General features: G+C 37.9%; 2 protein-coding genes across 4 annotated transcripts; both read left to right on the forward strand.

The window, feature by feature from the left end:
- Positions 1-13,780: 13,780 nt before the first annotated feature.
- SPART (spartin) lies at positions 13,781-55,004 on the forward strand. 3 transcript variants are annotated; one of them, XM_029210516.1, is made up of 9 exons: positions 13,781-13,936; positions 24,461-25,272; positions 28,935-29,132; positions 31,357-31,512; positions 33,983-34,106; positions 38,517-38,711; positions 39,743-39,901; positions 39,979-40,069; positions 53,356-55,004. In XM_029210516.1, the coding sequence occupies exons 2-9, from the start codon at positions 24,463-24,465 to the stop codon at positions 53,627-53,629; spliced, it is 2,007 nt and encodes a 668-aa protein (XP_029066349.1). In that variant the 5' UTR covers positions 13,781-13,936; positions 24,461-24,462; the 3' UTR covers positions 53,630-55,004. The 3 variants fall into 3 exon arrangements, with proteins under 3 accessions (XP_029066349.1, XP_029066348.1, XP_029066350.1); XM_029210515.1 differs by lacking the exon at positions 13,781-13,936 and adding an exon at positions 14,138-14,299; XM_029210517.1 differs by lacking the exon at positions 13,781-13,936 and adding an exon at positions 14,800-14,874.
- CCDC169 (coiled-coil domain containing 169) lies at positions 54,364-100,991 on the forward strand. Its single transcript, XM_029209960.1, has 10 exons — positions 54,364-54,447; positions 58,140-58,216; positions 59,720-59,799; positions 75,830-75,940; positions 76,023-76,063; positions 90,860-90,958; positions 91,177-91,230; positions 97,231-97,259; positions 97,586-97,633; positions 100,823-100,991. Exons 1-10 carry the CDS (start codon positions 54,364-54,366, stop codon positions 100,920-100,922), a joined length of 723 nt encoding a protein of 240 aa, XP_029065793.1. The 3' UTR covers positions 100,923-100,991.
- The last annotated feature ends 12,322 nt before the right edge of the window (positions 100,992-113,313 follow it).

The following is a 113,313-nucleotide window of genomic DNA, read 5'->3' on the forward strand; positions in this document are numbered from 1 at the left end:
TTTAAATTCCCCAGGAACAAAATCACATTTTCAAAAAAAGTCTTCCTCTTCCACATTATGGTCTGCTTTCCTGCTGCTGATTTCAGGTTAGCAGCTGAGAGGCAGCAGGCTCTGGAGCTTTGTCAGGCACCAGGCAACCCCTGTGGGCGAGGAAGGGCTCACCCTATGGCCCCTGCAGCTTCCACCTGGCCATGGCCATGAGCTTCCTCTTCACTTTGGTGGGGAAGCTGCCCAAAGGGGGCTGGAGCACAGAAAGAGCCCGGAGGGGAGAGAGGAGTCAGGGATTCTACATCCTGGGATGTGTCCTGTCTGACAGCAGTGCCTCCTTCAGACTGTGGTGTTGGAATCCATTTTTTTCCCCCAATAACTGAGTCACTGCTGGACAGGTTGTTTAACAGAGAAGTAGCAAATATATTGCACTCAGGAGCTATGACTCCTGAGATCTGGGTTAGCCAAGCCCCTTCATGGCAGGTCACCTCACTGAGCCTCTGTTTCCTCTTCCATAAGATGTGGGTAGTATTTGCCACGCGTCTGCTGTGAGGGCTGGAGTGATAATAACAGCCACCTAAAATGAAGGGTCGTAGGGACCGCACAAGGTGATATCTGCCCAAGCATGCTGACACCCGTGGAGCATCACACAGCATAAAATATAGTTATTATTGATATTCATGATATCAAGAATTGATCTTAAAATCAAAGAACAAATATATTGATTGTAAATATATCTATTGTAATCAGTATAGCTTGATTATAAGAATATTGTAATATAATTTAAAAAGTAAATAGTAGCAATAAATACTTAGTAAAGTTTAGAAAGCTTTCAGTTTTGGTTTTCCATCAGAATGAAAGAGGACTTTTGAAGGATGCAAGGATTTAAAAAATAACTATGGTAGTTAATGTTCCCTGAGATTTATGAACTATACTCTTTATGATCTATTAGGTGGAACCATATGAAAGTGCTTGTATCAGCACATCGTGTGGTTCTACCTCATATTTGCACTATAGTAAATTTTTAAAACGAAGGACAATTTCCTCTAGTGGTGCTTTTGTTTGAAAACATCAAGGGTTCTGATTCAGGACATTGTTTTTGTTAGAAAGTTAAGAAGTATCACCCTTAGAAAGACAAATTCTTTTGACCATTTGAGGTTCTGCTTACTTTAATGCATTTTGTTCCCAAATGTTTGAGGTAATGCAGATGGCATGCATTATTCAGAAGATTGGAGTAGAAACATATACTTTGATTTGCTTTCAGCTGCAACCAATTACATTATATTAATGTTGAAATTGATACAGGTAACATTACTAAGTGAATGTGCAATGTTATTACACGGTGAATTTTAGCTCCATGTTAGTATGTCTGTGCCTAAAGCAAGTATTAGAGAAATACAGCAACTCCCATGACATTTCTGGGCAGAGTAATCTAACTACAGATTTCCAAGTTATTACTGAAGTTTTATAGCCTGCATCACATCTCAAAAGTTTCTTTGTCTATGGAGGTATTAAATAAAGGACTACAGGGGTAATAGGAAAGGGTCTCTTTGGGTTTCAGTAGTGACTATTCCAACACAACAAAATAAATATAGATGTAAATTTCAGAACTTAAGGGCAGGGGAGGAGGTCGGGGGGTGGGGTGGGGGATTCTTACCAGTTCACGTAAAAAACTCTTTTATTTGACAAGTTGATTCACTTGCCTATATGGCACAACTCACTTCTTCAAAGATTTTCACAGATCTATAAAATGGAGAGAGTAATACCCATAGGGTGATGCTGAGAGTGAAATGATGCAGTATGTATACAAAGTGCCTAGCACAATGCTCGGTACCTGGGAGACACTAAACAGTTGTTCGTTCTCTTGTGTGCAGTCCTTCTCCAGTGTCTCCCATCTCAGTAAATAGCACTTAGAGGCACAATCAGTTGCTTAACCCCCAAATCTGAAAAATATGCTTAATCCCTTCTTCTCCACCTCTCCTCCCCACTCCCCAACTCCAGGGAACTTATTAAGGTAGCTACAAGACTAATCATTCTGGGGCTGCTGGTTTAGTTTTACATGTTCCTTTAATAGCAATAAAGGAATCTTCTCCATAGATCAAAAATGTTAATTCCAGTTTAATATATATATATATATATAAAATATATAATATATGTAATATTATAATATATATGTAATATTATAATATGTATTATATATTGTAACATTTTAAAATTTGTTTTTTCTAATATTTATTTACTTATTTATTTTTGGCTGCATTGGGTCTCAGTTGCGGCACGAGGGATCTTTGTTGTGGCGTGCGGGATCTTTCATTGCGGTGTGTGGGCTTCTCTCTCTAGCTGTGGCTCAGGCTCTCTAGTTGTCTCAGCTACATGCTCAGTAGTTGTGACACACGGGCTTAGTTGCCCTGCAGCACGTGGGATCTTAGTTCCCCGACCAGGGATCGAACCCAAGTCCCCTGCATTAGAAGGCAGATTCTTAACCACTGGACCACCAGGGAAGTCCCATTATAATATTTTATATATATATATAATATTCAAATCACCCAAGTAACTGCAAAGTAGCTACTCTGCATCTACATATTCAGCATCTACTATGTTCAAAATATTTTTAAAATTTAACAGCGTCTTAAATAGTGCTTACAGTATGTCAGGCACATTTAATTTAATGGAACAATTTTTTCCTAAGCACTTTACACATACTAACCCATGAAGCAGTTATTATCATTACCTCGTTTTACCAGTGAGGAAATGGTGATACAGATGGGTAAAGTAAATTTGCCTAAGATCACAGAGCTGACATGACAGACTCAGAACTTGAACTCAGGCAGCTGGTTTTAGGGTCTCTGCTCTTAACCACTCCAAACTGCTGCCTCTTTGTAGGGTACAGAGTGTTGCGTACATTATCTTATTTAATGGCTAGCACAGTCCTCCAAAGTAGTTATTGTTATCCCAATTATATAAAGGTGAGAACTGAAGCTTTGAGGGTAAATTGCCCAAGTTTATGTAGGTAGTAGGTAATAGTGGTAAGGATTCTAACATGAGCCCATTTGAGAGTTCATGATTCAAGTATATGTTTATTTTTGGAGCTAAATCGAAGAAACCACCAAATTTCTAGTCTTGGGAAAATTTTCTTTAGTAGGATGTTTCAGATTCTTCCAAAGGATGTCACCTCTTGGGAACTAGATAACCAACAGGACGCTGTGTTATAGTAGGAAATGCTGACGTTTTAAAGTCAGAGATTCCAGTTTAAATTATAGGTCTAGGGCTTCCCTGGTGGCGCAGTGGTTGAGAGTCCACCTGCCGATGCAGGGGACGCGGGTTCGTGCCCCGGTCCGGGAAGATCCCACATGCTGCAGAGCGGCTGGACCCGTGAGCCATGGCCGCTGAGCCTGTGCTCTGCAACGGGAGAGGCCACAACAGTGAGAGGCCCGCGTACCGCAAAAAAAAAAAAAGAAAAAAAGAAAAAAATTATATCTTTACCACTTACTAGCCATGAGATTTTGATCATGTTACTGAATGTAAATAAACCTTATTCCGTATGGTTTTTGGAGGAATTCAAAGATATTATATGGAAACTACTCATACTGGACATACAGTAATAGTTATTCAACAAAATGTTAATTTCAACAAAATAATTCTGAAAATCTTTGGGAATCTTGGCTTTGTCAGATACTTGCTGTGTGGTTTAGAATACATTACATAAACCTTCTGAGCTTTCATTTCTTCATCTGACAATTGCCTCCTCGCTGATTCATTGTTGGGGAGGTGGGGTTGAAATAAAATGGCCAGCAGAGGACCTTCCACAGAGTTGGGCTTCACAAAAATGCTATTTATTACTATCACCCCAAATTTATTTTTTCAAAAAATTTAATACAAACCGTTTCTATCTAAAAGAATTAAACAAATTCCAAAAGTCCTTACTTAACTTACTCTGATGGAGTAATTTAGAGACTCTGAGAGTAGGCTTAATATATACACAGTTTTCTGTGGGCTGTTTTAAACTTGATTTTGTTAGCATTTTAATTTCTGTCACTTCAGAACTGCATAAGAAGCACCCCACTGTTACAATCAAGCCTTGCGACTAAATAAAGTTCAGTGATGCTTAGTTATGCTGTGTTCTGACACCACGGGACTTGTCTATATGTAAATTAAAATAAATAAATTTTTTGGATGGCAGAACTGGCTCTTTTAAAAGAAATAAGCATTCTCAAGATCTACTTCTGTCCTGAATGTGATTTTTTTAATAGCCAATAACTTTTTTTGTTGGTAATAACAATACTTAAGTGTTCCAGACAAACTGGGACTCTAGAAAAAAATAAATTCAAATTTATTAGATTTCTCATCTTCATATATTAGTTATGGCACCAAGTATTTGCAGCTCTATTAGGAAAATAATATTGCTTAAAGTTTGTATTACTTTAGGAAAAGAGACTTTATTTTTAAAGCAACATCATCAGTTAGCAATCCAAACATGCAGAAAAGACTAAGAAACACAGACTGTTCAGGAAATAAATATGACCGAACAACAAAGAAAGAATTTCTGGAGAGGATTGTTTGAAATTTTTAACTGTAAAATGTAACCCTTGGTGTATTTTTGCAAACTTTCATAAAATAGCAGACTTTTCTTTTTTTTTCCATGAATAGCATCTCTGCTTCTGAACTCTCTATGAACTGATGCATTCAGATCTGTGTCAAGTATTGTGTCATCTGCTGTAACATCAGTTTTGGGGACCATCAGGCTGGGATGCGTCAGCCCCAAGTACTGAGAGTGCTGAGAATGGAATTTCTGGACCTAGATCTTTCTATCCAAATTGCCTGAATATGCCAGAAAAGAATTAGCTGTTCTGGAAGGGGAATCCCCCCAAGACAATCGAGGCTGTCCAACAATGAATTCCTGGTGTTCGGTGGTTTTTACCAGCAATTCATCACATATTTTTCTTCTTAGCTTCCCCATAGGTGATATACTCAAGAAGGAGAAGGGAGCCACGTCTAACTAGCCAACCAGCACTAAAGATATCCTCTTCCCTTGATGCTTGTAATCCCTAATTACACAGAACTTGGAAAACCTTTACAAGTATACATGGGATACGTAAATATAATCACCATTTTAATAATGCAGAAAATGAAACTGCTTTGCTGTTTTATCAAGGGGTTCTTTCACATTCCACTTACAGGTTTCTCCTACAAAAAGTCAAGCAGTGTTGAAACAGAAGTTCAGACTTCAGGTGTATTCTTGCTAGTCTTTGACTGAAGGGCATTGCCATTTTCTCTGAGTCTCCATCTCCACCTCTTGTAGAAAATCTGATGCTCTCATCCAAATGTCCAGACATTCCCAAGGGGGTTACAGTCTTAAGGACACCCTGTTTCCGAGCCTTTGCTTTCCCTAATTTAGTTCAGTTCAGCGTCATTCACATATTTGTCTTCTTCTGGACCATGTAAGCAAGACATACTGAGGCTCTTTCCAAAATTTCTAGCCAAAATTAAACAAAAACAAAACACAATGGATTTTTGGGCAAACTGCACTAAAGGATTCAGGAAATTTAGGCTTCGTACATCACAATAGCAAAAACAGCTTCAAATGCAAAAGGAGGCAACTTTTTTCTTCTGAGTTTTTTGTCAATCTACCAGGTTGCCTGTCTTCTCCTCTCTTCTCAGTGTGCACTGCTTCTCATTCCTCACTCCACTTGTTGCCAATCTTTGCTCATTTCTAATACAGTAACAGTATTACAAAATGCTGTGAGTATTCTTTCATTTATTCGTCTCATTTGCCTGTGTCCTCTGGGACTCACCTTGACTATAAGTGGCTTATGTTTCCTGAAGCCAGGCAGAATAAGAACTTTGGTGTCTGGTGTTAAACTCCACCTAATATGCATACAAGTATATAGGAAATAAGGTAGTTTACTGAGCAACTCATTAGCCTCTTTATAATATAAAAAGTATCAATTTGACCAGAACTAAGCCAAATCAGGTTAGTAAGAAATGTTAAAGGAATTGTTTTCCCTAGTTTAATTAATAGATTTTTTAAAGGATATTTATGTATTTGCTAAAGAACAGACTGTATACTTTATATGGAAATATGGAATTTACAAAGACTACATATGTATCTCTAACTCTATGGGTAAGAAATTACTTTTATCTACTTATTATTCAATTTTAAAAATGATGCATTTGTCCATCACCCACTATTTGGTCTGCAAGAGGAAAATTATACTGTACTAAGAACATCACAGTTATTGATCTTTCATCAAATGCATGCTTTTCATAGATGAACAGTTTAACAAAGGAAAATATAATATCATAGACCTAGCCTCATGTAGAACTTTTAGAATATTATCACATTAGTCCTCAACATAATGCACTTACCAGGAGTTTTATTTTATACTGAGTCATCCTATTGATTTCAACATGAGCTTGGACCAATTAGGTTATATCACCAGTGATAAGCTAGATCAGTTCATGAGAGGGATGCACTAATAACTAACTCACTTCATGTCTAAAGTAATTTGGACACTTTTCCTTTTAATGATATTCATAATTATGTGATACACTCTTTGGGTTTTCTAACCCCCTTGACAATATCATATAATAGATGAAGAGAAAAATACAATATATTTTCAGCATGTGGATAAAACAAGCTGGACAACCTGGATGAAATTGAATCTATTATAATTTATAAAACTTTCAGCACATTCATCTAACTAAAATGCTGGCTTCTACTTAAGTCTTTTACATTATCACCCAGGAATTGTAATTATAGTGGCTATGACATGCCTAAATACTTAAATAGGCATATATCATTCCTAAAATTCACTAACAAGTATCGATAGATTTTCCTTCTGAGGACACTTGTGTTATCAAAATAATTCTATGTAATATTATTGTTTTTATTAGTGGCACTGTGACAGGTGACAGAGTTAAAATAGTATTCACATTTCCTTTTTTTTTTTTTTTTTAGAATTTATACCTAAGTGATTTTCCTAAAATTCTATTTAACTTTCCCCCTTTCCAACACTACCTTCCCTGATCCCTATTCTCCCTCTTTTCCTTCCCTGCCTCTCTTTCCCTCCAGGTCTTCCTTCCTTCCTTCCTTCCTTCCCTCTGAAACAAATTCTTGATTGAAAGAAAATAACTTCACTCTTAATGAAGATAAAATTACATTTAAAAAAATTATTCAGGGCTTCCCTGGTGGCGCAGTTGTTGAGAGTCCGCCTGCTGATACAGGGGACACGGGTTCGTGCCCCGGTCCGGGAGGATCCCACATGCCACGGAGCAGCTAGGCCCGTGAGCCATGGCCACTGAGCCTGTGCGTCCGGAGCCTGTGCTCCACAGCGGGAGAGGCGATGACAGTGAGAGGCCCGCGTAACGCAAAAAGAAAAAAAAAAATATATATATATATATTTATTTATTTATTTATTTATTTATTGAGCACCAACTATAAATAAGTTATTTCAGTTACTTTAGATAACTACCCTCTGAGGTAGGTCCTATTATCAAACCTCCATATTACAGATGAGAAAACAGGCTCAGAGTGATTAAGTAATAGCAACTGTGACATGAAGGTTGCTTCCAGCCCAGGCACTCGGATTCCAGAATTAGTGGTCCTAGGCACTCAGCTACAAGTATATGATATGTATCAACATCTTTAAAGTGGGGCAGGCACACCACTCGAGGCACACAAAGACTTTACAAGGATAAAGGAGTCTCCAGATAATCAATTTCCAGATTTTAATTTCTTATGTGTTATTTCCTAACATCTCTTTTCCTACTTTCATATCAAACTTTCATATTAGAACTCAACAAAACAAAACAAACTCCTCCCACTTTGCATAAAGAAACGCACAGCTCTCACCTCCCCAAATCTTATTCCGACGCATTGCCCAGGGTGTAAAAATCGCAAGAATGCCAAATAAAAGGACAAGTCAAAATACTATTTGAGGAGAAATCGCCTTTAAACCATCCTAAACCAACCTTAGGGCTTCCCATCTTTCCCTGTCTTAGACATCCATATTTCAGGTAAAGGCCTTAGAAAAGGAGGAGTATTTGGCGGGGGCGGGGGGGATGTTATTAAATCAGATATAGTGTAGAGTGTGTGAAAAAAATGGTAGTTTCATTTAAAGACCTCACCTGCCTCTTCCAATTCTTCACTATTGTTAGAGAATGAATGACTTTTTTTTTTTTAACATTTATTTATTTATTTTGGTTGTGCTGGGTCTTAGTTGTGACAGGTGGACTCCTTAGTTACGGCATGCAAACTCTTAGTTGCGGCATGAGAACGCTCGGCTGCAGCGTGCATGTGGGATCTAGTTCCCTGACCAGGAATCCAACCCAGGCCCCCTGCATCGGGAACACGGAGTCTTAACCACTGCACCACCAGGGAAATCCCCTAAGAATGCATGACTTTTGAGAAGAATCTGGTGAGAACAAAAGACAGGGGAAATCAATTGGAAGTTATGTATTAGCAGCTGGTCTACAACCAATTGTTGCTAACTTTGGATGCCCAGGTGAAAATGACCAAATCAAATCATGCAAACATGCTAATTGGGCCAAGGTATACAGTGGTGCAAAGACAGTGGAAAGTCCCGTCTATGAAATGGTACGTGCAGATGGTTTAAGGTAAGTAAACCTGGAATTTATGGCTGTCCATAGAATGGCCCACTGGGCAATATCAGTGTCAGCCATATAATTATCTAAGTATAAACTGGAGATAGTTCATAACGGAAATAGTTCCCTTTATGTGATACCTGGCATACCTTACTTGGTGATCTCAAAGGGTAGATCTGGGCCCCGGGGTGTGTTCCTAGGTGATGTGGGAAAACCCGGGGGACTGGGTTGGTGGTTTCGGAAATCTCCATTATTTGCTTGTGTCTCATAGTCACTTGCATTCTTTTAAATTATTATAATAGTAAAGTTTAATACTAGATAAAAGCTCTGATTCTCATCAGTCTGTTTTGACTCTCTGACCCTTTTTATTTTTATCTCAGCAAGATATAATAAAATAAAAACAATTATTTTCTGCTAATCTCAAGTACCTCTTCAGCCTTAGGAGCAGGGGAAGATCCAGTTATGTGATGCTTGCTGTTTTTATAATTTGGGTGGGCTTCTGTAAGAAAAAACAAAATTAGGAACAAAAGTGAGTATTTATTAAGAATATGAAAAATAAATCACCAAAATTACAAATTTTACACCAAAATTACAAATTTGAAAAAAGCTGACAAATTGTCCACACATCACAAAATCCGGAAAAATAATATAAATCTTTTATTAAGTATTTAACATATCTCATGATTCTTTTTTTCTTTTCTTGGCTCTATACTCATTACTTCTTCATATGAAAATGATTTTGTAATACGTTCCATAAAAAAAATAGAGAATTCGTTTTTTTCCTCGGGCATGGTTTATTAGGATAAGTTTTAAAAATATAGTAAAGGAAAGTTTATTTCATCTTCACAATTCAATATTGATACTGTCATAATTTTTTACAATTCTCAAGTTTATAAGAGCTACTAATATAGGTTTCTGACTAGTCATTGATGAGACCGAAATTATTTGCTTATACTTTTACAAGTCTGATGACTGGAATAATTTTAAATAGATTAGCTTCTGGCCCCATGTATTTCAAACGTTGTTTCTCCTCCACCTGTCTTTTGATGCAGTATGCTGTAGGATACATTCACAGAGCAATATGACCCTGAGCTGGCATCTTTATGTTAGGGCAACAGGTAAGCCAGCAGAGCAGGAATTTTCCTGGAAGTCAGTACTACAACAGGATGGCTAGCGATAACTTAATCATACACAGAATTGACTATAAACATATCTCATAATTATATGTACAACCAACTCAACTTCTCCTTACCCACATCCCAGAAGTGCTACAGCCATGTCAACACCAAGGACAGGAAGGGAATTCAAGTGTAAAGAGTCAGCAGTCTTAACTGATTGTTGATAAAATCTTTTTTCTTTCTGTGAGTTTTACTGAAACATATAAGTGAGCACATTTCAAGGTCTGCCTTGGAAGGAGCCTACGCAAGTAAAGGAGCCTGACAATTAACGAAGTAACACACATTATGGTGATCACTTAAAATACAGGGACAATGTTTTCCAGGGGGTGCCAAATTAATCAAGTTATAGAGGATAAAACACAGAGATGAAAGCTTCAACATGATTTTAGATTTTTGTGCATTTTCAGTAGGACGATTAAAACAGCTTATTGAGAATTCCAATTCTGGCATAACAGCATGACGCGCTCGGCAGACCACTCCTCAAAAGATCTAAAACTCCGTAAGAACAGTGAGAGTCTGTGGTATTATCAAGAGCCATTCCCTCCCTCTCCCTCCCAGCTCAGCGAGAAAGAAACTCCTCTCCAGACTGGTACAGCACAGAGCACAGGGCTCCCTTGTGCCACAGCTAGCAATGGGAGGGCTGTTTGCCTGGGAGGGGCAGGGCACCAGCATATCTCCTCCTGCCTCCTGTGACCTATTGCTGAAGCTAAGTTCTGGGTGTGTGGCAGAGAGGTGGAGGCTCCCTTCTTGTGCCCAGCCACCACTAGCGGGATGCAGTCACTACCTTGAGTGTGGCACCACTAAGGATGCTAGGGCCTCAGTGGTACCAGATGGTCAATCTTAGTAAAGTCTTTTTGGCGTTCTTCCCAGAAACTGAGGAAGTGAATAACTATACCCACTTGGTGACAGATATTTTTGCAATCAAGTGATTTCCAATTCTTTAATTAAAAAAAAAATGGAAGAAGGATCTATTGGATTAAAAAACAAATTTGAATGATATAAAGAATTGAGTGACAATGCAGTTATAAAATTCCTTCTGTTAATTCTGTTTTTTTTTAATGTGGACAGAGTTCCTCAGGCTTTACATTTTTAAATATTAAAAGTAGAATAGAATTGATGCTGAATTCTGTCCCATTCTAGAAATAAACGATAATCATCTGCAAATAGACGAATTGATGGAGAAAAAGAGTTGCTTTCACCTCATCAAGATATGTTTCCAATAAATATACACTCTTTCTTCAATAAATATTTATCCAAACGTAGAATCCATATAATATAAATAATTATCATAGTCAATGCAGGAGATATTTTTTAAACTGTTTAAAATATAATTTATAAATCATAAAATTCACTCATTTTAAGTGTGCAATTCAATGAATTTTATTATACTTACAGAGCTGTACAACCATCATCACAATCTAATTTTAGAACATCTTCATCACCCTACAAAGAAAACCTTGTGCCCATTTACAGTCGATTCCATTACTAACTCCAGACCTAGGCAACCAATAATCTACTTTGTCTCTTTTTAAAAAAAATCATTGAAACAGAAATATATGTCTTTGTCTGGCTTCTTTCACCGAGCATAGTGTTTTTGAGGTTCATCCATGTTGTGGTATATATCACTATTTCATTCATTTTGGGGATAGAGCAATATTCCATTGTATGGACATACCCCATTTTCAAAGATCCTTTCATTGGTTGATTGATATTTGGATTATTTTCACTTTTTGGCTGTTTTAAATGATGTTGCTATGAACATCTCTATCAAGTACACTTGTGCACTTTGTGTATACGAGTGTTTGTATTATTGTTTGTATTATATGTACTCTATTTCCAGAACAAGACAGAATTCAGCATCCATTCTATTTCAATTTTAATATTTATAGATATGAAAACTGAGAAACTCTATCCACCTAAACAAACTAAATAAATAGGAGTGAAAAGAGTTTTATAACAGCATCATCACTTGATGTTTTGAACCAAGTAAAATGAAAACATATGTCTACACAACTCCACCTATGAGAGGAGTTGCTAGGTCATATAGCAAGTCTATGTATAACTTTTCAAGAAACAAATTTTTTATCAAAAAGTGACTGCATCATTTTACATTGCTACCAGTAATGCATGAGGGTTTGAATTTCTCCACATCTTTGTACAACACCAGTTAGTATCTATCTTGTTTATTACAAACATTCTAGTGGGTAAGTAATGACATCTCACTGTGTTTTTGATTTGCATTTCCCTAAAGACTAATGACACTGAGAATCTTTTCATGTGCTTTCTGGATATTTGTATGTCTTCAGAGAATTGCCTATTCAAATCTTTTGCCCACTTAAAATTATATTACTTATCTTGTTAATTATTAGGTTATAAGAGTTCTTTGTATGTTTGAAATACATGTAAAATATGATGATTTGAAAATATATTCTCATAGTCTATAGGTTGTATTTTCAATTTCTTGATGGTGTCTTTTGAAGAGCAAATGGTTTTAATTCTGATGATGTACAATTTACCATTTTTTTTTCTTTTATTGATTATATTTTGGGGGGTCATATCTAACCAGAATAAATAAATATTGGGATAAAATTTCATCAAGTGATATGAGTTTAAGAAGAAAAGGAATGATGTAAAATTTCCTCCTATTAAAGAAAAGCTTGTTAATATAGTTTTAAAAACTGATGATGGATATAAAATTATCTGGTATTTAGGTTCCACTGGCTACAATTCTAAGTTATGTAACTGTTTCATTTTAGAATGTCAATTTACAATAAAACAATTTGCATCCCTTGCAACTCTCTAAGTGAGATGAAAAATTTTGATGCTCCGTCTAAAAATGAGGGAGAAGGTACAGAGTCACAGTTTTTCAGAATTCTTTTTAAGGTGTATAAGAGCAAAATCATCTAAAACCACTGTGTTAATATATACAACCCTAAGAGGTTTTTCTCTTTGGGATGGCTGGCTGTTATCTTTCTGAGACTCCAGAGAACTACCAAGTGGAACTACCAGATTTTAAATTTTAAATTTTAAATTTAAAAGCCTCCCCCCCCAGTAGTCATCCAATATTCCCCGTCATTAATTAATTTTGATTGAGGGGAGTAACAATTCATCTGGAATTAAGTCTCTGCCATCCTTAAAAAAGTCACTTAGTCTTAAGAGCTCAGGGCACATCATATATATGTATGTATACATATGTATATAGTTTTTTAAGGCAGGTCTATTCAAGAGTATAAAATCTGACATCTTTTGACTGAAGAAAAACATACAACCTAAAAGTTTCAAGATTAAGTTTTATTCAGGGCTCTTACTAAGGACAGTTGCCTGGGACACAGCCTCTCAGATAACTCTGAGGAACTGCTCTGAAGAGATAAGGGAGGAACCAGGATATGTAGGAGTTCTGTGGGGCTTTCTGGTTTTGGTTTTGGTTTTTTTTTTTTTGCTTTAAAAATGTGGTAGAACATCAAAAGATTACCGCTAATCACAAAGAACAGACGTCTAAAGTTCATGATCTTAGTGCTTTTCTCTATATGGGAAGATGCAAGAGTCTGGGCTCATTATTCCATAGATATGCATCTTTACTATCTAGGGCCAGTATCCAAAGCATAGACCGCTTTCGATTTTTCTCCATCCTAAACTCCCCTCAGGGCTTATGGGCGGGGGCAGGGGCTGTTGCTTTGGCTTGATCCTTGTAGGACCGGAAAAGCAGGTAGCATTCCCTGTCCACACAGCTATGCTATCTTACTAATTTTAAAGAACTTCTGAAGAAAAGTAGAGTATGTTTACTCTGATTTTCCCCTGTTAGCTTTCCATAATCATAAATGGTATCGGCACACTTGCTATTTAACCTTAGGAATCAGGAATTTAACATTTTTTGCCGTGCTGCTACAGACTTCTGGCGCACACGGCTCCCCCTAGCCGTCAGAGCTCTCACGTCCCACCGCTCTCGCCCACTCCCCCCAGCCGCCTGGGGTCCGCGGAGAGCAAGAGACTGCGCAAGCGCGGGGCCGTCGACGTGGCCGGGAGACCATGGTTGGGGGTCCACGCTGAGCCGCTGGCTCAAGTGGTTGTCTCCGGGCCTTCCGCCCTCCATCCTTTTCTCGCCCTAGAGTTTTACGGGACTCAGGGGTTCGAAGTGGAGTGACGTCTCCCCAGAGACCATTGAGAAGGTCAGAGTGGACAGAATTTAGGCTGGGCAGGCGGGGACGAGTCCCCCGGGCAAAAGCCCGAGTGGGCCTCCCGTGAAAGCCGAGTTGCGCGGGCTGCGCGCTCGCGCTCGGGTCACGCGGGAGCCGGGCTGGCGGGCCGGGCAGCGCGGCAGCGTGACGTGGCGCGCGGCTCCGGAGGCTTTGTCAGTTCCGGCGTGCGGGCGCGAGCGTGCGGGGCGCAGGGAACCGCGGAACGGCGGGCTGGTCCCGGCTGAGCGCTCGGCGGCGGCTGCGCCGCGTCTGAGGGAGCGGGCGCTGGGCTGCGGCCTCCTGGCGGGGAGCTCTTCGGCCGCTGCCGAAGCGCCCGAGGTCTGGAAGGCACAGGTGGGGCTGCGGCCGGCGGGAGGGAGTCGCCCTTGCGCGGGCCCCCAAGGCGGGCGGGTTTGTGCCAGCGTCCCGAGCCCGCGGGCTGGCCGGGCGAGAAGGGCCGAGAAGGCCGCGGCCCCCAATCCAAGTCTGGGAGATGAAACTTTCCTGGAAGGGAGCAATTTTGGGAGAGAATAGTCTGAGAAGTTGTTCTTAGTTAACCCCCATCGCATAGGTTTACGGAACCTTCGCGCTCCCTACTTTCTCTCCTCTATTTACTGTTTTGTCGCAGAGCGCCGCCTTTCTCGCTTCGGTCGCAGTCCTCCCGACGCATCTCTATTGATCAGTTTTTGCTGCCCCACCCCCGGTGTTTATGTTGGCTCTGAGAATCGATTATTCACCCTCACCCAGCACTTACAGCTTCGTGAAAGTTCGATAGTCTTTCTTTCCACAAAGGTCAACATTAGGAACGGATAGCTCGCGATTTTACTCCTTCGAATACGATTGTTCGTGTTTATTAGGGATTGAGCACTGCAGCAGGTTCCTCCGACTTCATTTATGTGTCTGGAAGAAGTTTCTCTTGGAATGCGCAGGTTCGTGACACGGCATTATTGCGTTCCCGTAGGGCTGGCACAGTTCTGCACTCTCTAATTGTAATGAATTGCTTTACTCTGACTCTTGAGAATGGTCGAGATTTGCCTTAGTGTATTGTAATTTAACGGATTTGCCTTCAAGATTGTTGTTGCCTGTGAAATTACGTTGCCTTAAATATATAGGGATTCAGCAGTTTTCTTTGAAATTTCCAAAAGCAAGTCAAAAAAAGGTAATATAAGAAAGCCCCCCCCATTATAAATGGAACTATTTTTTATTCGCTCTCGTTCACATTAAAGGACCTCATTTGGTGACTTTATATGAAACGTGTTTGAAATAGGAAGCTTTTATGTGTGTCGTCTCTTAACCTGTGGGGCTTTCTGAAACGTCATTGTGTGTAGTTCCTCTAGCAAGCCAGAGTAGGGTGGGATGCTACAGGAGGCAGTTACAGACAGGTCTTTGGAAGACATTCCCGCTCCTTTTTTTTTGTTTTGTTTTGTAAAGGGCCAGATGGGCGGGCATTAGAGCAACTTCTGATGCTCCTTCTAGGGAGATGAGTAGCTGTATTATTAAAGACTACTAGTGATGTTGACGGTTAGCATGATTATTACTACTTTCAAGTGTTTATGGGATTGAACTAAGTCCAAGGGTTTGGTTCAGAATTTAACCTTTGCTCCTCAGTATTTTTTTTAAAGCGCGCGCGCACACACGGTTATATTTGAAGCAAATATATTTTACTTCTTTCATTAGAACGTTTAAAAAATAACTTAAATGTGCCATTGGTATCTGGAGACAGCTTTTGGTTGTGATTGAAGATGGTTATAGAGGTGTAGGTACTGTTTTATTTAATACTTCAGATTGACATTTCAAAGACTTTTTCTGTCCCCAGCTTTAAAAATTCAAGCGTCAAATCATGTAATAATAGCTTTTATCTTTTCAAGACACTTGATGAACACTTAACTATGGTTGAGGATATGATAGACATTGTTTTTTTCTAAAGTCACCATCGTATAGTCCTATTCCTGTGAAATGCATTTTCTCAGAGGCTACTGATAATAAAGCAAATCCCAGAACAACGACAAAATAAAAATATAATATTTTAGTACAAACTTTTTTCTTTCTGTGTTGAGATTCCCAACTGCATTTCACGGGAAAGATACACAGGCTCTTCTCCCTGCTAAATTTTTTTCTCTTCAGAGTAGAGATGCCCAGCAAGGAAGGCTGTTCAGCAGCAGCTGACCCATGGAATCACACCCCCCCACCCCCATGCACACACGTGTGTGCACACACATGCCTGCCTTCCCTTTGAATAGCTCTCCCATTTCGTTCAGTGACACATTATTTAGGAAATCTTTCAGCACACTATGTGAAATAAGCTTTGAAATAAAAATATATGCAAGGTCATATTGCTTCTACCTAGGGTTCCTTTATTGTGCCTTCTTTCTGCCTTTAAATGTTATCTTTTTTTTTAAGGCTTAAGTCTACCGTGAAACACTCCAAGTACCTTTCACACCTCCCTCACTCTGCTAACTTGTAAGCATAGCAGGAGGTTTAGCTTTGGAATCAGACATTTCATTTCATTTTCTTGACAAATATCTGTTGAGCCTGTCTCTTCGAATCTGTCTCTTCCATTTACTAGTTCATTTACTAGTTCTTGAGCAAGCTGCTCAATATTTGTAAAAGATTTTCTAAATCAGATCAAACCTCCAAGGATGTGAGGAGTAAATGGAGCGTAGAACAGTGCCAAGCACATCCAGAGAGCTTAATAAGAGGTAGTGAATTACGGTGCTTCTAAGCGCCACAGACCATGTGTATTTTGTGTTTGCAATATAATAGTGAGTGGCTTTAGAACAGTGTTTTTAATTTGCTTGCGAACCCCCAAAATAATTTTTGTAAAACTATCCCCCTTGCACATGATAGGTTGTTTTATAATGTTTTACATCATACTTTCAGGTAGTTGGAAAGGATGCAGTTTCCCACATGGTATAGATACTGACATTTTAATATAAAATTGGTACATCACTCAACTGTATCTCAAGGAGTATCATATTGAACTTTTATAGCCATCACCATCAGTTTTAAAAATACATGTTTTTTTTTGTTTGTTTTTTTTTTTTCCGGTACGCGGGCCTCTCACTGCTGTGGCTTCTCCCGTTGTGGAGCACAGGCTCCAGGCGCGCAGGCTCAGCGGCCATGGCTCATGGGCCCAGCCGCTCCGCGGCATGTGGGATCTTCCCAGACAGGGGCACGAACCCGTGTCCCCTGTATCAGCAGGCGGACTCTCAACCACTGCGCCACCAGGGAAGCCCAATACGTGGTATTTTACACAGTTCCTTTTTCTTGAAATTGTACTTTGATTTTTACCCACCCCCACTGGATATTATCTTAATGTAATTTATTTATACCTGACAGCTTTTTATTCTGTCATACATGTCTTTAATAAAAATATTTGTGTAAGTTGAAACTAAGTTTTAAAAATTTCCTTTAACTGTAACTCTAGGAGTTATTTTTCTTCTGGATTGAATTATTACAAGTAGTAATAGTTGGTCAGAACAGTGTAATACCTGATGGATTTTGACAAAGAATAAATATGAAAAATGGAGGTTTAGTGGAAATTTATATCTTAACGAGATTGATAGTTGGAGTGGTGCCTCAGTTGAAATTGACACCTCTGACTTTTTTGGGCTGTTTCATAGTACCATGCCTTTCCATTCTGGGGAATACACCATAGTAAAAATAGGAATGAGTGAGAGGTATTTTTGGTAAAGTTTTGTAAAGTGGGAAGATTGAAAGGAGCTTGGAAGAGGAAAAATAACAGTATGATAGCTGAACTGCAGGCATATTCCCAGGGAGGTCAGTTTTAGTGAGGAGTACTAAATGGAAGTACAGGGATCTGGAAGCCTTTTTCTTAGGATTATATATGTTGTTGCAACATGTTCCTTGACAAATCTTCACGTGCCCTAGGGGTACACATTCCCTAATTTAAAGACCATTTGAGCAGTGGTTATCAACGGGGGGATGATTTTGCTGCCAGGGTACATTTGGCAATGTCTGGACACATTTTTGATCTGTCACATGGCGGGTGGAGGGTGTGCTGCTTCTGGCAGCTAGTAGATAGAGATCAGAGTGTGATTAAACATCCTACAGTGATCAGGACAGCCTCCCATAACAAAGAATTTTCCAGCCCAAAATGTCAATCAAACCGAGGTTGAGAAGCCCTGGTTTAGAGGATTAGTTTTGGAATCAGACTATTTATAACCTAGGGCAGTGGGTTAGTAAACTTTTTTTGTAAAGTGCCAGACAGTAAAATATTTTAGGCTTGTGGGACACATATGATCTCTGTTGCATATCCTTGTTTTTATAACCCTTTAAAAATGTGAATATAATTATTAGCTCCAAGGTCTTTCAGGAACATGTGATCTAAGGCAGTTACTGCCTTCAAACCTCAATTTTTTTCCCTCTGCAAAGTACTAGTGATAGTAACAATACCTCAGGAGTTGTTTGTAAGGATTAAATGAGATAAACATCTAGCATAGTCTCCAGCACACATTAAACGCTCTGTAAATTGTGCATTGGTGGTAGTGGTATCCTGTAGCAAGTAGCAAAAAAGTGGGTGCCAGGTCACAGCGTTGTTCAAGACCCTATTCAAGTCAATTTGACAAACTTAAAAATGCTGGTTAAATTCCCAGATCAGCTCACAAAAGCCTGTTTAACCTCTGCTGTCTTGCTTTCTGAACTCTGAGCCTCCTTGTACCCTAAGGGACGTGGAGTGCAGAATTCCTGTCCCCTGGTTTCTAAGGGAAGATCTACTGACATTCTATTCTAAAGACGGAATTCCAGGGAAAGGAAATTTGATTTTGATAGGGGATTCAAGGTAGGGCAAATGAGGTCTGATTATGGTCAATTGTATATGATGTTTTCTAAATTGGAGACTGAATATATATATTCTCTCGACTACTATGAAGTCACTGCATGATAAAGCTAACCAATGGTTTGTTTCTTTTTCAGGTTAGAAAGTATGGTTAGGCCAGTTTTGGTGATGCCTTTATAATGTAAATTATTGCAAAAACAGCCTTATTCTGTTATTATAATTTTTAATGAGATTACAGGAAGACAGTCTCTAAAACTGCAGTATCCACAGTAGGCACATGTGGGTATTGAGCGCTTGAGATGAAGGTACTTGGAATTGAGATCTGCTTCAAGCATAAAATACACACTAAGTTTCAAAGACTTAATGCCAAAAAATAAGGTAAACTATCTCATTAATAATTTGCATATTGGGCATATGTTGGAATAATATTTTGGCTGTATTTGGATAAATAAATAGCATCACTGAGATTTCTTTTTACTTTTTAAATGTGGCTATTAGAATATTTTAAACTACATATGCAGTTAACATTATAATTCTGTTAGACAATCTGCTCTAAAGCTTCAGTTTACTTTTTAAAAATTAGTAATTTTTTATCCTGTACATATTATTAAGAATTAGATATTTTTACAAGACTTGCAGTGAAAATCAGAGGTCCCACCCTCCCAGCCTCATCCCTTACTCCCAAAGGCAGCATGTTTCAATTTTCTTACCAATTCTTTTGGTCTTTCTGTCTAAATCTGTCAACAGGATGCTTATATTGCTACTTTATTTTATTTTTCAGTTTTAGGCATTGTCCATTAATCTCCTAGTAGGAAAGATGAAATTTCAGGTCTTCCATCCTGTACCACAGGCAGAGAAACTTTCTATCCATCCATCTTCCCATCTTCTCAATATGGTTGTATTATAATTTTGCTTGTATCAAGATTCATTATTTACATTATTATGACATTAATCAAAACTGAAACATGCTGTACATGATTACTTTTCTTTCTAGCTCAGCATCTTGTTTTCCCTGGAGTTAATAATTGTCTTGATTTTTATTTCCTTAGTTTACCATGTACTTATCACTGATTAAACCCTGAGTCCTCCCACAGTTATTTATTGGGTTGGCCAAAAGGTTAGTTTGGTTTTTTCAGTAAGATGGCTCTAGTAGCACTTAGTTGTCTTTAACTTCATTCAAAACAATTTTGTTAGATTGTATGTGACAGCTGTCATATCAGCGTGCATTTTAAAAAAGACTTATCAAAATTGGTGAATTTTAATATTGAAGATGGGAGAAAAAAAGCAACATTTTTGGCATATTATGGTTATTATTTTAAGAAAGGTAAAAACGCAATGGAAACACACAAAAAGATTTGTGCAGTGGATGGAGAAGGTGCTGTGACTGATGGAACGCGTCAAAAGTGGTTTGCGAAGTTTCATGCTGGAGATTTCTCGCTGGACAACGCTCCACAGTCGGGTAGACCAGTTGAAGTTCATAACGATGAAATCGAGACATTAATGGAGAACAATCAACGTTATACCACGCAGGAGATAGCTGACATACTCAAAATATCCAAATCAAGCATTGAAAATCATTTGCACCAGCTTGGTTACGTTCATCGTTTTGATGTTTGGGTTCCACATAAGTTAAGCGAAAAAAACCTTGATTGTATTTCCGCATGAGATTCTCTACTTAAACGTAATGAAAACATTCCTTTTTAAAAACAAATTGTGACAGGTGATGAAAAGCGGATACTGTACAATAATGTGGAAAGGAAGAGATCGTGGGGCAGACAAAACGAACCACCACCACCCACACCAAAGGTTGGTCTTCATCCAAAGAAGGTGATGTTGTGTATATGGTGGGATTGGAAGGGAGCCCTCTATTATGAGCTCCTTCTGGAAAACCAAATGATTAATTCCAACAAGTACCGCTCCTAATTAGACCAACTGAAAGCAGCACTCGAAGAAAAGTGTCCAGAATTAGTCAACAGAAAACACATAATCTTCTATCAGGGTAACACAAGACCGCATGTTTCTTTGATGACCGGGCAAAAACTGTCACAGCTTGGCTGGGAAGTTCTGATTCATCTACCATATTCACCAGACGTTGCACCTTCAGATTTCCATTCATTTCTGTCTTTATCTCTTAATGGAAAAAACTTCAGTTCCCTGAAAGACTAAAAGACACCTGGAGCAGTTCTTTGCTCAAAAGGATAAAAAGTTTTGGGAAGATGTAATTACGAAGTTGCATGAAAAATGGCAGAAGGTAGTGGAACAAAAGGGTGAATATGTTGTTCAATAAAGTTCTTGGTGAAAATGAAAAATGTGTGTTTTATTTTTACTTAAAAACCAGAGGCATTTTTTTGGCCAACCTAATAGATCTCTTCTCAAAACTTAAGAACACATTAGGTATTCTATCAATTTTAGTTGCTTGAAGACATCTCTGGAGTTCTGTCTTCTACTCCAGTAAGAACTGGTTGCGTAATTGTCATCTGTGAACTGCTGTCATCAGCCTTGTGATTCCTTTCATCAAACAGAGAATCCAAGAAAAAGAAGGCGTAATATCTGAGCAGTCACTTGGCTGGGTTTGGAAGTTATTTTCACTCAGTCATGAATTAATTATACTATTTTCTTCTAACTTCTGTTGGGTTTAAGAAGTTCCTTAGCAATCTTATTTCTCTATTTATTTTTATGGATAAGCCCTTTTAAGATGGTCCCTTTGAGCCTAATGTTCTGAAATTTCATGGTTGTGGGGTTTTTTTCACCCTTTGTTCATGGGTCTTTTTAATCTGGGATTTTGTGCTTTCCAGTTCTGGGAAATTCTTTGAATTGTTTCTTCAGCTCTTCTATCCCTGATATATTTTTTTATCTATTCTCTATTTCTGGAAATTTTGTTATTCAGATATCAGACCTTCTAGACTGAGTTCTCTCTAATTTTCTTGTCTGTTTTTTCCTATTTTTCATCTCTGTCTTTTTGCTCTGCTTTGCAGAAATTTTCTATAATTTTTTAACCTTATATTCTCATCCCTCTACTGAGTTTTTCTTTCCAGCTATTTTGTATACAATTTTTAAAAGCTCCTTTAGTTCTTTGTCCTTTTTTGTATGTGTATATCCTGTTTTTATTTCATGGATGCAGTATTTTCTTTTTCTTTATGTTGATACAAAGGTTTTTGGAAGTGTTCTTCTCCCTGCGTATTATCCATTTCAACCAAATTGCATTGTTCTTATTTTTCTTTTCTTTCATATTAGATGTTTTCCTCACCAGTTTTCTGATTCTTAGCTCTCTGCTTATGTATAAGATTGGGGCACTAAAATGTTAATTGGAGACTCTGGGGTAGAACCTATCAACCATGGATTCTCTGAAGAGTTAGTTGCTTGGACAGTTCCTGGGGGAACTCTCAGTGTCACTTCTTTAGGTTTTTCCTCTTGGTGGTGGTCAGATTTCTCAGAGAAGACACTACAATCTTTTTTCTGGAGTGGTACCTATCTGCCTGAACTCTAAGACCCAAGTTGGGGAGAAAAGGTTGAAGGTCTCAGTATTCAGTATCTAATTTTTCATCGTCCTGCTTTTGATATTTACCCTTAATCATGTCTGATAGTTCCTGTCCTGAGACATTTTATTTTATGCTCTTTTGAATTAAAATATCCAGTCTTCTTTCAGGGCTGAAGAGAAATAGTGTTTTGGGGTGCTTGGTATAGGAGAGATCTAAAGGTCTACTTCGTAAATTAGCTTTGAATCAGTCCTTTTTTCAGCTCTACCTCTACTCCCTCTTCCAGAGGAAGATTGAATCCCATCAGTTCCTGTGCCTTTCGGAGGTTCTGTGATGAGATATAAATGGGGCTGCTTCTTTGGTTTCCCGATTGACAGTGTAGGCTTCAGCTTTCTCAAATCTGTTTTGTGAGTTACTACTCGTCTTCCTCCTTTTTCAGGAACAAAGCCCTGTTGACTCTTCATCCTCCCTCTTTGTGAGTTACGGCTTTGTTATTTGTTTTATAAAAGGATATAATAAGGTGCAATATAGTGCACTAATCTTAGATTTACAGATTTTTTAATGTATGTATACACCCATGTAATCACTCAGATCAAGATAGAGAGCATTTTCATATGCTGTAAGGTCCCCTCGTGTCCCTTCCAAGTCTATACCAACACCTGTAATCATTATTTTTGTTTCTATCATAATAGACTAGTTTTGCTTGTTCCTCAACTTTACCTGTAAAATCATATAGTATAGTATAGTAGTCTCAATATGAAGTCTTTTGTATGTGGCTTCTTTTGTGCAGTTGGTGAGATTCATCAGTGTTACAGGCATCAATTTAAAAAAAAATTCCTACGTATTACCGCATAATATAAATATGCCACTATTTATCCCTTCTCCTGTGGGTGGGCATTTGGGTTGTTTCGATTTTTTGGCTTTTGTGAATAAAGCTGCTGTGAATATGATTGTACATGTTTTTGTTGTGTATAGTCATTCATTTCTCTTGGTTATATACCTCTAAACGGAATTGCTGGGTCATAGAGTGGGTGAATGTAGCTTTGGTAGAAATGCCAAATTTCCATAGTGGCTGTAGCATTTTTCACTTCTACCAGCAAAGTATATGAGAGTTCCAGTTGCCATCTTCTCTAACGCTCGTCAGTCTTCAGTTTCAGCTTCCTGATAAGTATATATAGCTGACCCTTGAACAACAGGGGATAAGGGGCGCCAGTCCCCACACGATCAGAAGTCCCTCTGCTGCTGTCTCTGCCTCAAACACAAAGGAATCGATACATGACTCATCCAAGGGCAGGAAGCTGAAACAGTTTGGATAGAAGCAGGATGCAGACCCCAGTTCTTTTGATTCCATGTAATGTGATCTCTAATCAAACACACTTTCCCCCATACTTAGTTAATTTAAAGAGCTGTAAAATGAAAATACAGTACTGTATTTACTGAAAAAATCCTTGTATAAGTGGATCCCCTACTGTTCAAGGGTCAGCTGTAGTCATATTATGGATTTTAGTTTCATTTCCCTGAGGGAATCATGTGTTGAACACCTTTTCACATGTCATTTAAATATCCTTTTTTGTGAAGTACCTGTTCATGCCTTTTTCTCATTGAAAAGAATGGTTATGCTTTTTTCATAACCTTGTAAGTCATTTTAATGGAGTTTTGGGAGGGAACAGGGCTAACTGCATGTGAGTAACCTGCCGCCTTTAAGTGGAAGTTGGGTACTTTAAAGCTTCACTCAGATCATTTTTTTTTCTCATTTCTGTCCTCTCCAATGTACGATTCAACCTCATTTTTAATTAGCTACTATAATCTGGAATTATAATGAATTTTAGAGTAAGACTTTTTTGTTCCAACCTTAAAGGTACAGGGAACTTTTATTTCTTGTAAGAAACTAGAACAAGAAAATTATTCAACAGATGTGTTCTGGCTTATTCTCTTATGTTTTTTAATTAAAAAGATATTTATCAGAAACTAACACACCATTGTAAAACAATTATACTCCAATAAAGATGTTAAAAAAAAAGATATTTAGGACCAAGAGTATTATTTATTTATCCATTCAACAAATACATATTGAGTGCCTTCTCTATTGTCAGATCTAATAATAGGCTTAGGGAATACATCAGTGAACAGGACAGACAAGCAAGGCTCCAATCCTCTGAAATATATTTGGGTAGGAGAAACTGATAATAAGTAAACAAAGAGCTAAATAAGGTAATTAAAGATGTATTTCCTGTTTTGCAGAAATGGAACAAGAGCCACAAGACGGAGAACCTGCTGAAATTAAGATCATCAAGGAAGCATACAAGAAGGCCTTTTTATTTGTTAATAAAGGACTGAATACAGATGAATTAGGTCAGAAAGAAGAAGCAAAGAACTACTATAAGCAAGGAATAGGGCACTTGCTCAGAGGAATCAGCATTTCATCAGCAGATCCCGAACACATAGGTCCTGGGTGGGAATCTGCTAGACAGATGCAACAGAAAATGAAAGAAACACTACAGAATGTACGTACCAGGTTGGAAATTCTAGAGAAGGGTCTTGCCACTTCTCTACGGAATGATCTTCAGGAGGTGCCCAAGTTATATCCAGAATTTCCGCCTAAAGATATGTCCGAAAAGTCACTGGAGCCTCAGTCCTTTAATTCACTTCCTCAGCACAATGAAGTAAATGGAAACACTTCAACTACAAGTACAGAGTCAGTTTCTACACCTAGTACTTTTTCCTTACCATCTCAAAGTCATCCATCAGAAGCACCTCCTGCTTATACTCCTCAGGCTGCTGAGGGTCACTACACTGTATCCTACGGAACAGAATCTGGGGAGTTCTCATCAGTTGGGGAAAACTTTTATAGGAATCATTCTCAGCCACCTCCTCTTGAGACCTTAGGGCTAGATGCAGATGAGTTGATTTTGATACCAAATGGAGTACAGATTTTTTTTGTAAATCCTGCAGGGGAGGTTAGTGCACCTTCATATCCTGGGTACCTTCGAATCGTGAGGTTCTTGGATAATTCTCTTGATACAGTTCTAAACCGTCCTCCTGGGTTTCTTCAGGTAAGCCAAAGAAAAATGTAAACATAATTTGAAATATGTGTAGAATATATTATTTTTATTTGTAAATATTTATAATGTGTCCAAGACAGTAAGTGCAAAAAGATTATTATAAATTCTAGTTCCTTTTAAAATATATTTCATGAAATTTATTAGCCTTGAGCATCTATGTTTGTGTTTGATAGCCTTTCTTTTTCCTTTTCTTTAGATGTAAACTCTTGTTTTAGTACTGAATTTGTGAATACAGGACCTGAGGGAAATCAGAATATTTATCCTTAACTTGTAATTTTTTATCTGAAGAAGAAACATAATAACTTTGATTTCAAAAGGGATTTATGTAACTCATGTGTGAATGTGTAACTGTAAATTTCTATACATGTCAAGCCCCAGCTGAGGGGCTGAACTGGGCTAGATCCAGTGTCTGGAATAGTGGTTCTCAACTAGTAGGAATACCCGCCACCCCCGGTCTCCCCATCATGGGGAGGACATTTTTGGTCGTCACACCTGGGACTGGGGAGTGTGCTATTGCTACTGGCATATATGGTGGATAGAGGCCAGGTATACTGCTAAACATCTAAACAGGATCACTCTCATCAATAAAAAAATTAACTGAAAATTTCAGTCATGCCAAGGTTGAGAAACCCTGGTCTACAAGTCGAGACTGTGACGATCATCTAAGATGCAGTTCTAACTTTCCAAGCACTTAAATTTACCAGGATGTCCTTGGTCCAAGAACAAAGACTGGTGCTAAATAAAAGTTGTTGTTAGGAAACTTGTGGAATTTGTAAGGTATTCTGAAGGTGATGGTCCAATATCAATCTGTTTTTAAAAGAGTGGACATTGGTACAGGGAGATGGGGTTCTAGAAGTAAGGATTCAGTATACATTGGGTATAACAAAAGGGTTTGCATGTAAGGGAGATGACTATTTGAGCAAGGCAGGTGCTTTTATCCAGAGTCCAGATGATGTGGTTTAGTTACAGTACTAGTTATCCAGATTTATTTTCTCTCTTGGTATATTCTATTTTCAGTTCTTATGCAGCTTGTACATGGAGTCAACTTGAAGGTTGTTTAAAGATAGTTGGAGACTTACTAGGGATGTATGAAGGAGATATTTTGGGGCATTGTTGACAGGAAAACTTCATTAATGGACAGGAAGAATAGTGTGAATCCCATAAGTTATTTTAAAAAAGAAGCCTTGAGGTTAAAAAGAGTAGGCTTTTTGACTGGCATTGGGAGGGGGCTGATAAAAGATATAATACTTTCTGCTGATCTGGTAATAGAGTAAAAGTGGAATTTAAAAAACCTTTGGGGCCTGGGCTACTGGAGGTGCAGGGAATGAACATCAGAAACATTCTACTACATGCAGAATGAGCTCATGAGCTCAACCATTAAAATGACTTGTTCTCTAGTAAAAATTTGTTTTGTCTTAGTTCTTTTAATTTTGTTTTTAACCTTTCCAACATCTCCTATTTTGAGTCCTAAATAAAATGTAAAATTGTACCCAAAGTTTGAGTCTTTTTAAGGGGCTCTCATTTAAATGTATTCGGATATTTGTAGCAGTGTCCTTAAAGAGAGTAACCAGGTGTTTACTGAATTTTTTTGTTCTAAAAATCAGACATTGAAACAGCTAAGTATTAGAAGTTAGATGTAATTTTTTTGTTGTTGTTTTTTGTTTTTGTTTTTGTTTTTGTTTGCGGTACGCGGGCCTTTCACTGTTGTGGCCTCTCCCGTTGCGGAGCACTGGACGCGCAGGCTCAGCGGCCGTGGCTCGCGGACCCAGCCGGTCCGCAGCATGTGGGATCTTCCCAGACCGGGGCACGAACCCATGTCCCCTGCATCGGCAGGTGGACTCTCAACCACTGCGCCACCAGGGAAGCCCTAGATGTAATTTTTTACACTGCAAAAAAATCACTATTGCTTTATTTAGGAAATTAGAAATTAATTTGGTTTTAAATAGGCAGACTAGAATTCTGTGAATTCTAACAACTATTTTTCTCTTGACTTTAGTTTTAATATACTTTTTAAACCTGTTAAATTTATGGTCAGTTCATAGGGAACTTGGACATGAGATTGCCCTCTGAAAGTGAAACTGGGAGAAGTCAGCCTGTGGTGGATGAGCTCACCAATCTGTAATAATCTACCCTGAGAAAGGTCTATAAAGTTTTATTTGAGAAGATTTGAGGATACTCCATTTCAGTCAAGATGACCAGAATTGTAGTTAATCTTAGAGAAATCATGGCATAGTAAAAGAAACCTTTCCCAATCTTTAGTCATTTAAGTATAACCATTATGATTTTTTTTGTTAAATCCAACACTTGTTATTCATATTTTAATTTAAATGTCTCATTTGTTAATTTTTTCCTAAACAATAACAACTGTGAAATTGAGGGAAAGATACCGTATTTTTCCCTAATACATTTTAAAATATGTTGCTACTCAACTTTAGTTTGTATATTACTTGAAGTAATTTCGTATACCACAGATGGTTATATATCATACTTTGGAAAATACAGTAATCAGTTTTATTGTAACTTGTCTGAAGTTTGACTTTTATAAAAGTTGGAGAGTGGCTTTTGAGATGACTAAAAAAAGAGAATCCATTAAAAAAAAGAATTTGAAAATGTTTGTTAAGCACTTTCTAGGAAAGAGACTTGAGTGCTTGATCCCTGCACATTCGTATTCTGTTGGTCAGAGATGATGATAATATACCAGGATTCTCCATCGTTTATATGAAATATTTAATCCCATTGACTCATGTTTATTGCACAGTATTTTGATCATCTATTCTCCCAAGTTTCTTAATATTAGGAAGAGCGTGTCCTGGGTGAGGGGTGAAGTTATATTCTGGTCACTCAAAGAATAATGGAAATGAATAATTTGGGTATTCTGATTTAAACTTAGTTTCTTCTGAATTTAGATCTCTAGGAGGTGAGCTTAATTAAGTCTTATTGTGATAATCTGACGTCACCAGATGACGTTGCAGGGCAGCTTTGTGCCATTTTGATTTAACTTCACAATAGATAGTGAACCCATAAATGTAACTTAATCTTCTTGCTCTGTCAGATCAGGTTGGGTTTAGTTAAAAGAAAATTCAACATTTTGAATGCTGGGTTTCTAATTAAAATAATTGTTTAGTTTCTCCTGTGGCAGATAGCATGTGCTTAATTACCTAGCCCCACTTTTTGGTTGTTGACTCTGAGCAACTCTGTGTGCCTCAGTTTTCTTGTAGTTAAAATGACAACACTAACCAAGAGGATTAAATCAGTAAATACATTTGGAGTACTTGGAAACAGTTTGATTTTATTTTTTTCCACAAAGGGATGTCTAATTTGAATAATAAAGAAAACCTTAATTTACTTTGACCATTTATTTAAAGCTAGGCTCATTATTGGTTAACAGTGGGCTGTTTAAGGGCACCAGTTTTAAGACTATATAATTAGTGGAGCAATAACATTTTTAGCACAGTTCCTGTGAGTGTTTTGCAGGGAGATCAGACTAGCAAATGGCTGATTTTTGTTGGGGGTTTGTCGATGCTAATGGTTCTAGAAAGCCTTGTAAAATGCATTTCAAACTTTAAAATGTGTGTTTGCTAGTATAACAATATTTAAAACCTCGGTGAAAACCTAGTTCTATTAATTGATTTGTTTTAAATTAACCTTTTCAGGTTTGTGACTGGTTGTATCCTCTAGTTCCTGATAGATCTCCAGTTCTTAAATGTACTATAGGAGCCTACATGTTTCCTGATACAATGTTACAAGCATCAGGATGCTTTGTGGGGGTCGTCTTGTCTTCTGAATTACCAGAAGATGATAGAGAACTCTTTGAGGATCTATTAAGACAAATGTCTGACCTTCGGCTCCAGGTAACTTGTGCGATCACCTTCAGGATGTAAACCTACTGTAACATAAGCATTTCTGCTTTTAAAGAAACTGTAATAAGCTCTAATGTGATCAGAGTTAGGAAACTGAGAGTATATCATTTGCTTGCGTATTCACAAATACAAGTTGGGAATTGGCTGTAAATGGTGATTAAGATTGTGGTCTCTGGAGTCAGATTGCCTCTGTTTGAATTTGAACTCTTCCGCTTAATAGCTGTTTAACTCAAGCTGTTGATCTTCTCTATAGTTTAGTTTCTTTATCATAAAGTCAGGATAATGGTAACATCCACTTCATTGGGCTGTGATGAAGATTAAAAGTTAATACATTAAGGCACTTACATCAGTGCTAGCAAGTAGTAATGTTCTGTGAATATTTGCTTTTGTTATGACCACTGTCTTACTTCTCAGTTGGGAAAGTGGGCCAATGGGACTAAATGGTGAAGTGACGGTAATTTCAGCATTATCATCTGGGTAATATTGGACATTTTAGGGGTATGACTTGAGGAACAGGTTTTGTTTGAGGGAATTGTCTTTGTTCTCATGATGAACGAAGGCAAAATAAAATGTGATTTAAAATACGGTTGGTCATCCTGTGAACTTGCCTTATTTAGCCCATTTCCTCTGCCCACATGCTGATCTGTTATAGGGAGTTGAAATAGAGTATAATGGAGATATTTTCTTTAAGTGTTCTTGCCCATCCTAATGTAGGACAAGAGGGGGAAAATATGTTTGATTGTGAATACTGACAGTTATCTGAGGTTGAAGGAGATTCACAGCATGGTAGTGTAATCTTTTATTTTCTCTTTCAGTCAGCAGATACTTAGAATTCATTATTTAACCTGGTTCTATGTTAAATGACGGGGTGGGAAGAAAGAACAGAGGAGGCTATAAAGATACATATATAACAGCTCTTATTCTTGAGCACCTTACAGTCTGTTGAATAATCACAGTACAGTATGAGAGGTGATGGAAATAAAAGTGAAAGGAGGTCTGGGAGGATTTCACAAAATAGTTTCCTTTGAGTTCAGTCATGAAAGATTGGTTCCTTTTTTCTGAGGAAATAGAATACACTTTTAATCCATACCTGTATTAAAAATTTAAGATCAGAGGTGGTGGGAGCAGATCACCAGCTAAGTGAAAGGTCGGAGAGTCATCTCAGCATTACGTTGTAAGAACTATATATGAGAATGACCTGGTGATCAACATGTTCTTAAATACTAGATATTTAAGCTGCGTTAACAAAACCCACGGCCCCCATACAGAAGTCTGTGTAGCCTCGATGTGCTTAGGAGAGGAGTTTACAAAAGCAGCAACATGGTCAAATGGATATGGGTTTAAGTCTAATAAGCTTTGCTGTTTACTAGCTGAATGAAGTGACATTCCTTAAGTATTCCAGACCTTTTATGGAGCTGTTTCTCCCTTTACCCCTACATTCATTTGGCCTGTATTACTGGACTCTAGGAGAGAAATTAAACTGACCTTTAGGTTATATATTTATTTCCTCTGTTCAGTTTTATTTTTTTGGTTGAATGTTATTTTTAGTTTTCTGTACTGTCCTAGAACTCCAACAGTAAACAAAAGCTAGTTACTAGCTATACTTTTGATTTGCCTTTACTCTTAAGCATTCATTCAGCAAAGTGTACGCAAGCAGATTATCTTTAGTGTTGAGTGCAAAAATGGAAAAACAAAATCAGCCTTCCAACAATGCAGAGTAGTTAAACTGGACATGAGGTTTGTTAATTGCCTTTATTTATTTATTTTTGAAATTTTGAATTTAATTTATTTTTTTATACATTAGGTTCTTATTAGTTATCCATTTTATACATATTAGTATATATATGTCAATCCAATCTCCCAATTGTTAATTGCCTTTAAACTCATTTAGTCTTGTATGTGTTTTCTAAAACTTATAATTTATTGTTTAACTAAATTCAAATGTAGCTGCATCTGATTTAACGATCACTTGTACCAACTACTGCTATAAGTTTATCTCTTGTACTTTGTTTTTTTTGAAATTTGCTTTAGGCCATATCCTGTGAGCCAAAGAACTCAAACGTTTGAGGTTTGGTGATGAGATAAAAGTATAGAGAAAAACTAGTAAAAGTAGTTGTAAAACACTGTCATTTGAATAGGTATATTATTGGAGCATGGTGTACTGTAGCTTAGAGGAAATTTGAATTTGAGCTAAGCTTAGGCCTTTACTCCCTAGGCCAACTGGGACCGGGCAGAAGGAGAAAATGAATTCCAAATCCCTGGAAGATCAAGATGCCCCTCTAACCAGTTGAAGGAAGCCAGTGGCACTGATGTGAGACAGTTGGACCCAGGCAGTAAGGATGTGCGTCATAAGGGAAAACGGGGGAAAAAGGTTAGTAGAGTAAGTGAAAGATCAACAAGGTATGAGTGTGTGTTCTATTCTAATGGTACCTTTCACCAGTTTAAATTATTTATAAGATCCCCATTTACTGAAGCAGAGCAACTTGCAGATTCACAGTTATCACTGGTAAAATAATTATAATCAGCTTTAATATTTCCCTTTCCAAGTATTTGTTATTTAAACTGTTTTAAAAGGTAATCTATGTTTGGGGGGATAGTTTTTTGCAACTATTTGAAAGATTTTTATAATTACGTTAATGATGTGTATGCTTTTTGTTTTGTGTTATTCTCCACCTTCCTATATACACCAAGATCTTTGGGCTAGGTATGCTTTTCCTTACACTACCATTTTTATTCAGTTCCTTATTTCTTCATTAATAGTCAACAGAACAGAGAAAATGGGCTTTTAAAAAAATACACTTAGTAGTTTCTTCTTTCATTTCTTAGATTTTGTGATATGTTCCAAATGGTAAATTTGGATTAGAGTTTAGGAAATATTTATTGAGTGCTAGAAAGATGAGCATAGTGGGAAAAAATTTTAATTTCTCATCTCAAAATATTTCCCATCTAGTGGGGAGGACATATTAGCAAAGAGATAATTTCTACCCAATGTGATCATTAGATGAAAGTACATAAGTTGTCTAGAACGCTAGGTTATACCTTCCGCATAGATGAGTGGTGTGGGAAGCAGTTAAGGAGGCTGCTCCTGGAAGGCACTATGGCTAAGATGAGTCCCGAAGGTGAAATAAGCAAACCTATGGTGAAAGAAAGTAACACTGTGTGAGTATTGAATTGTAAACAGTTTCGTACTGTTCTTTGTTGTATTCCATATTATAAGTGCTCAGTAATTGTCTTTGGAATTAATGAATATCACATGAATATTCTACTTTTACTTGCCAACTGTCACTGTGGGTTATGTTGAGCATCTTAGACCAGCTTTATGAGGACATTGGGAGTCCAAACTGGAAGTTAGAACTTCATTTTAAAAAATATAATTCCTTGGTTAAAAAAAAATCCAATTATATTAAAATATATATACTTTTGGAAACCTTTACTCCCACCTTTGTCCCTGTCTACACCATTCCTCCTGCCACTGTCGGTAATTACTTTTATTAGGATCTTGTGTTTCTTTCCTGGATTTTTTGAGGCAGATAAAAGCAAACAAAATCTGTAATTATTTCTCTCCCTTTCTTATACATAAGGGAACATCATATAGAGTGTCCTATATATATTTTTTTTTTTTTTTGATAATAAAGTCTGGGGTAAATAGAGAACTTCCTCAGTCTTTTTTACCTTATATTTCATTGTATGAATATATCATAGTTTCTTTAATCAGTCTCTTATTGAGGGGTGTTTGGTGTGATTGTTTGGTATTACAAGCAGTGCTTCAATGAATGACTTTGTAGAGCCATTGATTCATACATCTGCAGGTAATTCATCAAATAAATTCTTAGAGATGGGGTTACTGTGTCAACAGGTAAATGCATTTGTAATTCTGATAGATTTTGCTACATTGCCCTCCCTAAGGAGGATACTGTTCAGCACTGCACCAGTAGCTGTTGGAGCATACCTGTCTCCCCACAGCCTGCTCAACAGAGTGGTGGTCTATTTTTTGGCAATCCGATGATGAGAGAAATATATTGGAATATATTAATTTGCATCAGTTTTATTATGAGTGAGTTGAGCAAATGCATAAGGGTAACTTGAATTTTGTTTTCTGTGTGATGTCTAGTTATGTCCTTTGTCCATTTTTATTACTGGGTTGTTAGTCCTTTTCTTCACAATTTCTAGGAGCTCTTTATATATTAGGGACATTGGCACATTGTCAAAGATAGAAGTTGCAAATTATAATGAGGTCTGAGTTAGCCTACTCCTAAGTTTTTAGAATGAAAACAAATTTAGCTTTGAGATTTTGAATGTTGGCCCTAGCTGTTAAATTAGCAAAGTACAAGTATTTCTGTTTCCCATTTCCATTCAAATGGAATGGTAGATTCTGTGTTTATATACTTTTATTTACTTTTGCTTGATTTCTGTCAAAACCAGTTTATTTGGATACATCCTTCCTTACTGACTGAGTCATTTAACAGAAATCTTTTAACCTCACTGAGTACTGTATGCATACATACCAATATCTAGGGGGTGATAGCTCTATGAAAACTCAGAGTGGTCAAAGAAAGAAAAAAATTAATCAATTTAAATATAATTTGATAAATGCTGTATTGGAGGTATGTTGGTATTTAAATCTTACTTACCAATGGTACCTAACATAAGACCAGAACAGTTTTCACCTTCACGGTGGTTATGGTATTGCACTTTATGTAATAAAATGTACTTATAACTAGGTTGCCTGGAAATATTTTCATTAATTAGTATTTGTTGGCTTAATATTTTATTACAAAATGCTTATGATTTTTCCTCCTCTTAGTATTTATTTCACATTTTGAAATATTTTTACTGTTTAGACCAAAGGTACTTCAAGTGAAGAAGTTAATCTGAGTCACATTGTACCTTATGAGCCAGTTTCAGAAGAAAAAGCAAAGGAATTACCTGAATGGAGTGAGAAAGTGGCTCAAAACATTTTGTCAGGTATTATAGTAATGTTAACTTTTTTGCCTGCATAATGTGAAACCTTTTAATCCCATTAGAGAATACTTGGAAAGATACTATTTTATGTTTTGGTTTTAAATGATCAGTTTATAAATATTTAAAAATAGAAGGAACTAGTCTCTTTGAATGTCACATATTGTCATATTGGTGTAAGTTCTTCTTGGTCTATTATTCTTTGTTTTACTCTTGGGAAAATTGGTAGTGGAAAGCTTCAAGAATCTCCAAACTTTCAGAATAGCTCTGAACATAAAATTAGTTATTTTCCTTTCCCCTTTGAAATTCCCCCTTAATCTTTTTTTCTCCCCTCTCCTTCCTCCTTCTCCACCAAAAAAATGACATTCATCTGTCTTTGGAAGTAAAGTAGCACTCGCCTAACTTCATGGCAATACAGGCATGAGGAGACCTGAGAATTACAGCCAAGCTGTTTGGGAAGTAGACCCTACTATTTAATTATGGTTAGAAAGGGCTTCAGATCATTTATTTTAAAAACAAAATAATCATTACTGACACATGTGTTTATACTTTAATTGGTTAACAATTTAACTGCAGTAGCTCTCAGATTGAGACCTTATATTTTGTTTTTTAAAAAACATTGCCAGTCATTATTATTCAGTAAGTCAAATTCATGACCCAGTAAGGGGATCTTGACTAGTTATTTAATAGACTATCAATATAGGTTTCCATCCCTGGTTTATAGGTTTAAACTCATTAAAATAATGGAGGTGTCTAAAGCAGAGGAAATCTTTAACATGAAAAACCAACAAACTAAAATAAGTGAAAAATGATTAAGTAGCTAGGAGCAAACAAAATATTTTGCCCAATGTCAAAGAGCTGCTTGATACAAGTAGAAAAGATAAAGCCAAATTTTCAAATATATGTGTAACAGTTAAAATTTATCCTTGAAAGAGATTTTTAAAGAAGTTGTAAAGGGACTTCCCTGGTGGTCCAGTGGTTAAGACTTTGCCTTCCAATGCAGGGGGTGCAAGTTCAATCCCTGGTTGAAGAGCAAAGATCCCACATGGCTCCTGGCCAAAAAAAAGCAAAATGTAAAACAGAAGCAATATTGTAACAAATTCAATAAAGACTTTAAAAATGGTGCACATCAAAAAAACAAAAGTTGTAAAGAGAAACCTTCACTCTTACTACCTTGCACCCTAACTTTACAGGCTGCTAAGTTGTTAATTAGGTCAGTGTTAGAAAATTAGCCCTTATCCACACATGTGTAGGTAACTAAATTCAAAGGTAATTAAGTTTTTGAGTTTATACTGCTATAAGACTGTATAGTATCCATGTGTAACAAATCATCCCAAACTTAATGATGTGAAACAACAATTTGTTTACGCTTAGGAATTCTGTGGGCCAGGTATTCCAAAAGGTCATATCAGGGATGGCTTGTATCTGCTTCATGATGTCAGGGCCTCAGCTAGGAAGAGTCAAAGGCCGACTAGTGACTCAGTAGCTGGGGGCTGGAATCATTTGAAGCCTCCTTCAGTCACACTGGAGTTGGCATCTGGGTTAGGAGAGCTCAAGATCTAGGACTGCCTACACATGACCTCTCCATGCCTCTTGACTTCCTCACAGCAGGGCAGCCTTAAGCTCATCTGGCATCTGCGTAGTAGCTCAGGGTTCAAGCGTGAATGGTCCACCAAATAGGCAGAAGCTGCATTACCATTTCTGACATACTCTTGGAAATTTCCAGCATCATTAGTTTTAAGCAAGTAACAAGCCTGCCCAGATTCAAGGAAATGTGACATAGACCCCACTTCTCAATGGGAAGAATGTCAAGGTCATGTTGAAAGAACATGTGGAACAGGAGATACTGTTTTTGACCATCTTTGGAAAATACCATGGGCCACAAAATCTTAGGACTCCTAGGTACCATACAGATTCCACACACTGGTTCTATTCGAAGAAGTAGATCATCCTGAGAGCCAGCTAATGCTGAGGAGAGATCTCTTCATAGATTTCAAAAGAACTGTTAGCAGTGCATCATTTGAAAATGAGCCAAAACTACCTTCTAGTAACACTTAGAGACCTTCTTTACTACTTGGGACTTTAGTGTCTTCAGGCTTGTAACTCTCTTCCTTTTCATCCTGTATCCTCAGGGCTAGAGTTTTAGCAATAGCCCTAATAATGACATTAAAACTATTTAACTGCCAATCAGAATACCTGTCTCCTTATATACTTTTTAATAGGTAGCATGAAAAACAACTAGCTCACTGAATACTTAAGGTACGAGTTACAGAGAAAGGTGTAAGAAATATCCAAAATTTACTCCAGAAAAAATTATCTGATCTGTCAAGAAACTATTTCTACCTCACTCATGTAGGTTCTGTACAAAGATGAGTAACCAGGGATCTAAATTGAGCTCACTCACCTTATCCCAGTGATGAGTAAAGATCAGTAAAAGCTATAGTCTTATACGTTATGAATGTAAGAGGTGAAAAAACAATGCTTAAAATTTACACATGTAGAAAATTTGTGTGAGAAGCTTAGACTTACATTACACTTTAAGAAGGCAGCTGCCAAACATTTTAGATGGAGTAGAGTCTAATAAGCTAATTTGGGAGGAGGGAGAAGATTGGTGGCAGTAGACTGAATAGAGCCCCCATTGGGTTAGGTTTGAATTAGGTCATTTTATGTCATATGCCAACCTCTCACTTATTCAGCATTCATTCATTGCCTGCTATCTCTCAGCATTAACTGGGTGTGTAGGACGCAGACATGGATAGAATAAATCTATATCTGGCATTACACATGCCGTTTAAAAGATCTTAATAGCTACCAATGAAATACTGTATTTCCATATCTTCTATTGCAGCCTTTACAGTTTTAATTATCTCTTCCATGGTGATATCTTGTTTATAATTAACATCTAGTTTTTCTCTTTATTAGTCCTGTGACTTTTCATTTATCTCACTTCCACTTATTTTTCTGAAAGTCTTCGATGGACTCCGTCCCCCTTGTTTGATATAGTTTCTTTGTAGGATTATAGTCTACTTGAGCTCTCCTTTGTGCATTGTCATTTATTTTATGATTTATTAGTTTTCCTTAACTTCAAGTTCAGCTGTTTTTCACCTAACACTTTTCAATCTATCAGTTAACTCTAAAAACGCATAATTTTTTTCTTGACTAGACATCTTCAGTCCCTTTATTGTTATGTGAACTCCTGGCTGGAACCTGTTTGCCTGGGTTTGAGCCCTGATCCTCCGCCAAGGGTAGGACAGTGGGGATAGGGTTGGAGCCGGAGGTGGACATGTTGTCTGAAACAGGAAGAGAAACACATCAATTTTTCCAATCAGTTACTACTTGGTACTTTTCATTCACATTTTTAAATGGGTATGATTTTCACATCATTGGATGCCTGCTTACTAATGGGCTGAAGTAATTATGTAAAAACCATGGCACAGATCTTGGAAAACATACTTAAGTATTTTTAAAAGCTCATTGTTTCAGGGTATAGCCAAAAAGGAGATATTTAAAATTGTAACTCTCCCCAGGGGAGGGTAACACTTTCCTCCCCCCTTTTAGGGAAAACTGTTCCCCTTGTGTTTGTTTTCTTGGTTCTCCCATCTCCTTCCCACTTCTCCTCTTCCCACATGCTGTCTAGCTCAAGGCCTTTTCTTTTCACTAGAGAAGTCTCTGTCACCCTGCTTTCTCTCTGACAGTCTCTGCTTCTTTCATTCTTGCTGCAAGAAGCATGAGCAAAGCAAAAGGCTAGGGCCTAGTCTCATGAGAAATAGCTAGAAATAGCTCAATCTTCTTTTCTTTTAGAGTTTTTCTTCTCCTGAATTTTTTGGGAGTTCTCATGTCTTTGTCGTTCGCTTTAAAGTGCAAATTAAAAGGTGCTGAGATCAAGGGATTTGGGATTGAGGAAGGAGCAGAACCCCCTGCCTTATGTCTTTAGCCCAAAGCAAACAAGCAAAAGTTCTGCCTTGGTGTTTGAGATACAGGTTGTTGGTGTATCTGTCAGCTTCAAGGCTTTGTGGGGGAAAAGTGGTGCCTGGACTAAGGCAAAAAGAACAAGGATACTGGGTCTTCTAGCCAAATACCATCGTAATGGCACCAAAACCCCAAATTAGTCCCTAACAGTAGTATACTGTGGTAAGTAATATATAGAGATGCCTACAAGTTGTAGTGACAGCATGATACAAAACTGTTGTTGAGTGATATATGACCTAAGTATTGAAAGACAAATTTACTTAGAAAAGGTATATATTACAGGCAGAACACTACAAGTACAAAGTTGGCTTGAAAATTTATGGCATTTTTGGGATTTGAATATTGAACTCCTTGGTTTTTTTTTTCCTGTTGATCAGTTATTTGTTAAAGGGCTTAAAGATATAATCAGTCCTAATTTTGTGCAATTCAAAAATTTCCTTTAAAAAGGTGCTTCCTGGGTGAGTTGGGGTTTGGTCAAAGGTGCTGAGTTTACTGGCAAAGCCATCCAGAAAGGCGCTTCTAAACTCCGAGAACGGATTCAACCAGAAGAAAAACCAGTGGAAGTTAGTCCAACTGTGACCAAGGGACTTTATATAGCAAAACAGGCTACCGGAGGAGCAGCGAAAGTCAGTCAGTTCCTGGGTAAAGTAACTTTAGATTCCTTTACTTTTTTTCAGTTAAATAAAAATAATCTCTTAGTCCAGGTTAATCTAAATCTCATTTAGATGTTTTAAATTTAAGAGTAAAGAATTAGGACAAAGCAGTTTTGCCTTTCTACTCAGGGTAGAATCAGTAATCCAGCAACATCAACCTGAGAGCCTTAGAAATATTTCAGGCACTTGACACACCTACTGATTCAATATCTCCATTTTTATAAGATCTCTCGGTGATTCTTATTTGCATATTAAAGTCTGAGAAACACTGGTTAGGGGTGGTTTTGTTGTGTTGGAGAGGGGAGTGTCTGTGCATTTGAAAAGGAATGTGTTTGCTATCCTTGAATATGACACATTCTTTTAAGGACAACTCACTGCATAAGCAGTTGAGAGTCAAGAGTGAGGGATGTATTGTCTTGAATAAAGCTGACTTAGTGATTCTGGTGTCAGCCTTCCCTAGTAATATGCCTCTAAACCCCTCTCCTTTGAGGATCACAGCTCTAAAGTTTGGTATTTTAAGATGGTCAGATAGCTCCTTAGAGGATTGTCATAAAATTTAGTAAGATTATCTTTTTGGTATTTGGTATTCTTTGGAGTCAGATTTTTGGTTTGTTTACTTTTACATAGACTTAAATACTTTATTACTATTTCAGTGAGTATTTGCTGATAGGGAGAAAAAGTATGAATACGCTTAGCTGGAAAACATGAAAGTTGGACCTACCAGTCTTGCATTGCAGATAGAAAAGGTGGATGGTTCTCTTCTAAGCAAATTGCCAAAAAGAACATTATATTTAAGAGTCAGTAATCTCTGCAAACACATCCTTAAACTAAGCAATAGCCTTTGTTTAAAAAGTAACCAGCCCTGTTTTCATTATTTTTTAAATAGGAATGGTAACATTATACAGTAAAACAACTTTAGATGCTCATGGAAGACTTTTGCTAAGTGAGAGTGGTAAAATCAAGGGAAGAATACATTTTTTGCTAAGTTTTTTTGTTTTTGTTTTTTTATGGTTATATTAGTTGACGGAGTTTGTACTGTAGCAAATTGTGTTGGAAAGGAATTAGCTCCACATGTCAAGAAGCATGGAAGCAAACTTGTTCCAGAATCTCTTAAAAAAGACAAAAATGGGAAGTCTCCCCTGGATGGTGCTATGGTTGTAGCAGCAAGCAGTGTTCAAGGTAACATAAAGGTCTAAAACTTTAGGAAGATCTTTTTGCTGAGGGCTGGTTTTACTTACTTTTAAATGTATTTGCAGGATTTTCAACTGTCTGGCAAGGATTGGAATGTGCAGCTAAATGCATTGTTAATAATGTTTCAGTAGAAACTGTACAAACTGTCAGATACAAGTAAGTTGAATTTTATCATTTTAATGATGAAATCTCTTGTAGCATTTGTAAAACTCTAGGACAGTTAAAATGATTGTGTAGTTATTTTTATTAAGTATCTGATAAAACAGTTTTTTTCACTTGCTATTTTTAAGTAGGGAGAAAAATAAAGTTTTAGCAAATTAATAGTATTACTGTGACTTTGCCTTTATATTACTGTTATAAATACTTGTTCATCATTAATGGAAAGAATAGGTTTAAGTTTTTTTTTTTAATGCCTGGAATTTCTGTATGCCTTATTAACTGCATGTTCTTGATGGGTGATGTTTGTCTATAGTTTTGACGGGGAAAACTTGAATTATAATTAAACTGTTGTACTTTGTTAATACTAGCCCCTTCTATATACAAAGAATGTTAAATTTTCACACCTTATGAATCTACCACTGTGCATCTGTATTGGAATAGACAGATGGTATGAGAAGACCTACCATTAAGAAATAGACAAACATAGAAATGAATGATTTATTCAAGCTTATCCGATAAGTGGTATTAAAGATAAGACTTAAGAACAGGATTTTCTGATTTTAGCTCTTTATTCTGTCTTTATAAGTACTAGAGGGCTAAACTTAAATTTAGTATGAAGGACCTGAGTTGCTTTCTTAGCTTTGAATTAGTTTAGATCTTAATATTTAATTTTATTTCGAAGAAAAAAAATAATGGTGTTCTCAACTCTTGGTTATTTGTGTTAATTATTTACTCACTGACAGCATTTGAGTTAATAATTATATATCAGACGTTGTGTTCAGTGCTTTCCATGTGTATTATTTAATCTTTAACACTATTATCTCCATTTTACAGATGAAGAAACCAAATGCTTTTGAGCCTTAAATACTTGTTAAGAATTGTACCCCCCTAGTAAGTGGTAGAGCTGGGATGTAAGCCAGGTCCCCCTGTCATGCAGTATCAGAGAACAGTGCTGGGCCAACACTGCCCTTAATGGGATATCTGTGCAAGTTTAGTATCTAGAGTTATTTTCTAACGCTACCTAGCATGCGTTTAGACTCCCTCCCACCACAATAAATTACCTTTGGTTTAGGAAATACTAACTTAATTTCCAGCCTGAGTTGATTTTATCTGCTCAGTCTGGGGCATGCATACCTTAGAATCAAAGCAACACAGCCATATCATCTTGGAGTGTCGATTTTACCAAAGGATTTGGAAAACAAAATGCAGAGTAGATCTGAAATTTTGGTGGAGATGTAAAACTCAAGTCTCCCAGCTCACTTCCTGCTACTTGTGGCATTGACCTCTAACACTCTTTTTGTTATGCCTTTCAGGTTACTTTGATGGATGAGTCATAATTAGGAAAATGGTTTCTTCTTTTGTTGCAAGAGTAGGAGAAAGTCAGAGTGTCTTTTAGACCAAAAGTGGGTTATTTTCAGATTATCATATGTTAGCACATATAAATAGGCAGTCATATGATTAAGTAGGAAGTGCTTTATTGGGTTTGCCCATTTCCTACTTTAATGAAAAAAAAATGCTTACCTAAGTACAGTTAAGTGGAGCCCTGTTAAAAGGTTTGAGATTCACATAATGAGGAAGTACAGGTTTTGGTGTAGATTTTGTATTCTTGTCCTTAGTGAGGAGAACTTAATATGATAAATAGGGTATTTTAACTGGTTCTGAGCTAATTTATTTCTGTTATGGTGTACATTGCTAGTTTTATCCTTTCCTCCAAAGATTCATGGAGTGAAAAAAAGCAGGTGAGAATTTATTTAAGTAGGTTTGTATTTCCAGTTATAAGGGTACTTTAGTCTTAGCAGTAACTTAATTAGAAAACTTGGAAAGATGGGAGGGACAGTGGGGAATAACAAGTTTTGTCCAAGTAATACTGTTTTCTCACTTATGAATAATCTGGCTCAGAAGTAGAAATTGCTTTTTAGGGGAAGAAACTGCAAGTATTAAACCAGTAATAACTCAGTGATATTTATCACTCAAGAATTGGAAAAGCTTGTTGTTCTTTCATTTAATTTAGTTCTCAATAATTTACATAAATTTACATTTATTTACATTTATGAGTTTACATTTATTTACACTGTGAAAATTATCTGATAGAGTGAGCATTTGTGTTTTTCTGCTCTCATCCAACTGATGGTTGTATAGTAAAGAAAACTTATTATTTTTGGAAAATGTGTATTCTTATTGTCTGTGAGAAATTATTTCCCCAAGTAGTCATGTAACATTTTATGGAAAAACTCAAGCGAACTTTTTGGCCAGCCCAGTATTATATAAACTTCTTTATCTGATTTCTGGTAGTATAAGCCAATGCAGAGGATTATTTTTTTAATCTAGGCTATTTAAAGGCAGTTTGTATTAGAGAAGTATATTCTCCATGCCTTTTATGGTTTTGATTATGATTCAGGACTGTGTTCATTGATTATGAATGATTTACCTAGAGATCTATATAATTAATTACTCTCCTAAATTTTTAAGGTAAATGTATAAGAAATATTTATTAAGACTTTATTTTTTTGGTTACATTAATACTTTTGTCCTATTTTAGATTTAGGAACATGAAGACCTACAGGAACAATGAAAAGCAATTAAGTAACTTTAAACCTGCTATATTTAATTGCAGTATAGTATCTATTAAATAATTCATCACTCTTCTACATAGCTTCTAAAGTTCACCTTTAAGCTCCTTTTTTTCCACTTTAAATTGTTTAGAGGAAAATAATATAACTTCAGTAAGTTAGGTGCATTTTTCGTTTCCCCTCAGTAATATTTTATCTTAGAACACATTTGTGAAGAATAAGCTTAGTAAAAATATTTTCCTATAAGAATTTACTCTTATAAGGTATAGTATTTTATTGGTTTATTTAATGAATTTTAATTACAATTCCCCTTAAATTTGCACTGGGTGAAGGGGCAAATTCAAATCCATTTGAGGGTATCTCCTTTGGCAGATGTCATGTTACCCAAAATGAATTCTATATAACATCTACTCAGGAGTTATATAGGATTAGTCTTCTCTTTTCAATATGGTAACTACACAAATATTTAAACACAGTCATTATATCTTAACTTATTTTTTCTTTACTAAATACTCCCAGTTTAACAATTCCATATATAGTTTGAATTCCAGATCCTTCCTTCATCACTGTTCTTCTCAAAATATGGAACCCAAAATTGAATCTAATATTCCAAAGGTCTTGTGACCAGATTAAATACAGTAGGGTTGCCTCTCTTGTGTTGGTCATATTTAGCATGTGATAAACGTGGCACAGAAAACAAAGAGTATATCTTTATAGTAGCTGTTACTTTATTGGCCCATATCAAACATGTTTTTTTTTTCACTTTTATTTATTTTTATACAGCAGATTCTTATTAGTTATCCATTTTATACATATTAGTGTATACATGTCAATCCCAATCGCCCAGTTCATCACACCACCCCCACCACCACTACCCCCCTGTGGCTCTCCCCCCTTGGTGTCCATACGTTTGTTCTCTACATCTGTGTCTCAATTTCTGCCCTGCAAACCGGTTCATCTGTACCATTTTTCTAGGTTCCACATATATGCGTTAATATACAATATTTGTTTTTCTCTTTCTGACTTACTTCACTCTGTATGACAGTCTCTAGATCCATCCACGTCTCAAAGAATGACCCAATTTCGTTCCTTTTTATGGCTGAGTAATATTCCATTGTATATATGTACCACATCTTCTTTATCCGTTCATCTGTCTATGGACATTTAGGTTGCTTCCATGACCTGGCTATTGTAAGTAGTGCTGCAGTGAACATTGGAGTGCATGTGTCTTTTTGAATTATGGTTTTCTCTGGGTATATTCCCAGTAGTGGAATTTCTGGGTCATATGGTAATTCTGTTTTTAATTTTTTAAGGAACCTCCATACTGTTCTCCATAGTGGCTGTATCAATTTATATTCCCACCAACAGTGCAAGAGAGTTCCCCTTCCTCCACACCCTCTCTAGCATTTGTTGTTTGTAGATTTTCTGATGATGCCTGTTCTAACTTGTGTGAGGTGATACCTCATTGTAGTTTTGATTTGCATTTCTCTAATAATTAGTGATGTTGAGCAGCTTTTCATGTGCTTCTTGGCCATCTGTATGTCCTCTTTGCAGAAATGTCTATTTAGGTCTTCTGCCCATTTTTGGATTGGGTTGTTTGTTTTTTGGATATTGAGCTGCATGAGCTGTTTATATATTTTGGAGATTAATCCTTTGTCCGTTGACTCATTTGCAAATATTTTCTCCCATTCTGAGGGTTGTCTTTTCGTGTTGTTTATGGTTTCCTTTGCTGTGAAAAGGCTTTGAAGTTTCTTTAGGTCCCGTTTGTTTATTTTTGTTTTTATTCCATTACTCTAGGAGGTGAATCAAAAAAGATCTTGCTGTGATTTATGTCAAAGAGTGTTCTTCCTATGTTTTCCTCTAAGAGTTTTATAGTGTCTGGTGTTTATTAGGTCTTTAATCCATTTTGAGTTTATTTTTGTGTATGGTGTTAGGAAGTGTTCTAATTTCATTCTTTTACATGTAGCTGTCCAGTTTTCCCAGCACCACTTATTGAAGAGACTGTCTTTTCTCCATTGTATATCCTTGCCTCCTTTGTCATAGGTTAGTTGACCATAGGTGCATGAGTTTATCTCTGGGCTTTCTATCCTGTTCCATTGATCTGTATTTCTGTTTTTGTGCCATACCATGTTGTCTTGATTACTGTAGGTTTGTAGTATAGTCTGAAGTCAGGGAGTCTGATTTCTCCAGCTCCGTTTTTTTCCCTCAAGACTGCTTTGTCTATTCGGGGCCTTTTGTGTCTCCATACAAACTTTAAGATTTTTTGTTCTAGTTCTGTGAAAAATGCCAGTGATAGTTTGATAGGGATTTCATGGAATCTGTAGATTGCTTTGGGTAGTACAGTCATTTTCACAATATTGATTCTTCCAATCCAAGAACATGGTATATCTCTCCCTCTGCTTTTATCATCTTTAATTTCTTTCATCAGTGTCTTACAGTTTTCTGCATACAGGTCTTTTGTCTCCTTAGGTAGGTTTATTCCTAGGTATTTTATTCTTTTTGTTGCAGTAGTAAATGGGAGTGTTTCCTTAATTTCTCTTTCAGATTTTTCATCATTAGTGTATAGGAATGCAAGATATTTCTGTGCATTAATTTTGTATCCTGCAACTTTACCAGATTCATTGATTAGCTCTAGTAGTTTTCTGGTGGCATCTTTAGGATTCTCTATGTATAGTATCATGTCATCTGCAAACAGTGACAGTTTTACTTCTTCTTTTCCAATTTGGATTCCTTTTATTTCCTTTTCTTCTCTGATTGGTGTGGCTAAAACTTCCAAAACTATGTTGAATAAGAGTGGTGAGAGTGGGCATCCTTGTCTTGTTCCTGATCTTAGAAGAAATGCTTTCAGTTTTTTACCATTGAGAATGATGTTTGCTGTGGGTTTGTCGTATATGGCCTTTATTATGGTGAGGTAGGTTCCCTCTATGCCCACTTTCTGGAGAGTTTTTATCATAAATGGGTGTTGAATTTTGTCAGAAATTTTTTTTGCATCTGTTGAGGTGATCATATGGTTTTTATTCTTCAGTTTGTTGATATGGTTTATCACATTGATTGATTTGCATATATTGAAGAATCCTTGCATCCCTGGGATAAATCCTGCTTGATCATGGTGTATGATCCTTTTAATATGTTGTTGGATTCTGTTTGCTAGTATTTTGTTGAGGATTTTTGCATCTATATTCATCAGTGATATTGGTCTGTAATTTTCTTTTTTTGTAGTATCTTTGTCTGGTTTTGGTATCAGGGTGATGGTGGCCTCATAGAATGAGTTAGGGAGTGTTCCTTCCTCTGCAATTTTTTGGAAGAGTTTGAGAACGATGGGTGTTAGCTCTTCTCTGAATGTTTAATAGAACCTGTGAAGCCATCTGGTCCTGGACTTTTGTTTGTTGGAAGATTTTTAATCACAGTTTCTATTTCATTACTTGTGATTGGTCTGTTCATATTTTCTGTTTCTTCCTGGTTCAGTCTTGGAAGGTTATACCTTTCTAAGAATTTGTCCATTTCTTCCAGGTTGTCCATTTTATTGGCATAGAGTTCCTTGTAGTAGTCTCTTAGGATGCTTTGTATTTCTGCAGTGTCTGTTGTGTCTTCCCCTTTTTCATTTCTAATTTTATTGATTTGAGTCCTCTCCCTCTTTTTCTTGATGAGTCTGGCTAATGGTTTGTCAATTTTGTTTATCTTCTCAAAGAACCAGCTTTTAGTGTTACTGATCTTTGCTATTGTTTTCTTTGTTTCTATTTCATTTATTTCTGCTCTGATCTTTATGATTTCTTTCCTTCTTCTATCTTTGGGTTTTGTTTGTTCTTCTTCCTCTAGTTCCTTTAGGTGGTTTATTTGAGATTTTTCTTGTTTCTTGAGGTAGGCTTGTATAGCTATAAACTTCTCTCTTAGAACTGCTTTTGCTGCATCCTGTAGGTTTTGGATCATCATGTTTTCATTGTCATTTGTCTCTAGGTATTTTTTGATTTCCTCTTTGATTTCTTCTATGATCTCTTGGTTATTTAGCAATGTATTGTTTAGCCTTCATGTGTTTGTGTTTTTTATGTTTTTTTTCCCTGTAATTCATTTCTAATCTCATAGCGTTGTGGTCAGAAAAGATGCTTGATATAATTTCAGTTTTCTTAAATTTACTGAGGCTTGATTTGTGACCCAAGGTGTGATCTATCCTGGAGAATATTCACCGTGAGCCCTTGAGAAGAAAGTGTAATCTGCTGTTTTGGGATGGAATGTCCTATAAATACTAATTAAGTCTATCTGGTCTGTTGTGTCATTTAAAGCTTCTGTTTCCTTATTTATTTTCATTTTGGATTATCTATCCATTGGTGTAACTGAGATGTTAAAGTCCCCCACTATTATTGTGTCACTGTCGATTGCCTCTTTTATAGCTGTTAGCAGTTGCCTTATGTATTGAGGTGCTCCTATGTTGGGTGCATATCTATTTATAATTGTTATATCTTCTTCTTGGATTGATCCCTTGATCATTATGTAGTGTCTCTCCTTGTCTCTTGTAACATTCTTTATTTTAAAGTCTATTTCATCTGATATGAGTATTGCTACTCCAGCTTTCTTTTGATTTCCATTTGCATGGAATATCTTTTTCCATCCCCTCACTTTCAGTCTGTATGTGTCCCTAGGTCTGAAGTGGGTCTCTTGTAGACAGCATGTATATGGGTCTTCGTTTTTTGGGGGGTTTTTTTTTGGTTTTTTTGCGGTACGTGGGCCTCTCACTGTTGTGGCCTCTCCCGTTGCGGAGCACAGGCTCCGGACGCACAGGCTCAGCGGCCGTGGCTCATGGGCCTAGCCACTCCGTGGCATGTGGGATCTTCCTGGACCGGGGCACAAACCCGTGTCCCCTGCATCGGCAGGCGGACTCTCAACCACTGCTCCACCAGGGAAGCTTCCCCTGGGTCTTGTTTTTGTATCCATTAAGCAAGCCTATGTCTTTTGGTTGGAGCATTTAATCCATTCATGTTTAGGTAATATCGATATGTATGTTCCTATGATCATTTTCTTAATTGTTCTGGGTTTGTTTTTGTAGGTCCTTTTCTTCTCTTGTGTTTCCCACTTAGAGAAGTTCCTTTAGCATTTGTTGTAGAGCTGGTTTGGTGGTGCTGAATTCTCTTAGCTTTTCTTTTCTGTAAAGCTTTTGATTTCTCCATCAAATCTGAATGAGATCCTTGCTGGGTAGAGTAATCTTGGTTGTAGGTTGTTCCCTTTCATCAGTTTAAGTATATCATGCCACTCCCTTCTGGCTTGTAGAGTTTCTGCTGAGAAATCATCTGTTAACCTTATGGGAGTTCCCTTGTATATTATTTGTCATTTTTCCCTTGCTGCTTTCAATAATTTTTCTTTGTCTTTAATTTTTGCCAATTTGATTGCTATGTGTCTCAGCGTGTTTCTCCTTGGGTTTATCCTGTATGGGACTCTGTGTTTCCTGGAATTGGGTGGCTATTTCCTTTCCCATGTTAGGGAAGTTTTCGACTATAATCTCTTCACATATTTTCTCAGGTCCTTTCTCTCTTCTCCTTCTGAGACCCCTGTAACGCTAATGTTGTTGTGTTTAATGTTGTCCCAGAGGTCTCTTAGGCTGTCTTCATTTCTTTTCATTCTTTTTTCTTCATTCTGTTTCGCAGCAGTGAATTCCACCATTCTGGCTTCCAGGTCACTTATCCGTTCTTCTGCCTCAGTTATTCTGCTATTGATTCCTTCTAGTCTAGTTTTCGTTTCAGTTATTGTATTGTTCATCTCTGTTTGTTTGTTCTTTAATTCTTCTAGGTCTTTGTTAAACATTTCTTACATCTTCTCAATCTTTGCCTCCATTCTTTTTCCGAGGTCCTGAATCATCTTCACTATCAATGTTCTGAATTCTTTTTTTGGAAGGTTGCCTATCTCCACTTCATTTAGTTGTTTATCTGGGGTTTTATCTCATTCCTTCATCTGGTACATAGCCCTCTGCCTTTTCATCTTGTCTATCTTTCTGTGAATGTGGTTTTTGTTCCACAGGCTGCAGGATTGTAGTTCTTCTGGTTTCTCCTGTCTGCCCTCTGGTGGATGAGGCTATCTAAGGGGCTTGTGCAAGTTTCCTGATGGGAGGGACTGGTGGTGGGTAGAGCTGACTGTTTCTCTGGTGGGTAGAGCTCAGTAAAACTTTAATCCACTTGACTGCTGATGTGTGGGGCTGGGTTCCCTCCCTGTTGGTTGTTTGGCCTGAGGCAACCCAGCACTGGAACATACCTGGGCTCTTTGGTGAGGCTAATGGCATACTCTGGGAGGGCTCACGCCAAGGAGTACTTCCCAGAACTTCTGCTGCCAGTGTCCTTGTCCCCACAGTGAAACAGAGCCAGCCCCCACCTCTGCAGGAGACCCTCCAACACTAGCAGGTAGGTCTGGTTCAGCCTCCCCTGAGGTCACTGCTCCTTCCCCTGTGTCCCGATACGCACACTACTTTGTGTGTGCCCTCTAAGAGTGGAGTCTCTGTTTCCCCCAGTCCGGTCAAAGTCCTGCAATCAAATCCCACTAGCCTTCGAAGTCTGATTCTCTAGAAGTTTCTCCTCCCGTTGCTGGACCTCCAGGTTGGGAAGCCTGACGTGGGGCTCAGAACCTTCACTCCAGTGGGTGGACTTCTGTGGTATAATTGTTCTCCAGTCTGTGAGTCACCACCCAGCAGTTATGGGATTTGATTTTACTGTGATTGCGCCCCCCCTACCATCTCACTGTGGCTTCTCCTTTGTCTTTGGATGTGGGGTATCTTTTCTGATGAGTTCCAGTGTCTTCCTGTTGATGATTGTCCAGCAGCTAGTTGTAATTCTGGTGTTCTCACAAGAGGGAGTGAGAGCACGTCCTTCTACTCCGCCATATTGGTTCAGGACCTCTGTCCAAACTTGGGTTTTTTAAAAATGAACCTTTTATTTAAAATCTGGACCTTTGTCTTATTTTTGGACAATTGATATTTGTACTTAAATAAAAAGTTTACATTTATTCTTGCTTAATTGCACTTTGTTGATTTTGACCCATCATTAAATCTATAATTTTCGCTTCAGATTTTGATGTGTGTCATATTAGCTTTCCATTTTGTGTTACCTGTAGATTTGAAAGACATGTCTTCTTTACATCTTAGATATTTTCCACAATTTTTTGTGGATAAAATCTATTCACATGCTTGCTATAGCCTTTCCTCCTGACTGATCTTTCTCCAAGATCTAATGCTTAGTGAGATTGGTGGGTCAGCTGTCTACAAATCTCCTAACAGTATTGTCATTTCTCATCTTTCAGTTTTGTCTTATTAGATACTTCTTAGTGTGGTTGTCTTCCACACCCATTCATTAAATATTGGTTCTGTCTAAGGATTTACTCTATACTCCCTTTTCTGCTCTTTGTGGATATCATCTATATCTGTGGCTACAATTACCACCTGTATTTCAGCAACTCTCAAATCTATGTTTCCTCTTAACTTTTAATCTTCAGGCTCATACATCCCAACTACATACCACTACAGCCATTCAGTCCCTGAGTCTTGTTGTTTTATATATTCATCCCTTTTGCTTCAGCCTCATTAGCACTACCTTAGAGAATAGATTTTCTTTGTTTTTCATCCAGCTCACAACTTGTTTCCTAACTTGTTCCTCAGTCTTAAACCCTTACAGTTCACAGTGCAACCTGTATTAGATCTTTCTAAAACATAAATTTGGTCATGCCATTCCCATTGATTTCAAGATAAAGTTTAAACTCCTTAGCTTCACCTACAAGGTCCTTCATAACCCATCTGCCTTTGATGGATAGACTAATAAGAAGCTATGTCTATTTTAAATATTTAAGGTTAATGTTTCTAAGAATAGTTTTGAAGGTTGCATGTAAATTGAATTTTAGGCATATTTATTAGAAAGTTGTGACTGAAATTTTGCTATAATTAGTGAAATCTGGAATCACTGCCAGTATGCTGTTTTGCTATACATTACTGAATGCACTGGAGAAATTTCAGAAAAGTCTTATTCAAATTGAAAATTGAATCCCATTGACTTATTTAGAGCATTCTTTATATTCATTTTTATTCTTAAATTGGTAGTGTTACTCAGTATATAAAATCTAATTTAATAAGCTCTAATTATAGTTAACTTTTTAAAAAGTAAGAATAAAAATTAAGCTTTATTTTTTTAAATGTTTGCTAGAGATAGGCTTTCTAGGAGTCTTTAACTGTGTAGTTTGAATCTGAATAAAGAAAAGAACTGAACAGTTATTTATCAAGCAAGAGAAGAGAGTAGGTGCCTGCCAGGAATCCTGGTTTTAGGGCATATTGGGAAGCAGAGGTAATAAGTGAGGATATACTTAAAAAATAAACACAACTGCTGAAAAACTATTGTATAGGGTCTTTGGAGATAACTGTATGATTAGTACTACGGAATTTTCAAAGTGCTTTAACATATACATCTCATTTTATAAGATAAAGGAGAGGAAATTGATGAGATGCAAAGAGGCTGAGACTTCACCAGGGTCACGCAGCTGGTTGTTGGCATGGTCGGTATTAGAATCTAGTTTTCTGGCTCCCAGTTTGGTACTTCTCTCCAGATTAACAGGAGTTGCTGCTAAAGTGGAGACAGCATGGAAGAACAAGAAAAATCATCAGGGGACCAACACAGACTTCTTTTTCAGTATATTATATTTTTTTAAATGTAGTCTTTAGAATTGTATTGCATATAGAAATATCATAAGTGCAATTTGAGGTATCAAACTGCATCAGTAGAATAGGGAACGTGCGAAATACTCAGAAGTGGAAGTTTATGAGTCTGGAGGATTTCCTGTGCTCGAAAACACTAATACGGCCACCTTCTTAAGTTATCATTGTCGCTTCATTGTAGCTAACACAGGCCTGGAGAGAGAAGCCCTGAGAGAAACCTGCTCAAGCAGGAGTTACGGGCACACTTCCATTGCTGAAACTGCTGCCGCCCCTTTCTCCTCCTTGAGCCTGAGCATTCCACCTGACAGTAGCTTTTGTGACTGGGGCTTGATTGACTTGGTTGACTGAGAAGGCCCAGTGTCTTCTGCAACATCAGCAGTCCTATGGAGTGCTGAGGGGTTGCAAAGCAACCAGGACAGGCAGAAAGCAGTCAGAAGCTTTTCTGTTGGGTAACCGTTGAAATAGCCCCAATCAAGAGTGGTATAGACATAAGGTTTGACAGATTGTAGGCTCTGCTGTGCCCTGGCTCTGATTAACATTAGGCGAAGGACAGAATGAGATATCATTCAGAAGCATAATAAGATTATTTCATATTTCTACACTGAAGTTGAAAAAAAAGACAAGCATGAATAAGCCAATAGGCTCACAAGCCACTGTTTTAGGCCAGGCTAATAGTAATAGAGTACTTGTTAATTCAGAGGACAGATCCAGTGTTAGAAAAAATGTCCAGATATTGGGTCTCAGTGCATCTAGGAAACTTCAGTGTGTCCTGGAGAAAATTGTAAAGTTTTGCCTCTTTGTTCTTGTATGTTGTTTAAGCAGTCCTCTACTTGGGGAAGTGTATGGACAAGAAAAGCTTTAAAAGACTGGTGCTTTAAAAAAAGGTAAAGAGTAAAACAAGAAGTATGATAAGTTTTAGTGTCCTTGCTTAAGACCTCAAGTTGTATTATTTTCTTATGGAAATGGTATTAAACACCATCAGCGGTATTGATTATGGTCAGGAATAGCTACTTTTGTGTAATGCTTTGTAATTTCCCAAGCCCTTTGCTATACATATGAACTCAAGAAACTCTTAGATGGATAGGGCAGGACTTCCTCATTTAATTCATTCAACAAATATTAGATGTCAGGCACTGTTCTAAGTACTTAAGATACATTAATGAACAAAGTAAAGAGATCTTTCTCTAATGGGGTTTATATTCTAGTGAGACAAACAATAAGCCAAACAAAAAATATTCTAGTGAGACGAACAATAAGCAAAACAAAAACAATGGGTGTAAAAAAGTTCTATAGTATGTAGCAGACTAAGTTATAGAAGAAAGAGAAGTTTAAGGGGGGGATTGATTGGCAGTGGGGTAGGACATGTGAGATAAGGCAATTAAAATAGGTTAAATACTGAGAGGATAATAGCTGACTTGAAGAAGGTAAGGCAGTTAGCCACATGCATACCTGGGGTGAGAGTAGTCTAGGCAGATACCAGCCAGTACGAAAGTCATAGGGCAGCGCATGTGTGCTTGGTGGGTTCAAAGAACAGCAAGAAGGCCAGTGAGTCTGCAGTGGGGTGGAGTGGAGTGAGGAAGAGTGTTGTAGAATCTCTGCTTAGAGACAAACTCAGATTCCAGTAGTTTGAAAGACTTAACCAAAGTCTAGTTAAGGTAGAACTCAAAACCATTTATAGTGACCTATAGTTGTTTCAGTTAGAATTCTCTTATATTTCCAGAAGAAGATAAAAAAGGAAATATTGACTGATTAACAACCTTTATTATAATTTACATTTTATTCTTCAGCATAAACAGTCTTTATTACATTAATCTCAGCCTCAGTTTATTTTCACAGTGTTTTTGCTAAAGGAGAAAATAACAGCCTTGGCACAGTGTGATTTTATTCTTTACTGTGTTTTAAGTTATTAATTAAATTGAAACCTAACTTCTGATTTTGCTTTCGGATAACATGCTAATCATGTGACCTATTTAATACTAATTCAGAAGATCTTAATTTATATTTGTAATTTTATTGTATTTTCTCTAATCTTTCTTTTAAAGATACGGGCATACCGCAGGAGAAGCTACACACAATGCAGTAGATTCTGCCATCAATGTTGGTGTAACTGCCTATAATATTGACAACGTTGGCATCAAAGCAATCGTGAAGAAAACTGCAAAACAAACGGGACACACGCTGCTTGAGGACTATAAAATTGTTGATAATTCTAAGGGGGAAAATCAAGGAGGAGGAGCAAGTGTAAACATGAAAGAGGAGAAAGATGAACAGAGAGAGGCACTAGAGAAGGATGGGGCAAAGAAGAAAGATAAATGATGGAAGTGCTATGAATTGTCTATACCAAAGCCTTACAGATGGATGCAATTTTGTTAAATGGCAAATGTGGAATTCCCTACAGATTAACCAGGATTTTTAAAATGTATTCATTCCTACAAAGTGACTATTTCATAAGCTTTATGTCATGTATTCTACTTCTAAGGAAAAGAATCAGTATTCTTGCATCTGGCCTTTAGAAATATAGTTACATTCTCTGTGAGTTGATTTTTTTCTAAATGTGGCTAAAATATTTTTGCAGTTAAAATAAGACTAATAATGTGCTATAAATCTCATTAAACCTAACGTTAAACTATTTTTGTATTTGCTGTCTTTCAGAAAGCAAAGTAGGAAATTATATATTTACCTAAAATTTGGCATTTAGTAACCTTAGTTATGTTTGTACTGGGAATGAATGCTTTAAACATTGTTTCCTCTTTTTGCACTAATTGTGGATTTTTTTTTTAGGTGCTTGTGAGAATTTTCAGTGTGTAAGCTAAACAAAAACTTTAACCCTAAATGAAAAGAATTCTTGTATAACATTTAAAAGACTTTTTCAAAACAAGGAGTAGACTAATCATGGAAAATAAAATGAGGTTCTATAAAATCATTGGTAGCTTATCTCTTTGTTAGGAAATGGAATGGTCTTTTTGATTTTAAATGAATACAAATAGATTTTTAAGTCTTCTAGATTTGGCCTGTTATTGATCTGTTAGGAGCCTAGGAAATTTGGGGGTATGGTTGGTATTGTATCAAAATTCAAAGTGATTATTGTCAGCTTAATTGGACGAAAATCTAATCACTTTACTGTGTCTACTTCTGTAAGTTTTGCCAAAAGGCTGAAATTTAGTAAAAACTAAAATATAAACAGTTGAGTTTATGTATGATAAATAATTTTTATTTTGGGATTCAGTCATTGGAATTTTATATATTAAAAAGCCAATAGATTAAATTATTAGAAAGGTTTTACTCATAATTAAGGTAAAGAATGTGAAGACTTTAGGCTTTAATCCATGGTGGCTAGGCATAACAGTGTCCACTTTGGCAGAAGAGAGGATATTCACAGACCTATAAGCTACAAATATGTAAGTAAAATAGCTAATGGCATTTTATTTTTATTTAATGATTTTAAAAGATTGGTATTGGTTTTCTTAGTATAGTCCATTTTAATATTTCTGAAACTCCAATTGCTATTTAGTTTATTAGGCTTTATTTGAAACTATATAAAGAATGCACTTTGTGAATAAACTGTCTGATTTACTTGGCCTCAAATGTATTCATGGGTTTGTATTTCAGGGACACAGAATTGGTGGAGCCTTTCCCTAGGGCCAAGGATAATGTACTAGTTAAAATGGAAATAAAATTGAATTGGTAAATAGCTTCCAGTCGGTCTCTGCCTTATTTAAGTTTAAGAAATGGAATGACACATAGTGGAGCCTAAAGTTTAAAAAATTACCTTAGAGAAGAGGTCAGCAAAATTGGACTTGTCAACGGGAACCTAGTTGTCCATTTCACTTCATTCTACTCTGTTCACTTGTTTGTGGGTTGCTTTTTCAGATCAACAGCTAGACAAAATTTTGGTAAGTATAGCTTCTATATTCCAGTTCTCCAGAGAAACAGAACCAATATGTATTATAAGGAATTGGCTCGTGCAACTATGGAGGCTGAGAAGCCCCAGATCTGCAGTCAGTGAGCTGGGTACCCAGGAGAGTTGATGTGCTGTATCAGTCCAGGTCTGAAAGCCTGAGAATCAGGAGCACCAATGATGTATATTCCAGTCTGAAAGCTGGTAGGCAGGCCTGAGACCCCAAAGTGCTTATGTTTCAGTCTGAGTCTGAAGGCCAGAAAAGACCAATACACCGATGAAAGCAATCAAACAGGAAGAGCTCCCTCTTATTCAGCCCTTTTGTTCTATTCAGGTCTTCAGCTGATTGGGTGATGTCCACCCATCTTTTAAGGAGGGCAATCTGCTTTACCCAGTCTACCGATTGAAATGTTAATCTCACCCAGAAACACCCTCACAGACACACCCCGAATGATATTTGGCCAAATGTCTGGACACCCCGTTGCCCAGTTAAGCTGACAATAAAATTAACCATCACAGCTTCTTAGCCCGGTTTTTATTTTCTAGAGGTCTTTCTCCTAGGTTTTCTTGGCTTTTTGAGATGCAACAGATCTAGTGTCTGACAAACAGTTCTCAGTATCTACTGCTACCAGGGTTTTTCCTCACTTTGCCTCTACAGACTGTCATTCCCCCATGCTGTACTGGGTAGTTTTCTGGCATTGCCTCTAGGAACCTACTAGCTATAAAAATAATGATAGCTAATGTTTAGGTAGTGTTAAAATGTTCTAAGTGCTGTTACACAGACTAATTTATTTTAACCTCACAATATTCTTATGAGGTTATACCATTACAGTCTTCATTTTACAGAATAGGACACTGAGGTATAGAGAGGTGAAATAACCTTCCCAAGATGTAAGGGAACAGTATGAAAGAAGAGGTCACACACATGCTTCAAAAAGGAGGGCCTGTTAGGCCGGGCATCTTGTCTTTCTTAAACAGAGGTAGATGGGGAAAGACAAATGGTCTTATTTCCTCTGATTCCAGCTGCTTATCAAATTAATTTTTGTTACAATTCTATTGGCTTAATAGTTGGTAGAAAATTTCTTGAGATATTAGCAAAATAGATCATCACTACCTACCTGATAGTGTGAGTCTTTTTCTCTGTCTTCATAGGTGTTCTAGGGTAAGCTAAGAAAAGCCAGACATATCAGTTAAGTCTATAATGCTGTGCTCAAATAAATTAGTTCTCTGGTCTGTTCTTGCCAGAATTAAGACTAGGTATTTTTAAACAGACTTCCTAATGGATTTTGCTATTTTGTGTTTACTTTAGCAACAGAATTGCTTAAAAGAGAATATTTTGTTGATTTCTGAATAGCTTTTCTTCAAAGACATTTTTTCTATTTACAATATATTTTAAAGATCCAGAAAGATGAATAAAATTTTTTTTAAGAACACAGGTCAGATGAAAGAAACCCGAAATAATGTCTTTAAATGTATTCTATGCAAAAAGTTGTCATATGTGAAGAAACAGTTTGATCAACCTGGAGGCTATTCATTGGAGGAAAAAATGACTAGTGGGGGAAAGTGTTCTCTCTCCCCCGGCATCCCACCCAATCTGTTCTGTTCAAATTTAGTTAGCCAGCTGAAAAGCAACTTGCTAGAGTGCTACCAAGAAGCAAGATTACTGAGATAAGGGATAGGATCCTAGCATTTGCATGTTCAAGAAGCCCCACAGATAATGTCTCTAGTTAAAATGTTGCTATTTAGGGAGTAACTGAGCTGGGAGCAGAAAAAGGGGCTTTGGTATACAGCAGTTTTTAAATTTAAGGCTTTTGAACTAAAGCCACACTGATGACAGGGTTCAGCATATAGCTGTGGATGTGGAGTGGAGATAAAGTGATGAGAGTTGCATATTGAAGGGCGAGGTTGTAGACAAGACCTATGGTGGAAAAACTACTTTTTTTGTCCAAGTCAGTAGACAGGTTGTGACTATTAAGTCTCTGGGTGAAGCAAGGAGAAGTAGATGGTGTCACACCCAGATGAAATAAGGAGTGAGTTTTTTACAGGAGGATGGAAGAGTAGAGATCCTGGAAGCAGCATTAGAGGTGGAGAGGATTCCTGACCCTCCTAACCTAAAGGAGCAGGGGTTCTACAGAGAATATAGAGAACAAAACCATCAGTTCTTAGCTTTTGATATTTCAAAAGCTATGGTTTAGGTGTGAACCAGAAAGATTTGGGAGAATATAAAATGCATGACTATCTCTCTGCCATGCAGGTCCCTCTCATCCCCACCTCCCCAGTCAATCAGAGAATTAGGAACGCTGGCTGAGGACGAAGGAAGGGAGCCACCAAGACAGAATAGACACCGGTGAGTGTCTAAGAGGTGACCAGCACCTTGTTCCCCACAGCTTGCCTCAGGCTGGGCACAAAAGTTGGGAGTACAAGATTTGCCACAGCACGTTACTACTGACACACTGACAAGAGATCTTCACTTTTCAGTTAAACCGTAGGTTCTCTGAAAGCAGTGAACGTACTTAGCATCTCTTACACATCACTCTGTATAAAATAAACCCTCGATTGCTATTAATTGAACTTACTCCTCAAAATGCTTCACATCATCTCTTGCCCACAAATTTGGGTGGTTCTTTTGGACATTAGTCTGTCGGTCTAACGTGATACTACATTACTTTCTAGTTAATTCAATTCCAAACTTCCCAGCACAGAGCCCTCTTTCTGTGTGAGCGGCCCTGGGCGTCCCAGCCTGGCCCCGCCCCCGGGCGCCGCCCTGTAACGTCACCGGACGGCGCCAGGCAGCGACCGTGAGGCAGTTCGCCCCCACTACGGCTGACAGAATCTGACCACTCCCGACTGCAGGGGGTCCCGTCAGGTCTCGTGTTCTAAGCCGTGTGAGGGAAGGGCGTGGGTGGCCTCTGATCTGACACGGTGGAGGAAGGAAGAGGCGACACCTTCGACGGTATGAACACCGACCGCCTTAAACTGGAGTTACTGGAAGAAAGGCACCTGAAGTGATTCGGAGGGCGGCGCGCGCCCCGCCGGGTGTGGGGTTCACGTTGGCGCCGCCAAGCCGAGGGCCTGCGCCTGTGTGAGCCCCGCGGCTCAAGGCCGAAGCCCCTGAGGCCGAGGTGACACCTGCAGTGTCATTAATCCCCGGGCAGAACTGGTGACATCTGAAAACAGTGTTTTATAGGAGAGATTCATTTAGCTCTTGCGTTTGGTATTATAAATAGGCAGGTTTTGAGGTTCTGCCTTCAGGAGCGAGTCCGGTGGAGTGTACTGTGTGCACAGACTATAATTCTGAAACATGTGTTTGCTTGTGATGTTCCACTAAGTTCAGGGTTTCTGTTTCAAATTCCAAAGGTTTCGTTTAGTTATGCTTCTCTTTCATCCCTTTAGAAGAGCTTAAGAATTGGTGATACTTGGTAAAAATGAAGCCCCTACTATATATACTTCTTAAAGTACTCAATATCAGTACTTCTTACTAAGTCTTTGGAACATTTTAAGTATCTTTTTAGATACCCTACCCCCACCCCCACCCGCAGGCCACAGGAGGGCTAGGCTCTCTTGGGTCACCCTGTAGCTTCCTGTGCTTTCCTCTGCCGTAGCTCCAACCACACTTTTTAAATTGCTCAGTTATTTCTTGGTCTGGTACTAAGCTGTAAGCACTCTGAGGACAGGTTCTGTATTTCCTGAAGCAGTAGAGTGTAGGAGCCAGTCCTTTAGAGGAATCCTGCACAAATTCAAATCCCAGCTCTTATCACTTACTCAGCAAGTACATGATCTTGCGCAAGTTAATGAACCTCTGAAGCCTCAGTTTTCTCAAGTCTAAGACTGGCGTAGAAATCGGTATCTCACACATCATGTGGTTGGTACCAGGACTGAAATGTATGTAAAGCACTTAGCGTTGGCTTGTAATAAACATTCAGTGGAAGTTAGCTGCTGCAATTGCTGTTCTGTTCACTTACCGTAGTATCTTCAGCACTTAGCACAATGCCTTTAACATAATAGGCATTCAGAAATATAAATGATTCTGTCATCGTATTTTGATAACTACTATGCCACTTGCTGATGTCCTAAATAGATAATCTCTGGAATGCTATGTGTGTGTGTGTATTTTTTTTTTATTAGTGTTTCTTTTTTTTTCCTTTTTATTTCAGGTTGTCAGTTGTTACCTGTTGCCCTAGCTGTTCCTGTCTATAGTAATTTGCAGCTCCTTTGCTGGGCTTTGAGAAACCAGGTAACCAAAATTGTCAGACTTCTTGAGGCCAACTTTAAGAATAAAGGGTTTTAAGTGGTTACATGGGGAGCTTTGAGCTTTAGTGCATTTTAGTGTCCTCCTGGACCTGGGTAATCGGAAGCCTGCGTTCGCCTGATTACTAATTCTCAACCAGGCCTTCAATAAGTGATGTTTCATAATAGGTTGTTCCTGAAGTAGTGGTAGGTTACTGTGTATTATTTTTCTCATGTTATTTTTAATCGAATCATAATTAACAAAATGTGTTTAATAATAGGGATACAGTGCAGCTCTCAGTGCTTGAAATAAGACACAAGATAGCGGAACTGGAAGCCAAACTCAATACTGACGATGAAGGTATATAAGTAAATATTTTTATTTATGACTCCTGTATAGCTATTGTTCATTTTACCAAGATACCTATAGTACATTAAATTACATATTTGGAATAATAGTGTCAAGATTTCCGTATTGCTTTTTGGCAGCATTAATAATAATTTAATATAGAGGCTTTAAAAACATATTTCAGAGTGTCAAACCTGCTACTTTATAATTATTTGTCTACTTACAAGTTCAGAATGTTCATTCTTCAATTAGCAAAACCTTTGTTACGTGAGATAAATACATTATTTCCTTAGTAATAAAATATCACACGTTTTCTATATAACTCAAGTAGTAACCTTTATATCTTAACTGCTAGATTTGGGATATAACCTTAAAATCCTTATCTAGGTTTTGGCTATTTGTTTGTGTTGAAAGAATGGGGGAGGGGCAGGCGAGTGTTGCACACACACACTCATCACACACACCTACACACAGGAACATACCCATATATCCTTAAAATTTATAATGTCTGTAAGATGTTAATTTATTACACAAATATTGATTGAGATCCTGCCATATGTCAACACTTTGAATGGAAGACCTTTCTTTTCCCTTTTCTAAAGAGTTTCACTGACTATTGGGAGGAAGTGTCAAACTAAAATATGAGCAGAAGTAATATAAGTTCTGCATGAGGAGAAATGGCAACTCAGGTAAGGGGAACCCGACACACCTTGCATGAGGGCAGAGGAGGCAGTGTTGAACTGACTACTAAAGAACAGTAGGAGTTTATTCGGGTTATGGGGGTGGGCTTTGCTTCTTAAACCCATTCATACTTTTCTTCTATTGGGGAAGCCATGAACAAAATGGATTAGTAGCCATATGACAAATATAATGCTACTTTTCATAATACCAAATGCTATGTTAAAGCTTGCTTAGAGAACACTGCTTTGTCCCAAGGCTGAAGTAGCTTCCTACATCTCCATGTCTGTATCCTTAATAAACTGGCTCTGTGGAGGCAGACTGTGAGTACACTTACCAAGTAGTTGCACTGGCAAGGCTGGCTGGAATTTCCTCATCCATCTAACTACAGACGAAACACGTCATGCTCAGATACACACACAATGCAGTAACTATGCCCACAAGTAAAATGTAAGCCCAGCAAGTCGTATTATCAACAGCTCTTCTCATGGGGAGGAGCTGGAATATGGGTATAAAGAGATAAGGTAAAATGGCAGGCGAGAAAGTTTTTCCTCAGTAGGCCAAGCTAAAACCTAAGGTGAAGGGCAGAAACCTTTATCCCTTCTTCAGAATCAACTAACTCCAGGAACTGTGTCAGGTGAGGTGGTTATTATTATTCCCATTTATGGAAAAATGAAGTTCAGGAATTTAAGTAACTTGCTAAGATCACAGAGCCAGGGGGTGGCAGAGCCATGATTTTAGCCTGAATCACCTGTCTCCCACCACCACTACTACCATGACAACTGCTGTCTCCCCACGTCGGCACTCAGTAGTTCTGGTTATCTACTGCTGCATAGCCAACCAGCCTATCGTTTAGGGTTCTAAATAACATTTGTCTCTCACAAGTCTGTGGATTGACTGGGTTCATCTGGGAAGTTCTTAATTGGGGTCTCTCATGTGATTGCAGTCAGGTGTAGTCTGGCGCTCAGTCATCTGAAGGTTCAGCTGGGCTGGACATTTCAAGATGACTCACCCACATGGCTGGGAACTCATCCTGGGTATTGGCTGGGAGCCCAGCTGGGACCACCCATCAGAAGTACCTACACATGGCTTTGTAGCTTTTGCTTCTCACAGCATGGTGCCTGGGTTCCAAGAGGCTGTATCCCAAGAGCAAGCATTCCAAAAGGCACCGTGACAGAAACTGCCAGTCCAGTTAAGGGCTACTCCCGGAACTGGCAGCGTCATTTCCATTATATTCTATTGGTCAAAACAGTCACAGATGGGCTTCCCTGGTGGCGCAGTGGTTGAGAGTCCACCTGCCGATGCAGGGGACGTGGGTTCGTGCCCTGGTCCAGGAAGATCCCACGTGCCGCGGAGCGGCTGGGCCCATGAGCCATGGCCGCTGGGCCTGTGCGTCCGGAGCCTGTGCTCCACAACAGGAGAGGCCACAACAGTGAGAGCCCCGTGTACCGCAAAACAAACAAACAAACAAACAAAAAAAACCAGTCACAGATTTCAGGGAATGGAGAAAATCTACTTGTCAAGGTCACATTGCAGAAGAACATGTGGAATGGGGTGGATTCTTGCAGTCATCTTTGGCAAATAGTCTGCCACAGGGAGTATTAAACATAATGCCTCTTGAGGAGAACTCTTAAGTAACTGATAAGGGTGGAACATAGATTGTAACGAGAATGTGACAGGAGATGAGACAAAAGTTTATGAAGAAAACGAAGAATAGTCTTTAATATGATTCTGATGAATTTGTATTTATCCTGAAGGCAATGGGGTAATATTAAAGGAGTTTTTAAAATAAATTTATTATTGTTTAACATTATAAAAGAAATAAATGCACAAGTGATAACCATGGATACATCTGTTTAGGTAATTCTTTCACACTTTCCACTCTCTACTCAAATCTCGCTACCCCCTCTCTCCATTCTCACTCTCAGCGAATGAGCTTACCTTCCTCTTTGAAGGAGAACCAAGAAGCAATCAGAAGAGGATTCCACATGTTTCTACCAAGAAAGCTACCCACCTACATACGTGCATCTTTGCACATCCTCTTACTTCCCTCTTGTTCCTCGGCATATTCTGTGTTACTCTTATTTAATGTCAATCCCTCCACTTGTACAACAGAGGCCATTACTCTCACCTCCTCCAGGATATCACTCCAGCAATTGATTGTCCTCTCTCTTTGCTGCACCATTTTCCCTGCTCCACTGAATCATCTCCAACAGCACACAAACATGCCGAGTTTATTTTATCTAAAAAACAGATAGCAACCCTTCTTTGGCCCCATGTTTCCCCTTCTACCATTATCCTCTTTCACCTTTCACTGCTCTGTGTACAGCAAAATATTTCAATAGAATCGTTTTTTTTTATTTGCACTCTTACCTGTTTATTCATATTTAATCTACCTGTTTTGTAACAGGATTAATTTTTAGGCAAAGCAGCAAGCAGAACAAACTTCAAAGGGCTTCACATTCACATAGTGGCCTTTTGAAGCCCTTTAGGATTCATAGGAAACTATATTCAAAACGAGTGGTTTATGTTTTAAGTAAATCTGAATTTTACCATCTTAAAGCTTGGCCACAAGACAAAGAACAGGAAAGAAAATGTCCAGAAGACCTAAAAAATTGAGAAGAGTCAGTATTGGTGTAGGGGTTTAAGTGCATTTCAAAAAATTGAAACCTCACCACTACCCTTTGAAAACAGTATCACCTCATTTTATAGATGAAAAACTGAGATTCAGGGATTCTGAATGTCTTTCTCAAGGCTATAGAGGTGAGGAGGGATAGATCTGGAATTGGGATCCAGGCATTTTGCCATCAGATCCCAAACTCAGCCTCTATTTCTTTCCACTTAAGTTTCTTAAGTTTGCTTCTAAAGTTTTTTCATCTGGAGAAGAGAGCCTTGATTTACTGAGGTTCTGGGACATTGCTCATCTAGGCATAGAAATGGGCTGGATTTGCCCAGCACAAGCATGATTGTCTTATTCTCTCTTGGACTCACTCCAATCAGAAGTTTTGCCTCTGATCAACTGAAACTGCTCTTATCAAGGTCACCAGTGACTTTCAATTTGCAAAATCCAGTGTCATCTCTCAGTACTCATCTTGACATTAGCAGCACTGCCAGAACTGATCACCTTCATCATTGAAACCCATTACTCACTTGGCTTCTGGGACACCATGCTGTCTTGGTTTTCTTCATATCTACTGGCCACTCCTCACTTCTTTTCATCTTCATGAGTTCTAAAAACTTGGAGTGCTTCAGGGCTCAGTCCTCTGACTTTTCTTTGATACATGCACCCACTACTTAGGAGATCCCCTCTGGTCATATGGTATGAAATGCCATCTGTATACTGATAACATACAGATTTACATCTCCATCCCAGAGCTTTCCTATAAGCTCCCTTTGAGTCTTCATTTATAGGCTGGTTTCTAGTTAAAAACTCTTTGGCTATTAAGTAATGTATTAGTAGATCAAATAGTTTTTTAAAACTCGTCTCAGTAAGTGCTAAAAAAGGTTTTGATAAAATTCAAGTTGTCTTATTAAAAAAATATATTTCTATTTATCTTGAACTGGAATAACACTTAATGATGAAACATTAGAGGCATTACCATGCCTGGAAAAAAGCAAAGATGCCTCCAGCCACCATTAAAATTTAATATTGTTTTGAAGGGTCCAGTCAAGCAATAAAATATGAAACAGAAATAAGCATTATAGCTATTAGGAAGATATAAAATTATTATAATTTTTAACTTTTATAACTTGATATCCAGAACTTTCCAGAGGATCAACTGAAAAACTACTATATTAGTTTATATATGTATATTATATAATATATTATATATTAGTTTATATATATATTATATATAATATACTAAAAAATTAGAAAACGGTTGGATACAGAGGTGGAAGAAATTTTTATTAAAAAAAACCCAAGACACTAGCAATAACCAGTTAGAAAATAGGGGGTTTTTTTTAATGATTGCACAACAATTCCAGCCTGAATCATAAAATGTCTGACAATACCCTTGATAAGAAATATTCAGGACTTACATGAAGAGATAGCAGAAGACTATGACTATAATGGAATAATAACCATTCAGCAAGAATTCTCATCCTTGTCCGCAATCAACTTGATGTACCCTGCATCTGTGGGATACCTGAATAGACAATGAATCATCCCAAATTGAGGACGTGGACTTTGGGAGCAACAATATATATATTTTTTTCCCCCTTTTCTCTTTTGGTGAGTGTGTATGTGTATACTTCTGTGTGTGATTTTGTCTATATAGCTTTGCTTTTACCATTTGTCCTAGGGTTTGATCTATCCGGTTTTTTTTGTTTTGTTTTGTTTTTTTAGTATAGTTTTTAGCACTTGTTATCATTGGTGGATTTGTTTTTTGGTTTGGCTGCTCTTTCTTTTTTTTATTTTAAAATTTTTTTAATAATTATTTTTTATTTTAATAACTTTTTAATTTAATTTAATTTTATCTTCTTCTTTCTTTCTTTCTTTATTTTTCATCCCTTTTATTCTGAGCCATGTGGATGACAGGCTCTTGATGCTCCAGCCAGGCGTCAGGGGTATGCCTCTGAGGTGGGAGAGCCAAGTTCAGGACATTGGTCCACAAGAGACCTCCCAGCTCCACGTAATACCAACCGGCGAAAATCTCTCAGAGATCTCCATCTCAATGCGAAGACTCAGCTCCACTCAACAACCAGCAAGCTACAGTGCTGGACACCCTATGCCAAACAACCAGCAAGAAAGGAACCCAACCCTACCCATTAGCAGAGAGGCTGCCTAAAATCATAATAAGGCCACAGACACCCCAAAACACACCACCAGACGTGGACCTGCCCACCAGAAAGACAAGATCCAGCCTCATCCACCAGAACACAGGCACTAGTCCCCTCCACCAGGAAGCCTACACAACCCACTGAGCCAACCTTAGCCAGTTGGAGCAGACACCAAAAACAATGGGAACTACGAACCTGCAGCCTGTGAAAAGGATACCCCAAACACAGTAAGTTAAGCAAAATGAGAAGACAGAAAAACACACAGCAGATGAAGGAGCAAGGTAAAAACCCACCAGACCTAATAAATGAAGAGGAAGTAGGCAGTCTACCTGAAAAAGAATTCATAATAATGATAGTAAAGATGATCCAAAATCTTGGAAATAGAATGGAGAAAATACAAGAAACATTTAACAAGTACCTAGAAGAACTAAAGAGCAAACACAGTGATGAACAACACAATAAATGAAATTAAAAATTCTCTAGAAGGTATCAATAGCGGAATAAGGCAGAAGAACGGATAAGTGACCTGGAAGATAAAATAGTGGAAATAACTACTGCAGAGCACAATAAAGAAAAAAGAATGAAAAGAATTGAGGACAGTCTCAGAGACCTCTGGGACAACATTAAACGTGCCAACAGTCGAATTATAGGGGTCCCAGAAGAAGAAGAGAAAAAGGGACTGAGAAAATATTTGAAGAGATTATAGCTGAAAACTTCCCTAATATGGGAAAGGAAATAGTTAATCAATCCCAGGAAGCACAAAGAGTCCCATACAGGATAAATCCAAGGAGAAACACACCAAGACACATTAATCAAACTATCAAAAATTAAATACAAAGAAAAAATATTAAAAGCAACAAGGGAAAAATGACAAATAACACACAAGGGAATCCCCATAAGGTTAACAGCTGATCTTTCAGCAGAAACTCTGCAAGCCAGAAGGGAGTGACAGGACATATTTAAAGTGATGAAGGAGAAAAACCTACAACCAAGATTACTCTACCCAGCAAGAATCTCATTCAGATATGATGGAGAAATTAAAACCTTTACAGACAAGCAGAAGCTAAGAGAATTCAGCACCACCAAACCAATTTTACAACAAACGCTAAAGGAACTTCTCTAGGCAGGAAACAAAAGAGAAGGAAAAGACCTACAATAACAAACCCAAAACAGTTAAGAAAATGGTAATAGGAACATACATATCGTTAATTACCTTAAATGTAAATGGATTAAATGCTCCAGCCAAAACACAAGACTGGCAGAATGGATACAAAAACAAGACCCATATATATGCTGTCTACAAGAGACCCACTTCAGACCTATGGACACATACAGACTGAAAGTGAGGGGATGGAAAAAGATATTCCATGGAAATCAAAAGAAAGCTGGAGTAGCAATTCTCATATCAGACAAAATAGACTTCAAAACAAGGACTATTATAAGAGACAAAGAAGGACACTACATTATGATCAAGGCATCAATCCAAGAAGAAGATATAACAATTGTAAATATTTATGCACCCAACATAGGAGCACCTCAATACATAAGGTAAATACTAACAGCCATAAAAGGGGAAATCGGCAATAACACAATCATAGTAGGAGACTTTAACAACCCACTTTCACCAATGGACAGATCATGCAAAATAAAAATAAATAAGGAAACACAAGCTTTAAATGATAATTAAACGAGATGGACTTAATTGATATTTATAGGACATTCCATCCAAAAACAACCAAATACACATTCTTCTCAAGTGCTCATGGAACATTCTCCAGGATAGATCATATCTTGGGACACAAATCAAGCCTTGGTAAATTTAAGAAAACTTAAATCGTATGAAGTATCTTTTCCAACCACAACACTATGAGACTATATATCAATTACAGGAAAAAAACTGTAAAAAATACAAACACATGGAGGCTAAACAATACACTACTTAATAACCAAGAGATCACTGAAGAAATCAAAGAGGAAATCAAAAAATACCTAGAAACAAATGACAATGAAAACACGATGACCCAAAACCTATGGGATGCAGCAAAAGCAGTTCTAAGAAGGAAGTTTATAGCAATACAATCCTACCTTAAGAAAGAAGAAACATCTCAAATAGACAACCTAACCTTACACCTAAAGCAATTAGAGAAAGAAGAACAAAAACCCTCCAAAATTAGCAGAAGGGAAGAAATCATAAAGATCAGATTAGAAATAAATGAAAAAGAAATCAAGGAAATGACAGCAAAGATCAGTAAAACTACAAGCTGGTTCTTTGAGAAGATAAACAAAATTGATAAACCATTAGCCAGACTCATCAAGAAAAAAAGGGAGAAGACTCAAATCAGTAGAATTAGAAATGAAAAAGGAGAAGTAACAACTGACACTGCAGAAATACAAAGGATCATGAGAGATTACTACAAGCGACTATATGCCTGTAAAGTGGACAACCTGGAAGAAATGGACAAATTCTTAGAAATGCACAACCTTATGAGACCAGACCAGGAAGAAGTAGAAAATATGAACAGACCAATCACAAGCACTGAAATTGAAACTGATTAAAAATCTTCCAACAAACAAAAGTCCAGGACCAGATGGTGTTTCACAGGCGAATTCTATCAAACATTTAGAGAAGAGCTAACAGCTATCCTTCTCAAACTCTTCCAAAATATAGCAGAGGGGGGAACACTCCCAAACTCATTCTACAAGGCCGCCATCACCCTGATACCAAAACCAGACAAAGATGTCACAAAGAAAGAAAACTACAGGCCAATATCACCGATGAACATAGATGCAAAAATCCTCAACAAAATACTAGGAAACAGAATCCAACAGCACATTAAAAGGATCATACACCATGATCAAGGGGGGTTTATCCCAGGAATGCAAGGATTCTTCAATATATGCGAATCAATGAATGTGATACACCATATTAACAAACTGAAGGAGAAAAACCATATGATCATCTCAATAGATGCAGAGAAAGCTTTTGACAAAATTCAACACCCATTTATGATAAAAACCCTCCAGAAAGTAGGCATAGAGGGAACTTACCTCAACACAATAAAGGCCATATATGACAAACCCACAGCCAACATTGTCCTCAATGGTGAAAAACTGAAAGCATTTCCACTAAGATCAGGAACAAGACAAGGTTGCCCACTCTCACCACTCTTATTCAACATAGTTTTGGAAGTTTTAGGCAAAGCAATCAGAGAAGAAAAAGAAGTAAAAGGAATCTAAATCAGAAAAGGAGAAGTAAACTGTCATTGTTTGCAGATGACATGATACTATACATAGAGTATCCTAAAGATGCTACCAGAAAACTACTAGAGCTAATCAATGAATTTGGTAAAGTAGCAGTATACAAAATTAATTCACAGAAATCTTTTGCATTCTTATACACTAATGATGAAAAATCTGGAAGAGAAATTAAGGAAACACTCCCATTTACCATTGCATCAAAACGAATAAAATACCTAGGAATAAACCTACCTAAGGAGACAAAAGACCTGTATGCAGGAAATTATAAGACACTGATGAAATAAATTAATGATACAAATAAATGGAGAGATATACCATGTTCTTGGATTGGGAGAATCAACACTGTGAAAATGACTATACTACCCAAAGCAATCTACAGACTCAGTGCAATCCCTATCAAGCTACCACTGGCATTTTTCACAGAACTAGAACAAAAAATTTCACAATATATATGGAAACACAAAAAGACCCCGAATAGCCAAAGCAATCTTGAGAAGGAAAAACGGAGCTGGAGGAATCAGGCTCCCTGACTTCAGGCTATACTACAAAGCTACAGTAATCAAGAGAGTATGGTAGTGGCACAGAAACAGAAATATAGATCAATGGAACAGGATAGAAAGCCCAGAGATAAACCCATGCACATAAGGTCACCTTATCTTTGATAAAGTAGGTAAGAATATACAGTGGAGAAAAGACAGCCTCTTCAATAAGCGGTGCTGGGAAAACTGGACAACTACATGTAAAAGAATGAAATTAGAACACTCCCTAGCACCATACACAAAAATAAACTCAAAATGGATTAAAGACCTAAATGTAAGGCCAGACACTATCAAACTCTTAGAGGAAAACATAGGCAGAACACTCTATGACATAAATCACAGCAAGATCCTTTTTGACCCATCTCCTAGAGAAACAGAAATAAAAACAAAAATAAACAAATTGGACCTAATGAAACTTCAAAGCTTTTGCACAGCAAAGGAAGCCATAAACAAGATGAAAAGACAACCCTCAGAATGGGAGAAATTATTTGCAAATGAAGCAACTGACAAAGGATTAATCTCCAGAATTTACAAGCAGCTCAATATCAAAAAAAACAAACAACCCAATCCAAAAATGGGCAGAAGACCTAAATAGACATTTCTCCAAAGATGATATACAGACTGCCAACAAACACATGAAAGAATGCTCAACATCATTAATCATTAGAGAAATGCAAATCAAAACTACAATGACATATCATCTCACACCGGTCAGAATGTCCATCATCAAAAAATCTACAAACAATAAATGCTGGAGATGGTGTGGAGAAAAGGGAACCCTCTTGCACTGTTGGTGGGAATGTAAATTGATACAGCCACTATGGAGAACAGTATGGAGGTTCCTTAAAATACTAAAAATAGAACTACGATATGACCCAGCAATCCCACTACTGGGCATGCACCCTGAGAAAACCATAATTCAAAAAGAATTATGTACCACAATGTTCATTGCAGCTCTGTTTACAATAGCCAGGAGATGGAAACAACCTAAGTGTCCATCGACAGATGAATGGATAAAGAAGATGTGGCACATATATGCAATGGAATATTTCTTAGTCATAAAAAGAAATGAAATTGAGTTATTTGTAGTGAGGTGGATGGACCTAGAGTCTGTCATACAGAGTGAAGTAAGTCAGAAAGAGAAAAACCAGTACCATATGCTAACACATATATATGGAATCTAAAAAAAAAAAATGGTCATGAGTAACCTAGGAGCAAGATGGGAATAAAGATGCAGACCTACAAGAGAATGTACTTGAGGATACAGGGAGGGGGAAGGGTAAGCTGGGACAAAGTGAGAGAGTTGGATGGACATATATACACTACCAAATGTAAAATAGATAGCAGCCACATAGCACAGGGAAATCAGCTCAGTGCTTTGTGACCACCTAGAGGGGTGGGATAGGGAGGGTGGGAGGGAGGGAGACACAAGGAGGAAGAGATATGGGGATATATGTGTATGTATAAGTGATTCACTTTGTTATAAAACAGAAACTAACACACCACTGTAAAGCAATTATACTCCAATAAAGATGTTTAAAAAAAAAAAAAACGGAATTCTCACCTTGTTCAACCTAAGGGATTTCATACTGGAGAGAAACCCTAAAGTGAAATGAAATTGGGAAATTTATTATTAAGGTTTTATAATGGGGACATAGACTTTTCCTATATAGGAGAATTGGGTGTTATAAGTATGCTCATTCTTTTCAAATTAATTTATTGATATGTAATTCTTATTAAAACACAGAGCTGTTTTTTCTTAACTTCAATAACTGACTCTAAAGTTAATGAGATGAATAAATAGGGATAACTGATAAGAAATTTTGGGGAATTGACGGGACTCCTACAATATATAGTAAAGCTGAAGTCATTAAAACTGAAAACAAATCAATAAAACAAAATAGGTAGTATATTAGTTTGCTAGAGCTTCCATAGCAATGTACCACAGACAGGCTGAGTTGAACCACAGAAACTTATTTTCTCACAGTTCTGGAGACTACAAGTCCAAGGGTGTGATGTTCACAGGGTTGGTTTCTTCTGAAGGCTTTCTTTCTGTGTCTTCACATGGTCTTCCCTCTGTACCTGTTTGTGTCCTAATTTCTTCTTATAATGAAATCAGTCATATTGGATTAGGGCTAAGCATATGATCTCATTTAACCTTAATGAGCTTTTTAAATGTCCTATCTCTAAATACAGTTACATCTGAGTACTGGGAGCGTAGGACTTCAACATATGAATTTGGGAGGAGGAAGCAGACACAGTTCAGTCCATAACAGAAAGAGATTCTAATTTATTAAAATGTTGTACTAGTGTGAAATTCAGGGCCAGGTTACTAAGTTAATTAAAAAATTGTTTTCAGTTATCTATGAAAAAAAGGAGAAAACTATTTTCATTTATGAGACTTGTGGGAAATAGATTATTACAAAAACTGCACCAGACATTGAAATAGGAAAGTACCAAATGATCATTGTTTTAGTCTGCTCGGGCTGTCATAACAAAGTACCGTAAGACTGCGTGGCTTAAACAACAGAAATTTATTTTCTTATAGTTCTAGATCCTGGAAGTCCAAGATCAAGGTGCCAGCCGATTTGGTCTCTAGTGCGGACCCATTTCCTGCCTTGCAGATGACCACCTTCTCATTGTGTTCTCACATGGCAGGTAGAACAAGCTATGGTGCCTCTTCCTTTTTTTATAAGGGCAGTAGCCCTATTGGATTATGGCCCCACCCTTATGATCTCACTTAACTTTTATCACTTTCTCACAGACCCCACCTCCAACTAAAGTCACATGGGGTTAGGGCTTCAACATATGAATTTTAGAGGGACACAAACATTCCATAAAAATCATGAAGCTATCACTTTCTAATTACTGTCTTCCCCTTCCCACCATCAAGAAAGAACAACTTTAGCCTGCCTGCCCAAGTTTGGGAAAGGGCTTCTGGGCAGAGAACTGGAACCAAAGAGCCAATTACCAGTAATGTTTTATTGGAATCTGTGTCACCACACAGAGCTTTAAAAGAGCTAAAAGAGGGACTTCCCTGGCCATCCAGTGGTTGAGACTCCGTGCTTCCAATGCAGGGGGCATGGGTTTGATCCCTGGTCAGGGAACTAGGATTCTGCATGCTGCATGGCACTGCCAAAAAAAAGAAAAAAACATGAGCTTCTTTTAAAGTGATGAATTATTCAATAAATTCCATTTGGAAAATTGGTATAATATTTAGAAAAATAATCCCTTTAGATCTTCACTGTATACTTAATTCTCAAAACTTCTGGGGGGACTTCCCTGGTGGTCCAGTGGCTAAGACTCTGTGCTCCTAATGCAGGGGGTCCGGGTTCCATCCCTGGTCAGGGAACCAGAGCCCACATGCCGCAGCTAAAGTTTGCATGCCGCAACTATGACCCGGGGCAGCCAAATAAACAAAAATTACTCTAAAATAAAATAAAATAAAACCTTCCAGATGGATTTAATATTTAAAATTTAAAGATTTAAATATTTTAAAATGAACCAAGAAAATATAGATGAATGTATATTTGTTTATGGATAAAGAAGGCCTTTCTTAAAGAGCAATAAATCACTGAGGAAAACATGTTTAGGTTTGATTTCCCTTGTGAAAATAGCTTCCCTCGATTTAAAGGAAAAAAGACCAATATGAGAAGTCAAACAGTAATCTGGGAAAGACATTGGTAGCCAAAATGATGGACAAAAGGTCTATATTTTCACCACATCTATGTCCTCTGCAATTCAGTTAGAAAACACTAAGTTCCCAGTAGATAAATATGAGTAGGACACAGAGACAACTCGTGAATATGGGAAAATATCCAACTTGTTTTTAAGTCAAAGAAATTTGTTGCCTATAAAAGAAGTAGAGATTTTTTTATAAGTGAAATAGGAACTTTATACATTACTGATAGCAGTGTAGTACTACCCTTTGGGGAAAAAATTTTGCAGTAAATTTCTTATGATGATAAAAATGATAATAACAAAAACAACTAAGTTTTATAGCAATTTCTGTGTGCCCTGCACTGCTTTAAGCCTTCACATGTTTTAATTAATCCTGTCAATATCCTATAGTGTAGGAACTTTAATTATCCTTATTTTACAGTTGAGAAATTGAGGCACAGGAAATGTAACTTGCTCAGGATCACAGAAATAAACTGGTGGAGACATGGCTTAAACCCACTAGTCCTACTTTGGGGATGTTTTTCCTCATGGAGTCTTCTGAAAATTTGCTGGGGGGCAACTTTACTCAAAGAGATAGTCTTTGCACCGTGCCCCCTTTTTGTACATGTTGGCATTTTTGTTCATGCAGTTCTTGCTGTTTGAAGATTCTTTTTTACCCTCTCTGACTTAGAACAGGTGTCATTCCCCCCAAGAAGCATTTTCTGTCCCTCTTCAATCTTGACCTCCCCATTTCTGATTCCCTTCTGCCACCTTCCAGATTGGATATCTTTCTTTGTGTACCATTACAACCAATTAACCAAAAATTTCTTAAATGTTCTGGCTATGTTTCTGTACTCCCCACCCCTCCCAACTTCTCCTACTGCTGATTGACGGCAGGGATTGTGTCTATTTTATTTTTGAATCCCTAGTGCCTCGTACAGTGCCACATAGTAGGCTCTTTCCTTTCCTTGTTAACATTTTCTTATTTTACAAAGTCTTTTCAAGTTAATATAACTCCATCACTGTAATCATAAATATAGTGAACAACACAAACATGAATGTCCATGTAGGGTCAAGTTTCAATCAGTTCAACTGTGTTCTTCTTAACAATTTAAAAATTATTATTTGACGTTGTTTAGTTGGGCTTTGTTTGTTTTGTTTTTGTTAACATGCTATCTCTCTTTGGGAAAAAAAATGTCCATATCTGAAAGATAAGCCTCCACCTAATATTCTCTCGCTTTATGAACTTCCTCTTTTAAGGTCAATTTTGACCATGAAGCATATTTCTAGAATTTTTCAATTTTTGGTTTGATTTTGTTTTTCATTGTAGTGATTCTAGCCAAGATCCCTCTTTGAGACTGCAAAGCAATTTAATTTTTCCCTTCAAAGGTACAGTGCTTGTTTTTTGTTTGTTTTTAGAATTACTGCAAAAGCAGTGGTTTCATGGAGTTACTGCTCAGGGTATTTTTTCTCCCAAGAGACACAAATGTTTCTGCTAAATTTTTATCCTCACAATCTGTATTTTGATAATTAAGTACATCTTAGGCCTTGATAGGTTGGCTGCTGTGGTGCTCAAGGTCAAGGATCATCTTTTTTAGGGTCACATTTATTGTGACCATCTAATGAGAGCACCACATCTCTTACCTGGGCTGGTTTTAGATGGCTCTGAACATTCCTTAGTATCAGGATTATTCCAGAAACTTGCTATTTTGAATTGCTAATCTTATTCCCAGTTGAAAGCATAATTTAAACATTATTGCATTTTAAAGTCAGATGAAAAACTATTTTTCAAAAATTTTGTAAAAGTTACAAACCTCAGTATGAAATCAGTACTTCTGGCTTATCACAGAACAAAGTGTGGCAGGGAAAGCCAAACTCAGTGTGGTCCTTTTTCAGAAAAAGAAAACAGTTGACAGCAGGAAGCTGACCACATTTGTGTGGGGGGGCAATGCTGGTATGTGAAAAGAAAGCAAAAATTTTATCAATCTCCAGTTTTGTGGGTCTCCATCCACTTGTTAAGCATTTGGATTAATGACTTTGGACTTCGGTTTGGAAGGGCGTTCCTGCCCCTCTCTTTGGTAGACCACATCTGACTAGAAATGAGAGTGAGGGCAGGGTTGTGTTAAGGTTGGGGAGGCTGGCAGTGGTGTGAGCTAGTAAGTCTTTCTGCTTAGACTCCTCCATCAGCCATTATGTAGTAGAAGTTGCCCCATATATGCAAAGAGCATTTAAAGTTTAGAAACACCATTTTTTCTCTCTACAAAGTGTGACTTTCAAGACTCAAAAAAAAAAAAAAAAAATTACCTTTGGGCCTTGGAGCCGAAAAGGAGGTTTTAATTCTAGGCTGCATCTTCCTCCTCCTCCCAGAGCAAGAAGACAAATGTTTTGGCCTCAGTAGCCAAAGGGATTTAGTGAAAGAAAACTGCTTACAGATAAGAGAAGATACCTGAATAGGTAGCCGAAGGTAAAGAGTGTTACCATAGCACAGCGGATAAGAGGACACACTTTCAAGTCAGAACAAACTGGTTGAAACCCCAGTTCCCCATTTATTACTTTGTCATCTTAATACTGTTATTTGACATCTCTGAACCTTGTTTTCCTCATCTGTAAAATGGGTAAGTTTTTGTAAATTAGGATTAAATTAGTTTATATATGTAAGGTATTTTGTGCTTTTAACACAGCAAACACATAATTGGTAGTTGTTGAACGGATTTCAGAATTCTTTTGCAAAGGAAAAAAATGAATATGACATTGGACGGGAAGCTAGTACTCCTTAGGCTGTAATATATGGATATTTCAAGTTCCAAGGAAAGAAACATGTTCCTGATATTTCCTCTAATAGAATTCCTTATAAGGATACACAAGGAACTAAAGACAAAAGTGGGTGGAGAGTAAGAAGACCAGGGATCACAATAGTGACAGTGAGGCCGGCTGGGTGGGAATAGGTGAGTCTGGTGTCTGCACAGATCCTGTGTAACGGAGAACGCACGCTTAGACATGAGTTCCCTCCAGTACATCTGTGTTACTAATAAAGTCCAGTATAGTAATGGAGCTAATTAATGTTGTTTTAATGAATAAATGAGAGGTGGTGAGGTGAGCTTGACCGTCCCCACCTCTTCACTCAGGTGGTGAATGGAAAACCCGTTATGAGACACAACTTGAATTGAATGACCAACTAGAAAAGCAGATTGTTTCTCTCAAAGAGAAAATGGAAAAGATCTGTGGAAATCCTTCAGGTACAGAAGCGCCTATATATATGTTTTATAAGTGGAGTTAAAATTGATAAAACATCAGTTGCTCACATTTGCTTTATTGTAGACAGACTGTCTTCTATTCGTGTCTATGAATGGATGCCAGTGGTGAGTAAAAGATGTTGAAACGAAAGGAATGATTGAAAGAAATTATGTGTACTTTTCCCCATACAGATTTCAAACAAAAGTTTAAAGACTGTGACAAGGTCCAAATAAAATATCTTATTCAGTGGAGCTTTCCTGTGATGTAAAGAATCCTATAAACAAGGCCTTCAGCTTGGTCTCTCCTGTAAAAAGCTGGGCAGGGATTCTGTTGCAGGTACAAACAAAATGGAAGTGAAAGGATCTCGGTGGTCAGGCTGGGGGGAAACCTGAGTGTATTCCTTACAACCTGAAAGAGCCTGTTTAACTCAGAAATACCTCTCTCATCCCCATCTAAAACAGTTCCATTCTAGTTCCTAGAACCCATAAATTACCCTGCAACCGCACTGGGCTGCTTCACCTACTTTTTCTTTTGGTTGCCCTAGTGACATCTTTCTTCTTTTGAGAGATAATTTAAATCTCCAATAAATGAATTTATGTTTTCTACTTTACAAAGAGTATCGTTTGTTTTTCATTCATTCAAATATTTGTTAATATTTTTTTTTAATGTAGAGGAGGCCCAAAGCATGACTTATGTTGAACTCTTGCTGAATTTTTATTTCAAGAATACTCAGAAAAACATGGAAATCTCGTAAATAAACCAAGGGTACTTTGCATGAAAATGAAAATACAATACTCAGCCAAATTGGCAGGACTTAATATTACACTAATAACTATAATAACTTGTCCTAAATTAAACATATGTAATATGCAAATTAACTTATATACATTATTTCAGTCTTGCAACAAACCCCATGACATACAATTTTATATTGTTATTTTAATACATGTGATTCTAAGCTTAAAGAGATTGAATGATTTACTCAGTTTCACACAGTCTGGAAATGTGGAGTCAGAGTCTCTCCCTCTTAAACCTCTGCCATTTAACTCTGCTATACCAACAGCCCTTTGATACTGCTGATCAGAAATAATGTGTTTCTCAGTAGCTGTAGGTAGAGCACTAAGATGCCTGCTGTATTCACAGAAGCCCTGGGCGTTTATGGAGAGTGCTCTTTGAATAACTGCAAACCTTTAGTGAAAGACATAGAAAAATCTTGTATTTTTGTTAATGAATTGAGGGAGAAATTAACTTTTTTGCAGACCTCTCTGTTATTTACAACCCAGAAATACCCTTATGTCTGTGTGTTGGAAAGTCAGGAAAATAACGTGTGTTTTTTTGTTGTTGGAAAAGTGGTGAAGTTTTTTCCTCTGCCATGGAGTCATAGCTCCATCTTGTGGTATTTAGAAATTGCTGCAAGGGCTCTTTTAAGCTTAGTGTTTCTTAACTGTAGGTAGAACTTTATTACTACCTACATAATATAAAATATCAAGTTCTACCTACAGAATATAATATATTCTGGCTTCCTGCTTCTTGACAGCCTACCCCCAGTCATGGCTCAAGAAACGGGGTATCTAGCCTCCTGGAGGGTAGCAACAAGTGCTGGTGTGACATGGGAGAAGACTCTGTAGCATATCTAAAAAGCATTTAATCAGTTTTCTCATTGCTACCTCAGGCTCTGTAATCTATTCATGTTCACAAAAATACTTATTTCCCTTGATGAATTTGTCTTATTCTTGAAGAAAATGTCTTTCTTTAAGAGGTTTAGAGCTGGAGGCAGAGAATTACATTTCTCTTCAGTAAAGAACAAAAGAAATGTTAGAAGAACCAAGAGTGGGGCCACATACTAAGCAGAAAGGAGAGAGAATGAAAGTTCAGGCTCTTAAGGAGCTGGTCCTCTCTATTCTCTGGGCAGATGCCCTGAGTACCTGGGTTTTCTTACACAGTGGAATCCAGGGGGCGTTTGTCTGAAGAGCGGGGATTAGGAATCTAACCGGGGAGTTGGTGATGGAAGTAGCCAACTACTGAGCAAAAAGCATTGGGGATCCAAAAATCCTATATCCAGGATAGGAAAGAAATCTCTCTTTTCCGAGGACAAAAGCGATAGTCTTATTCTTTATATCAGAAACAATATTTGTGAGATTCAGACATGTACCATTTGTGTAATACAAACATTTTTGGTTTTCTGTTAGGTTGATAATCAGAGAAAAGGGCCTAAATTAGTTGTTTTGTGGGACAGAGTTTTGTGGGACAGAGTATGACTTCAAATGCTATTTGTAAATTTACTGACTCTCTATCCTTGTTGTAGATTGCTTAGTCTTTAGGAGTAACCTGAACCCACATACTTAAGAAACTGATGTCAGTTAGTTTGAATACTAATTTTGAGCAATTTCAAAGTGCAGCTTTGCTTATGAGCAACAGAAGGATGAACACTGGTTTTTGACCTGTGTATGTCTAATTTCTTTAAATGTTATCATTAGAAAAAGAAATATGAAATGTCCAATAGTTATTTTCAACCTGGACCACTAAAGTGGACTTGATTTTAATATTTTAGAAAAAAGTATTTACTTAAGTGAGAGTGGGGTTCTAGTCCTTGTTCGGATACAGATGGGCTTCAAGCCTTCAACCTTTCTGAAGATTACTTTTCTCATCTGAAGGCAGTATGATTAGATAAACTTTAAAGTGTCTTACAGTGATATAACTTGTTAAACTTTAATTTTAGCAAGATGTCTCAGTTAAGGGTTATGTTTGGCTGCATATAGGAGAAAGGCTTAAACAAGTAAGTTATTTTGGAGCTTTTCCTCATGTAACAGGAAAGGTGGAAGGTATGCAGTCAGGGTTGGTGCAGTGGCTCTATAATGCCTTCAGGAATCCAGACTCCTCCTGACTTTCCACTCTGCCATCCTTTAATGAGTGGCTTCTCACTTGCTTCACAGTCTCATTCAAGGAAAGAAGTAGGAGAAGGGAAAAGGGAAAGGTGAAAGCTAGTCAAGTCAGCTTCCTCTTAACGAGCTGCACCCAGCAGTTTCCCTGTACATCTCATTGGTTAGAACTTTATCACCTGGCCACCCATGTTTGCAAGGAAGGCTGAGATTTGTAGTGTTTTAACTGAGCATAGTAGGACGAAGGGGAAGATGGACATTGGATGTGCAGTCAGTTCCATCTGCCACGCACAAGCTCTATCACCACATTTCATTTTAAGGTAATATGTATTTATTTAATATTATTTGGAAAATAAAAGAGAAGAAAAGTATTAAGTTAAACACATCTACTGCTGTCTTCTTAGTAATTTTTGGTGTGTATATATATTGATTAAAAGGAACAACTCAATAGATAAGACAACCAAAAGGGGAAAAAAGGAATAAAAAAAAGGACTGCACTTTAAAAAAAATATGTAATTGTAACCTTACTTCATGGACAATTTTGTATTTTATTGCTATGTTCACCATGGACATTTAAATCAATTATTTCTTATGTTTTCTTCATGTACATTTTTAAGGGCTACATTATATTCCATTGCATTGGATTATTAATATTCAATTACTTTCCCCTATAGTTCAATAGTTTAGGGTATTTCTAGTTTCAATTTTAAATACAACAAAACCCACAGAGGACAATATGGCAAAAAATATATTGTAGTATTTGCAAATCTTTGGATTTTTGTCACTTTTTGACCTCAGCTTTTTTAATGAAAATACTTTATAGAGTCGGGGCAAGATGATCTTGGATTTAGTATATGCCATTCCAGTTTATTTTAAAATACCTTTCTAGAGCTTCCCTGGTGGCGCAGTGGTTGAGAGTCCGCCTGCTGATGCAGGGGACGTGGGTTCGTGCCCCGGTCTGGGAAGATCCCACATGCCACAGAGCGGCTGGGGCCGTGAGCCATGGCCTCTGAGCCTGCGCGTCTGGAGCCTGTGCTCCGCAACGGGAGAGGCTAAAATAGTGACAGGCCTGCGTACTCCCCCAAAAAAATAAATAATAAAAATAAAATAAAATACCTTTCTACATATATTGTGTCTAAACATTCATATAAAAAATATCATGCTGTACGTGGCATTCTTCTATTTTTTAAAAATTCTATCCATGTTAATACATAAAGATCTAGTAAATTTTACCTGCTGTATAGTATTCCATTAGATGTACATATCCTAATTTATGTATTCCTCTATTTCAGTACATTGAAGACTTTTCAAAATCTCACTATGACAAACATTGCCAAGGTGAACATCCTTATAAATGTCTCCGAGTACAGAGTGTTCCTCTGGACTTTGCTAACTTTTCTGCAAAGGCTAGAGAGTAAATATTTTCAGCTTTATAGGTCGCCCCATCTCCCTTGCAACTACACATTTCCACTGCTGTGTTCTAACACATCTTCCTTTACAAAAACAGGCCACAGCCAGATTTGGTGTCCAGGCTGTAATTTGCTGGCCCTTGCTTTAGGGCAGTGGTCCTCAAACTTCCATAGTAACAGAATCACCTGGAGAACTTCATAAAAATATAAAGTTCAGCCCCATTCTTTATCCAGCTTGCTAGCTCTGCAGTCTTTATTAGTTCTCCAGCTAACTCGAATACACACGAAAGTTTGAGAACCGCTGCTCTAGCACACTTATAGCAGAGTTTTTAGATCATGAGATATGCATATATTCAAATTTTCAAATAAAGATAACATCCCTCTGGATCGATCTATCTGAAGACACCCCAGGTCTACAGTTAGTATGTCAGGAATAAATAAGAGAGGTGATGGGAGATGAGCTTGGAAATACATACAAGGACTACATAATAAAGGATTTTGTATCCATGTTAGGGAGTGTGAACTTTTTATATGTGATGGGAAGCTACTGAAGTATTTTGTATACAGTTTTTTTTTTTTTTTTTTTTTTGCGGTACACGGGCCTCTCACTGTTGCGGCCTCTCCCGCCGCGGAACACAGGCTCCAGATGCGCAGGCTCAGCGGCCATGGCTCACGGGCCCAGCCACTCCGCGGCATGTGGGATCTTCCCGGACCGGGGCATCAACCCGTGTCCCCTGCATTGGCAGGCGGACTCTCAACCACTGCGCCACCAGGGAAGCCCTTGTATACAGTTTTGAAGTCATTTCCTACCCCACCCCCCAGGATTCCCCAGGGATGGGTGAGACTTGAAGCAGGAAAACCAGTTAGGATGCTCTTGTAATAATCTAAGTAAGGGAAGGTGTTTTTCAGCTTGGACAGTAGTATATGGGGATGGAGCAGAGGTGACAGATTGAAGAGATGTTGAGGAATGTGGATTTTATAAGTATCTGGATACTCGGGTGAGAGTGGGAGAGGATTTGAGGATGGTTAAGCTTGAATAACTTTGTGGATTAAAATGAGCAGGGCTCTAGAAATCAGAACTAGTGGGGATAATAGGAAATGACTTAGGTTTGTGTGTATTACACAGATACCAGTGGTCAGTCAGCAACTGGAAATAGTTTTAGACTGCAGAACGTTGTCTCTCTGGAAATAGAGGCCATGGAGTCATCAGTGCCACTTGAAGTCATGAAAGTTTAAGAGATTGCTCAGGCAAAAATATATAGTCTGACAAATAGAATTGAGGATTGAACCCTGGGAAATACTAACATTTAAGGTAATTCAGTGAAGATCAATGAGAAGGAAAAATATTGAAAAAGGATGAGGGGGAGAAGTGGGCAAGAGTGGCATCCCAGAAGCCAAGGGAGGAGAAGGTTTGTGAATGATCAGCAGAAGGATGTTCTCCAGGAAACTTCTGGTGCAGGGTAGGATAGAGCTCATGGTCCATAGTTTGGGCAAATTATTCAGAGGCGAAGGATGTAAGCAAGTGCTAACCAGAAGAGAGGATATTGGGGGAAAAAAGTGGTGCAGAGGAAAGTAGGGGTGAGAAAATGGAGTGAGTGTAAGCCATGGAAACATGGCTTCTGGAATTAAACTGTTCTGGTTCAAATTCAAACTATGGGACACTAAGGAAGTTATTTCATCTCTCTGAGGCTTAATTTCCTCATCTGTAAAATAGAGTTAGTTAAACTCTTTTGCAAGGTTGTCATGCAGACTACTAGAGATATGTCAAGCCAAAAGCATAGTGGCTGACAGAGTGAGCAGCGTGTTAGTTCTCTTCCTTCCTTCCCTTGATAAAGGAGAAGTAAAATTTCATTGAAACAAGTCTGTTGTGGGCTTCCCTGGTGGCGCAGTGGTTGAGAGTCCGCCTGCCGATGCAGGGGACACGGGACCAGGTGCCCCGGTCCGGGAAGATCCCACATGCCGCGGAGCGGCTGGGCCCGTGTGCCATGGCCGCTGAGCCTGCGCATCCGGAGCCTGTGCTCTGCAAGGGGAGAGGCCACAACAGTGAGAGGCCCGCGTAGCTGCAAAAACAAGAAAAACAAAAAACAAACAAACAACAAAAAAAACAAGTCTGTTGTGAGATTAACCTTAATCTATTTGGAAGGAATAAGGGCAAGGGTAAGGCCCAGAGATGTGCAATCTGTTTGACTTATTTAGCTGTGCTGTTACACAGTTGTGAATCTTCTGGTACCTTCTTAAAGCTCTCGCAGAATTTTGTGGTTCTTTGTACCTGCCCAGAAAGCAGGGGCTTCTGCAGGGAGTTAAAGCTTCTAATAAAAAGCTCAGAACCTTTACTTCCCTTGGGCTAGCTGGGTATACATTTTCTAGCCCCTTCTGTTTGTGTCCACCAGAAAAAGAATGTAGAGGCTCCCTAATGTATCAGGAATTTCCAGGTGTGTCCTGCAAAGATCTGTAGCCTTTCTGGAAGGCTAGAATCTGTTTTAAGCATACCAAATAACTAAAAGTTAAGGCTAATCTGGCTGTTTCACCTCTGATGAGCAATAGCTATTTCTCAGGTTCTGACCTGGCCCTCCAGGCCTCTTCATTAATCTCTAGTTAGGTAGTCAGGTTACAGAGCTAAGGATGCACTGCGCTCTTTATCAGAGCTTGATGGCTCGTACCATGCAGCCCTGCAGAGGGTTCCCCAGCAATAAATTGAGTAATCTTTCAGTGCTTTACTGTCACTACTCACATTTGACAGTGCATGTCTTGTTTCCTAGATTAGCTTGTTCAGGCCAAGTCAAGCTTAGTACCTCTGATACTGTGCCACAAACAGGAAAGAGGGTTGGCTCCTCTACTTCCCAACTTCCCTTTACTGCCCAGCACTGCTGCATCCTTAGCTGCTGGTCAGTCTTTCGAGTAGTGGTTCTTTAATTTTCAAACTCTGTAAGAATCACATGGATAGGGCTTCCCTGGTGGCGCAGTGGTTGAGAGTCCGCCTGCCGATGCAGGGGACACGGGTTCGTGCCCTGGTCCGGGAAGATCCCACATGCCGCGGAGCGGCTGGGCCCGTGAGCCATGGCCGCTAAGCCTGCGCGTCCGGAGCCTGTGCTCCGCAACGGGAGAGGCCACAACAGTGAGAGGCCCGCGTACCGCAAAAAAAAAAAAAAAAAAGAGAATCACATGGATAATTTATTGAAAGTATACATTCTAGGCATTACTCCCAGAGATCCTCATTTCGTAGGTCTAGGATAAGCCCTGAACATTGGTCTTTTTAGCAGGCATTTCAATAGGTTGTATTACAGAGCACAATTTGGGAAAAAGAAACAAACAAATTTAAGGAATGTATATCCCTCAGAGAAAGATGTGCAAGACAGCATGTCTTGCGACAAGAGTTACTATAAAGTCTTTATCACCAACTTCCACAATTTCCCTGTGGTCAGCTCTCTGACAGCGAGAGTCTTGGTCCTTGACTCATCTTGAATCAAAATCAGTGACACCTTATCTCAGTCTGTTTGGGCTGTTAAAAAAAAAATACTACAGACTGGGTGGTTTATAAGCAACAGAAATTTATTTGTCACAGTTCTGGAGGCTGAGAAGTCCGGGATTAAGACACCAGCAGATTCAGTGCTTGGTAAGGGCTCACTTTCTGGTTCATAGACAACGCCTTCTTGCTGTGTCTTCACATGGTGGAAAGGGTAAGGGAGCTCTGGAGGATCTATTTTATAAGAACATTAATCCTATTCATGAGGGCTCAAACCTCATAACCTAAGCATCTCCCATGATACCATCACATCAGGCGTTGGGATTTTAATATGTGAATTTGGGGGGGGGGGCACAAACATTCAGACCATAGCACCCCTATTTCTCTCTGCTTCTAATTTTTCCATCAGTGTACTCTCCTTTGTTTTCCACTACATCCAGACAACTTGGACCCTTCAAGGAAACCTCTTACCAGCACACATGCTCTGTCAATCAGATGGTTAGAGCACAGGAGATCCCGCTCCTAAAGCCAACAAGACGGCCTGGTTGGGGGAGGCACAAGGGAGGGAAGATATTTAGTCTCACCTCAAATGTTCTCTGCAGGACTCTTGGTCAATGTGTAGAGAATCAATTGCTAGAAAGCCAATTTGCCGAAATTCAAATCCTTACTACGTCCTTATAAATATAATCTTAAGGCATTTAAAGAAAGGTTCAATTAGCTAAAAACGAAGTCTGTAGAATCAATATGAGGTATTATGTTATAGGCATCACCAGATTCGTGTTCTCCCCAAAGATCAGAATGGTTAATTTGGAGACAGGTGTAGCCTCAAATCAGAGAAAAGTTACAGATTTTATTTATAAATCTAATAACAATGTTGTCCACCAGGGGGCGCTTGTCATTTAAGCATGCAGAACGCCGTGCTCCTTCATTGTTGCAATTGCTTTCACTAAGAGGTACAGCATATCTAGGAGTTGTGATTAATTGTATTCTCAGGTTTTTCTCTTGTAAGCATTCAATAGAGTGATTTTTTAAGCTTGTAGTTTTTATGTGCCCCTCAGTATAGTAATTGCGATTGTTTTTTAAAAAATAAGTGGCAAATAGAGCTTCTTTTCCACTTGGTATAGATGAAAGGGACTTAAAAAATATCTAAGTATATTTGATTTCAGGTATGTGAATAGTATCCTGAAATTTCTTATTCTTTCCCTGTTGTTTCAATCTCCTGTTGGAAGGTGACTTTTTACAAGCAAATTAAGACATGAATATAGGTGAAGTATGATACTGTTTGGAATGCTAAGATCTGTTTAGTTTCAAAAACAAAACAGAACAGCTTTTCCATGATAGTAAGAATTAATTTTGTGTGTGCATGATTTGGGGTGGGGTGGGTAGTTTCTAGTGGTGTCTTCAATTTAGCTGTAGCTCTAGGATATCTTTTTAGGCTGCAGTTTTCTAGTACATGATGACTGATTATATAATCAGATAAAACCAGCTCCTTGGGAAGACCAAGAACTTTAAGTTGTGGGTCTTCTAATGAACTGGAAGTGATGGGATGAGAGACTATGTGCCTATGATAAAATCGTTTTTAAATACTAGTTTATTTTGAAGTAAGTAAAATAAAGAATCAAACTCTAGAATGAACCTTAAGGTTATTATAGTATGGTTTTATAATTTTTAAAGGATTTCTGATGTGTATAATAATTTTATAATTGGAATCACAAATGTATTGCTTTTAATGGTCCAAGGTACTTAATGACTAATGTAGTTTTGCAAAATCCAAAATGTGTTCTCATTTTCTCTCTAGGCAATTTTTAAAATTATTTACTTACATAACACTTTATTTTTTAGAGCAGTTTTGGGTTCACAACAAAATTGGGAGGAAGGTATGGAGATTTCCCGTATACCCTCTACCCCACACATGCATGGCCGTTCCCCTTATCAACATCACTCATCAAAATGAACGTAAATTGACCCATCATAATCACCCGAAGTCCATAGTTTACCCTAGGGTTTACTTTTGATGCTGTACATTCTATGCATTTGGACAAATGTATTAACAAATTTTGGAAGACCCTCAGTTGGAGGAATAGTCATTAACTTAGAGTTGAGGAAGAAACAGCAAAGTGCCTGCCGAGAGGAATATCAGTGAAATTAGAGCAGTCACTCTTCAGACCCACTTAGTGCCTTAGAACTTGGCAGCACCAGGTGCTGAAGAAGGTGGAGGTGAGGATGGAGCTGGAAACTGAGAGATTAATTGAACATATATACGTACATGGAGCAGTTAGTTACTGGGACCCCTCTGCCACCCCATGTGCCAGGATACTCTCCTTCAGTCAGTCGTCTATTTTCTGGAAAAAAAATTAAGCTGCAGTAGCTTTGGACTTTGGGCCTTCAGGCACAGATGAGGGTGAGAGTGAGATACAGGTCTAAAATAATATAATTAAATGAAAATATGTGATCTGGATAATGGGACTCACAGCTCTCTCCAACTTGCCCTACTCCCAGAAAACCAGCAGCTAGGATTAACCCTCAAAGAGTAGGAGATTGGAGGATTCTTCATTTGAAAAACTGAAATGCCCTTAAGAAAAGCAGTCAGTCTGTCCACTCAGAGAATGCACCTCACGGACTTCCCAGGACAGGAAGGTTAACTGACTGAGGACCCTTGGTGTTGGGCTCAAAATCCATCACTGCTTTTCATCAAGACCACACCTCCCACAGGCTGTTCCAGGCCCATGATCAGGTGCAGTGGGGATACCAAGGCAGACCTATTCCTAGGAAACATGGGACCCCACTGTCAGTGACTTTGGCTTAAGGATTCCCTGCTGGCTTTGCCAGACTTTCCTTAGGCTGCATGCCAGCCTGGGATGGATGCTTCCACTTCCAGGACCTTCTCTCCCTCTCCCCTTCACTGGGGGTCAGCCTTGCATTACAGTTGACTACTTTCCCAGCCCTCTCCTGTTCCTTCCCTGTTTCCTTTCACACAGACATTTCTAATAATAGAATCTTTTCACATTTAACCCCATCTTGTTATCTGCTTCTCAGAAGACCACATCTACAACTAGAGGTACTGGGAGTGATATGAGAAAACAGGAGGTTAGATGGGATTTGGCACTGGCTCACTATGTAGCAGGCAGTAGGGGCTGTCCTGATTAGTAGATGTGGCACCAGTAGATCCTGGCTCAGTGTGGCTGTTGAGTTGCTAAAGATTTCACTGATGGTGACCTTGGAAAATGTTCTCATGTAGGGAAATACTGTGGAAGAAGCCATGATGCAGGCATTTGGAAAATATGGGATTATTGCCCAATTGTATTGTCATCCTTCATAAGGATAATGAGAGGCTGAGAATAGTTAGCAAGCACTTAATATCTAAGAGTGAAAAGCAGAGAGCCTTTGTGGTAGCTTCTAAAGAGGCCCTCTATACCAGTAGTGAAAGTGCAGCCACAATAGAACAGCGAGGCTGAAGACCCGATTGTGAGGGTTGCAGAGCTCCAGAGGCATTTGGATACCCAGTCCAAGCAGGCCTGTTATGTGAAGGGCAGGGTCCTGATGCGGATAACCAGGGATCCTAAAACTGTGACAGGACAGCTGGATGGATGCTCGTGATGATGTCAGCTCTACAACTCCACCTGGACCCTCTGGATGGGCAGAGGTGGCCCACCTCTAGCTCTAGTAAGGGCTAGAGCACTCACTGTTCTGGAAGCTGCTCGACAGGCCTCTCTCCAGCAAGGCAACCAGTTCCCCCCCGCCTCAGGAGCTGCCCCACCTCCAATCCTGGCTGCCAAGCCAATTCATGATGGTTCTGTTCAACGGCTATAATTAAAAAAAATTAAGAATGGAGGAGGAGAGGCTGAGGACGTTAACCCAATAGAAAACATAGCTGTTTGCTCATTTCCCAGACCTGAACCAATTTTCAGATCCAGAAATCATAGACCAAAGAAGTGGCTAGGTTCCTAAAAGGAAGGACCCCACAACATCAGTCCAAGTACATATCATGACAATATCTCCAGTCTTCCCCTGAAGAGACCTCTGACCACTTTTACAGGTGACTGTACACTGTGGGAAAGGAAATAACCAGACATTTCGAGGTCTGAGTTGACATTGATCCCCAGAATGGCAATCTGTGCTTGAAGTCCAAATCACACTGGACCCAATGTGCCCACAGACTCCCCTACTCCCACAGTGATACTTTTTCCAGTCCCTAAGTAATTGAAGTAGATATACTTGGCAGTTGAAGTTAACCCTCCATTGGGCCCTCATCTCTGAAGTAAAAGCTATCATGGTGCAGAAAACCTAATGGAAATGTGAGAAATTGTGCCTTCCCCACCCAGGGCCAAAATTGTAAAACAAGAACAATTTGTTATCCCAAGGAAGAGGGCCTAACATAGCCCTGTTTAATTTGCCAGTCTGACCCCTGTATAAACTAGGTGTATCTTGGAGAAAGACTGTAGGCTACTGCAGACTTAACCAATTAGTAGCACCAACTGTTTTGCCAGATGTGGTATCACTGCTAGAGCAGACTAACAAGTCTTCAACATAAGGGTATGCAGCCACTGATTTGGAGAATGCACTCTTTCCATTCCAATTAGAAAAGAGGTTCAAGAAGTTTGTGACTTCTGGTTTCAGCTCCAATATGTATAGTGCTTGGGAGTCATCAATCATGTCATAACAAAAAAAGGTGGATAACCTGAAAATCAATGACTCTTCTTGACTCCTTAGAAATCTGAATTTGCAGGAAAAATTCCCACCCCAAAATCTGTATGAATAGACAAATCCAGACAGTCACCGAGATCTGCTTAACCTGGAACAGAAGCTGCTGCAAACACAAACTGATAGGAACACTTATATGGTAAATGTGATGAATTACTGGAGGAAGAACAGGCAAATCCATTATTAAAGTTGGAGACGTAACACCTCCTGTCAGCAACTGATAAATCAAGAAGGCAGAAAAATCAATGAAGATATAGCTGAGCTGAACATCACTATCAATCAACTCAGTCTATTGACAGTTATAGAATATTCCATCCAACAACAGCAGAATACAGATTCTTCTCAAGCTTACGTGTAACATTCACCAATGTAAACCACGTTGGTGGTTTAATAGGCACCCTATTAGACTCTGAGCTTCATGCGGATAGGGCCTAGGTTTGTAATTCTCACTGTGGTATCCCTACAGCAATGCCTGACACACAGGAGGTGCTTGATGAAAATTTTTTAATAAATAAATGAATTGTAAAATTAGGAGACAAGACAAGGAATCCAGTCTGCATGAGAATAGCAGCAAGATATATTCTAACACAGAGAAAGCATATTAAAAATGCTTAAACCTCAAAGGTTAAAACTGCAAATCCACACCAACAAGTAACAGAAATCATCCTTTTGTCATAGAAACTGCCACTCGATTAATATTCCTAAACCTCTGCTTTCATCATGTCACTTCTTTAATAACTTTCAATAGCTCCCAGTGTGTAGACTCCCGAAACTAGCACACACCAAGCCTTTGCTAACCAAGGCCTTCCCTAGTGATCTTACCTTGCCTCTTATTTATTGCTCAAATACTTTGCTTCAGCTCTTGAATTTATGTTTTTCCTATCTACATTTCTTGTATGAGCTTCTAGAGTTTTGGACCATATCTCCTTCAGTTTTGGACCATATCTCATTAATATAAAAATAATTTTATTCCAGTTGTTTATTTGTAAATTAATTCCTTTTAGAATTTGGAGTGCATTTTCCCATTGACTCAATATTAAAAATGATTAGATCCTATTTTACATCTCTAAAAATGTATTTAACAAATGATGTAAGTGAAGCATATTACTATGGAAGGCTAAGCTTGGAATCCTTGGAGAAAGGGTCTATGCAGCAAAATTTTGAACTATATCCATCACTCCCTGATTGTCCCTTCAAAAACTGTCATCCTTGAGCATTGGTTTATTTCATAAGGGTTTGATTTTTATAGCGAACTCAGTAGGCTTATCCTCTTGTATTTACAGGGCTTTCATTGATTTTCTTCTGGAGCAAGTTTGTATTTGGGGGAGGGGGATTGAAAACCATTCAGGACGCCAGTGCATAATTTTTGAAGACAAATAATGCCTGCCTGAGAAAGATCACTGATCATGTTTTAACAGGGATGCACATATGCATGGTGGAGAATTGTCACTTCCAAAGGATTTTTGTTTTATCACTGCTGTTATTTTTAGAGACTAGAAATTGTCCTGTTTCAGCTGACCTAATTATTCCTATTAATACAATTTTTACACTTCTAATAGTTATTAACAAGTATCTAAGAGAGAATAAGCAAATTTTTTCAAGAATGAGCTGTGTTTCAGGAGAAGGGTATGCGCTCTAAAATAGCTTGCAGTTTGCTCTGTGGAGATTTAAATCGGCAGCTTCCATTTTTATTTGAATGTGTCTTTTAATAAATTCGGTGACCTAGATCATGACCAACAAGAGTTGTGTAGAATTTGACTTGGCGATTTTAAAATCTAATATGTAAGAATATGGGAAGTAATTGGAGTTACTGGAAAAGATCAGTTATTAGTTTAGGAATTAAAATTTTAAACCAAATCAGTGTAGTGCATTATTGCTCTGGCACTTGGCTAACCTTCTTCTCTACTCGGATTCAGCTATTTGTGATGAGGGGTATTTGTGATGGATTGATGTCTTAGATTCCAGAACTGTCCTACTCTACAATATTTTCACAATTCCCCTCATTATCAACCTTATCGCCTGTTCTAACACTCTGCTTTTGTTACCCTGGTAACAATCTTATGAATACACATACAATAATTGTTAGTGTGTGTTGTCTTCGGAGTCAGATTACCTGGATTCTAATTCCAGCTCTACCATTTATTAGCTCTGTGCCTTTGGGCAAGTTATTTAACCTCTAGCAGTTTTCTCAACAATAAAATGGAAATAAATATATTAGCCATCTCCATGGCTATAATAAGAATTAAATGAAATAATCTATGGAAAGCACTTAGCACATGGCATATTGCTAGGGTTCAATGAATATTGTAATTATGACTATTACTATTACTGAAAAGGTACATATTAAAGACTTCTGAAATCACAGACTGATACAGAGGAGAGGGAATTTGTCAATGAAGAAATTGGTGGTCATATTTATTGTTATTTAGAATGTGAGCACATGTAAAAATTTACTGTTTATACTCTCAGGAAGGCTTAAATACATTGCTTAAACAACTAGAGAAAGAAAAAAGGAGTCTTGAAAATCAAGTAAAAGACTCTGCACTGAGACTGGAACAAGAGTCAAAGGTTTGTTTTTATTCTATACTAAGATGTCCCTTTGGAACTGCCATGATTTTTAGTATGTTATCTACAAACCTACTATATAATTCTCACAATATACTTACAAAACTATTTTGTATATTACTTTAAAAAAGCATAGCGACATAAACTTAACTTAGCAGTAGTTTCGCTAGTATTGTAAATCTTCTCTGATGCTGGATTCTACTTCTGTATCTTTCACCTAGGATTACCACAAGACCAGCCGTGAGCACTGTACACACCTTGCCGAAAGGTCTCAAGTAACTTTTGCTTTTTTTACTTCCAAGTTGTAAGAGTTTCCTCTTACTGTAAATTATGTTATTCACTTTTCTAGGTTTTTGATTGGTTTGGCTTGGTAGGGAAACAGCTGTTGGAATTATGGGAAACAAAGGTACCAAGTTTCTGTATATGGAGGGTGAAAAGGTTATAACTTTTATAAAAAGGTAAAAATGAGATAAAAGTTTCCCATATTAAGAGTGTATTTTTCATATTTGCTTCCTCAGTTGTTCTTTTAGTTTGATTTGTAATTGCTAGAATTCAAACAAATAAGTGGTTATCCCTCTGCTGTCATGAAACTTAAGGCATTTTACCTCATAGTTATGCATGGTGGAGTCTAAGATAGACCCAGCATTGCTATTGCTAGAAAGTGTATACTTATAAATGACAGGACAGGAAAGTGATCAGTGAATTATGAAAGACATTGCACATATTTTCCAGTTTTTCATTTGGTTTTTCATCTTATTTATGATGTTGGTATATAGAGTTTGTTTTGATGTTGTCAGACCTATCTTTTATTTATGGCTTCTTATGTCATAGTTTAAAAGACTGTCTTCACCTCAGTGTTTCATAACATTCATCACATCTCTTTAGTATTTATATGGCTTAATATTTGACATTTAAATATTTAATGTTTATTAACTTTATTTTGGTATATATTTTAAGTTTAGGATATGAATTCAATTTTCAGTGTGCATTATCCAAATGGAAGTGTCCAAAGAGCAATTGGATATATGAATCTCAGAAAAAAAAAAAAGATCAGGATTGAAGATATGGATTTAGAACTTATTAGCACAGAGATGGTAAATGACACCATGTGAACGAATGAAATGCATCAGGGAGAATACACAGGGTGAAAAGAAGAGATAGTCTAAGATATAGCTCTGAAGAGTTTCAACAGCGATAGTCAAGGGAAGAAGAGCCAGAAAGAGGGCCGGAGTCCTCAGGACATAGCTACATGAGGCGAGGAGGTAGAGGACCTTGAGGGCTGGTTTTGCCATAAAGGTAATCGGCTAATCACTGATCTGGAGTCTCCAGAGGTTCAATGAAAGGACTGAGAGGAAGGGAGTTAGCACTGGGGATTGGAGCCGACAAGGGGATGCATAGAACAACTTGAGAATGAGAGTCAGGGCAATAGGGGATAAAGGGAGGCTTGGACTTCTAGTGCCAATGAAGATAAGCAGTAAAGTGAGACACAATAGCATCACTCACAGTAGTCTCTTATCCAGAAAATGGACAATCACTTCAAACTTTATGGTTCTGGGTGCTTGGCTGGAAGCCCTGCAGCACTGGCACCCACATTCCTTTCCTCAGACCATGTTCTCTACTTGGAGTACGTTGTTTCTCTTACACTCCAGTTCTGCCTCCTTCAAGGTGTAGCAAAATGCCACCTCCCTTATGAGGCCGTGATACAATGAAAGACCACAGACTCTGGAGTCACTGCAAATTTGGATTTGAATATCAGATTTGTGCCTAACTGTGGTTCAATCTTTTGGAGCCTCAATTTCTTTCTTCCTCTGTAGAAGGGAAGCAGTGGTACTGTAGTTATCTTGCAGGGGATTTGTGAGGGTTTAGAGATATAATGTAAGTAAAGTGCTGAGTGAAATGCTTGGCACATAATTGGTTCTAAATTCCAGTAAATGGTGAATATTATTTTCCTGTGTTTCTTTCCCGATCTCCCTAGCCCCTCTCTCTGCGACAGGGGCATCAGAATTTCTACTTGCCTTAGCCATCCTCCTTTAGCTTTGTTTATCTGAAAAAATCATTTGGGTGGAATAGTTCCTAGTTTGATTATACAGGATCACTGAACATACAATCAAAGCCTATTTTAACAGCTTCCCAGGAAGATGTTAATCCTGTTTCCCTGTATAAATGTTAATAAGGATTTTCACTCTAGAGTGAATTGTTAATCTTTATAGTCAAAATGGTTCTGACCATGTGGATACTATGGTGACTGGAAAGGTCAATGAATGATTTGCAGTTCTTCCCATGCTGAATACATAAATAATTGATTCTTTAGTAGCTAACTAGAGCTTTTTGCTGAGTCTGCTGTTTATATTTCTGCTGGCTTCACTGTTTTGACTGAAACTGAGTTTCCACATATCAGGATTCTTCTAAGTTACACCGTGTATAAGACATTGCTTTTTAAGAATATACAAGCAATATAGCCAATATTTTTTAATAACTATAAATGGAGTATAACCTTTAAAAATTGTCAATCTCTATATTATATGCCTGTAACTTACAGAATATTGTACATCAATTATATTTCAGTTTTTAAAAATGAAAGATTAAAAAAAGGATATACAGACATACCTCAGAGATATTGCAGGTTTGATTCCAGACCGCCACTATAAAACAAATATTACAGTAAAGCAAGTCACGGGCATTTTTTGGTTTCCAGTGCATATTAAATTTATGTTTACACTATACTGTAGTGCAAGAGCATTATGTCTAAAAAACAATATCCGTACCTTAATTTTAAAATACTTTATTGCTAAAAAAATGCTAACCGTCATCTGAGCCTCCAGCAGGTCAGAATCGTTTTGCTGGTGGAGGGTCTTGTCTCGACGTTGATGGCTGCTGACCGATCAGGGTGGTGGGTGCTGAAGGTGGGGCGGCTGTGACAGTTTCTTGAAATACGACCACAGTGAAGTTTGCCACAGGGATTGACACTGCCTTTCACGAATGATTTCTCTGTGGAATGCAATGGTGTTTGATAGCATTTTACCCACAGTAAAACCTCTTTCAAAATTGGACTCAATCCTCTCAGTCCCTGACACTGTTATCAACTAAATCTATGTACTATTCTAAATCCTTTGTTGTCATTTCAGCAGTCTTCACCAGGAGTAGATGCTATCTCAAGAAACCACTTCTCTTTGCTCATCTACATGAAGCAACTCCTTATCCGTGAAAGTTTTATCATGAGATTGTAGCAATTCAGTCACATGTTCAGGCTCCACTTCTAATTCTAGTTTTCTCATTACTTCCATCAGATGGAAGTTACTTCCTTTACTGAAGTCTTGAACCTGTCAAAGTCATGCACGAGGATTGGAATTAGCTTCTTCCAAACTCCTCTTAATGTTGATATTTTGACCTCTTCCCATGAATCATGAATGTTCTTAATGGTATCTAAATGGTGAATCCTTTCCGGAAGGTTTTCCATTTACTTTGCCGAAATCCATGAAAGGAATCACTATGGCAGCCCATAGCCTTACGAAATGCATTTCTTAAGTAGTAAGAGTTGAAAGTCAAAATAACTCCTTGATCCATAGGCTGCAGAATGGGGGTTGTGTTAGTAGACATGAAAACCAATTGTTGTCTATCTCCATCGGAGCTCTGAGGTGACCAGGTGCATTGTCAATGAGCAGTAATATTTTGAAAGGAATCTTTTCTCAGATTACATAATAATAATAATGAAAAAGTTTGAAACATTTTTCAAGAATTACCAAAATGTGACACAGAGACATGAAGTGAGCAAGTGCTATTGGAAAAATGGTGCAGATAGACTTGCTCAGTGTTGGGTTGCCACAAAACCTTGAATTTGTAGAAAAATTTCTACAGATTTATTTGCAAAGTGCAATAAAGCAAGGTGCAGTAAAGCAAGGTATGCCTGTACAGTGCACTGTATACTTCACAGTCAGGCAGAAAGACTGACTAGAGCTTGTTGAAACACACAATAAACTTAACTTCTATTCCCACAAACAGAGAATTCTAGCAATGCATCTGAGAGTTGTTGAATATAATGCTTTGGTTTCCAGATAAGGCACCTGAGGCAGCTCTGTTTGATTGTAAGGCAATTCTAATTTTTAGGCTTGTTAAAGCATCAACTCCTTATTTTTCTTCCTTGAAACTTGTTCCTTCTTCTTTTTCTTTGAGACTTCCTTAAAACCCATTGCTTTTAGTTCCATCCTCTGAAGAGGAAGTCTACACTCTTTCTATATGACAGCTTTTCAAAGATTTGAAAACAGCTCTCCGTCTTCTCATGGCTTTTTTTTACCCCCTAAGCTAAAATATTAAGTTACATTAGCCATTCCTCATGACATAGGTTCTAGACTATCCAGCTGTTTCATTGCCTTTTTCGACAACTCTATCTTGTTATTGTTCATTTGAAAATAGAGCTCCCAGGTTTAAATGTAGACTTGAGATATAATCTCAACAGCATAGCTGTTAGTCTTGTCCTCACCATACTCATTTTTCTTCTCTGCTCTCTGAGCAATCATTCTGAAATACAGGTGAAGAACACTTCAGTGTATAAAATTTCAGTGACTTTGCATTGTCCAAAGGATCTCAGCAAAGCTGCTCAGTGTGTTTTACAAGGTCCTGTCTGACACGCAGTGCCTGCCTCTCCAGCTATGTCCTTACTTATGCCCTGTACTGCAGCCAGACCAATGATATATGTGATTCCTGTGTCTATCATCTGCTTTATACCTTGACGCCTGTGCTGCTCCCTCTGTCTGGAATGTCCTTTCCCTAGTTCTTAATCGGCTACTATTCCATGTGGATCCCCCTAAAGCCAGAATTAGTTGCATCTGTTGTATGCTTACAAAGCACCTATGCAAACCTCTGCTAAGGCAGCTAATTGTACAATCTATTTATTTTGCTGTTTCCTCAATAGATTGTAAGAACCACAATTTTTCCTTGTACCCCAGTGCCTAATGTAGTCGTGGCACATAGAAGATGCTCAATAACATCTGCTGAGTGAATAAATGAATGAATTCCATCTTCTGGTCCAAAGTTGTCACTTTTAGAAAATTAGTTAACATTTTGCTTCACAAAGCAAAGAGTTCCTCAGGTGTGAAATCCAACGGCCTTCCCTTTTGCCTTCAAATGTATTCACATCTTTATCCATCTTTCCCGTTCCTCCTTCTGCCTTAAAGAAAAAGGATCCCATACTTCTTCCCAAGTCTATCTGCTGCCTCTAGGACTCCTTTCATAATTATTTTCTCATATTTCCAATCTCTCTTCCACTGACTGTGGTGTGTCCTTTGTCTGCAGCATGCTCATCTCTTCCACCAAAATACAGCAAAAACAAACTTCTATTTGCCCTATCCTCATAAAACTACTACCTTAGCTTTCTTATTCTCAGCTAAACTTCATGAAAGAGTGGATACACTCACTGCCTTTGCTATTCACTCCTCGACCTCTTTCAGCTGCCTTCTGCCCCCACCACTGGGTTCTGACACAGTTTATCTCTCAATAGCCAAATACAATACAATGACTCCTTTTCAAGCCTCCTGGTAGCAGACATGTCTGAGGCATTTCATACTGCTAACTGTGCTCACTTTTTAAAACTATCACCACCGCCCTTGACTTCCATGCCAGTATATTTTCCTGGGTTTTCCTGTCGTTTAAATGATGGCCCTGTCTTTAGTGATTCTCCTATCCCTTAAACGTTGCTTTTCCAAGTGTATATCACCAACTCTCTTACCTCTCTGTGTGCTCTTAACAAACGATCTCATTTACTCATGGCTTCAGTTACCATCTCTAAGGTCATCAGCCTCAATTTTTCCTGAATTGCAGATTATATTTACATCACTCACAAGGTGTGTCCACTTTTGTATCCTGGAAGAATTTAAAACTAGACAATAAATGAAAATCTGATCTTGTCTTTCCATTTCAAGATACCTACAGCTCCTATTGTCTTATCAACCCTAATGGCAGAGTACATATATTATTTATATTTAGTGTCTGTAAAAACTTTTAATGGTCTTTACCAAATGGATGATATGATTTTCATAATTTACTCTATATTTATTTTAAAAATTGCATGGACTATGGGGTTGAGATAGAGGGGTTTCCAGAATCTTTAGAAGCCTGATAATACTGGAGAAGGCCAGAATTTCCCATTATTCTTCAACTTGTCTTAGTCATGCTACAAAAGGACCTGGCTAGGAAAGAGTTAATTGGGAATTGACCGTTCCTCTTATCTCTGAAAGCAATCATGAAATAAGAGGATAAATGCTCAACTATTTGTATTTCAGGTCTCTGGCTCCTACCAAGTTTCTAAAAGGCAACAGATGAGACGCAAGAGGGGGGAGATATGGGGATAGATGTATATGTATAGCTGATTCACTTTGTTATACAGCAGAAACTAACACACCATTGTAAAGCAATTATACTCCAATAAAGATGTTAAAAAAAAAACACAATAAGGCGTTCCTGGGGTATTGATAATGTACTACTTCTTAATCTGGATGCTACTTACATGGAAATGTTGAGTTTATGAAAATTTAACAAGCTGTACATTTATTATATGTGTACTTTTGTGTTTGTAGACTATACTTCAATTAAATTATTTTTAATCCCTTTAAAAAAATAAATAAAAATAAATAAAAGGAAACAGATGGATCAACTGCCTAGAATGAAAGAGAATCTAGTGAAAACTTAAGTCTAACTATATCTTTCCTTTCTAATTAATTATATTCATGTGTGAGTGGTACTCACAAAACAGTTGTCCATTGTATTCTGGAAGTTGAATGTCCAGATTTTATAGCAACAATGTAAAATAGCAGATGATAAGAGAACTTAAAGAAGTTTGTTCTCTCCATTCACTATTTATATATATTTTGTAGGTTCCAGGAATGCTTTTCGTCCTCAAACATGATAAGATCTTGTTTTCCAAGCTAGAATAATACTGTTCCCAAGTAGAGCATACAACTACACCATTACCAACGATATAATCCAATTAAATTATCAGCCTTAACGTTTTTAGTGAGGAAATATGGACACTGAAATAAATGTAGATGCCAGTGCAGTTTAAACTGTGTTTCCCTATGTGAACAAAAACAATTAAGAATGAATAAAGAACAGAGGAATATTTTATGAGTTTAGGAGGTTATATCTACACATGATTTTTCCTGGTCCTGTACTAAGTACAGAAGAATTACTCAGGCAATCCTTCTCTTTTATAATCTTACCTCACATAGGGAAGATATGCATATATAACTTAACAATATAAAAATTGTAAATGAAGATATAAATTAGCTATAGATCAGAATCCTTTTCAAATACAGGCATTCAAGGTGCATGCAATATAGCTAGTTTCTTTGGTGAAAATTCATGGGAAAGCAACAATTTGTTCAATATTTGGCTAGACTAATAAGTATTCTTCCTTGAGTAGTCATAAATACTTTAAATTATAATTCATTATCTTTGTACGTTTTCATCAGTGGAAATACAGTGTAGTTAAAACATTAAAGTAAATTCTGGAAAAGGACTTCCCTCTGGAAACTACTATACTTCTGTGTTGGGAGGGCCCCAAGACCACTCCCGTGCATGATTCGCTAGAACAACTCACAGGACTCAGCATCTATGTGCCCACACAGCTAAGATTTATTACAGCAAAAGGATACAAAGCAAAATCATCAAAGGAAAAGGGTGTATGAGGTGAAGTTTGGAGGAAACCAGGCACAAGTGTCTAAAAGTCCCCCAGTGGAGTCATATAGGAACAGACTTAGTTCCTCCAGCAATGAGTTGTGACAACATGTAAAGTTTTGTATTCCAGGGACCCTCGTTAGATACTGAGTGCCCATGCATTTGCTGGCCATTTGTATATTATCTTTGGAGAAATATCTGTTCAAGTCCTTTGCCCATTTTTCAATTACCGATAAGTTGTTTGTCTTAATTTTGTTGTGTTGTAAGAGTTCTTTATATATTCTGGTTACTAGACCTTATCAGATATATGATTGGCAAAAAATTTCTCCAATTTTGGTTTTTTTTTTCTTTTTTGATGATGTTCTTTGAAGACTGAAAGTTTTGTTGATGATGAAGTCCAATTGACATTGGCTTCGTAGGATCACTTTAGTGGTTGCTTGTGCTTTAGGTATCATATCTAAGAAATCATTACCTAATTCAAGAACATAAGGATTTATACAGGTTTCCTTCCAAGAGTTTGATAGTTTTAGCTCCTTTTTGATCCACTTTGAGTTAATTTTTATATATGGTGTGAAATAAGGGTCCAATTTCAGTCTTTTGCATGTGTCTATTCAGTTGTCCTAGCACCATTTGCTGAAAAGACTGTTCTTCCTCAGTTGAATTGCCTTGGCACCCTTTTAAAAAATTAACCATAAACATATATTTATTTCTAGACTCTCAGTTCTATTCCACTGATCTATAAGTCTGTCCTTATGCCAGTACCATGCTGTCTTGATGACTCTAGCTTTTCAGAAAGTTTTGAAATCAGTGAGTCTGAGTCCTTCAAATTTATTCTTCTTTTTCAAGATAGTTTTGGTTGTTCGGAGTCCCTTTTTCCATATGAATTTTAGGATTAGTTTGTCAATTTCTTCACAGCAATACCACAGAGCTGAGGAAAGCAGGGTAGGGCAAGTTAACATATTACAACGCTCAGTGTTCTTGCAGAGTTTCAGTTGTGTGTGTGTGTGTGTGTTTATTAAGTTCTCCAGGATTGCTGCAAGCCTTTGGTTAATTTTTAGACTTCTGAAAAAGTTGCTTCTGACCATTTTTGCTGATTTTCTCATTGCTTTTATGGAGGAAATAATTTTTGGAGGTCTCTATTCCGTCATTTTTGCTGACATCACTCCCTGAGAAAAATAATTTTTAAAGCACCTTGCAGGGAATTGAAGCTGGCTCTTACTACATCAAGTGAGCATACGGGGAAGTTGGCTTTATAAAGATATATAAGCCAGTAAGGGAAAGATGATCCCATGGAAATCTAAGAACAGGAATTCCAATATAACTGGGCCCACAGATATTAGAATTAGAATTCAGGGAAGCTTTAAAGACCTTATCAGATGTTCATGGATCATCACCTTAGTGATTTGCCATATAGAATGGAAATTAAAGGCACAGGCTTTGAACTCTGACTTCCTGAATTCAAATTACAGATCTACTTACTAACTATATAACTTTGTTTCTTTCTTCTATCTAACAGGGCTAATGATAGTGTCTACACCATAGGGATTTTGTGAAGTTGATAGGAGTAAATAAATAAATAAATAAAATTTAGAACAGTCCCTGACACAGATTATATGCTATAAAAATGGTGTTATTACTATTCGTAGTATAATAGACCCCTAGTTTATTCTCCACTTCATTTTTCTTCTCATTACCAACTGCTATCTTCACTTTCTATATCACTTTTATATCATAGACCTTGGTATATATCATAGTTTCAATTTTATTGTAATTTTAGGTCACATATCTTTGGTTTACTCATGGATCCTTATTTCCACCTTGTCCCTGCTCTACTTTATGGCCTCTCTCTATGTATTTTCCTAGCTTTAATTTACGTTTCCAGAGGCAAGTATCAGAATGGTTCATCTCATCCCTCTTTGGACAAAGCTCTCCACATTAGGCCGCCTCATGGGCTGCTTCCAAGCCTTTGGATTATCTGCTCTTGAGTTGCCTCTCTAGCTTGACGAGATGATATGGTGTAACATATGGCTGTTTAGGATTATACAGTAAGCAGAAAATCTGCATAGGGAAATTTCTTTATGAAGGACTGTGAACTGGGTCAACTAGGTGAAATATACAGTCCTCCCCACGTGACATACAATGTTTTTGTTGTACACAACGGCAACGGAAAAGTCACGATTAACACTTATTTTATTTCAGGGGAAGATGTAATTCAGTTAATCAGAAGACAATGAATGCCATGAGAGGACCAGTAAAAAAGATTTCAAGATCAAACCATCTTCCAAAACTCAATCTGTGATTCCAGAACTGTATGGTTTACTATTTCTTCCCTTTTTTCATCTGTAATCTTCAACTTGTGAAGTTAATGTTCCACACACTTTTCAGGGATTGGAATAGATAAGAAAGAGCTATTGAACTTCTCTTTAGCTCTTCTTCCAGAAGTTTGTTCCTTTGCCTGTATGAAAGTAATTTTCTCAAGTGACCCTATACCATCTAATAGCATTCTTATTATTTTAAAAATATCCTAGAAAGCCTTAAGGTTGACATCATTACACTTGCTTTTAATAATATACCCATGATCTGCTCTGATAGTAACATTGCTATTTTATTTGGATTCTAGTTGGCTGCTAGCTAAAAATGTGCGTTCATCAAAACTTTTTGCTATTTTACGCTATATCATGTTCAGCTCTTTAAAACTCAAGGTTTAAACAAAGCTGCAAATCAGATGCATTTTAAACTTTGATTTGAACTATCATGGTATTGTGGAAACAGGAATCAGCTTGGGTATAGTTCCCACCCTGCTGTGAACTTAGGACATTTGGGGCAAGTTCTTTCACCTCATCTTCATTTCCCACATCTGTAAAATGACTGAGGCAAACTGTACAATTGCTAAGGTTTCCTACTATTCTAGAAAATTAATACTTACTCAACTGCAAGGTCCTGCCACTTAGCACATGGTAATTTAAGTCATTTTATGATGTTTATTAATTTGTAGTGATGGCCCTTTGGACCAAACTTTGCCAAGCATTCATGATACTCAAGTATAGAGTGGAAATAGAATGAGGGTACAAGACGTGTTCTTTTTTTTTTTTTTGCGGTACACGGGCCTCTCACTGTTGTGGCCTCTCCCGTTGTGGAGCACAGGCTCCGGACGCGCAGGCTCAGCGGCCATGGCTCACGGGCCCAGCCGCTCCACGACATGTGGGATCTTCCTGGACCGGGGCACGAACCCGTGTCCCCTGCATCGGCAGGCAGACTCTCAACCACTGCGCCACCAGGGAAGCCCAAGAAGTGTTCTTTTAAGGTGTTAAAACTTTTATTCAATTCTCCTATTTGTGTTTAGATTGTTTTGTTACTGTCACCTAGGTCTGGAAGATACATATGATTTTTTCCCCTAACTTAATAAGTGAAATTATTGGACTTTTAACTTTACAGAAATCACTCAGAAGTAAGTATAGTTTCTGGCACCAAAAACCTAAATTCTATTCAGTATCACCAGTAATGGATGCCAAATGTATTTCTATAACTACTTATACTCATTTTTCTTCTTTAAGGAAGAATGCATGCATTTCATATAGACAAATAATTCTTTTATGTGACTTTAAAAAGTAATGCACAGAAATATAAAGTAACTTTCTATATATATATATTTTTTTAATATTTACTTATTCATTTATTTTGGCTGCGCCAGGTCTTAGTTGCAGCACACAGGACCTTCGTTGCGGTGTGCGGGATCTTTAGTTGCAGCATGTGGACTTCCTGGTTGCAGCATGCATGCGGGATCTAGTTCCCCAACCAGGGATCGAACCCAGGCCCCCTGCATTGGGGGCGTGGAGACTTACCCACTGCACCACCAGGGAAGTCCCTCTCCCCCATTCTTTTTTTTTTTTTTTTGCGGTATGCGGGCCTCTCACTGTTGTGGCCTCTCCCGTTGCAGAGCACAGGCTCCGGACACGCAGGCTTAGCAGCCACGGCTCACGGGCCCAGCCACTCCGCGGCATGTGGGATCTTCCCGGACCGGGACACGAACCCGTGTCCCCTGCATCGGCAGGCGGACTCTCAACCACTGCGCCACCGGGGAAGCCCCCTCTCCCCCATTCTTAAGCTAAATATAGATATCAGGTACCATGACTCATTTTATTAAATAATTGCTAGATACTACGTATGTATTTGTTTACTTTTTCATACCCTATTTTCTCTCTAAAAAGGATTGTGTTACCTTTTACTAAATATAGAGATATAAAAACAAGACTCATAAGATAAAAGGTAAAAATAAAAGTTAAAGTTTTGCAAGATTCCCAACTAAGAAAAAGCTCTATCTTTAAGCTTTCTAGTAATCAGCACAAAGAAAGAGTGAGTTACACAGCTCTCATTTTTTGTATAAGGAAATATACAAGTGGAGAAAAAGCTGTACCTAATACTAAGCTCTGAAGGTAATTTGTCATGTAAAGCTTTATGAGGACTTGCAATTATTTATTGAAATAATCAGTGCAAAAATGATAGTTTGAGGTCTCTGTTTTGTTTAATACTGAAATATGTATTAATATCAGTATTTGAAGAGTTCAGAATTCATAAAGCAAAATATCAGTAAACAATATTTATTATATTAAAACAATTTTAATGTCTAAATATATTACAAAATATTAAAAAGTACCATTTATAAAAACAGATGTTGTGATAATAAAAAAGACAGATATTAATGAATAATAATGATGATGTGGAGAAATTGGAACCCTCTTACACTGCTGGTGGGGCTGTAAAATAGCACCATCACTCTGAAAACAGTCTGTTGGTTCCTCAAAAGGTTAAACATAGAGTTACCATGTGACCCAGCAATTCCACTCCTCTGTGTACAGCCCTAAGAAATGAAAACCTATGTGCACATAAAAATGTGTGCACAAATGTTTAGAGCAACATTATTCATAATAGCTAAAAAGTGGAAACAACCCAAATGTCCATCAACTGATGAATGGGTAAACAAATTGTGGTATATCCAAACAGTGGAATATTATTCAGCAGTAAAAAGGAATGAAGGACTGACATATGCTACGACATGGATGGACCTTGAAAACATTATCCTGAGTGAAAGAAGCCGGTCACAAGAGATCACATATTGTATGATTCCATTTATATGAAATGCCGAGAATAGACAAATCCATATGGACAGAAAATAGGTTAATAGTAGTACCTGAAGGCTGGCAGGGCTGGGGGAAGGGTGGATGATGGAGAATGACTGCTAATGTGTATAGGGTTTCTTGGGGGGGGTGATGAAAATGTTCTAAAATTAATCATGGTGATAGTTGTACAACTTCATGAATGAACCAAAAAGCATGGAAAGCACCTTACATGGGTTAATTGCATGTTATATGATTTATACCTCAATAAAGCTGTTATAAAAAATGTTAAACATATGTTAACCTTTTAATATAAACTAGCAGATAAATTTTTTTTTTTTTTTGTGGTACATGGGCCTCTCACCGCTGTGGCCTCTCCCGTCGTGGAGCACAGGCTCCAGACGTGCAGGCCCAGCGGCCATGGCCCACGGGCCCAGCCACTCTGCGGCACGTGGGATCCTCCTGGACCGGGGCACAAACCCACGTCCCTTGCATCGGCAGGCGGACTCTCAACCACTGCTCCACCAGGGAAGCCCGCAGATAAATTTTAATGGAATATTATTTGATCTTAGAAAATATGATCTTAAACATCAAAATGCATTGTCGTTAGTGCCATTGTTGAGTCAAGAGTATATTATTAGCATAATTTTCCACCTAAGAAGCTGTTTCAGATACTACGCTAGTCAAAAGAACAATGAAGCTTATATGCTACTTCCCAGTATTTCCTTGACTTCTTTTGAATAATCCCATCTCTTGTTTAATAACCTTGTAGAGATATTTATAAAACACCTTTTGACTTTTGACTAGGACTAGGTTTTTTTTCTAATTTATAGAGAGCTATATAGTTTTTGTTTCAAAAAATTTTTCTAGTTTTCATCATCTTCATTAGTTTTATCATGTATAGCTGGAGATTACAGTGCAGAGTTACTTATATAAATTTTAGTACTTTGAAAGTCATATTCTACTGGACCAGAAACTTTATTTTGGACTAAGAATTATTTCTTGCAATAATTGGTTTCTTTTTGCTGTGTGCCCAAGTGGGAGCCTGTCTAGACCACATATTATATGTGATTTTTTTAAGTAAATTGAGTAATTGAATTATAGTTATTTCAAGGTGTAAATAATTTAGATTTTTAATTTTTTTAATACCAGAAAAACAGAATTATGACAACAGTGATGCTAGGATTTTTGGCATTTAAAGAGAGGTAAGCATACCAGAATACTAAAAACTGCTATTAAAATCACTAAATGTGATTGAGGTATGAAAGTATCTTTAAAATAATAAAGCACTATTTAAATGCAAGATCATATCTTTTTTTTCTTTTTTTTTTGCAGTACGCGGCCCTCTCACTGTTATGGCCTCTCCCATTGCGGAGCACAGGCTCCAGACGCGCAGGCTCAGCAGCCATGGCTCACGGGCCCAGCCGCTGCACCACATGTGGGATCCTCCTGGACCGGGGCACGAACCCGTGTCCCCTGCATCGGCAGGCGGACTCTCAACCACTGCGCCACCAGGGAAGCCCAAGATCATATGATTTTGACAGTAGGGCACTATTTTCAAAACAAGTTAACATCAGATTAATCTGACCTATGAATTAGAAAAATCTTGAATTTATAGAGCACCCTTTTAACTTTATAAAGCAATTTCATATTTCTATCTCAGTTACAGAGAGAGTATTATCATCCAGAGAACTACCCAACAGTGAGATTATCATCATTGGAGCTGTTCAAGCAGAGGCTAGGTGTCCCTTTGTCAGGGATGTTATAGAAAGGACCCCTGCAGTGGGTGGAAGTTGGATTCAGTGACTGCCAATATCCCTTCTGATGCTAAGATACTGTGATTCCCTGCCCATTTATCGGATAGGGAAACTAGAGCCAAAAATAACTCCCTAAAATATATGTTGGTTGCATCATATAGGCTGTGTATGTATAGGCTGTAAATATGAACTTTCAAAACTGGGCTGCTTTACCACTAGCCAAAACTAACAAAATCAGGTGTAATAGTATCAATGTCCATTTGTTAAATGTAAACTGAAATTAGATACCATTTTTCACCTATAAAATAAACAGTGGTTTTCAAAATGATAATTTTCAGTGCTAATAGATCTGAAGTTAAGAAGTTCTAATATACTGCAGGTGGGAGTACAAATTCATATAATTCTTTTGGAAGACAATTTTATTATATTCTTGAATAGCCTTAATGTTAATATGTTGACTTAATATTTGTACTTCTAGTAATCTATTCTAATGAAAAATCCTGCATATAGAAAACATACAAGGACAATCACTTTATCAGTATTATTTATAATACCCCAAAGTGGATACTCTCTCGATGCACAATTACAGGGAGATGCTTAAGCAGACTGTGATTCGTCCACATGGTTAAATATTATGCAGCAGTTAGCATTTGCCATCTTATACTAAAATTCTTTCTTCTCATGTATTTCTTGTGTTCTGAAGTACTTCAGTGTAATTTATCTCCAGCAGTTTAATGTAATGAACACTCTTATTCATCATTTGTCACCAGCTAGTTTAGTACCTACCGTAGGACAGGCACTTAATACATTTTGTTTAACTTAAATGGATGTTTGCAAGAGTTTATAGGATCGTGGGAGGACTTAATGTTAGAATGTTAACACAATGTACAATGTCATACATAAAATATGATTTTAACAATTTAAAAATATAGGAGAGGCTACAAAAAGAGGGCTTCAGTCTGATAGTGCCCAAAATGCGTTCTGTTACACAAATTTCCTGTCCAGCTCTACAGGGGAAGATGAGGTAGGCTCCAAGTGATGATTCAGAGATAGGTGGAGAGGGAGAGAGGAAACTTGTAGAGTACTAGAAGGGAACATGTTTTAACAAGCTAATTAACTTAGGGGTGTTTACTTAACTTTCCTGTCTTAAGTTTCTACTCTGTAGAATGAAGATAGAACTAATTGATTTCAAAGGTACCTTTATGTGTATGTGATAGGGAAGGGGAGGGGGCTGGAAAACCCTTTTATTTGAAACAATTCTGATATCTTTTTTTTTTAAAAAAAAGTTTATTTGCTTTATTTTTTTAAAATTTTTGTTGGAGTACAGTTGATTTACAATGTTGTGTTAGTTTCAGGTGTACAGCAAAGTGATTCAGTTATACATACACATATATACACTCTTTTTTAGATTCTTTTCCCACATAGGTCATTACAGAGTACTGAGTAGAGTTCCCTGTGCTATACAGTAGGTCCTTTTTAGTTATCTATTTTATATACAGTAGTGTGTATATGTCAATCCTAATCTACTCGCAGTTTATCCCTCTCTGCCCTTACCCCCTGGTAGCCATAAGTTTGTTTTCAATTCTGATATCTCAATGTGATAAAAAACAAGTACTAAAATCACATATAGCAAATCCATTTCTCTTACCTGGCTAGCCCTCATTTGATCGTGGTGTATGTGAAAAGTAAATCCTTTTTGTGAGTGAGTGTGTGTGTGTGTGTGTTAAGTTACTGAGATCTGGATTTTACTTGTTGAAGCAGCCTATGCTCACTAATATAGTATCAAACAATATTTTTAGTAAGACTTACAAGTCTTTGGATATTGTTTTCAGTAGATAATGGTATCTTTCTTTGCAACTACATAGAGATAAATTCAGCCATTCATTGATAGTGATGGCCCCTGGCCTGCCTGCACCATTCAGTCAGAATCTAGAATTTCAATTGATATTTTTAAAGTGATTCTAACTCAGTGTATTTTCCAGTCTGCTGAACATAACCAGAATAATTTTTTTTTTTTTTTACTAAACAGAATCTCTTGCTCTTTCATCAATTTGTTTCTAGGATACTGCTCTTTAAAGCCTTGTACAAATGCTGCACAGTCTAAGCCAAATAGAGGCTGGGCCCAAACAACCGTGTAATGTACCAATCCATGTCTGAGGGGAAGATACCCTTAATCACTTTCACTCAGAAAAGGAAGAATGCACAGCATCACTGATCCATAGCATTTATGGAATCCTGTTGGGCAGACATGGTGAAAGCCCTCTTCCCTGGGAATTGGGTGGGTTCCTTGATCAGGCTCTGATTCTGCTTCCTGGTAGGAATGTTCTTCTCCATTTTTCTTAATGACCTCTAACTCTACTCCTTGGGAGTTTCTTTCATTTCAGTCTTCTGGTTCATATTTGAAGTAGGCAGTGGAGGTTAGACCCTCATTTAGAGATGCACAGCTTTTAGAGCTCATTTTCTGTTAGAACAAACTTGGGTTCCCATGGGTGGTGGCATCATAGTTCAAGTAGTCAAAAGCTTTTCAGTCGAAGTTTATGGTTTCTTGGATAATATAGCTCCATCAAAATAGTAGTCAATTCCATGTATACTAATGATAATTTTAGAGCATGATTTGTTTCTTTGGCCTCTCTCTCTACCTAATGGCAGCTACCTTGCAGCTATTTGAAATAATAGGTTAGGATATAAAGTTAACACCCATAATCTGATCTTTGCCACAGGCTGTCTTAGTGGCCTCTTGTTGCTCAAAACCCTTTTCGGTCTTATCTCTTGCTTTTTGGCTCTCAGAGTTTTTGGCCTTTCCAGCCCCTTATGCCCTTTGATGCCCCAAATTTCTAGATTCTCCCTGAGACTCTTTCTATTCCCTTTTCCTTACAAAGTGGCTGATTATATCCCAAGCTCATTTTTTTCTTCTGCCTTGTCAAAGGCAGCCAGTAACATCAAGCACACATCACCTTCATCATCATCATTATTATTAAGCACTTGTTCTGCTGTGACATAATAGGGACTTCCAGGTTTCCACTGTCACATTGTGTCTCTGCCTCCCACTGCAGACCTGCTAAGTTAACACCATGCCACTTGTTTTAGTATTTTGTTAAAGCAGCACCTAAATTCAAGTTATCAGTATCTGCATTATGACTATAAGAAACAACTATAAGAAACAACAGACCTCAGAGGCTTCACACAGAGGTTTATTCTCTCTCACAATACAATCCATTCAGGTTCAGCAGTTAAAAGAAAAGGATAAATAATCTTTATACCTTGAAAGAGAAAGGAGACTGGGAATGGGAGCGGAAAATATTTCAAAATTATTGATAGTGTCTTAGGCTGGGTGATAGGTACATATACACTCATACTTTATATTGTACATCTTTCATATATGTACTCTTGGGTATGTATGAAATCTTTCATAATAAAAAAATAAAAATTCCTCCAGCTGACTTTAAATCATGTTAGTATACATGTAAGCATTTACAAGGAAAGTGTGAACATCATTTTTTCTCCTTCACCTCATCCCCACCTTCACATACCACAGACTTCTCTCCTTTAAGATTGTCTGGCTTGTTTGTGATGTAGAAATTCCACAGGACTTCAAGTCAGCAGTCTTTGTGGCTAAAGGAGAATGAGTGACTTTGTAACTACTGATCTCCTCAGGCAATAGAGCAGTAGTAACCAATGACTTCATGGGAGCTGCTTCTAATGGTTCTGTTGTGTGGTTACCTGGGAGGATGCCTAGAAAATTAATCAACGTGGCAGTGTCTAGCCTCGCTCTGGACCTTGAGTGACACAGCCTCCCTCATCCATAGTTATAAAGTCACTTTGGTTTAGCTCCACATTTCCTAGTAAAGACTTTTGGTGAAAATGAGGCAGATCTGCCTCATCTTAATTCAGTAGAACTAAACCCTGTTGAAAGTGGATTGGTATATTGGATGATGAGAAAACTGTCGCATCTTAGTGTAATTGGCTGCAGGGCATCATTAGAAGTTGGTACTATTCTTCGACCTTCATCACTGCCTAAGGGCAATGGTTCCTAACTCACTGGGAAAACATATATTTACTGATCACCCTCTATGTCCTGGCTACTAGGATACAACGTGTAGTAAAATAATCCCTGCCTTATCACGCTACTTAAAATGAATTCTAATTGTTGAAGCAGAGATGTGAGATGGAGTTGGGAATGCCTTGGGAATTTTCCTATTGTCTTCTCAAATTAACCACAAAAGGAAAGTGCATGTCGGAGGGTAGTGTGGGAGAGACCCCAAGCCAGGATGAAGGAGAATGTTCAGGGGTGAGTGTGCTAAACCTTACACCATGCAGTCACCAGAGCTGAACGTTCAGCTTAGGAGAGCTGACCCAGAGTCAGAAAGGAGGCATGTGAACAGGAGGGGTCCTAGCCTCTTTGATACAGGGATAACACGGAACGTTTTTAGGTTGAAATCGGAACCAAAGAAGACCAAGGGATAAATGAGTTAGCAGCTGGGGAGGATCAGAGGAAATATCTGGGGCAGTTCCCAAATTAGTGAACTGTGCTCACAGGGGGTAGCTGGCCAATGCTGTCTTATCCTTTGAAGGTAGTTCAGGGCTTCTCCAGGCTTCAGGTGATTCATTCCTTCAGCACTATAGTCTCAAGAAAGAGGTTACTCTGTCTGTTTGGGGGGATCTTACACTGGGGAGAATGCCAGGACCCTATCCGGGAATCTTGTTGACTTGATCTAGTTCAATCTAGTTGACTTGATTAAAAGCTGAACCTAGAAAGCCAGATAAGGGCAAGATAATGTGGGCCCTACTGCCACACTGAGGAATGAGAACTTAATTTGATAAGCAGAGGAGCCTTGCACACGTTAAATGGGGAAGGGATGAGATTAAAACCGACCTTTCCATCTTTCCCGTGCCCCCCCTCAACATAATGGACACTATTCCAACTCTGAGATACCAAGCTTGTCATTTTGGAGCCTGCAATATTTTTTCCTTTCCTCCAGACCTTCTCTTTTTCTTTCCATGATGAAATGAGTGGCATTATGAAATAAAGGACAGAATGTAGACTTGGAGGCAGAAAGACCAGAATCCCAAATCTGCATACACCAATCAGCTACTGAAATGACTTTCATTCATTCATTCAAATATTTTAGTGCCTGCTACGAATCCAGGCACTTTTCTAGGCCAAGGTGGTAGTAGTGGATAATACAGACAAATTTTCTCCTCTAGAGAGGGGAGAAAGACAAATAAAAACAAATACATATGCTGTATAACATTAGAAAAATGATGTAAAGAAAAAGAGAGTGAGGGGTTAGATTCTGATAGGAGTATCCAAGGAAGTGACATAACAAATATACGTGAAATGGAGAAATCTGGGGAAGAGCATTCCAAGCAGAAGGGAGAACAAGCGCAAAGTATTCTAGCTTTGTACTCACCTGGTATTTTAGGAAGAAGAAGGCAGTGTGATGAGAGGTCATAACAATGGCAAGAGGTAAAGTTGGTGAAGTCAGATGGTATAAAGCCTTGTTAGACATGGAAAAGAATTTAGATTTTTTTCTGACAGGAGGGTTTTGAGAAAGGGAGTTAATATTCTGACATATTTTAAAAGATTATTCTGGTTATTCTATGATGAACTGCCTGAAAGGAGATTGGGGAAGATGGCAAAAGTGGAAGCAAAAATCACCTTCCTCAGTTAACAGTATGAAAATATCTCTGTTTATAATTGTATAATGGAACTTAATGGTTAGTCAAGTTATGGTAGACTCTTGGATTTAATACTCCAAAAATATTGCAAGCATAGTGTTTGAAAGTATATGCATTTTAAAAGTGAGTTCAGTACATTAGTAAATGTAAGAAATTATTAGTAAAAATGATTGAAATTAGTTAATTCTCTGGCTTTCAACATCCGTAGTTACAGTCCTACCTACTTATGAGAACATTATTTGGGCCTCAGCATCTTTGAAAGGAAAGGACAATTAGGTAATCTCTAGGTTCCTATTGAGTTCTAAATTTCTGTGATTCTGAGAACAAGCCAGGTAAACAACAATACTGAACATAGCTTATATAGAACAGTTCCTATAAAATAGCTGGATGGAAAATTTCCGAACATTTTAAGCATAGGTTCTTCATGAGTTCATCTGAAGAGACCATGTGTACTGTATTACTTACAAATCTAATTGTAATTTGCATATTGTGAAAAATATACAATTATAATTTAGTTTTTTGGGGAAATAATGTAATGCATATGCTATGAATGCTAATAATTTTAAGTGATTGGAAAACCATTTTCTAAGAGGCAGTTTGAATTGTTAATTTTGAATGCAAATTTTTAAATATATTTCTCTATGTAGAATTATTCTTGTTATATTTTATGATTCTTGGTATTCAGTTTTCCATCAAGAATATAAGTAGCATATTGTTACTCTAGGGAACCACAGAAAGAGTCCATCTACCCATTTGTCTCCAATAATAAAAATGAGTATGATTCAAGAATGTTAAATGTGATAAAGAAATTAAATGGTTTATAATTCTATGCTGTAATTCAGAAGGTTTATAGTAGAGCCTCTCAACCTCAGTGCTAATGACATTTGGGGCCAGATAATTAATTCTCTGTTCTGGGAGGCTGTCCTGTGCATTGTGTGATGTTTAGCAGCATCCTTGGCCTCTACCCACTAGATGCCTGTTGTGACAATGAAAAAATGTCCCTTGGGAGACAAAAATCACCCCCAATGAGAGTAGATGCCTGCTCATTTACAAAGTAAGCTTCTTTTTCTTTCTTTTAAGAGATTGAAAACTATTTAAATATCTAATCTGGTTCTTATGGAGCGAGGATCTTATATTCTTGATACTGAAGAGCTCTATTATCTTTCTGCTTCCTCCAACACAGGAATGATTACTTCCTCTCACATAAGCTTAGGGGCATCGTCCACTCAAATTTAAAAGCAATGAGTCTGTGTCAGTTTCCACAATGTCTTTGTCACTTTTAGCATCAGACTTGCTAATCTAGACCTTTAGGTCAAGGCAGAACTGATTACCAGACTGGGGGAAGTGCTCAAAGCTGCCTCAATTCACCCCTACCCCAATGCCTGGGCATGATTTCACCTCTGCTGATATTGTTGGGCAAGCTAACTGCTTCACAGATGTTTAGCTAGACACTCTCAGTTCCTGATTAGGTGGGAAAGCAATCAAGAACCAAAATTCATATCTATTAAAATGTGTACATTTACTTCCAAAAATAGTGCAGAATGATCCCATCAGAAATTTATCTGCACTTTTCTTCCCATGAAAATCGTAGACAACCACTATATATTTGCATGCTGTCATGATCTAAATCAGAACACACCGATGCCTGCTCAGGAAACAGGAGGCTTGCCCAGAGATCAGAGATGGTGGTTCAAGTAGAGCATGTGCATATTACATGTTCAAGTAAGGTCAAGAGTCTAGGCAAATCCAGAGTGACAAACACCGTAAGATACCGTGACCCTCTCATCCTCACCGACTTTTAGCAATGGGAACAGTAGTAAAGACAAGAGGAAGGATCCCCTACAGGTCCTGGCACTTCGTGGATCTCAATAATAATGTCTAGCAAGGCCGAACAAAGCGGATTACATAGCAGCCGCCAATTGGAGATTTCTCACTTGAGAAAATGAGGACAATATTTGTTGACTCACAGGACAACATGAAATGCTTCTAAAATTTTTAGCTTCTTAGTAGTTTGGAAAGAAAGCACCATAACAGTCCTCAACCTTCCCTGTCCTCTCATGTTTGTCTTGGAAAAAGAAAAAAATCCAGTTTGTTAATTCCTAATATTTAAACTTGAAAGCGTTCCCATAAGACACTCTGA

This window comes from Monodon monoceros, unplaced genomic scaffold (assembly GCF_005190385.1).
Source record: "Monodon monoceros isolate NGI ecotype Baffin Bay Population unplaced genomic scaffold, NGI_Narwhal_1 Super_Scaffold_8, whole genome shotgun sequence".
NCBI classification, from domain to species: Eukaryota; Metazoa; Chordata; class Mammalia; order Artiodactyla; family Monodontidae; genus Monodon; species Monodon monoceros.

What these genes read in the sequence shown, in the direction of transcription:
- SPART (XM_029210516.1), top strand. Translation starts at nt 24,463, where the DNA reads ATGGAACAAGAGCCACAAGACGGAGAACCTGCTGAAATTAAGATCATC. An exon ending in AGGGAAAACGGGGGAAAAAG is followed by an intron (nt 31,513 to 33,982) that starts GTTAGTAGAGTA and finishes TTTACTGTTTAG; the next exon opens with ACCAAAGGTACTTCAAGTGA. An exon ending in GAAAGTCAGTCAGTTCCTGG is followed by an intron (nt 38,712 to 39,742) that starts GTAAAGTAACTT and finishes TGGTTATATTAG; the next exon opens with TTGACGGAGTTTGTACTGTA.
- CCDC169 (XM_029209960.1), top strand. Translation starts at nt 54,364, where the DNA reads ATGGTTGGTATTGTATCAAAATTCAAAGTGATTATTGTCAGCTTAATT. An exon ending in TCTATGAATGGATGCCAGTG is followed by an intron (nt 76,064 to 90,859) that starts GTGAGTAAAAGA and finishes TTATACTCTCAG; the next exon opens with GAAGGCTTAAATACATTGCT. An exon ending in AAAGAGAATCTAGTGAAAAC is followed by an intron (nt 97,634 to 100,822) that starts TTAAGTCTAACT and finishes ATTTTATTTCAG; the next exon opens with GGGAAGATGTAATTCAGTTA.